The sequence below is a fragment of the Brachyhypopomus gauderio genome, chromosome 6, assembly GCF_052324685.1.
Source record: "Brachyhypopomus gauderio isolate BG-103 chromosome 6, BGAUD_0.2, whole genome shotgun sequence".
In the NCBI taxonomy this organism is placed as follows: domain Eukaryota; kingdom Metazoa; phylum Chordata; class Actinopteri; order Gymnotiformes; family Hypopomidae; genus Brachyhypopomus; species Brachyhypopomus gauderio.
Window position 1 is genome coordinate 17,075,351 of NC_135216.1, and position 144,179 is coordinate 17,219,529.

The 144,179-nt window shown below is 44.2% G+C and overlaps 1 protein-coding gene and 1 long non-coding RNA gene across 5 annotated transcripts; one reads left to right on the forward strand and one right to left on the reverse strand.

The window, feature by feature from the left end:
- The first annotated feature begins 16,436 nt into the window (after window positions 1-16,436).
- Window positions 16,437-18,835, forward strand: LOC143517089 (uncharacterized). The gene is made up of 2 exons (XR_013131841.1): window positions 16,437-16,874; window positions 17,719-18,835. It is a non-coding gene; the product is annotated as an uncharacterized LOC143517089 (long non-coding RNA).
- Window positions 18,836-27,604: 8,769 nt separating this feature from the next.
- Window positions 27,605-99,826, reverse strand: elfn1a (extracellular leucine-rich repeat and fibronectin type III domain containing 1a). Of its 4 annotated transcripts, none has more exons than XM_077009218.1 (3): window positions 99,419-99,826; window positions 59,293-59,376; window positions 27,605-32,160 (listed from the first exon to the last, which is right to left on the reverse strand). In XM_077009218.1, the coding sequence occupies exon 3, from the start codon at window positions 31,787-31,789 to the stop codon at window positions 29,387-29,389; it is 2,403 nt and encodes an 800-aa protein (XP_076865333.1). In that variant the 5' UTR covers window positions 31,790-32,160; window positions 59,293-59,376; window positions 99,419-99,826; the 3' UTR covers window positions 27,605-29,386. The 4 variants fall into 4 exon arrangements, with proteins under 4 accessions (XP_076865333.1, XP_076865335.1, XP_076865334.1 ...); XM_077009220.1 differs by lacking the exon at window positions 99,419-99,826 and adding an exon at window positions 98,706-98,953; XM_077009219.1 differs by lacking the exon at window positions 99,419-99,826 and adding an exon at window positions 60,145-60,326.
- Between the last annotated feature and the right edge of the window lie 44,353 nt (window positions 99,827-144,179).

Consider the following 144,179-nt stretch of genomic DNA (forward strand, 5'->3'; position numbering starts at 1 on the left):
TGCACAGTGCCTGTCTGACAGTTCGATATGCGCAATGCGCACTGACGGTTAATGTTCTCTAACGTTTCATAAAAAATTAATAAGTAAATAAATAAAAGCTGAATAAAGCCAAACAACCGTGTTTATTCATTTATCTGAGTGTTTTAGGTTTTTACTTTGAAGAGGAAAAAAGTCCTGAATGAGAACGGGATCCCGTTTAAGGTGTTCTAAATAAAAAAATAAAAACAAACCATTAATCGACTATTAGTCGACTAAAGGGAAAAGCTGACGAATCAGATTCGACTATGAAAATCCTTAGTTGAATACACCCCTAATTAACACATACCCTCGTGATCTTGAGACAAGGCACAAGTAAGACTACGAACACGCTCACAGACGACCCACACCCACGGAACTACAAACATGGACATAACTGCACGCATAACTGACGACATACAGTTGTGATCAAATTTATTCAACCCCCAATGCTGCGAAGGGTTTTATGGAATTCAGTGCACATTTGTAATTGTGTTCATAATGAAATCTTACAATGACTTGTTAAAGAACTAAATGCAACTAAGATAGCATCAATTTTTTTTGTCATAAAGTATTAAATGGCCTTTTTGTGATTTCTTCATTGACAATTATTCAACCCCTTTACGACTACCACTCCTAAGAACAGAGGTTCATTCCAGTGTTTTCCATCAGGTATTGAAAACATCTGTGGATGTCAACGAGCAGCAATCAAGCATGATAAGCACAAATTAGGCAGATTTAAAAGGACTGTGATACTCAGCTCCTTCTAGACATCTACTGGTGTGTTTCCAAGCATGGTGAAGGCAAGAGAATGGTCCCAGAAGACAAGAGAAGAGGTTATTGCTCTTCACAAGAATGGCAATGGATATAAAAAGATTGCGAAGTTGTTAAATATTCCAAGAGACACTATCGGAAGTATCATTCGCAAGTTCAAGTTAAAGGGCACAGTGGAAACGTTACCTGGTCATGGCAGAAAGAAGATCCTGACCGCGACTGCTGTGCGCTACCTGAAGCGTAATGTGGAGAAAAATCCCCGCGTGACTGCTAAGGAACTGAAAAAAGACCTGTCAGATGTGGGCACTGAAGTTTCAGCTCAGACAATAAGGTGCGCACTGCATAACGAAGACCTCCATGCCAGAACGCCCAGACGCACCCCCTTGCTGACTCCAAAGAACAAGAAAAGTCGACTGCAGTATGCCAAAAGTCATGTGGACAAGCCACAAAGGTTTTGGAACAGTGTACTGTGGTCAGATGAAACTAAATTAGAACTGTTTGGGACAATGGACCAGCGCTATGTTTGGAGAAGGAAGAACCAGGCTTATGAACAAAAGAACACCTTGCCTACTGTGAAGCATGGCGGGGGGTCAATTATGCTTTGGGGCTGTTTTGCTTCTAATGGTACAGGAAAGCTTCAACGTGTGCAGGGTACCACGAATTCCCTTCAGTACCAGGAGATCTTGGAGGAAAATGTGATGGAGTCAGTCACAAACCTGCGGCTTGGGAGACGTTGGACCTTCCAACAGGACAATGATCCGAAGCACACATCCAAGTCCACTAGAGCATGGTTGAACATGAAAGGCTGGAACATTCTAGAGTGGCCATCGCAATCACCAGACTTAAATCCAATTGAGAACCTCTGGTGGGACCTAAAGAAGGCAGTTGCAGTGCGCAAGCCTAAGAATGTGACTGAACTGGAGGCTTTTGCCCATGAAGAATGGGCTAAGATACCCATAGGTCGCTGCAAGACACTTGTGTCAAGCTATGCTTCACGCTTGAAAGCTGTCATAACTGGAAAAGGATGTTGTACTAAGTACTAAAAAATAATGTCACTAGGGGGTTGAATAAAACTGATAATGATGTGAGCACAGTAAAGACATTTGTGGTTATTCCATCATAAATATTGTTATGTTTGTCTAATTTATAAGTGCCTCTTTGATATAATTGTAAATAAGATGACTGAAATGATCAAAATCAATGTCAAACTGGCCAAAACACTTTATTTCAGTGGGGGTTGAATAAATTTGATCACAACTGTAACGACACGCCCACAGGGAGGGGTCTGGAGCTGTTACCGTGACAGAGCCCGCCACCAGGGGCTCGCTACTACCGGAGCGTCCCGTGAAGCTGGAAAGCCCCGAACCTACACCAACGGACAGGTCCGGAGCCGCCGGACTCATGAGCCCCCAAGAGCCGTCTCCCCTGATGGTGAGAACCGCCGCGAACAGCTTTAAAACATCCTCCCTGGGAAGACAGGGGAAAAAAACATTAAACACGGGCACAGTCACAAACACACACCGGCACATTTAACATAAAGGGCACAAGAGGGAAAAGGGGATTAGGGAAAAACATTGGGATGGACAAACCGACAGGTACAGGCAGCCACAAAATCATTCTGGCTGCCTGCCAGAGCGCTAACAGAGGCGCGACCCCTCCTGGGGTCGCAGGTGAAACGGGCAGTGAAGTCCCTCCAGTCGCGTTGCACTGCTCGGTGCACCCGCTGACTGGTCCTTTCTTTGGGGACTACTCTGGCACTTTTTTGGGCACTTGCCCTTCGCCGCTTGCTGGCGGCTTTGTGTGGCACTTCCAAGGGCACTCCAGACCCCCACCTTGAGCCGCGGACTATGCCACTGCCCGCTCGCGCTCCTGGGGACAGCTTCGCCTCACAGCCAGACGTCTCTATCTCCTCCTCTCCCTCGGAGTCGCTCCAACCCAGCGACATCGGCTCCTCAGAGGCCGGGTAGTGGGTAGTGGAAGTAATTCATGCTGCTCTTCTCCAAGGGGGCAAGAGGAAACTCCTCCCCTTGCGGACACCCCTTCTCCGAACGCACGGACACCTCCGAATACATCGAAGCGCAGTTCTCAGCCTTGCTCTCGCTGGTGTGCTCGGAGGGGGAGGAGCAAACGGATGGAGGTAGGCTAACGTTCTCCTCCTCCCCGTAATACTCCGTGTCTTCGGAGTAAACGGACGGAGGTAGGCTGACGTTCTCTTCCTCTTCCGTATCGGGGTGCTTGTTGGGATTGGAGTGGACTGGCAGAGTGGGGTTGGTTTCCTCCTCCCCCTCTCTGTAGTATACCATTGGCGCCGAGTATAACGATGACGGGCTGACCTTCTCCTCTTCCGACGCCCGGGGAGCTGTGGACACGGGGAGAAGGCAGCTGGCCTTGCCCTCGCTCTCTTCGTCTGTGTACATGGAGGGGGGTGGACTCACCTCCTCTCTGGACTCATCGCTCCCGAACTCGTACTCGGGGGGTGAAGGCATCCACTCCCACCACTATAGGCGCACTGGACTCCTCCTCGGGGTATGCCAGGGTCGGAGTTTGTTCGGAGACGAACAAACGACCCTCAGGTGAGACGGATCACGGGTCCCGCCCACCTGAGGGACGAACATCACGTGACCAAAAACAGGACATCTGCCGCTGTAAACGGGGGTGACCGGCAGGGGGCCCCCCCACAACATGACAGCTACCTGGTGTTCTGAAAATCTGTGCTACACCTCGAGCTGTCCTACCTAGGGCTACTGTGCATGCGCACGCTAATTTCATGTCAGTGTCAGCGCACACCTGTAGCGCAAAATTATAGACATATCTATCGATTCATACTACCGTGTCAAAATGTACTACCGCAGCAGTAGCTGTACGTACTATCATTTAATAGGCTATATTACCTTATCCGAATGTGCTTCAAGCATTAATACTGTAGGTCTGATCATTTAATAGGCTATATTACCTTATCTGAACGTGCTTCTACCATTAATACTTTAGGTACGATCATTTTATAGGCTATATTAGCTTATCGGTACGTGCTTCTAGCATTAATACTGTAGGTATGATCATTTTATAGGCTATGTTACCTTATCAGAACGTGCATGCAACATTAATACTGTAGGAAGGTATGATCATTTTATAGGCTATATTATTGGTACGTGCTTCTAGCGTACTGTAAGTACGATCATTTTATAGGCTATATTAGCTTATCAGAATGTGCTTTCAGCAATAAGAGTTAATTAAGTCATGTACTGATTACAGGAACGCTGTGCTTAAGGAATGTCTTAGAAACCCACTGTGATGAATGTGACATGTCATTCACGTTACATGGTTATTTGTATTTAAGAAAGTTGTTTTAGAAATGTAAAATATCTAAACAGAACAAACGTTAAGCGTTAAGAAGTGCTCATTTCAAGATCAATCAACTACAACTAGTTAGTGTAGGATGGAATAAACAGATGGATAAAATCGAGAACGATTATTTATTGGCAAGGGTAAAACAAACTGACCAGCAGACATTTAGAACCTCAATTACACATAATAGTAATATTTACGAGGTCTTTCCTGGGATATTTACAAGAACAATTGTATAAAACATAATAAAATGTAAAAAGATTTACGTTGCAATATGATTAAATACGATCAATGGGCAATATTCACTGTTAATCCAAGAGAAAAAACAGCTGGCAGCGCACAATTATGGGCTATGCTAAACACTGACATGAAAGTAGCATGCGTAGTAGCCCTAGGTAGGACAGCTCAATGGGTACTACAGATTTTCAGAACACCAGCTATGGAACTCAAAGTGTGGGATCACTTTAAGAAAATGAAAGAGAAACGCGTGCAATGCAATATCTGCAAGGCAGAACTTGCCTTCCGCGGTAGCACAACTGCGATGTACCTGAAGCATTTGTGGCTGATTGTGACAATGATGAATAGGGACCGTCATCTCGGTAATCTAAATAGCTAGTTAGCTGCTAAAATTAGCGTAAACGGAGCGTTAACTTAATACTTACTCATCGTGATAGCTGTAAAAGTTAACATTAGCAATGGCGATTTGTTTCATTAGCCTTAGCACGCATTCATGTGTTTTCTGTAATGTCAGTGAGACCAAAACTTTATTTTTGTGAATATTCCTTAGTTTCAGGTTCCTACCTAATTTCATTTAAATGCATGGCCGGAGTGGGCCACTTTTTCAGCCCGGGACTTTCATGCGCAAATCTGGCCCAAAATTATTTTTCCATCCCAATTGGCCCAAACTAGAGATTGACATGAGCCGGCCCATCGGGAATCCTCCCGAATCTCCCGATTAGCCACTCCGGCTCTGTTTAAATGTAGCTAAGTTTGATGCCAGAGACAAATGAAAGAAAGAAAATTTTAAAAAGTCTTTATTAATGTATTTATTTTTGTGTTGTTTAAGCCAGTGCCTTATCCTTATTTTAATAATTGTTTGTTGCAAGAAGCTGCATATTTCATCAAAGGTTTAATGAACTATGATATAAATTGTTTTACTTTTAGTTAGCATAGTGTCACGTTGAGGACCCCGGCCCCTCCCTTTTGGGTGTGTGTATACGTTGTCCACGTGCTTTGTCTGCGTCAGCGGAACTCCGTGGTGATGGCTATGTCGTGTGAATAATGTGTCTCACCTGTGAATCGTCTCGTAATCACGTGGGGCTAATGTGGTCTGTCTATTTAATGTGCGCTCACGCAGTGTCCTGTGCTCGTCGTTGTCTAAGTCTGCACGTTGTGTACCGTATTCATGTTTATCGTGCGCTGATTGCGCAATATCTGTTCTAAGTAAAGTGACGTCTGTCTCCAAAACCGAGGATTCTGTGTCTCGTCCTTGGCATAGCCCGAACGTCACAGAACGACGAGCCGTTTTCGAGACACCAAGAACAATGCCAGGCTACACAACCCGGCCAAAGAAGAGCCAGCGCCCCAGCAAGCGGCATCACCACGCTCCCTCCTCGCCACCGCGCTATGAAGCCACGCCAACCTTGGAACAGTTGGAACAGGACCCGGTCTGCGCGTTCCAGCTGGCTTCAGCACGGGAAACGACCGACCCCAAGATAGCGGAGATGATCCACGAGGGGGCGGTACAGACTTGGCGAGAGCGACAGAGAAAACCTCCTCCATCCCGCGCTCTCTCTCCTCTGCGGGTAGGATCCTACGTGTTCTGCGCCACAGACACTACCCCAGAGAGCGAGTTTGGGGAGGAGGACTCTGAGGAGGAGGGTGATGCGGAGGAGGAAGAGGGCTACCCTCCATCTCTATGCGACGCCTCCACCGTCGACTACGGTGGGGAGGGGGAGGAAGCCTACCCTCCGTCGCTAGACGACGTCTCCACCGTCGACTACGGTGAAGAGGAGGAGGAGGAGTCAGAGGAAGAGGACTACCTCCCTCCGCCCGTAGGTCCCTCTCCCCCCGTCGAGGAGGGCGAGGAGGAGGGCGAGGAGCAAGAGTGTGACGAGGAGGAGTACCCCTCCCCGTCGGAGTGCTCCGCATGCCCCGAGGAAGATGGTGGGGAGGAGGAGAATGGGGATTACCCTCCGTCCGAGGGCTCCTACACGGAGGAGGAGAGCCCTTCCCCCTCGGAACTGTCTGCCGGGACGGTGAAGAGGAGGAGGAGTCCAGAGGCGGGTTCATCCCCCGAGCTTTCCCCAGCCAGCGACATGGACTGTTCCCGGGGTGGCAGCTCGGGGCAGCCCATGAGCTGGAGCCGTGGCAGTGACGAGGAGATGGAAGCGGAGGAAGCCACTCCCACTGCCAGGTCCGGAGGGAGATCCACGGGCGAGGAGGGTTTCCCGTACGGCCCACTGAGGGGTGGGACCAACCGCGCTGCACCTGGCGCGTCCGCCAGCCGCGCTGCGCCCGGTGGAGGGTTTGCAGCTAGGGCAGGAGGAGCACCGCCCACCGCAGCGCCTGCAGCACCAGTGGCTCCCGATCTCTCTCCCCTCATCGCTCTCCTTCTGGCGCACAGCCTGGCGCCTGTTTCATGTGTGTGTGTGCCGGTGTTCGTAAGTCTACCCGAATGTGTACCTAACCCCCTCTTCCCGTTTGTGTCTATGTGTGTAAGCGTGCCTGTTTGTGTTTTTGTGACCGTGCCGTTGTCTAACGTCTTTTCCCCTGTGTTCCCAGGGAGGGTGTTCTAGGCGGTCTGTGGCAGACGCTTCCCCGAGGGCGGTCACTGAACGCGTCGGATCCGCCCATCGTCGTGGGTTCGGGGCACTCGGTCCTGTTGGCACCCCGGGACGGGTAGTGCCCTTGGAGGGGGCGTCTGTCATGTTGAGGACCCCGGCCCCTCCCTTTTGGGCGTGTGTATACGTTGTCCACGTGCTTTGTCTGCGTCAGCGGAACTCCGTGGTGATGGCTATGTCGTGTGAATAATGTGTCTCACCTGTGAATCGTCTCGTAATCACGTGGGGCTAATGTAGTCTGTCTATTTAATGTGCGCTCGCGCAGTGTCCTGTGCTCGTCGTTGTCTAAGTCTGCACGTTGTGTACCGTATTCATGTTTATTGTGCGCTGATTGCGCAATATCTGTTCTAAGTAAAGTGACGTCTGTCTCCAAAACCGAGGATTCTGTGTCTCGTCCTTGGCATAGCCCGAACGTCACACATAGGCCCTATAGCTGAAATCTAATGATGGTTATATAATAGCAGCTGCATTCTTGTGTGATAAGCTGTATGTTTTATATTCAATTACAGTAACATATGATCCGATTAGTTGACTAATCATAAAAATCAATTGGTGGTTAGTCGAATATAAAAACAAACATTTGTGGCAGCCCAAGTCCCCATCAACCCTGTCCTCATCAACTCTGTCCTCATCAACCCTGTCCTCCTCAACCATGTCATCATCAACACTCATCCCCAACTCTGTTATCAACACTCATCATCAAATCTGTCTTCCTCAATCCTGAACCATTCTAATCCTATAACAGGGCTGATGTTACTGAATTGTATGAATTCAGAAACAATAAGTCAAGAATTATAGGTTGGGGAGAAGAAGGATCATTCCAAACACCCAAAGACAAGAAATGTACATTTGTTTGAGAACAGCAATATACTGATATGGCTTGGTAAGTCTTTCTAATTATTTTTTAATAAGTTATTGCCTTTTTTTAATGTAATGGCAGGAATAGAAGAATATAAAGATTTCCCTTGACAAATGTTCCATGTCAAGAAATGTCCTCCAGAGCCTGATGACCAGAATTTTCCCTTTTACTGGAATAATAGAAAAGTATTTTTCCATTTGTAATATAGGATGTTTCAAATCAATATGAGTCCAAGAGATGATTTTCATTTAAAACATTGTATATTTGGCAGCCTGGATTAGAATCGTATTAGGGGCAGTTTCGAGCCCAAATAAAAGCAATAAAGTAAAGGCAACAGTTGTCTAATGTCAGAATCACTGTGCAAGCAAGCAGAGCATGGACTAGATTTCACTCTGTTTTGAATCAAACATCAGAATGTAGGCCTACTGTAAGCCAAGAAAAAACATTAAAGCACCAAACAGGAATGGTGACTTTTTTGATTAACAAATTTACACATGGACTGAAGCATTAAAACTGTTTGCTGAAAAATGAGATGCTCTGGTGGAAAGAAAAATTAGAAAAGAGGATTTTTACTAAACCAACAGGAAAAAGTGAAGTATTAATCTGTATTAAAAGTAAGAGGGAGGCACTTTATGAGATCAAAAAATGTTGTCTGATGTTTAAGGAGATATTGGGTGCAACACATTGAGTGTGACACATTCATTTGAGAAGGGGTGTGTGTCCACTTTTCTTGAAGTACAAGAATCTTTTATTTACACTGAAATAGGTTGGCCATGACATGCCATGATGACTGGCATACATACTGTACAGCATCTTCATGTGTTAATTCATTGGATAGGTAGGTTGGTTTTTGAGCCTTCCTAATAGTTTAGGGCATGTTAAATACTTGTTGACCCTAAGGTGCGACTAACTTCTGAAATTCTATAGCTGTGATCCACACAGACATTTTCACCTATCAAAGAATGATCCTCACCTCCTAGGTATGTTCAGCTTTCCTGCAGTTGTTGGGGATAAATTATTGCCCTCATATTAGTGTAGGAGTCATAGTGGTGTAGGAGTCATAGTGGTGTAGGAATTATAGTAGTGTAGGAGTCACAGTGGTGTAGGAGTCACAGTGGTGTAGGAATTATAGTGTTGTAGGAATTATAGTAGTGTAGGAGTCATAGTGTTGTGGGAATTATAGTGGTGTAGGAGTCATACTGTTGTAGGAATTATAGTATTCTAGGGGTCATAGTGGTGTAGGAATTATAGTAGTGTAGGAGTCATAGTGGTGTAGGAGTCACAGTGGTGTATGAATTACAATGGTGTAGGAGTCATAGTGGTGTAGGAATTATAGTGGTGTAGGAGTCATAGTGGTGTAGGAGTCATAGTGCTGTATGAATTATAGTGGTGTAGGAGTCATAGTGGTGTAGGGATTATAGTGGTGTAGGAGTCATAGTGGTGTAGGAATTATAGTAGTGTAGGAGTCATAGTGGTGTAGGAGTCATAGTGATGTATGAATTATAGTGGTGTAGGAGTCATAGTGGTGTAGGAATTATAGTGGTGTAGGAATCATAGTGATGTAGGAATTATAGTAGTGTAGGAGTCGTAGTGGTGTAGGAGTCATAGTGATGTATGAATTATAGTGGTATATAGTATAGTGTGTGTATGTGTGTATATATATTGCATGGTCTTTTCTATTGTATCAAAGGTGTCAATACTTGTGGATGTTACTGTGCTCAAGATTGCTATGACGATGTTAATGAGGAGTTGTCACAACTCTAAAGGGGCAAGATTTTCCCAACAAAAATCAAACCAAAACTCACAGGAAACCAAGCAATCAGTAAGCCTGCCCGATGTTCGGGGAGAGATGGAAATAGACCAGCTTGACTGACACCTGGGTTGGGTGTGACACGCATAGGCTGAGCGTGTCAAGTTAATTGTTATTCATAGCAACACAGCAATGCACAGATCTTGCAGATCTGATGCTTTTGAAGTTCGTAAACAGAGTCAACGTGTGCCTAGCTTCCAGATCACAGGTGGATTATAGAGAGGGCAGATAAGGTGCTCCACACCACAGATGGCAAAGCAAGTGTAAAATCAACCGTGAACCCTGTGTCACAGGGTGATTACAGAGAGCCAGTCATGTGTCTGTGTTATTTGTCTCTTTATCACACTCAGCTTTTATGGATTTTAAAGCCCTTGAGACTTTGATCAACTGCCTACAGAAGAGCACTGCAAATGTGTTGCACTTTACAATTTCCATAGAGATGGAGTAAAATTATGTGATATGTATTCAGTAGCTTTAATGCTCACTGCTCTCATGAGAACAGCCTATATAAGTGATGCTCAACCACAGCCCAGGAAAGCAGGCCACTGTATCCGGCCACTGCAGGAGTAGGAATACACCCGAACTAAACTATTAAGGTGAAAGTCATCATAGTTTGCTTACCTATTTTGACCCAGTTTCCAACTTTAAGAATAGATTAATGGCGATATTTTTTATATCGCCCGATAAGAGTATCACATTTTATATATATATATATATATATTGTCACGGTGACAGCTCCGGACCCTTCCCTGTGGGCGTGCCGTTACGTTGTCTGCGTGTCGCTATGTCCATGTTTGTACTTCCGTGGGTGTGGGTTGTTTGTGAGCGTGTTCGTGGTCGCACCTGTGCCTTGTCTCGAGATCACGAGGGTACGTGTAAAACCTATTTAATGTTTTATTTTGCGCAGTGTCTTGTGCTCGTCTTTGTCTAAAGCTACGTGTCAGCGTGAGTGTGTGTGTGTGTGCTGCTCGCGCTCCGCCCGGAGCTTCTACGTCCGTGTCTAAATAAAGGTTATATGTTCACCGTATCTGTCGTGGTGCCTGCCTCCTACACCCGACCATTAGCCTACATATACACCGTTATATATACACCGTTATATATATATTAGGGGTGGGACGCGATAAAAAAAATTATCAAATTAATTACAGGCTTTGTAATTAATTAATCGAAATTAATCGCATTTCAATATTTAACATGATAAATATTAATTTAAGTTTGAATGATGAATGAATCAATGAACATAAGCATAAACTTCAACATCTTGTTTATTTTTCCACCAGTCTACTACATAAACCAATAGATGAGTGCAGAAAACCGAGTAAACAGTTTTCAGAACACTGGAAATTCTGACCAAAAATTTTTAATTTTGAGAGCTTTGCTCAGGATATTGGAAGAATAAGAACTGAAGCAAATCAGAAGATGTTTTTTAATACCATTTTAGACTTTCTTTAATTTCCCAGGCCTCTGCCACATGCACCTCCATAGTGCCTAGAAGTGGTCTTCTGCATGCTCAAAGCAAATGACTGGATCTTCCATTCATCATCTATAATATGAGCTGTCACACCATAAAGATAATTCTTTCTGGACGGCAGTTCGTAACTTGCATCAGCTGACGCAAATTGCAGCACTTCTTGTAAAGCCTGGATTATACTTTCGCGAGTGACCGTAGCGTGCGACTTCGCCCACCTCGTGCGAACCTCCGCGAACAGCGGAGGCATTTAAACTCGCCGCGTCTTACTTAGACCTTCGACCACAGAGAGCGGTCTACAGTCCACAGCAATACATCTCGCCACTGAATTGGTCAATTTGTCCGACGTGGACTTTTGTTTCTTAATTTGAACCCCGACATTTGGTCGAGTGTTGACTGGCGACACTGTTTGCTCGTACTAAGAATACATTTAGCAGTTATATATATTTAGAAGTTATCATTACTGACCTGCACGTTAGCCCCAACATGTTTTGCGTTGAGGTGGTGCTCCTGTGATAAGCAAACTCCTTCCTGTATAAAGTGCATAAAATGCACTTAAAAAAGTGTATAAAATGCTTTCTGCCGGTGTTGTGCCAAATTCCGACTCCCCTTGTTTATCCGCATAAAGACGCTACAGATGATTTTGTCGATTTATGTTTCTATGCATAAATAAGAGCTAGACTTTATGTCACGGTGAGGCGGCACCCTACCAGTCGCCTCTGTCCACAGCGGCTGTTGTTGTTGTTGTTTTGTTACGTCGTGTGCGTCCCTCAGGTGGGCGGAGCCCGTGATCCATCTCACCTGAGGGTCGTTTGTTTGCCTATATATGTCTTGTCTTTGTACCAGTTGACCGCTGGTCATTATATCCTTAATTTGGATCTATTGCACGGGTTTTTGGTTTGCGCACTTTCAATTAAACCATCCTTTTTCCCTGAGACTTGGCGTGATCGCTTCCTTTTTAGTTGCTCACCCTGCCCGTCACACTTTAATTATCCATCACAGCAAATGGCACAGCATTCTCTATGTCCAAAGCCACACTGGCTCAAGGGTGTTAATTATTTTAAATAAAAACACACGGGCTATAACGAAGTTCACCTCTGACCACATGACTTACAGCAGTATTTTGTCTAAATATCTAGTTAGGACAAAACTAGAGTGCTCAATGAACTGTTATAATCAATGCAACTCCCAAATATAATCTGTAGAGTCTTTATGTGTGTGCAAACGAGGAGAGTCGGAATTTGGCACAACACATGTTTGTTTGAAAAAAATTTCTCCGTCGTGCCTGCTGCTTGCATGTGCTAAATGAAATTGAGCACTTTCTTCTTTGATTTACAACTTTGACCTACCACCTGATTAACTTTCTGCTTCGGCCCCTAACGGGTGAAGAAAAGTCTACAGAAAAGCCACACCTCATTATAAACTGCATGGTTCAAAGTGTGGGGAAAAAAGTAGCGGCTTATAGTCCAGAAAATAAGGTGTGTGTATGTGTGTATGTGTGTGTGTGTGTGTGTGTGTGTGTGTGTGTGTGTGTGTGTGTATAGGCAGATTGAGTTACTGTTTGGATTGCCAAAATCCCAGCACTTCACCTTCAGCTGACTAAATAAAATGGCATGTGTGCTTCAGGCTAGTTACACAAACCTGTCGTCTTACAGAAATATGTACACAACATTTTTCCGTTTTGGCTAAGATTTATAGATGGAGTAGGTCAATCTCCTTGAATTATGAGATTTTCACAGAAGTCTTGAAAAATGTACACCAGTGTTAGTCTTCATTGCAGTCGCCATTTGAAGTTAGCTGCAAGGCACCATGTACATAGACAGTGACATGTTATTAATAATATCATAGACCCTTCCTCAGAATGCTGAAAAGGCCCACACCTTTAGTGAAAATGATCCAATTTTCCATCATTTTGTTAAGAGACATCCATTAAAGATTCTTTTGAATATCCCCAGGACAGACAGGTAGACATGTACACAGCACCACCACTAATTTACATTTACATTTATGGCATTTAGCAGACGCTCTTATCCAGAGCGACTTACAAAAGTGCTATGTAGTTGCTTGGAATCTCCAAGGTAGAATAGATAGTCCTGAACACAAGGTACTCTAAGCTGGAAAAACCACTAGACGAAAGTCAAATGATACCTAACAATTATACCTGAATATACACATCCCCTGAGGAAAAAGACAGTAAACAATTCCTATAACCCAATTATGCACAATACCTGAGGAAAGAGACGATAAAGTACAATAGACAAAGCATAGTTATGCAAAGTGCACTTGAAAGAGGTGGGTCTTCAGTCGGCGTCTGAAGACAGCAAGTGACTCCGATGTTCGGACACACAAGGGAAGTTCATTCCACCACCTTGGAGCCAGGACAGAGAAAAGTCTGGATGCTTGTCTCCCATGTGTCCTGGATGATGGAGGGTCAAGACGAGACATACTTGAGGCGCGGAGGGCTCTAGGTATGCAATGAGCAGTTTGGATTAATACCACTCTCACACAGAAAAACATTGTATAATAAACATTGTACATCATATAGTAATCACCAGAGGTGGGGACTCGAGTCACATGACTTGGACTCGAGTCAGACTCGAGTCATTAATATTAAGACTTTTGACTTGACTTGAAAAAATATTTAGAGACTTAGACTTGACTTGGACTTTTACACCAATAACTTGTGACTTGAATTGGACTTGAACCTGTTTACTTGCAAAGACTTGATTTTTTTTTTACCCCAAATCTAAATTTTAAAACGCATATTAATATTTATAAAGTGCGCCCCATTAATTTCATTTCCGTCCTTCTGACGCAGACCGGGGGGTCAGCGAACGTGAATTGTTACCGGGCGGGGTGTAAAATGGACACAAATTAAGTATTATATCGCGATCGATCGATCGCCAGTGGTTGGTGTCAGAGCGAACTAGTAACTCATTGAATCATAGATAAGGATCAGAGGTAAATAAACTAGATTTTTTTTTTTGGCGTGAGAAATCGGATGTGTGGCGTGAGAGCGTGTGAAGACGGTCAAATGCGTGTGTCTCACGCTCAATGCGTGAGAGTTGGCAACCCTGGGTTCTGTATCCGAACTCAGGGAAGAGAGCCTCTCTCTGTCACCATCATATCCAGTTCTATCTCAGCATGGATTGTGTATTTGAAGATATCTACATCGAGAAAAAATATATTGACAAAAGTGGAGCGAGTTTTCAGCTATGGGGACATCATTCTACGGCCTCATCGTGCACAAATGACATACAGACTTTTGGCCAGTTTGGTCTTTTGCAAATGCAATGCAGAATAGTTTACTGAAATGTCTAAAGTTGCATTCCTGATTCCTGTTAATTGTTCAGTTCTTATATTTGTTTGTCTTGTGTCACTCACACATGGACACACATGTTCTCCAAGAAACCAGATAAGAGAAGAGAGGGAAAATGCTGTTATGGTTCTTTGTATTGTACTGTGAAAATATCAGCACTTTTTATTTGAACATGGAGTTCTACTTTTTCACAGAATATTTATTTCTGGAAAATTGTAGTTTAAAGTATGAATATTTTTGCAGCTAATTTTAACAAATTGGACTGTGTAATAAAGAGGTGTAATTTAAATTTTTTTTATACTTCGTGTTTTCAGTTGCACATGTTTTATCAAGATTTGAGGAGAATGCAGATTTAAAAAAGAACACATGTCTATTATTTACATTTAAAATATACCTGCAACATTGGTTAAAAAAAAAAAAGACTCGAAAGGACTTGACTTGACTGTTGCCTGTCTTGACTCGAGACTTGACTTGACTTGACTGTCTTTGCTTGAGACTTGACTCGGGACTTGAGGATAAAGACTTGGACTTACTTGAGACTTGCAAAACACTGATTTGGTCCCACCTCTGGTAATCACAAATATTGGGTGGATTGTTTGGAGCAGTTTCGAGCATGACTGAACAAGCCAATGGTAGAATGACAATCTCTTCCAGACTGCAAGCAGATGTAGTCATGTACATGTAGATGTAGTTGATGCTTGCATTCTAAACCCTTCACACACAGATGAGTTAACGGACCGTGGCGAGGCAGCACCTTACCGACTGGGGGCTGCCTAGCTTAAGGCGGGCGGTAGCCGCCCAATGAGGTACAATGACCTTTCTCACCGTTGGAAGCCCCTGGCGCCCCACTCTACACCAATCAAGACTTACAACTGGGAATCTTCTGCTTCCCGTGTTGTGTTGATGCTATGGTGAAGCTGGAGTATCCTCTCCAGAGTGTGAAACCTGGGTAGAGTAGCTATGGAGGACAGACTGTTACCCATGCTGCACCTCTCTACGTCACTGAAATATTCCAATGGTATTCATAAACTCATTATTTTTAGTCATTTCCTTAGTGCTTTGTGACAGATTGTATGGCAATGCTTAACTCAAACAGTGCGACTGAAGGTTTATTCTCATACCCTCCTGTAAAGAAGAGCTGTTCATGTCAACGTCTGGGTTAACGCTATTTCTTACATCAGTTGTTGAACATTAAAGGTGACCATGGAAGTCTACGAAGGTTCGTTTGTGTGTTGGTCTTTAATAAATGTCTTGAGGTGCCAGAGAGCATTTGGATGAGAGCAGAAAGAAGAGCAGAATTGTGTCTGAATGTAGAGCACGCTCACAGCACTGTAAGGGGATGTAATCTTCTCTCTGTTCCAGAATTCTCCTATAAATGGCTGCTTGATGCTCAAGGAATGTTGTGCATGAAAGTGAACTTTTAGCTATTACTTCCCTTTTGCATCATTGTTTACTTTCGGGGAGAGATTCAGAAGCATGGCTTGGTGCCTTCTTGTTATCAGCAGCGGTGATGATGGTGTGAGAGCTCTCATGCAGACAACATGAGGACATTTTTGTGACATTTTCTGAGATTTCACAATTGCTAGATCGAAGCAACCGGTCCAGAGGTATTGTTTTCGGTTAGAATCAACGTTCTACCAGTGTTGACAGGGACAGGACATCTCACAGGGCTGATTAATGCATTCGCCATTTCAACACACCCAGCACAGCGTGGAGGGAATTCTCCTAAGGATCTCTGTTTACATTGCTGGCTAATGAAAATGTGCAATTATGACAGCCCACACAGGAATCAGCTTTTATCAGATGTCAGCATCAATCTCGTTGACCTGATCTAAAGCCAGGCTCAGTTCATGCGTTCTCTCCATTCACATCAGTCAGGGGTGATTTGTCAGTTCTTTAGCCAGAGCTAGGGGTTTACATGAGTGCTTGTGTTAGCATGCGGGGAGGCAGCACTAAAGAGCTGTGAAAATCTTTTTCTTCTACACCTCTCTAACAGGCTCAGGCAGGCGCTCCTAACTACCCTCATGCAGGAGACAACATGCCCCACCCAGAGACAACAAGGCAGAAAGACGATCGGTATTACACAGTGTGCAGCAGAAATGCCCAGCGACATGTGCTAGAGTAAAAAAAAAAAAGTGATGAACAGCTTGTTAGGCTGACAGCGACTTAATTCACCCATTTTTATTCTCTGCTGATGTGGACAGACCTGAAGACTGAACACAACTCAGGAAATTGAGCAATGCAGCTGACACCCAGCGAAGCCCCTCAGAGGTACACAGACTTCATCTGTATTCCGCCACTGTGCACAATATTTGGAGATGGCCGTGCCATTAGGATTCATTGTTCCTGCCACTTCAGAGGAGTCGACTGCAATCAGCTCGAACCCTGAGCTCCTGGTGCACGGATGCACCCTGGCAGGGAGGCAGGAGGGCATTTACTATGTAAATATCTCCTCTGTCTATTTAGAGCTTTGACTTGGCTTTAGATGCAGATTCATTCATGCTTTTATTATATCTTGCACACTGCTCTGGAGATTGAGATCTAGTCATGATGAATTGCAGTTATTACGTTTTATTCACAACCTATGTGCCCATTCTTCAAGGACCAGACTTTGCAGACATGGCGTCTGTATGGATAGACACTGAAGATCTGGAAAGCGCGTCTTCCATTCTTTGACTTTTGTCTGAATGCTTCATTTGCATGTCAGTTTATGCAGCTGCGCTGTAGTTTGCTTGCTAAGATTCACTAAAGCACTGTGGAATTTACATGATAAAACAGCTTAACCGATGACGTTGGCAAGATATGGTAATTGCACCTTTATGAGCCTTTAGCACGGCAGTCAAACAGAAGACAGTGGTGCAACGTGTAAGTTGGAGTACAAAGACTAAACTTTATTAGAAGAATTATACCTTGTTCGCATCAGGGACAGATGCACAAGTGCTACTGTGTCTTTTGCTTGTGCTACTACTAGTTCTGTCCTGCTAGTTTCATTAATATGTCCTGGCACTTGAAAAGACTAAGAAAATTGTAAATAGGCATCCAAATAAGTATAGTTGTCAAGGGGTATTTCTTGTTTAAGTGAAATATGACATATAATAAAAAATACCTAGCACACTGAGAAAATATCCTATGTGGTGACGGTGTCTAAAGATGATTGGTAAATCGCTGTGTAGGTACCTTTATGATTGTGTTGTATTGAAAAATATGCCCCTTGTCTTAGAAAATCACTTTTGACAGTGTAAAGCATCTCTTACACAGAAGGCTTGAACGTTCCCCTAATCATAGGCAGAGGCAATCACAGACAGCCTGGCGCCTCACACCGTGTGATTGGGAGGCAGGTCATGAGAGCAGTCTCTGGACCACACATCAGAAAGTCACCCAACTGTGAGGGAATTAAATGCCAATCACCAAATGAGTCCCCTCGGGCCAAATCAAGAGAGTGATTGCAAGGTTTGATATATTATTACAAACACACTAGAGAAATAAGATGTCCATGACTGCTCATTAGAGTGAGCACTGTGTTTTCTGAGTGATTGGGTTTGGTCTGATAAGGTAGCTGAATCAATAACGTAAAGTCATTTGCATCTATTCTTTGTTTCTTGTGAAATCTTGATAATTATCACAGCCATGTTAATTCAATTAAAGGATTCTTGCCAACATGAGCTGGGAGGAACTGATACACCATTATGACTTTTCCATTAAAACCTTCTAGATCCTTTTCAGGATGCATTTACTGTTGAACATGTTTGGTGGCTCTACATATTGTTCCGTTGTTGTCAATGGAGGTTGGAGTGAGAGCCAATGAGGCATCTGCCCTCTGAGGCCCCTGGGATGCTGCATTTAAGGCAAGGCATACAGGTGTGAGTGAAATGGACATATTACCAAGAGTCCCACACACAAACACACAAATCCTTTACCGTTTCATGTATTTGCAAATTAGTGCAAATGTTAAGAGGTAAAACATTTTATCTAGCCCAAGTAGCCATTAGGAAGCTCTCACCTCTGTGCGTATAGTGGTAAGCAAACTGATAAAGCTACACGGAGAACATCATTGAGGACTTGTAGCTTTTGTATCTGTCTGAAGAATGGTGACATTGATTTTTTTCCTCCCTGTCTTTCTCAAATGTACTTCGCTGTGATCAGAAGATTCTTTGTTTGGCGGGAAGAAAATCAAAGGAAGAACTATGATGAGGAAGGGCGACAGCCAAACTCATTATCGCAGACGACAAAAGTTTGGGGAACAAAAAGTCATGTGACCTGCGTGGGCAAGGATCCCTGTTCCATCTGTGGTGGTGAAGACTCTTTGATATGCACACTCATTCATACCATAATGACAGCAGGCCTTCTTCATGCTCAGTGGCCTCTTCTCTCCTTCAATCCTTCCATCCATCCTCAAAATGCCCCCCCCCCCCCCCCCCCACACACACACACACAGTAGGACCTGCTTCAGTTACTTAACAAGCAGGCTTCAGTTCCATTGATGGACATCCGTCCATGCAATGGTGTGGGAGGAAGTCTCCACATGAATTAGACTCCGCCTCTTGTGCATCGGACTTCTTGATGAATCCCATAGTTATAATGGGATCATAGATCCACTTCTTTGTGTAGAGCTGGCAGTTCATCATTCATGACTGATACAAGATGTTTACCCATTTACCTCTAGCCTAGCTAGTATTTGCGCTTGTCTTTGCTGAACTGCATCCTCTTAATACATCACTGATTTATCATTCTGACACTTCAATTATCGAGTGGTCTTACGTGACCAACTATGCTGCACCAGGTGTCTATTTTTACACTGAGTACATTGAAAAGGTCAATGACACCTCTTTCAGACGAGGTTCATCAGAAACCACACATATTGCTGTAAATGACCTATTGTATACTACTGAATCATCAAAATGATTTTTTTTTAAACAAGCTCAGAAAGATATCACATTCTTATAAATAAAATCACTGCTGTGGTTAAACTATTTATTCATGCAAGACATGCCAGAACTGTATAAATAATCATGGAGTGTAGTAATGTGGATTCAATATAAAAAGAAACAAGTAATGAGCTTTTTAGTGTTTTTTTTCTCCAAAATGATCACAATTATGATAAATTTATATGCTAGTAACTAATAATCCTTTGGCGATTTGACCAAATTAGATGTTTCTGTGCAGTTCAATCAAAAGGCCTCTCTCACTTTTGAAAAATAATGCTATATTTGTAACTTTGCTAGCTGTAAAGAGTTAATGTCAGATTCTTGAATTTTATGTGACTTTTGAAGATTGTTTTTTCACATTATCAATAATCAACAATAATGTTATTATATGCAGTAAAGTTTGAAATTCCATTCTGCCATTTGTACTCATATTTTACTCCAGAAATTGTTTCTAAACAGGGTTTAGCTTTAAGGACTGATGAACATGTTGTTTTTAATGTTTTATTTATTTATTTTTACTGTAATGACTGTTAATGTCAGTCTGTTGACACAGGTGATAAAACAATCAGGCACTAGTCTAATCTACAACTGCTTTCCTTATCATGTAAGATAAACGATTCACCAGCCCTTGTCGGTCTGTCTGAGAGTACACATAGCCTGCTTTCAGAAGAATCTTGTTATCGCTTTAGAAAAATGACATCAGTTTCTTTTCATTTCTGACCAAGGCAGTTTGACTTAGCGCTGTGGTACAGACCAATCCAAGCCAATCACCCATATCCAATTAAACGATGTCTTGGAAAAGTCCAGCAAACTTTTTACTGCCCACTGTCACTCTCTCTCTCTCTCTCTCTCTCTCTCTCTCTCTCTCTCTTTCTTTCTCTCCCTCTCTCTCTCTCTGAGCTGTAGTCACGCTCCATAGACAGCTGATTAATGCTCTCCACACCGTGTGGAGAGCAAAACTCATTGGACTCCACCTCCAAACAGTTCGCCATGGAGACCAGAGAGGCTTAACATGGCAGGGAGAAGGGCAGACCAGGGTGTGGGCAGACTGAGGCCAGTCCATCAAACCGCACTATCCCCAAACACAGAGCAGAGACACTGTACTCCAACACAAGCTCTGTTCATTCATGCAGCACTCCTTATTTCCATCTGAAATTGGAATTTATTGATTTGCTGAATACCCAATCATGCTTGTGCATTCATTTTTATAGCAGTGGAAATGTCTTTTTAATGCATGTGTATTTTCCACCCACTCAGAGTGTGTGTGTGTGTGTGTGTGTGTGAGAGAGAGAGAGAGAGGTTTGCATGACTTCAGACACATCCAAGCAGTCCTATTGGGAAAGCAAAAAAAAACAATAATTTCATGGGGAATTTCAGGTATGAATGAACATCATGGGGGTGAAATCAGAATATTTATCCATATATTGTTCTCAGCGTGAAATCTGCAGATAGGATCAATCAAAAGCTTTCATTCTCTGATTTAAGGCTGTATAGCTTGGGGAAACTCACATAAGCATCACTGGGGATATTGATATTGAGATAATGATTCCATTAATGCAGACTAGTAAAATTCTTTAATTATTAATGAAATGTGTTTTTGAATATAAAAGCAAGAACATCCATCTTCATCCATCCATTTCAATCCACCCATTTTCCACTGAAATGAATTATGTCTGGTAGACCTGTGAAAAATAAAGTGCTGTTGCATAAGACATTGTAGGTGTATGTGGGCTGAACTCTTCCACGTTCTGCTGCGGTGTTCATAAAGACCACTAATTCACACAGACATCAGAATGACATGATTCATTCATCAAAATGGTATTTTTACTGCACACTGTCTATAACTTGTTATAACTCACTTTTAAATGTCAGCTGTCTTGACTCCCTGCCTCATTTGCAACACACACACAAACACACACACACAGACACACACCCACACACACACGCCATTCGTGCATATGAAGCACCCACGTCACTGTTCCTGCCTAATTGGCTGCAGTAGTGTTAGTTAATTGATGTGACTCATAATTCCTTGTGGACCTACTCCATATGATTTTAATGGCTATTGCGAGTTTTGCCAGAAACAAGTCATTAATTGTCACAGACAGAGTGACAGACAGTGAAAGTGTGCTTATGTAATGATACCCTATGATTAAGCATGCAGCATTGTGGAAGCCTGGAAATGTAATGGCTGCAGTGCCAGAACAAGGCCAGGTCACATCCTCTTCTGCAGTCTTCATGGACCTTACTCCACTTTACTCCCCCTTACTCCTCCTTACTCCCCCTGACTCCACCTTACTCCACTTTACTCCTCCTTACTCCACCTGACTCCTCCTTACTCCCCTTTCTCTACCTTACTCCACTTTACTCCTCCTTACTCCACCTGACTCCTCCTTACTCCCCTTTCTCTACCTTACTCCACTTTACTCCTCCTTACTCCACCTGACTCCACCTTACTCTACTTTACTCCTCCTTACTCCTCTTTCTCTACCTTACTCCACTTTACTGCTCCTTATTCCTCCTGACTTCTCCTTACTCTACCTGACTCCACCTTACTCTACCTTACTCCTCCATACTCCCCCTTACCTTGCTCTACCTTACTCCACCTGACTCCACCTTACTCCTCCTTACTGCACAGCACAGAGCCCTGCAGTAGTAGTTCCATTCACATTCACCATTACCTATTAGCTACAGCCGCTCTAGTGGTGTAATGATTGGATACCAATCCATTTTTTGTCACGTCTGTATAGGCAGAAGTTAAATGATGACAGCTTGTCTTGTTGTCTGCTTTCCGCTGTACTTCCAGTATGACCTCTTTCGTGGCTGATCTGTGCTGAACAAAGGGTGATGTTTTTGCATATTTATAAATATACATATTTTACTTTATGCTGCATCCTTAATAAGCAATATTTAGAAGAGCATTTAAAGTATAAAAGTATGTTAGAAACCCACCAACTGGTTCAAAGCAGATCACTCATGAAAAAAATTTGGTCATGAACTTTACAGGACATGGACAGGATACAGGACATAGTCAGAATACAGGACATGGACAGGACACAAGACATAGACAGAATACAGGACATGGACTGGATACAGGACATAGAATACAGGACATGGACAGGATACAATCCAATTGTTATAAAGTGTTTACTTAGCATGATGCATTTGTAATATTGATAATAGTGTAATATTGCTAACAATGCAATGTTGATAATAGTGTCAAATTGCTAATGTATGTGCAATATTATAAATGTGTAATATTGATAACAGTGTAATGTTGATAATAGTGTGTAATGTTGATAACGGTTTAATGTTGATAACAGTGTAATGTTGATAGTAGTGTAATGTTGGTAATAGTGTAATGTTGATAATGATGTAATGTTGATAACGGTGTAATGTTGATAATAGTGTAATGTTGTTGAGGGTGTAATGTTGATAATAGTGTCTTGTTGATAATAGTGTAATGTTGATAATAGTGCATTGTTGAACACTTCCACCTTTTTTGCGTGCAGTAGTACACAAACGCTCTGCTCCAGGCTGATCATGACACGGCTCACTATGGAATGTGAGGAGACAGGATCAAACTAGCAGATGCCTCGGGTTTTCTAAAAGCCCTGCAAAGCTTTTCCCTGATCCAGTGCAGACCTGTTGGCAGACATGGGAGGAGGTCTGCAGACAAGTCCTGTGTCTGAAAGTGGAAGAACTGGTGGATTAGATATATACTCACAGCTCCTTGATAACAGGCCTTGGGTGGGTGACACAGATGTAGCCATATTATTGATAACAGGTTTGGTATTATTAAAACATCTTATTCTCAAAGCATGCTTAATCTCACCACAACACTGACTAGCCTTTCTAAGATGGACATGAAGTCCGTAATTCTTCCAGGCATGTGGGATTGGAGCATGTCAAAAATCGGAGCGATTCTCAAATTGAAATAGCCTCAGAGATTTGAATAACAGGGAGACTGTGTCCTCTCTGTCAGCTTCCCCTTCCCTTGAGTGAACCGCAGGAGAGATGATTGTACCCCAACACGCATGATTGGGGAAAGTAATCGCCCATCAGTGTACATCTTGCACACGGCTGCTAACAAACGGTCTCCTTACAACTGCACCGCAGCCACTCCTGAAGTGTAATCACACCCTCCCCATTACCCTTGCGTCAGCCTTGCTCGCATCACCTGGGTGTCTCAACCACAGGAACGGGTGCTGGAGCACGGTCTGCGTCCCCCCCCGTGCAGAAACCCAGAGGCTCACCATGGGTTCACTCCCCCTCTGCTTCACCTCTCTCTCTCTCTCCTCTTCTCATATTCCGTCAGGAAGCCCGGAGTCCGCCTAGATTAAAGACAGCATGAAGCTGACGCTTGGCTGCTTTCAAAGGAGGGCTCCAGTTTATCTTATTTCCCATAAAGCCCTGGGGCAGACACCCTTATCAGTTCTTTCCTGAATAATCTGCACTGGCACTACACACTCTTTTATTTCTTTGGTCTCAAAAAGAATATACAGTATGTCACTGAATGTATTGAAGTCGAAATTTCCCAGGGATGTGGTGACTCAGGATGCATGATGACTGTCAGCCAGTAAGTGAAAGCCTCCTATTATCCTGAGCTACACAGTGGAGATCTTTCCTCCTCCACCCATATTAGATACATTTTCACCCACACCTCCCATCTTGTGCTTCTGGCTACAGTGTGTTTATCAGATCAACCTAATTAGTCTGTGATTGAACAATCATAACCCATCGTTACTCACATTTTCAATACAATTTGCTTTTAATTAGATAGGCTAATTGCAACTACTAGGTGCAGGTCAAAGTGTAAATAGAGAATATATTTGAATAGGTTTTTAACTCCCCATGGGTAATTAACTCCAGCATTTCTTATATTTTTTTGTGGATTTATTATTTTTTTGTGTGTGTACACAAGTATACACAAGTAAAATTTCACAAGTGAAAAGGATTGCAGCACTTTGTATAATGAAGATATGAAGATAGTTTTGTTCTTCTAGTTTGGTTCTGGTTCAGATATTCATTGAGAAGGACACCCCCGTCCTCAGAATGCCTGTTGCTTCATATGTTCTACCAAAGTGAAGCTTTGCTTGATCAAATGATTATTGCTCGTTTGCTCTCACTGCCAGCTGTTTAGAGGTTTCATTAGCACAGGAGTGAGTTTCTGAGCACACATAAAGAGCATTTAGTTTAAGGACCTACAAAAGCTGGAGCTGCCATGACGAGGTCTGTCTCCACACCACTGCAGCACACACCAATCACAGGACACCACTGCAGCACTGACCAATCACAGGACACCACCACAACACACACCAATCATAGGACACCAATGCAGCACTGACCAATCACAGGACACCACCAAAACACACACCAATTGCAGCTCTCTACCACTCCCTGCTCTTCAGTCTCCCATGTAGTAATCACTGCACACACCTGCATCTTATTTATGTTGCCTTATTTATACTCCACAGGTGCCCTGGTTCAGTGCTTTGCAGTAATGGACCCTGATGTCACACGTCCAAGAGTCCTGCAAGCTCCTTTTCCATTTACAAGCTTCTTGGCTTTCTCTTGTTTATCTGATTATTAAATATCTTTTGTCTCTTCACTCACAACCTGCTCCTGCTTCAAAAACATCACAGGGCTGAACAACTGGAAAATTGACTTACATTACAGAAATACAAATTAAATAAGGGTCATTAATATTTATTTGTGAACATAATTTCACAAGCTCAAAATATTAATGACCCTTATTCCGTTCCATATTACATCCCCTAGCACAACAGGCCATGTCTTAATGATGTGTAATGTATTGGTTGGCTTTGATATTTGATAGTAATTGTGTGGGGGGTTTTCTCACTGCTGAGATTACGTCTGAACAAAGCATTGCTGGAATTGCTTTAGATTTAGTCTCCGTATCTGCCAATAACCATGGACTATCTAATATGTGATCTAATTACTAAGAAATTAGAAAGATTGTTGTTTGTGTTCTTGTGTCATCCATGGTGTCACGCCTGGGCACCTTACTAAGATTCTGTGCCCACCGTGTACCATTGTGAAACCTCTTCTGAAGTACGTAAGGACAGAATTTTGGAAATCATCCTGACGTTCAGAGGAGATGTGTACATGTCCTTGTTTTCCACCACTGGTCATATATGACAGGAGGGGGACTCACTATACTGGGAATTGTCCACGATTAAAATCTATAAACGTGTGTGGAAGTATGATGTGTGGTGTTTCTCAGCTCTGGAGATTCCCTTATGTGGGAAGGTAAATGTGAAGTAGCTGGTGTTTACCTGTAGTTGTGCAGAAGTTTAATTTGCAGTAGGAGAGGTAAAGGTATTAGGTGCAAAAGGGGAGAGTAGTGGTGGACCACAGAACACCCACCTCATTTCAAAATCCTTTGATGTTGAAAAATGAAAATACATTCTATGGTCTTGTCTTTCCAGGTTTTCAACATGTCATGTTCACCTGATGTATGAATGTTTGCGAGTTCTAGGATGCAGTAAATCTGGATATGTGTTAGCCCACATCTGCATAATACTTATGAGATATATGAAATGTTATGTTTGATCAGTATGTGTTTAATGATATCACATCAAATCATGATTTTTCAATAGATCAAGCTGCTTTTCATCTCTGTGGAGACCCAAACCTCTGAAGACATTAGACGTCATTTGATTTGGTTGGAAGAGCAGAGGGAAAACAACTCATCCTAAGCCAAATATTCCTGGGGCTTGTGACAAGATGGATGGATGTTTGCTTATCTCTCTGGGTGGAAAAGGGGAAACCATGAATCTTAACACTCATAGCTTCATTTGCATCTAGCCCCCCTGCTCTCTGCTGCTGTCTTAGACTGGTCTCACCTCCCCAGCGCAACCCTTCTCAGATTTAGCAGATGAGAGTGAAATGCAGACCTGAAATATGAGCTGCATATGATATTGCATCCAATCGACAACTGGTGTTCCTGGTCTGGTGTCCTTAAACTGTTTTGCAACCATATAAACCATGTAATAAAATTAAATGTCTGTATGGAATTCTGTAAAAAATCATGACAGCAATAATAAAATGTGGCACGAGCGTTCGTGATGTCCCACAATTCTAAGGGGGTTTCTTTGCCATCATTTATGCTTTTGAGAATTTATTGAACAATTAGCTAACATTGAGTTTTGTCTGCCCTGTGCTGTGTTGGTCATGGTTTGAGTTGTGTCTGCTCTGTGCTGTGTTGTTTGTGCTCTGTGTCGTTGAGTCACCTCATGTACCACATCTATTTGTTATGTATTTTGTTATGTATTAAATGACGTTTGTGTGTCTCAGACTCATATCTTGTAATTTTAGCTGTAATTTCCTATAAACTATATTTCAGTGTCTGAATTTATATATTTTTTCTTCATTTCTAAATTAAGAAAATGCTCAACACTCGATTTGATTGGGTGAGGGGGGAGGGGGGGTTCTGAAAATTTGTCTGCATTGAACTAAGCCTGAGTGTTATCTTCAGTACAGTCTCGAACTGTATTTTGTGTGTTTTTAAAAGTATCCACAACTATCCTGTAAAAGGAAAATCTGGCTCATCACTGGGAGTCTGAGGTTTGTAGTAAGACATGCTTGCACCGTGTTCCCAATGCCTGGGGAAGTTAGAGAAGAAGGAAGACATGCTGTCAGTGCCGCGGTGCTTCAGTGAACCCAGTCAGTGCACGATAGTTGACGCTTATGCATTTGTGAGAGAGTTGCCTTTGCAAGGAAGTCGGTCTCCAGATCTTTTTTTAGGGACGACCACCTTTTAGCGAAAAAAATTGTTTTCTGGGTTTCACACTGTACTGGACTAGCTGAAGGTTCCTCGCTCATGCAAAATCATCTTTAGACAGTTCTGCCTCATGTCAAATCATGATTGATTGAAGTTTTCACGTTATTGCATGTCTGTCTTCTAAGCTCATGAACTGCAGAATAAAATGTGTATGAATGATCATCAGCTTCTCAGTTAACGTCTTAATGAGGATTGAATAGGTAAATGTACTTGAATGTGAATGGGCTGTAATATGTTTCTATTCCATTCTATATACTACATTGTGTTACAGATCATCACAAATTAAACTGATTTCAATTTAAATGAATGAGCGAGAATTGTCGAATACAGAGCTCTTTAGGCTGGCCTTGAACAAGTCCACAACAGTCACAGTTCATACTGTAAAGTAATGTCCAGCCCTGGTCAGTACCATGAAAATAATGTTTTCATGTTTTGAATGTATGGGTGCTCCCTTTCCTTTATTTCACAGTAGTTGTCTGAAAGCAGATAACATAGTAATAAGAAATAAAAATAACACCTTATTGTGCTCTTGTTTGTCTCTTGGTGTATGTCAGCAACATCTGCTTCCATTCACACTGTCCAAACGTTACTAACTTTTATGAGATATAGGAGTGCTACAATATGCAATATAAAAACATGTAGTTTACTCGCTAGATTGCCTATAAATTGGACAGCACTTGGAATCTATTGAAATGCTCTTAAAAAACAGACAACAAATGAAGACTTTGCAAAAACATCAACACTTAAAGAAAGAAAGAAAAAATACAGTTATACATATATTCCAGAAGTTTAAGGCGGTTGAAATAAGAAATCCGATGTCCCAGTGACGTCCGGTGTAACACTGTTCTAGTGATGTACAAATCCTGTAGCAGGAGGTTTGGGCAGGAGTGAATGAGTCTCTCTTCTCGCAGAGGCGATCCTCCTGCTCAGTAACCATAACTACTACTTCATCCATTTAGTGACTTTCAACAATTACAAAAGCATTTGTTTCTGCCAAACAGTAGAAAACAACAAAAATGTTTGTTTTAAAGTTGTTTTTCTTGGTACTATTGAAAGAGAATTGACAAGTAATTGGAGAGAAGCATGAACATCACAACATACAGCAGGGAAGAGCTGTGTTACACACTCATGTACCGTATGTAATACATTCATCCTCAGGGCGGGAGGACAGAGGAGAGCCGACGCCCCCCCCCCCCGATCCACACCTGCAGTTGACCGTCAGATCCAGAGCGCTGGAGTCTTTACTACAGCAGGCAGTGTAAGAGTGAAGCTAAGGAGGCATGTGGGGCCAAATTACCAACAGACAAATCACAGATGCAAAGTGTACAAACATGAGTTTCACTGAGAGGGTTTTTCATTGATGCCTTTTAGTTATAGATATCTCTGCCACCCTAAAGTTGTTCTGTAGATCTACCACACCGTGTTACTGTGACGGCAGTGCAGGCGTTGAGATATTCCATCCTGCTGATCGGTTTTGTTGTTCTGAATTACACAAAGCAACAGGCTTTTAATAATGTTGTCATATTGTGCAGTGTGTTTTGTGATGTGAATAAAAAATAAATAAAATGAGAAAACAGGCTATAGGAAGTAGCTGTTTGGAGGGAAATACACCATTCCAGGAACCAGTGCAATGTTTATCCATCAGGGCGCTTACACATTCATTAAGAACAAGTATCACAGGAGCTCATTCAAAAATCCATGGTCTAAACCCGAATTACACGTCATGTATTTTTCTTAACTGTTAACCAGCAAACCTTGCAAATATAGAAACACTATCTGTACATTAGTCCCTTTGTACTCATAACTCAAATATATAGAGAGAACAGTTCAGTAGTGTACAGCGAGAAGAAATACAAAGTTGTCAAAGATGGTTGTTGTAGGACTTTTTTTTGTTTTCTGTTTGTTTTTTTGTTAGATTTTTTTTTTATTCCTCACCGTACACAATATCAAATCCTTTGTCACAGGACTTGGCCATGCGAAACCAAATGCGTATAACCACTTGAACATATATATTTTTAAATTTGCTGTTTATCTTCTTGTTGATAAATGTTCTTTCATTTCAGTGAACTCACAAAACTAAGAATATACTCCCAATTTCCCCCCTTAAGTCAAAGTTGGCTGTGTTGTAGTATTTCTCCATTAAAATGTGATTTCACTAGTTTCACTCTAGTCCAATTCTTGCAATCCAACAGCAAAAAGACTTGAACAAACACTTTTCAAATTAAGATTTATGTTGAGCTGACACACCTTTCCAGTAGTCTAGAATGTCATGCAGGTCCTCATCCTTAGCAAACTGCACTTTTTTACGCAGGGCGTGGCCCGCTGCCATGTACTCCTCATCTTTATGATGCTTGCGATGGAGTCTGAAGCGCTCCCAGATGCTGTTTGTTGGCTTGCAGTAGTACTCAGGGCTAGAGGAGTAGCTGAGGTTGTGGTACTGGGGAGAGAGTTGGGAATAAGCCAGGTCTCTGGGCCGAGGCCGCGTCAGTGGCTCCAGGATGGATGTCTTGCGGTTCTCTGGGCCCTCCAACTCCTCGATCTGGGCATCCGGGTACGAGTGGCGATGCTCACTGTACTGACGGATTTTCTCTGCTTCCGCTCTTAGTATGGCAGCTGCTGGAGTAACAGTCATGATGGTCTCACCTGTTGGTGAGGTCTTCTCTATGTACTTCGACTCTGACTTGTATGCGCCCTCAGAGCGATAAGGCCTCGGACTCCGCATGGGACCACCAGTGGCTGTGCTGGGCCGCTTTGGGGAAGAATCTGAGGAGTGGTGTCTCTGTAAAGAGTGGTGATAGCTATCCTTGTAGACAGGGGATAGGAAGCCACCCTTGCTCTGGGGCTGCTCTGAGATCAACACTAACTGGGGATCTGCTGTGGAAACAACCCCAGATTTCACTCCTTGGAAAGAGGTTGACTCTGACTTCAGGGCATCTATGCAGTTGTTAATGATCTGATTAACTTTGTCCACCTCTTTTGCAATTGTGGATATCTCAGCAACAGACCCTTGGCTATTGCTTGGCATAGACATCTCACACTCTCTGCGGTCTGGGTGCTCTCCGGTTCTCACCTCCATGTAGTTTCCTTTTGCCATTTTCGGTGTGTCACCGATGTCCTGAAGTTTGTACTGATCCAGCTCACTCCCCGAGGGTAAATATGGCATGCGTGACATACTTTCACCTGCCATCATCTGCTTTTGAGTCATCCTGGATATGGTCCCTCCCTCTAGCTCGCCTCCGTATCTGAGCTCTATTATGTTCTTCTTTATACTGCCTGCCTTTTTGTGCTTCTCGTCTTCGTGTCTTTTCTTCCGTAAGCAGTAGTACACCACCCCTAACACGATTACCATGCTGAAAAGGCATCCAAGGATGGTCATGATGTAGTGGGTGGCCGTCGCATTGCTAGGCTCCCTCACCCTCCCGTTTCTGGGACTTGTGGAGAGTGTCAGGCAGGTGTGGTTGAAACGCAAAGAATTGCGTATGGACGACACGCAGTAGGTGTAATCAGTGTGGGGTCTCAGGTTTTTCAGTTCGATGTCTTGCTTTAGCCGGTTAAGGCTCTGAATATCCGAAAAGAAGCTGTTATTGTACAGAACGAGGATGTACAATTTCTTGTAGGGCTGGGGGATCTGAACGGTGATGATTGCATTTGTGTGGGAAATTTGCTTCAGCCTCATGGTCGGGTTCACGTCCGTGCCTGGGTCCAGGTCGGGGTAGGTGGGGCTGATGCTCATCTCATCTGGCTCAGTACCCGAGGGGCAGTCCTCCAGTCCACATGGGGTTGCGTCTGGAGGGAAGGTAGTGGTCTCCGGAGGCATGGGGCCGTATGGGGTCACATCGTAGTCCGTGCACACAGTGGACAGCATATACAGTGCATTGCGTTGAGTGGGATTGTTTGGATTCTGACTCAGGAGGCTGTAACCAGAGACACCGGCAGGAGAATCGCACACCATTCGTTCATTCGTCCTATTGGGGAAGACTGATAACCACTTAACAAAGCCCAGCAGCTCACAGGAGCAGTTGAAGGGGTTGGTGTAGAGCTCACAGGTGGTCAGCTTAGTCAGGCTGGTGAAGGTGGACCCGTCTAGTACCTGAATGCGATTCATGGAGAGGTCTATGTTTTCTAAGTTTGGGCACTCCCAGAAGGCATTGGGTGTCACAGTCTCGATCAGGTTGGCCTGGAGGTAGAGGTACTGAAGCTTGCCTAACCCCCTGAGGATCCCCTCTGTTAAGTTGCGCAGTTTATTGAAACCCAATTGAAGTACCTGTAAGTTGAACTGGGCCGAAAAAGCGCCATCCTCTATATAGCTAATTTCATTTTTTGTTAGGTTCAGGTATGTTAGGTTGGCAAAGCGGCTAAGGGCAGAGTAATGGATACTTTTGATCTTATTTTCATTCAAGCGAAGATCTACAATGGTGCTGTTGATGTGCTGGGGAATAGCCTCATAAGGTGGCTGGTTTTGGCTGCAGATAGCCAGCCACACAAAGCCCTTTTCCCCTTCAATGAGCCAGCAGTCCCCATTCACGCCCCCTATGTAAGTCAGGTAGGTTATGGCCGTAGTCCAGAAGAAGGCACTCATCACCACACCACCCCTACAAACCACAGATACCTTCCTGGAAGCCATTAACAAAGCCAGTAGTTAACAGCTGGGGAAGAATAGCTTCTAGGTTCTACCAGGCTGTGCTGAGCCTCACAGTATTTTGGCAGGATAGTCAGCTTTTTCTCGTTTTTAAAGGTGCAATAGATGTCCAATCCAGAAAAAGATTTTTTACATCAGCTAGATATATCACTTCAGCCTGTTATCATGCCATACTGGCTCAACATATACACTTATATATACACTCCTGTAGGGAAGCGTTAGGGTTATAGTCCTTTACCACCTCAGACTAGCTTGTGCTTATTTTCTCTGGAGACAACATTGTTGATGGCTCTTGTCCCCCCGTGTTTTCCTCTCTCCCATTGCTTTAGTGTCATTTATGGATCCAAAAGGATGCCCTGTGAAAAAGAAAGGAAAGCATATATCAACCACTTGTAGGAAGTCCTGCATATTTGGGGGTAGAAAAAGAAGAGATTTACACAAGCTAAGTCACCAACACTAAATGTTGAAGTACTGTGAAACACAGATATGCTCCATATTCAATACATTTCAGTATGATTACAAATTCAGCACATTCTTATTTTCTGTATAATATATATATATATATATATATATATATATATATATATATATATATATATATATATATATATATATACGCAAATATAGACACAATTTTAATAACCTAATATTTAATCTTTATAGAGTTCTATGAAACACGCAAATCCTTTTATTTTTGTTGTATGGGCATCCAATTATTTTGTACACGATTTTAAAAGTGCAGTCCCAGTGGCATATTACTATTATAGGAAACTATTGGCCAATTACCACTTGACAGGTTAGGGAAAACAGAGTGTCCCTGTTTTCACCCCATTAACTGTGAGACTGTCAGACTCTGACGAACCAGTGTTTAGGTACTGCATCAGATCAATTACACTGCGCCTTGTAAAATGGCTCCTGTGGAAACAGCCACTAGCTTCTGACGCTCGTTAATCAATTTCAAGTTCACATAGGAAATACCAGACACAAACAACATATTTGGAAAAAGGTTGTTAAATCTTCCAGGAAGAAATTTACTGTGAAATCAAAAGCCATCCTGCTTCAGACTCAAAACAAACACAATGTTAAAACTGCCCAAAAAGGTTCAGGTCATCTTACATCTTTACAAGAGCTTTTAATCTTTGATCGGCCATAGCATTTTAGTTGTTTGTTAGCGTAGGCCTCATTGCATGCCTGACTCTTATAAACCACAGATTTCACTGCATAGTAAATGAAGAGTCAAAAAATGTGGGATGAACCCAGTTCACCAAGCAAAGAAAAAAAAACCAAAAACATGGCCCTACAAAATGCAGGTAGGCTTGTCAGAGCATGTCCCAGGAAGCAGAGACCATGATTCAACACACAGGCTTCCCTAACAGGCTTTGCAACATCACTAAGGCAGCTGTGAGCCCCACTGGATGGGAATTCAGTTGGGACGAGCACTGGTATGAAAGTAAAGCAAAGGTTTTCATTCATCCTGCTGCACACAAACCCTGCTAACCCTGTCATACATATAATAATAATAATAATAATAATAATAATAATAATAATAATAATAATAATAATAATAATAATAATAATAATAAAATAATTATAAGTATGACCTTTGTCATGGCATATTTATTTTTGTATTATTGTATTTTTGAATAAATTGGACTGTTGGCTAAGGAGTTTAAGTCTTTCAGCTGAATGGACCTTATTTTTTACAGGTAACAAGCTCAGTAACAGAAAGCTGAGCATATCCTTTGCAATTAGAATTTTATGATACTCGATAGCATTTGCCTTGCTAAGTTATGTCTGTGTACGATATTGTGTGTGCCTTTGGTCCATTTCTATAATCAGCCATTCCGGGCTTTTGGCGCACATGAAGACATTGGCGCATGCATATTTGCACATTTAAATGAGAATATAAATAAATACATATAGAATGCTTCATGTCTGCTCATGCTCTCTTGGCCAGCCTGTATAATAACTCTTATTATAACTCTTATAATACATGCTGAGTGACGAGCTGAAATAATCTCTGCACCTTTCACTTGGTCACTATAGATTGAGCCTATAAACAGATAAAAAATACTTTAGCATTTGTTGGAATTTAATGATAACTGTACCTAGGTTGTAAAACACCTGAAAAGTATTGGACGTTGTATTCTAATCACTGCTTTCACCCATCTTGACATTGCTCTAAAATTCTAGATTTTTTCCACTGCAAAAAGTTGCCAAAACATTTACTCTCTTTAGAAAAGATTTCTGACCATATATATGTGAAGCACAGTAAATATGTTTTATGCTACTGGGCGTGTAGTAATGCAGTCTAAAGTGTCTCTTGTAGCAGAATTCCAAACTGCAGGGCTTTCAAATTGGGACATCAAAGTACCAGCAAAAGTACATCGGCATGGCCTGTGGTGATCTTTTTCTCTTTCCCTGATGTAATCTTGGATGAACTCCCCAATGAAAACTAAACAAAATTGTGAAATTACAACAAATAGATCTTAGAAAACCAAGGCGTTATAAGAAATGCCTTCATTACCACACAATGCCTTCTCCAAGTTGGTGAGAGGCTGTGAAAAGCATGAACATGGACATCTCAACAAAGATTTGTTGGCAGCAGTTGCCATGGGAGTTTGTCCCTGCACTGATTGCACTTTTTAAGTAGACCTCCATGAGCAATGCTCTAACTTTACTATTGCTGGTACATATCAGAGAGAGGAAGAAAGAGAGAGAGTGAGAGACAGAGAGAGGGAGATAGAGAGCGAAGAGAGAGTGGGAGAGGGAGAGTGAGAGAGAGAGGGAGCCATCATGGTGAGTTTGATTTACATTTCACACAAGCCGTCCAGAAGTGAATTATACAACAAGGCGTGTTTTCAGAGCTGGGCCGAAGAGCATTTCATAAATGTACTGATACCTGCAGTTCTTAAATCTCTAAGGCCAGCAGTGGATCAAGGCTGAGGTTCCAATTCCCATGCACTGGAAGATCCATACATTGGACAAGTGCTATATTTACTGTGCTGTAAGGATTAGATGACCTCTCGCTGGGTTAGGGCCTGGGAAATGGCAGGATTAAAGTGCACACTCGCAGGTTTAAACAACAAATGACATGCCTGGAGTCAAAGGATCCCACAGATCCCAAGCTATACTACCCACCTGTTGCTGAGCATTGAGAAACATATCAATTACACAGCAAGTCTGTCCTTTTTTAAAATATTTGTTTGTGACAGCTAGAATATGTGAAATGCAAGACTTTTGGAAAAGAAAGAAGAAATCACATAAAAGGTGTTGATGAAATTCATGCCGTCATGTTGAGAATCGGCTGGATGTCTACACATGTTCTTTCTGTGCCCTGACATCCAACCCCTTTAGATGCTGAATGACATGATTCATTCCTGGTCCATATTTCCAGGTTTTCCAACTGTACCAAAGTCTTTATCTGTGCATCTACATATACACCATCATGTCATTTTCTCCATTATGTGTGACTCCAGGGTACATCTCCCTAGTCCCATTCACCACCCACTCCTTTGTGTCCTGCTGTTCCAAATCTCTTAACTGTATTTCAAAATTAGATTGGACTGTACAATTTATTCATTTCCTCTTATTTAAAATTCAATATTCTGCCATATACACAAGAGACACAGACACAGAACGTGGACACTGACACACCATGAGCTGAAGAGAGAGTGTTCGGGATATTTCTCCCTGCAGGTCTATTAAGAGGATATTTCTGAATGTTCTCTTTATATTAGAGATTTGTTTATGCCTTTGCCTCCCTTGATATGAGATGCTTCAGCATTGTGCCAGAGAAACCTGACTTGGAAACAGTACATTTGGGTGAAGCAATGAAAAGTGTGGCTGTTTCATATGTCATACCTGGATAACAATGACAAAGGCCTCATTTTCAAAACAATGAGAACTTCCCCACCATACCGGAGGTTTTGCCTTTGTTGTTGTTGTTATTTGAGCTTTTCTACTCAAAGAATGTGAAGCATTTGAAGTCATGGGACAGGCTAATAATTTGCTGTGAACAGAAGAGAAGAGGAGAAGGCAGGTGGTCTGAAGACTGATAGGTAGGGTAATTAGGTTGGATGGCATTTTGAATGATTTAATCCAGAGCCATGGGCTACTGGCTCCCTACAAGCTGTGCGTGTTAGGATGGATTCCCTGCTCTTCTTGGAGAAAGCCTGGGTCTCCTAGTAGAGATGCATGTAGGTCTTCTGAAGAGACAATGGGGGGCAGGCCTGTGTAAGAGCCATATTTGGACCACAGTGAGGAAGATCCTCAGGTTTGTGCATGACCATGGGAACTGTATGCTGGAACAAGCCATAGTTACAGTACGACACGCTCTAACGATACCTTTAACAGAACCTTTAACAGAACCTTTAAAAGAACCTTTAACTACTCACTGTGGATTTTCTTACATTGCCTGCTGAGGTGTAAGTACAGCACCGTGAGTCTGAACTCAGATGTTTTCCTGCCTTTTCACAGAGGCAGATGTGAAGAGGTGAATGTGAGACAAGTCTAATGCAGTAATGAGATGAAGGCAGAAATGACTGGGATTTGTCTAAGCTGAGATGCCCTCTGTTTACCAGCTACTGCATAGAAATGGAACTGTCTCTTGGACTTTGACCACTGACATTTTGTACAGTACTGTATATTATAGTTAGCTGCTCCTTTAGAAAGCCATTCAAAATATGCAGTGGCATAGAGATTATGGAAGATTTTAACAATGAATGTCCAGGGATTTTAAGATATACCATTAAATATTAATTACACTAAGACTCATCAACTGGTCACAGAATATAGTAGAAATGAGATGCCATCAGTTTTTGCTCAAACCCTCCTTGACACATTAATCTTTAATAACTTTAATAACTACAGCCCATCAGCGGTCAGTATGCAGAGCAGTGAACTCTAACCACTCTCCACATGTGGAACACAAGAGCTGAATATCATTGTGTTCTGTGTGCAGCAGGAAAATGGACTGTGTGCAAATAGAACATGGCTGTGATTCAGTGATGTCTGCCTGTGCTTCGATTATACAAATCAGAGGAGGAGCATTACAGAGCGGCACTGTTTGGCATGGTCTACCAGGCCTGGGGGAGAGATAGCCAGAGCTGCCATCCTGCCAATGCCAACTTGCTCTTACATTATGCATCTGCAAGAAACAGTGGATGGTTCTTTAGCAACCTTAAAAAGCCCAGAGTCCAGATGGTGCTACCTCGATACCTCATGGTCCTGTTCTCACTGAAGTCTCCTTCGCCGATTGGACCAGTCCAAATTAATGTCTCTCTGAATGTCCTGTGTGTTGCAGCCATTGGGCAGGGTTACAGAAATGAACTTTGTTGCCACGGCCCCAAAGGACAGGCCCAGTCAGCCTCATGCTGGGAGCGTCCTGGCAAGGCTGATGTGGTGCTGGCCCACGGGCCTCTGTGGCTCTCACATCAGTAATCCTGCACACTGGGACACACTCGGGCCTTTCATGCCTCTCTGTGTGTTGGGCTCTTCAGCCCATAGCACCGAAGCTCCAGTTCGGTTTTCTGAATTGTCTCAGCCCATAATATATGGGCAGGTAAACCAATATATAGGCAAGTTTTGGACAGTCGATGTTGTGGTCTGTAATAAAAGTGAAATGGAGCAGATTATATGTGTTTTATGTTTAATAACTGAATCATTCCCTGCAGATTTTATAATTAGCTAAAAAATAAGTGCTCATTGAACATCAATGTAATGTGAACAGCCTTAAATTCTACCACAGCAAGACAACCACGAGCTTTAAAAAGACAATCACATTGTTATGGACGCCAACTGATGTGCATGTGACAGCATTTCTGAAACTGACATTTTCTTAACTGAACCTTAGAGGCATGAAACCAGTGGGACTAAATATCTCGAAACTGCTGCCCAAGATTTGAAAGACAGTATAATTTCCTTCACAGTGGTTATCTTTGTTTAGGACATCGGTAACAAATGCATCATCTCACAAATCTAAATGCAGAAGAAAGCTCTGTAGATGGCTCCCCCTGGACCGCTGCAGACCCCCAGTTAAAGTGGAGAGGTCTCTCATGTGACTTTACTACCAACTGAGCATGAAAATTAAAAAGGCGGATTCTGGCTATATTCTCCGCTATCCATTACAAAAAACTTCAGTTAACGGGCTCAAATGTCCATGAAATGAATACGAGACCATTAATATGAGAAATTCAGAAACTGGTGGAAAATGTGCACTGGAGCAGCGAATGACCTTGAGGAGGGAAATAAAAACACGGGTGGTGTTCACATGCCCCGGCCTGTGAAGTCGAGAGTAAACAGAAAGGCAGAGGCTAAAAGAGTGGCCATCACCCCACCCAACATGGTCGGCGTGGAGAACAGAGCCCTTTAAGAGTTAACTGCATGAATTTAGAAGTACGCTTAACCAGCTCATGTTCATTAATTTTTGATGTGCCCAGTGTTTGGGAAGTCTGTTGAGCTTTGCCCTGACTTTACCACAGAGCCAATACAAATGACGACACAGTATTTGCCTTGTTAGGGGAAGTGGAGATTGTGTGTTGTGATGGTTGGAAAGTGTGAATGGGATTATCTACATAAGCCATTGTTTATATTCAAGGTTTGTCCTTTACAATGCTGCTTAGCTTTGCTCCAAGCTCCTTCCGAATCTACCGCATCTAGTGTGGGTATTAAAATCCGCAATACCACGAACAAGTCAGACCATGCATATTCAGTGTATTAAAACAATACCCCCCCTCACCCGCCCACACCCCCGCCCACCCAGAAAAAAGGAATTTGTTGGCCCAGCAGGAGGCCTTTGTGTGGGCGCCATGGTTCCAGACTGTATATGGTCTTTCAAGTCTCCAGGCTCTTCTTCACTAATAGCCTCCTTCTCCATGGTCCAGCCGTGGTGGTTCCAGAGCCAGGCACGGTGGCTGCCCAGCCCGAGGGTCATTTTGGCCTGGACGCTGTGATGGGCTTCTCCTCTCTCCCCCTGGACAAGCTAATGAGACTGACGAGAGCACTTCTAATGTAGCATAGCAGCATCGCTCCATGAACATTTAGAGGCTTTATCAGGGAACATCCATTGATTCTTAATACTTGTAATACGCCGAATAAGGTGGGCAGCATATTGCAGGCTTCAGTAACATAACCAAGATCTCGCTAACATCTTAGCACTCTTAGGGCATGCTAAATATGGGTTAGAGTCCTTAACACTGTCACATTCTCCAGAGAGTTTTAGAACGTGCTTTTCAATGAAATACCAGTGGCAGAAGAATTGTTGTCATAACAACAAGTGCTCTACACAGCAGCACGACCTCTTCACTGCACTCTATGTAGATGTGACGTAGTTGTATCTGAGGTGTTCTCCGCCCACGTTCTGCCCAAGTGTTAACTGCTTCGCACCAGGACTGAGAACAGTCATAAATACAGCTGCCAATTCAGCTAGGGCTGAAGGTGTGAGCCGGAAAAGGCCCTGAAGACTCACACTTCTTTTAGGCATTGCGTTGATGCGAGTCCAACAGCGAGAGAGTGCAGAGGCAGGCGCTTAGCTGCACCACCACAAAACGCCAGTGCCATGCCTGGTTCTGCCTGCAGTGGAGGGAGGAGCCGGTGGGCTGCCGGGCCCTGCCGCTGTGAGCCCTGGCACTAGGAGCAGAGACCCAGACAGAACCGCCTCCAGAGCTCCAGGATGAAACAGATCTGCTGACTACTGTGACTATCTCCCTGTCCAGCCTCTTGCATGCGTGCATTGTCCTCCAGCCTGCCCCCCCCCCCCCCCCCCCCCCCTCTCGTCTGCTTCAGATCTCAGCAACCTCCCCCTCTCTGCCCAACCAATTACCTTAATACTCGGTTCAGAGTCGCCATCCTGAGTCATCTGTTTCTATTCATCCCTGTCGTTCTGTCTCTCTCTGCCATCTTTTCTTCTCACACTCCTTCTGCTGGAGGTCAAAGCTGCTCCATTTATGTCTGAAACCATGCCACCACAACGTTCGCCCCATTCATCGGAAACACACAGTGGCGCCGTGTGATGCAGTGCTGCAGCGATTGGGCCCACAGACACCGGGAAAAAGTTCTGTGGGCCCAACGGACTTTCTACTTTCTACTGGACTTCCAGTTCTAAAGAAGCTGGAACTCTAGTAGGAACGGGGGACCCATTCATTACGTTCAACCCTCAGCAAGTTCATCTGGAGTGAGAGAGAATCAGAAAACACCAAGAAGCACGATCTGCTCGTCCCGGTTGGTGCCGACAGTTGGCAGTACATTAATTATGGAGGAGGAGTAAGGCCAAAAGTAAGGGTCAGTGTTCCTGCCCCGATGAAACTGCCCACCTGCGAACAGGCTGTTTATACAGGCTGGCTGGGTTGTGCTGTGGCTCCTTAGTCAAGAGCATGGACAGCCACAGGGTACAACGCACTAATTATCTTTATCTAACTTTAGCTCTCCGATAAGTGAAAGGTATTGTGTTCAGCTCAGTGTGCTTTGAATTCATTTGTTTATCAGACAAAGCCTTTTATGTCATTGTGGAAAGGCTCTATAAACGAAAGTTCGAACAGACATCACATTCCCTGCAGCACTTTTCAGTGTGACCTTGCAGAAGACATGCCCACTTGGGGGAGTGGTCAGCAATGACATCATGCTTTGGCCAGCTAGGAGGATTAGTTTGGGAAAGAAATTGAGAGATGCCAGGTAGTTCATCTCTCTGATCTAGGGTTAGGATTAGCGCTATTTTCTGCAGAAATGTGAGAATATATTTACATGTTTATGTATGACTGAAGGACACATGTTGGTAAAGTCATAAAATCCTTGAAAATGTTTTTTGTTTGTTTGTTTGTTTGCCAATACATCTTACATTAGACTTTGTCTTTTAGGTTTCAGGCTGGATTCTTACCTGGATACCTGTTTTGATGTTCAGCTGTTCTGAAGGATTTTTTTATTTTAGCGTAGTCATGTAGTTTCTATAAATAAGGACAACTATTTTTTTTGCTGCTGTCTCATTAAGCCTCTCCTTTTTTTCCCGGCTAATTAGCCAGCATTGCCACTGGTTGAAAATAGTTTCCGAATAGGTTAGAAATGTCATATTCCAGTGGCAGAACATATTAATAGGTCAAAAAGTTAAATGTCATACAATTAATTGTTCTAAAGACAAATAGCTTGCTCATGAGTTTCAATTATGCTCAACAGATCACACAGCGTCAGACGCAAGGCATGTCCACAAACACTGGAGTCCCAGTCTGAGAATCCCAGTCTGAGAATCCCAGTCTGAGAATGCATTTCAAACGGCTCGGCTTGACACACGGAGTACCATGAAGTGTGTGTATGTGTGTGTGTGTGTGTGTGTGTGTGTGTGTGTGTGAAAACACATGCAGCATGTTTTTTTTATTATGTTACTGTCTCTTAAATTTGCACACTATGTACATCTTATACAAATAATTCGTTTGTATGCATTATTCAATCATTTGGTATCTAATGGTGAATTATGCATTTTGTATTAATGAGATTTCATAGATATGCCTGTGCAACAACAGAAAATGTGCAGCAAAGCTTAAAAGTACCTTAAGTGGAGTAATTTTACAGTGTGTAGTTTTTGTGACTTAATCTGCATAAGTGCTGTGTTCATGCAGTGGGCACCTGCTCCTGCCTCCTGGTGTGACAGGCCATCTTCATCCACTTTAGCAATGAGTTCAACTTGAACTGAAACTTGTATAAGTTTAACTTGATCGTTATTCTAAAAAGGATCACAACACTGTGTATTGAAAACAAAGACAACATAGTTTAAAAGAGCTTTGAATATAACTAACACAATCCTACAGCCATTTTATTTCAGTAGAGTGTGTCTTATAAGGTTGTGTGCATCTATCTTTTTGTTCTGTTACAGGTCCAGTTGGTCAAAGCCAGTGTGCTTATGAACCTCGGTCTTTGTGTTAACATTGGGTTTGTAAAGGACAGGTGAGCATGCTACAGGGTCAAGTGCCCTTTCACTCTCAACTTTATGTCTATTTAGAGCAAAGCTATTCATCCATGTTGCAGTATGTTGTTGATGAGGGCAGGAAAGGTCATCTGCATCTCGACCCAAGCCCAGCACGACCCATAAACAAACTTATCAGTCAGGCCATGGTCAGACAACCCTGACGTGGGGTCAGGTTCAGATTGAAAATATAGAAACAAAATATATATTCACCCTATACCGCTACATATTTATATTTACTGTTGCAACGGAATGCAAGCATCCATTTGCTTGCAAAAACATGCAACGCACTTTTAATTTTTCAAGTTTTAAGAATTTTGTGACCTTTAATAAAGATTCTTCTTTGTTTACGGAGCAGCTGATCTGCATCGTCATTTTTGTGGTTAAAAGGTGGAAACTTATTTACACCAGATGAAATCCCTGAGAGTTTTGTGAGTGTGCATTTTACCGAGTTGGACAGATTGAAGAAAGTTTGAGGCTGAACAGGGTCACAGAGCCTGTGGGTCGGTTTGGGGATTACATCAGGCTCTGGTTCTCCAGCATGGACATAACAACAGTGAGGTGTGGGTCCAGTATAGCAGACATCTCCTGTGTGCAGTGTTTTAGTTGTTATCTTTCAAATGTGTTGAAGACCCTCCCATAACATTAAAAGACTAAAGAGTGGTGTTCATGTGATAAAGGAAAGGCCTGTTGGCCTTGCCAAAAACAACTGAATATATTCATTTTAATAATACAGATTTGATCAGAGATTCATGCTAGATTTTCTAATTAGCAATCCAGGTAAAATTAGTGGAATCAACACAATCCAGGAAGCCTGAGCAAAATCCTGGTGAGGACTTTTAATCGCGGCACCTGGAATTGACAGCATTAATATATATATATATATATATATATATATATATATATATATATATATATATATATATATATATATATATATATATATGACACTGTAAAATAATGTTTTTGTTTTAACTTTGTTTTTATATGACTTGTTTATATAATCATTACCAGTAAAGATCAGGCTTTCTGTTAATCTGCGAGATCCATAGAAGATATCCATAGGATTTCAAAGGGTTTACCACAAAATAGTATCTGTGTATCTCTAATAGTGTAATAGTATCTCTCTATATGAGTTTTCAGTACATCACCAATAGTGTTCTACAAGAAAATCTAATCAGCTTCTATGGCAGTACTTTAAATGATTAATGTATTGTATTTAATGAAATAAGTAAATACATAATTACATAGATGTCATTTATACTGGGGAATCTAAAGCCATGTCCCCATCACTTTCTGAGATCTGAAATTGGCATCTGTGCTCTGACAATTTTTTATATAAATACATATGTGCTTGCTGCAGATACCTATCCACACACATGGTGGAAACATCACTAAGACTGTCTTTTTGGTCAGCCCACACATCTAACATCACACCTGAGCTCCATGACAAAGCCTCAGACTACTTATGGAATGTCAGACTTTTCAATTAAAATAACCATTCCAACACAACAAAATTATACATCTAAATGAATAGAAAACAACTATAATACAAATATAATTTAAACCCGATAGCCTTGACAAATGTGTCCATAAAGCCTTTTGTGAACAACGTCCTTTCAGTGCCAATGCAGATTTCTTTTTAGTGCAGGCACGAATGTGAGGGGTGGCTGGAGTGATCCAACACACAGCCTGCAGTCTCGTCTGCAGTACTTTTCAAAGCAAAGTTACACCCACGCCTCATTATCAAGCAATATAGCACGGCTGTGATTTCTCTTTGGTTCACAATAGACCCTACGTGCAAATACCTTTGGATTAAAGCTGTAATTTTGGTTGAAATCATTGTACACTGTATCATAGGCCAGTCACTTATGTACTTCCCAGTTCCTTATGAATAACCTTGGGTGTTGTCTCTTCAGTTTTAAATGTGGTTAGTAAATGGGTTAGCCTGAGCTTGAGTACTAGTACCCCACATGTAACGATTTATGGATATTATGAAGCGGTGGAGAGAAATAAGGAAAATACAAAACAACTCCAGACCACCTGTTACCATCCTCATCCCTGGCAGTGTGCAAAGGATGTCAGACCTATCTGTAATGTACCCATACTCATAGTTATCAGACCTGTCAGTACTGCACCTATAATGTCATTAGACCTGTGTGTACTACACCCATATTGTCATCAGACCTGAGTGTACTGCACCCATAATGTCATCAGACTTGTGTGTGCTTCACCCATACTCATTGTCATCAGACCTGTGTGAACTGCCCTCATATTGTCATCAGACCTGTGTGTACTGCACCCATAATGTCATCAGACCTGTGTGTACTGCACCCATAATGTCATCAGACCTGTGTGTACTGCACCCATAATGTCATCAGACCTGGATGTACTGCCTTCATCTTATCAGACCTGAGAGTACTGCACCCATATTGTCATCAGACCTGTGTGTACTGCACCCATATTGTCATCAGACCGGCGTCAGTCTGCAGCCCTGCAGCTGCTTTTAATGTGATTCAGCATGTGTGAGGAAGAACAGTGATGAGGAGTGCAACCTGCGCCTTTTAGTGCAATTTTCCAGTCCATCAACCCAGCGCTCGGTGCTGGGGCCCCTGTGTTATCAGCAGCTGTGGTGGGAGGAAGAGGATGGACGCCTCTTCCTCTGCTGACTCAGGAATCGGCTACCCGCCCCTCGAGCTCCAGCCCACATGTACAAATGGAGTGCTCCTCCTTCCAAACAAACCCATGCTAGATCCTTCAATGGACATACTGACCCAGTGCATTTATTATTGGAACACAGCCAGGTTGTGACTGGTCGTGAGCAAGTATGATGTGACATGTGAGCAAGTATGATGGTGATTGGACAGAACTACGGACTTCTCACCTCCAACATCCTCCGGTCGCTGTTTATTGATACAGCACTCCCTGCTCATAGCCAGTGGCATTTATTAAAAACGAGCTCTGCATTTAACGGTTGTGATTATTAAATGTTTGGTCAGCATCCTTTAATCTTTAACACATCTACACTCCCTCATCATCACCTCTGACCTGCAGTTTTGCAAAAACACAAGCACCTCACATAAATATGAAAAATAATCAGAATACATGAATACATTCATTAACCACTTCCCTACAAACATTTGTTATAAACACCTTGTAGGTGTACAGTAAGAGACTCCTATTAAACGTTTATCAGATAAATGAATAACATTGATTTCTTTCAATACAGCGGCAGGAAGTGGCATATAATAGTCAGTTCTTGAATTTGATGGGTTGTGAGCAAGTAAATGGACCCGTAAGGTTCTGTGTGATTTTAGCAACGGGCAAACTGCAATGGCTCGTTGTTCAGATCTTGTTAGGCTGTGGCTACCAAACATGGTTAAAGGAAGAACTAGTGAACCTGCGACAGAGTCAAGGACACCCGAGACTCACTGATGTGTGTAGGTATTGAACTGTCTGCTGTAGTCCCCCAGAAGAACGATTGTAGTGCCACTGTTTGCTGGAAAAGTTAATCCTGGCTATGATATGAAGGGGTCAGAACATACAGTGCCTCACAGCTGACTATGTGTGGAGCTGCACAGCTGCAGAGCAGAGTCTGAGAGCCCATGCAAACCCCTGGATGACGCCAAAAGCACCTACATATAATCATGAAAACTGGACCACGATGTAATGCAAAATGGTGGCTTTGTCTAGTTAATAACAGCTACTTTTACATCATGTGGATGGCCAGGTGTGTGTGGCACGGAGATGAGCTGGCAGAAGGATGCACTATGGGAAGAAAACAAGCCAGTGGAAGAAAAAGTGATGATGTTCTGGGCAATGTTCTCGTTTTAAAATTTACTTTGACTTGTACCACCTACCTATACATTGTTGCTGACCAAGTACAACCCTTCATGGCAGTGGTATTACCTATAATGATAGGATAATGCACTTTGCCACACTTCAAAAAAAATGTTCACAAATGGTTTGAGGAACATGACAAAGAGCTTAATTTTACACCTTACAGGATTGAAAGAAACTAAAGAGAAAAATACTAATGTTGTGCTGCCAGAGACCACTGGCATCTGTTCAAACTCAACCCAGCAGTTCAACTGGCATCTGTAAAAACTCAGCAATTCCACTGGCATCCATAAAAACTCAACCTGACAGTTCCACTGGAATCTGTAAAAACCCAACCCAATAGTTCCACTGGTATCAGTTAGAACCTCCAGCAGTGTTACGCTATATATTAACTTGTGCAGCCCCTACTGCCTTCATCATATCAGTGACACTGCTGTGCTGAGAATGTTCTTGTGTGCAAATAATATTCAGTAAGGAATGGTTCTCTGATCAAACAAGTACACACACACACACACACACACGCACGCACACACGCACGCACACACGCACGCACACACACACACACACACACACACACACACACACACACACACACACACACACACACACACACACTATATACTAGTACCAATACTATATAATTGTATATATATAATTATATATAAAACTAATAACATAGCATCACCCCAAAACATTCTGCATGACACAGCAAAAAATAAGGCAAGAGTATTGTGCAACCACCATAAAAACCTCATACAGAAGTCATTATATATGCATGTGTGATCCTTCAGTGTGCTCTTGGCACAATGTCTGCATATTAAGAGTCAAATGTGTTGTCTCACCTGACAACAGGCATAACCAAGCATAAAATAATTTAAAATAGCATGATTTTGAGACCAAATATTTTACTTATTTTTTTATTACCAACTTTTGGTTGTGTTTGCTGAACTCATGCAAGGGGAGTTTAAAGGCACAGACAGAAGTACATCATGTTTAGAAAAAAAGATATGATTAAGTCCTCTTCTGGTCCTGGTTATTTTCTTTCACTACAAATTAAATGTAATTAATTTGTTTATTTATTTCTCTGTAAATGAATTCATTCCCTAGTTTCATTCTATATGAAATTAGAATGTTTTGGCACAAGAAAAACAGGCAGAATGTTCCGGAGTCTGTTCTCATAACCTGTCAGTACGAGCCACCGCTTCATTACACGAGACACGTCTTCCCCTCTTTCCTTTTTTTTGGTGACACATACATGCCTGGCCCTCCATTTACAATTATGTGCCCCTGACATTCATTATGAAATCAAATAATGTGGTGAGAAATGTTCTTCACCAAAAATGATCAAGAGGGTCACACATATTAAACTGGAAAATGATTTTTGGAAATTTGGATATTAGCACTCAATAAAAGTGAAGCACATATCTGGAGTTTTCTGTTACATGACAGAGGGAGTTTTCCTCCAACCTTTGGGCTTCGATTTCTATCATTTCCAAGCAATCCCCTATAATCTCTATGAGGTAATCCGGTATGATGGCTGCACGCATGCAGACTTGTTGGAGAAGCTGACTGCTGTGCCCCACTGCCAAGGCAACCTTGTCCAGAATAACGAAAGATGATGAAAACAGGGCTTTTATGTTGAAAAGTTGAGCTCACATTACCATGATTCATGATTCATGACTGTTGTTCAAAATTCTGCAGCGTTCATCTCCTGTTCCATGTGTTTGCATTTGAACCACCCCTTAAATGATTCTCTGGGCCCACACACCCACAAACACCGCACCTCTCTTGGCAGCTGCTGTGCTTCCAAAAAAAATTCATTCATTCACTGTACACCAGCGACTTTAAGATGCCAGCCAAAAGACATAGCAAAAAGCCATCCTGTTCATTGGTCCATTCCATCCTGTTCATTGTTCCATTCAATCTCTCTCTTTTTTAGCCCTATTTCCATTTCCTGTGCGGCAGAAAGATGGCTCCAGCAGAGAAGTGGGAGGTGAACATGAGCTTTCAGACGCCAACACCTTCGCCGTAGCGTGTGATCTGTTTCACTTAAATTCAGCGAGTAGGGGGTGTGGCGGGGGTGTGGGGGGGGTGGAGGAGGGAATGGGGGATACTGTATGAATAGCAAATGATGGCTGAGAGGAAAGGAAGGAGATGAAGGCTCGGGGAGTGGATGTTGGAGAGAGAAATGGAATCAATCATGCAGAGAACGGCATGGCGGTGAGGACATTGGGCCTGTCAGAATGTTCCCACCCTCTCACCCCCCCCCCCCCCTCCCCCCCGCGCATGCCATCTATCTACGAAGACGGAGGCTGTGGCGTGTGCAGACGGGAGCGTCGAATTGGACGGTGCTGAATGGAAACATCGAGAGCTGTCCTGCCAGATGGCCGGTTTGGGAAATAAGATTGTTTTTCCTCCCTTTTTTCCGAGATGAAATCATTTGACATGGCATATTCCTGGGGGCGGCGAGCAGAGGGGAGAACGCGCAATGAATGAAGGGCATGAGGTATGAGGTATACAGAGAGATTGGAGAGGGCAGAGAATGAAGGGTATGAGGTACGAGGTAAACAGTATAACTTGGGGGAGGGGGGGAGGATGATGGGTATGAGGTATGAGGTAAACACCATGACGGGGGGGCACACCAGGCTGAAAAAGTTAGAAATCAGTCGCCTTGAAATAAAGAATAAGAGAGGAACTAACAGATATATCTTGGGTTGAACTCAAAACTACAGAATTTGCATTTTTATTGCCATTGGTCAGTAGCTTGTGAGTCTACTTTCTAAGACACACTGTCTGAGAGAAGAATGCTGTGAAAGGCAACACACAAAAGAATCTTTGACAACCTCTTGAAAACCAACAAAGTGCTCAATCTAAAATGTGACGTCTTCCATCTCTTCCCCGAGCACACAGCGCTCCGGTGACATTACCGCTGCCGTTAGGTTTCCGCGTTGGAACACCTGCCAACATTGCTCCAGTTAGTTTCTACCGACGGGACCCACTTCACCCTGCTCAGCCTTCCCCAGGTCCCATCCTCCTGCTGAGGCATGAGTCAGCCAAACACCCCCTCCATCTCCACCAGCCCCTCCATCTCAACCACCCCCTCCCAAGACTGCAGCTGTTCCACAGTCTCCATGTTTCCTCAGGAGACCTCAGCCCACATTCCTGCCCAGTGAAGCTCACACTATTAAGTCCACAGACGCTACATTTGCTCACACGAGCTAACGAACCACTCTGCTGTTTACCGTACCTCACGAGGGAGGGAACGGCTGAGCAACGAAGCTAGACTACGCTAGGTGCTTTGTCCCTGGATGATCTTTAGGAACGATGTCTGGTCAGAATGATGTCTGGTCACTGCATAGCTGAAAAACTGAATACAAATAGATTTGCTCAGAAAAAAAAATACACAGATAGAAAAATGTCTGGCTTACTTCGTCATCGTGGGGCTTGGTTTTAATATCCACAGAGAAGGTCTGGCTCTACATATTTGATGGATAACTTTTAGGGGTTTTAAATGTCAGATTTTTAACCTTTGGGTGGGATAGAGGCTTTTATGCTTGGAGTGCTTTTAAAGGGAAACCGAGTGTTAGGTCCCAAGGGTGCGGTTTATATCGATGTTGTATTGAGACTGCACTGTGAGGATTGTGTGACGAGGTGTAAAGTCTCTCAGTGATTCGTTTTTTGTCTCAGTGATTCTTCTGAGTCCCTGTGAAAAGAGGAAATGTCTCTCCTCTATGAAAAAAATGTCAAGGCCTCTTAAGGGACAGTACCAAACTCTTTTATATCACATGGCATCATTAAAAAAAACCTGCACCACTCTTATTCTATAGGCGCATGGAACATTAACCCTGCTGTGGGTCATCAGCTCTGAACTATGAAAGATTTGAAAGTTTAGTTTGGTTAAGTTCTTTAAATGTGTTTGGGTATTATGTGGATCTCATCAATAACCACATCAGCAAAGATTCTTGGCTAAGGTGGTTTTAGCTGGTGTACTGCAAACAGGTGTACCATCCTTCTTGAGTCAGAGATCTCCAGCTACAAAGTTCCCAGCAGTCTGAGTGGTTTGTGCACCCACAGCTGATTCTTTTTCATGTTGTAAATATCTTCATGCAAAGAACCAGAAAGTCCTCAGCCACCATTCTCATCATCACACTTCATTCATCATGGGCCTTTTAAATGATTGGGAGGTTGAGCAGGAGCAGTCGTTGATGACGCATTCCTCTGACGCTGTGTGTCCTCCAGAAGGCACTTTGAATGAAAGCTCAAGAGTTCTCTCAAGAGGGACGATCTGTGTGGGACAGCTGAACCTGCCTCGAGTGCCGTCCCGTAGTTCCACTAGATGGCGCTTTCCCCACTTCACAAAGACCTCTCTCACACCTATCACACATTATATCTCGGAGATCACCGACCGGACGCATCGTACAGCTATTACTGCCGCCGCTTCTGTCTGGGAGAGAGTGCTCCTGGGACACAAACGCTGTAATACATTCTGCACTTTGATCAATATCCATGCAACCAAACAGCAAATAGCACACAGACACTATTATAGAAGCAGTTAGCTTGCAGCGTCCAAGATTAACAGTATTTCTGAAAATCATGAAATCGTGTGCTACATGAATAAATGCCCATTTGACTGGCCTAGTCTGTAACATCATAATATAACCAGAGATGGAATGTAGACATACTATGCTGACAACAGCCTCTACTATTATCTCTGGTTTATACATTTATGCTGGAAGATCCTCAACTCTTCTAACCTCAGTGCTATGCTGTAGTTATACTACACTATTCATATTAGCTTACATTGCATTCAGACCATAGGGTCTTCATCTAGGCATGCCAAAGAAGCAACCGGACACTTTTCAAAAAGTGTTAAAAAAGAATTATAAAAGGTATTGGGTGAATTCTGTGTAATTTCTCTCATGGTCCTTCTACTCAACTCAGATGCTTATTCTAGTTTGATCTGACAGGAAGAATACTGTTCAATTAATACAATGTGGCAAACCCTGCTCAACGTTCATCTTGCCAGCAGAACACACACAAACATACGCACACACCTGAAAGAAATTTGTGGACTGACAATCCCGCATGTCATAGCGACTGCTGTGGAGCTCCTCAGGCCAAAACATTAGTGTGGAGAAGTCTTCATCAGCTCGTGGACCTAGTGATGAGGAGATCTGGCCAACAGAGAAGCAGACTTACTGTGTATGTGCACACTATCTTCTTGGCTCATTGTTTGATATTAAAGGCTTACAGAGACACTGAGGTACTTCCAACCATTATGAGCTAGCATTGCTTTTAATGACTTTTAATAAGTTACTGTTATGCAAATGAGATCATCCTGCAAGGTCTTGCTCCCCTCCAGTCATGTCAGCAGTTCTGATGGACACCGTCCTCCAAAACGCTGCCACAGACCTGTGCGCTGAACAGGCACAGGGGACGGGTGCAGCAGGAGCTGGATGAAGAGTGTATGACCTAGAATCCTTGAGCCCCAAACTCAAGAGTTCACAGTGTTACGGGTCCGAGCCCGTCAGTCGCTGATGGATCAAAGGGACACTTGCTGTGACAAATACATGGCGGCTGTCTGTCAGAGCCTCACGCCCCTGCCTTGATGTTCATTATTGCCCTCTCTCTCTCTCTCTCTCCCTCTCCCTCTCTCTCTCCCTCTCTGTGTGCTAATTCTGTGCTCCACTTTCTGCCTGAGCCTCTATTAACAAGTGAGCTGACCAGCACAATTCTAATCTCTCCCATTATTAATCATATTGTAGATTCCAAGCAGGTCCTTTTTTTGTACTTTTTTTATTTTTTGTAAGTGCCCGGGCCAACACTGGGCTATAGAGGGGCCTTTCATCCATCTCATCATACAGAAGTAACAGAACAACAAGATGTGACTCTGGGTAAATTATGTTGTTTGCATTTGTGTGTTTGGCACCATTAGCACAGCGATAGTTTGCCAGCATTATCATCAGCTTTGCTTGCGGAGTGAAGGAGCGTGAGCTCATGTCTGTAGCACACAGTACACACAGATCTGGGCGTGCAGTCCACCAACACGTCCTGCTGGGTAACAGTGAGCACACAAATACCGGGGCTTCTACAGCAGACGGCTCCACCCTTCAACACGCGCCATTCAGACTGCAGTGTGGATGCAAAAAAATGGCAGACTGGGGTAGCTGTGGTTTTTGGAAATTTACAGTCCATTTCACCAGTGCGTAGATCAGGGTTTTGAGGCCTAACCCACACTGCATGTTTAAGCAAATCTATTTAAATAACTCTTACATGCACTTAATTAAGAGTCAACCCAGGGGGAGCACTGGGTCCTGCACCACAGTCCTGGACTACGGAGGTACTGTCCTGTCTTCTCACAGCTCACCATTGCTGTGTTAATTAAATGCAAGCCAGTTTCATGGAGATTTAAGTGTCAGTTTCTAATAGCTTACAGTATATAAAGGAGCAGAATCAATCCTTTTAATTAAACACCAGATCTTGGCCAGTGGCGTTCATGGATGTTTTTGTATGAATATTAAAAAGGTGCTTTTCCTGGAATTGGGGTTGGATATAAAAAGTGCTTTTAAAATGAACTGAACCAACTGATTCTCCATGGTCCTGTTTGTTGATTAACCTCAGCCACTCCCTCCCTCTCTCATTCTCTCCCTCTCTGTCTCTCTCTTGCCCTCTTCTTTCCTCCCTCTCCATTTCTCTCCCTCATTGTCTCCATCTCACTCTCACTCTTTCCCCTCCCTCTGTCCCCCACCTTCTGCCTATATCCCTCCCTCTCTCTCTCTCTCTCTCTCTCTCTCCTCTACTTCCCCCTTTCTGTTTCCCTCCCTCTAACCAATTCCAGGTGAAAAGCACTGTACTAAGTAAAGGATACCAATGTTTACTGCAAGTGATAAAGGCACTTCAAATAAAATTGCAAGGTCATCAATGTGCTTGAGTGACCTGTGTAAATATACTGTATGCTCTCTTACCACTAATAGGACAGAACTGCTGCCTCAGAGGAACTGTTGACACCAGAACTACGAGAGAGCGTGCGTGTTCGCCAGCCAGGCAGGAGAAGGAAAAAGAAAACAGGAAAAAGAAAAAAGGAGCAATTTGATGTATGGATTAATAATCTTCTCAGCACTGTGCATGGGCCAGGGTTAATGGCTGGACCTGTGACTGATATGAACCTCCCCCAGCAGAGAGGGCAAATGATATGTAGGCAGGTTATCACAGTTTTCACCAGTTCTGAAGATGCTATGGGCCTGAATGTTCTCCACCTTCATCCTGATTGGAGGTCATTAGGGATGAACAATCACATGTCACGCACCTTTGACATGCCCCTCACAGATAAGATGACTGTACGTGCAACCTAAAGGCCAGAGCAGCAGGAAGACGCCATTCCACAGCTGGAACTGCAAATGATGCCATTTAGGTAATGCGACCAGCTGATTTGCAAAAGAGAGAAAACCATTGGCTTGACAATGGAAACATATTTACCTATTCAGGAGGAAATGCTAACAACCCTTGGAAAAATCAAGCCGTGTGGGCTCTAATGATTTCTTATGTTTTGTGGCTGTTCATACCAAAAACAGCCGTGCACCTAAAGACACAATAATGTGCAGCAAATCAGGAGTTTGCTCTCTCTCTCTCTCTCTCTCTCTCTCTGTCTCTCTCTCTCTCTCTCTCTCTGTCTCTCTCTCTCTCTCTCTCTCTCTCTCTCTCTCCTCTTTTAGCAGCTGCTGCAAGCTTTTGAGAGAGGGAGAGAAGACTGGGGGAGAGAGGGAGAATGTGAGAGAAATAGTGAGAGACAGAGGAAGAAGGAGAGAGAAAGGGCAGAGAGAAAGTGGGAGAGAGACAAAGAGAAAGAGAGACTAGGAAGGAAAGAGAGAGAGAGAGAGAGACATGGAGAAGGAGAGAGGGGCAGAGGGAATGTGGGAGAGACAGACAGAGAGGGTGAGTTTACAGATGACTGCTGAGGTTCTCTGAATCATTTGGGAGAAGAAAGGGCCATGAGAGGCTAGGAGGAAAGCTCCCAGCCTGGATCAGAGGAGACTTCAATTAAGTGTTATATTAAAGCGCTGGGTGCCTATGCCAGCCCCTCGGGGGGAGGAAAGCTGCCCAGAACCGAGCCCTGGGTGTTCCACTGTGGTACAAAGGGTCATCACCACAGGTTCAAGGATGCCAGCATGAAACCCAAAAAGGTGCTATAGAAGAGGCAAGAGTGAGAGAGGACGTTCGTCCTCTTTAACAGGAAACGTTTAGAATAATCTGTTCTAATAGTGTGTAGCTCACTGTGAATGACTGGCTGAAACATAATCAAGGCTCAGGTTTGAACTCTAGTTAAGAGTGTCTGGGCTCTTCTACTGTCTGGAAACTGGAGATGTCCCCTACCATACAAGTCATGCCAAGGGCATCTGTTGGATAGACAGATATGCTTCTCTTGGCATACGTGATTGAAATCCACTTTCAGTCCTCTTTATTCCAATACCTCAGTTTCCTTCCTTAGCACACAGTGACAACAGTACAAAAAACACTCGTACTGAAAATATTGAGGAAATCAAAGCATGTCTATATACACTTCCTGTTGGGACCTCAGCATCCTGCAGACCATCATGGGGTTTGACTATTCCCTTTGTGCTTTGTAATGTAGGCAGTCCTAGTGCCATGAAGTCAGTGGTCGCTAGCAAGTGACCAGTTCAAAAAACCAGTTCAAAGTGACTGAGGTGTATAATAGCTAAAAGGTGTCTACCCCCAGTCTCCTGTTCTAGTGTTTGACTGTTCTGTAGTCTGGAAGACCACAGATTCATAGTTTTCAGATTCATTACTTATTTGGTGTGGATTTGCTTCAACTGAACTATTCCTCAAAGCTCTGGTCCACACACTATTGAAATAGTGCTCTAAGCGGTGAGGATTAAGCATTATGATTCAGTCTCTCTCTTCATCTTCTCTGATCCTTCTTAAGTGTTTCTCTAGTCTTATATTAGCCTAGTAACCTAGTTACCTGATGCCAGGATCTGAGCATGCTCAGTGCATCTCTAATCCGGGCGCTGTTGTCACGGTGTTGTTCTGCTGTAAGGATGTTCCTTCCACATATCTGAACAGAGATATGCATCACGCGTGTGTTTTGACCCTGTTTCAGACATGGTTATCAGGGACTGTGCCTGTCCATCAAATTCTTGTTTTCTTAATTTCTTCATGTCTGAAGTTTCTCTTTGCATGGCTAGTCTGGGCTTTAGGGCATGGTTATAGTGCCAGTAGTGCCATATGCTCAGAGTGTGTTCATAGGCATATTGGCAGAAAGAGTTCTTTTCATCATTTCCCATTATTTTGTTCATTCCTGTTGCAATCTGTATCCCTCATTTGATTATTCTGGCCTTCGGGGTTTCAGCTCAGCCACTCTCTCATACAGTACTCTGTTCAAATCCATGTCAAAAACTCATAGAAACATCCATCTTTTCTAGCGGATATGTTTCTGTATTTATGAGGCATGTGTAATTCTTCTTCACTATATAGAAGCTTGAAAGTAACTTTTTTTTTACAAGAGCTATTTATCAATTAATTTGAATGCATTTTTATCAAATATGAAAGTGTCAAATTGGTGTCTCACAGTTTTACTTGTCTTTAGAAAAGTTGTTTTTCTTTTTAGTGACACATTGAAATGCAGGACTATACTCTCACACTAGCACGAGGAACGCTAAGCTTATTTTCCCAAATATTTTGAGTGATTCAAGGTTACATAATCACAAGCATATAGAATTCGTCATGTCCATTGTTTATAGATGAATATGATTATGAACAGCTACCAGCTTTTGCTGGTTAAAGGATTCATAATTTTTTTGTTTATTTTAAGGTCGGTACATCACACAAATCATGATGTCCTTCAGTATTTCTTTCACAGTCAAATTAAATAACATTTAGTCAAGACAGAAACAAACATTTGGGAGGTTTTTGTTTGTTTTTACTCTAATGAGTAAATGGAACATTAAACAAATGACTGGATTGTTCATTTTGAGAAGAACTTTAAAATGAAACTAAAGGTTACATACAGTCAGTTATTATTACTTATATTTATATAGTATGTTTTTTTAAACTAAGGGATGCTTTACAGAGAGAATTCAGCTTTTACAATCAAGTCACACACTCACACACGTCCACACGCGCGCACACACGTGCACACACAGCCAATTTGCACTAAGCATACCCTCTATCTGAAACCATGGTCCCCTGAGAGACTGGACCAGGTGCAGGAAAAGGGGAGGGGCTTAAGGCCAGGACAGAGCACTAACCATCACTGAACATTATATATAATACATGTGTGTGGTATGTATGTTTGTAAGTATATATATATTATATATATATATATATATATATATATATATATATATATATATATATATATATATATATATACATATACACACACACACACACACACACACACACACACACACACACACACACACACACAAACACACATACACGCATATATGAAAGTCAGATAGGACCATTTTCAGAGTGCAGGAGCCTGAGGCGAGACACACACACAAACAGAACATGGAACCACCACCAGAGAGGAACGTGAACCCAAGACCCGGGAGACAGACGTACTGTGCGATCCACACCGTCCTGAAACCCGGCCCGCTGCTGCACACAACCTCACATTTGAGGAAGTTGCCCATTTTGCATATTTCATTAACTTTGAGAGATGACCTCCTTGGAACTCCTCTCTGTAAAAACCAGTGGACTGAAGCTGCTAATCTCTGTGCAGTTGCTCCACAGACAGACCAGGTTGCATCAGCTAGGTGGGGAGAGAATGGAGATGCTGAGCTTAAAAGACAGATATAGGCTTGCAGTCAATACACACAAGGTCTCAGAGGCACCTACCATCCTGGATGAGCCAGTCGTCTTAGCTATAATATTGAAGCAAATCACACTGACCACCCCGTTCAGAGTCATCAAATACTGGAGGTCTCTCTTATATGCCACTTACACATTATTTATCCATGCACATCAAAGGACCGGTTGCCTATGACTGCAGACATAATCAGCCATAAGCCAGTATTCAAACAGACATAATCACTTCTGTGGATACTGGTATTGTCCGTTTCTGCATATCAGATCTGGATATCGTATCAAAAATGGTCTGATTTTCACTCATGCCTGGAGCGCTAATTAAACCATGACATATAGAGATGATTAAAACAGGAATGAAAATCTCGTTCGCCTTGTCCTCTGTGTTCATTCTGTCGCACATACCATCAATAAATCAACTCAACTCCACTAACTAAAACATCTGAGCTCTGAAGAGTCTGCCCTAGCAATATAAAACACGCCAGCTCATTATGCCACACGTCCTGGCCAGGATACATGTCAGATGAGTCCAGTATTCATGGACATGCCAGGACAGTCAGGTGCAGCATTACAGCTTCTTCTAGACCTTGAATTACACGTGTTGGCATTCTTGTGCCATCCAGTCTTCCACCTGCACAGGTGGAGGTTTGTCACGGTGAAATGGGGGGTTCCATTTAAATGAGACTCACTCTCATTTTGATCATAGGGGAGGTCCTTGCAGCAAAGCAAAGTGTAAACTCAGAGTGTCCAAGCACACAGCCACAGTTGAGCACTCGGTGGTTTCGACAACAGGTACAAATTAAATGTGTACTGGAAATGCTCATCGACTGCTATGGGTCACAGAGTAATGTGCTTGATAATTACAGACATGATATTGCATAGCAGTGGATGGATATAATTATTGAGAGTGATAGAAATGCTACACTGTATGATGCAGCTCAACAGCCTGGGCTATTTGATGAAAGGATACATGCCACAACCTTCACCTAACCTCTTAACCTACCACTTAACTACCTCCACTCTTACCTGACGTATGTAAGGAAGGAATATGAAAGTCCTTAAATCTCAAGCTCCATGTCATTTTCAGAGCTACACCAGTCACACTCATGATGGCTTTGTTACTATCATGTTGTGCTATTCTGCTCAGTTCAGCTGTTATGAGATGTGAATGTGGTTTGCAAAAAAGATACTAATCACTCCTTAAACTTTTACAGTTGTGTGCAGCTCCTCCCCGTCACCTGGACAACTGTGCACGTCCATGAACAAACACACAACCCACGCAGTCGTTGCGAAGGCCCTATATCTCTACGTGCCGGTGTGTAAAAAAACACGCAAACACGAACACACACATCGGGTAACTATTTAACAAATAGATAGACTATGTTCTCACAGTGGCAGGTGACATCTAAGCAGAACTGGTGTCATGTTCAGGGTCATTTCAGCTCCATCTTTTACAACACTCTTGTATTCATTTGGTTTGCTTTACTAAAGATATAAATTGCTCTAAAGCTCAACTGGTAAGGTTTCATATACTCAAACACAAAAGAAAAGATCAGATAGGTAGTGAATACATGAAAGAGAAAATCACACCACACTTCCTACCCACACACAGTGATGGCTAAGTTACCTTGAGAAAGTAATCCGATTACTGATTACTGATTACTCCTTTTAAAAGTAACTTAGTTACGTTACATATTACTTGATTTTAAAAGTAACTACGTTAGATTACAAGTTACTTTAATAGTTACATTCAGCAGCAAAATAAATTTTTCCAATACTCACTTTATTGGAAGTGCATTTTTAACAGTAACAATGTATTGAAGCAGGTTCGGTAACCGAGGCAGAAACTGCTTAATCCAAAAATCCCGAGGAGGGAAACTTTATTGATAACGCAACCCTGGCGCGCGCAGGCTCCGCCCCCCCAGTGTCACTTAAAGGGCAAGACTCGCCGTGAGGAGTAGGAGTCGCTACAGTATCTCCTGACATTACGTTTGTGTAGCTGCGCGGTATTATTTGTAAATTTATTTGTAAACGTAATACAAGCGAACTGGGGTGGGTTTCCCGAAACATTCGTAGCGCCAAGTACTTCGTAACCTCTTATGAAACGTACGAGGTTAAGAAGTACTTAGCACTACGAACGTTTCGGGAAACCCACCCCAGTTCAGTCAGACAGCTTGGGAAACGAAATACCATTACAATTTCAAGCATTTTAAAGTAGGCGACGTTAGTCAAAATTCCAGCACTTTTCAAACGTGGAACACAAAGCAACATTAAAATTGGTCAGATAAATGTTCCTTCCCCTGTTTTTGAGGGGTGTTTCTTTACACTACCACAGATCGTTACGGGAGGACACTGCACAGAATGACTTGTAAAACGTGCTCGCGCTCTCACAGGGTCGCGCGCCGTGCGGAGTCGAGCGCTACGGTCAGACGCAAAAGTAGAACTGAGCCAAGAAGAAAGCAAAAATATATATTTTACTAGGGAAAATATAAATAGTAACGCACAGTTATTTGGATAAGTAACTTTAATCTGATTACTGGACTAGAAATAGTAGCGCGTTATATTACTCGTTACCGAAAAAAGTGGTAAGATTAGAGTAACGCGTTACTAAGTAACGCGTTACTGACATCACTGCCCACACATGCCTGTGTGTTCCTTGTAGGCTATATTTGTCAGACTCTGGTCAGTAAAGACAGTGCTTCTCATCTGCACTTATGCCTCTAGTACCCTAGTGAGGCAGCCATTGCTCTGTGTGGTCTTATAAAGGTCTCATAGTGCACGGCCCGCACACACGGCACAGTCGATACAGTCAGGAAGAAGACAGGTGCTTTGCTGCTCAGGGTCAAGGAGGGTGTGATGCAGGACTTACCTTGGCTGGTCAGGTTAAAGTCTCCAGTGAGAACGCACATCTCTGAGCTCCTTCGTCAGCAGCTGGGGCCTCTCTCTTCCTCCCCTGAGAAACACAGAGACCCCGGGGGTTAGGTTTGTTTATCTCCCATGCGGTTTGGAAAAAAACAAGACAAATGGCTATTCATTAGCGCGATCTGCCTTTGACCTAGTTGATGCTCTTTAAGTTTCCATGTGGTAATGCAAGAAAACAAAAGAAGACGTTAATTAGCTGAGCAGAATGCTTTCACAGCGAAGCTACTCAATTCCTCATTATTTTATGGCTTATTTCCTGTTTGCATGGTGGAAAGACTTGAATGTCAATGTGATCTACAGATCTACAGATCTACTAGGATGCAATGAGTTTCATTCATGAATATGAATAGTGTCTATTTATATCTTGCAGTTCCTGTCATTAAAATTAATATTCATCACTCAAAAGATGATATTACAAGCTATACAAATAAGTGAACACTAAGAAGTTCATTCTTATCACCACTTTCAATCTGTGGAACATTTCTGAAATCTGCACACACTTTCTAGCATTTATAATTGAAAAAAAAAACAGCTTTTCTGAAAGTGCAAGAATAAACATGGCTTGCTGAGAAAAACACAAGGACCAGCTCTACAGCCCTTGAGCAAAGTGCTTCAACGCTGTAGCAGCTTGGAGTTCTGTCAGAGGCCACTCCTGTCAGCCACCGCCACACACACACACACACACACACACACACACACTCTTCCAACACAACACCCCCACACACACATACACACCCACCCTCCGGCACAGAGGCCCTGAAGAAGAGCCAGGCCTTCGCAGAGGGCCTACAGTACATACGGGATCAGCTGAAGCTGCTCCAGTCTTCCTCCTCTCCTGTTTGCTCCCGTTCCCATCCCACACACTGTATGGTAATTATGCCTGTCTGTACACTCATGCTCTATCTTTAACACAGCCTGTGGCAGAGGATCAATGCAGCCCAAGCAGAACTGGGTGGCCCAGCAAGCGTCTCCTGTCACAGCGCAGCCTCTCACACACGCCAGCCATTCTTACCTCTCGGCCATCGACCCGATGCTAATTCGGCCTGTGCTTTAATTAACAGGTCTGAGCTCCGCCTGCGTTTGGCAAGCTAGGCCCACTAATTAGGCCCCACTTAACTCTCTGCACCACCTGATTGGTATAAGTGGTGCATCTCACGCTGCACCTTTTCACTGTTCTCACCTAAAGTGTTATTCCTCCAACAGCATTGCATGGGCGAGGTAAAGAGGCTTGAACTGCTAGCTCTATAACCCAACTGAAACGAGCACCCAAACAACCGTTTGCAGGCTATAAACCAGCTATGACATTCTGGTGAATAATATCCTGACATGCAGGAATTATGCAGGAATTACATTAAATCTTGTCTGGAGTGACTGGCTCTTTCTATCTAAAGTTATACCCAGTAATCCATGAAAGTGTCCTATAGAACAGAACATCCATTTTGAAACTAAATGCAAAATGACACAAAAATATGTCCTTTCGGAAATATGAAGCTTTCAATATGCAGATGTATCTGAACGATGTTACACTGTGTGGCTTTCTCTCTCGCAGTGATGCTGTTCACATCTTGTTGATCCTGTGTGGAGTGCTGCTCTCAGTCTGTACTGGGATCAGTTTCAGCAGAGAAAAAAGGGACGTGGCTAAGAGATGCTCATTGAACCTTTGTGAAAAACTGAAAGAGTGTGTTGGTGTATTGGAGACATTTTTAGAAAGTCATTTATTTCTTCAATTTGAGAGGCAAATACACTCAACTCTCTTTGCAAAATTATGAAAGTGATGTAGTTCTCACCAGAAATGCCTCCATTCATTTGAGGTAGGCAATGAGAATGCATGGCTATTTGCCAAACTGGTGTTACTGATTGCACGTGCTTATCACCAACAACAGTCTTACACGACCAACAAGTTCCTTTAGATGTCGGATTCCCACAACAAATTTGTTTCCCAAGTAAAAAAAGAAAAAAAACAAGGCCCAGTCAGAATTTCAATAAGTGCAAACGCCTCGATTAATGCAGTTTAATTAGCTGGGAACCATGCGATTTGCATTCCGGTGAAAGGAGTGATAGTGAAAGTGCCTATGGCAGCTGGCGGCTAGTGCCACGTTCTGCAGCCCCTGGCGCAGCGGAACCCAGAGGCGGGCGGAGGAGCGCTTCGGAGGTTTGGGCGCTATTCTTTTAATTACTCGTTATAATGACTCCATTTAGCTGCTCAATGACCCATTTAACGGCAGCGCGTGGGCCTGGGAAGCGCCGCGTCCTTGGCAGGGTCGATCACGCAGCTGCCCTGGCCTGGTTTGCCTCTTCGCCCCCTCCGCTGCTCCAGACCTGACGGGAGCGAGGGGGCCCTGAGGCTATGTCCTGTAGACGCTAAACGAGGGGAGGGAGCACATGGCTAGCTCTCGACTCGCCTGCTTTCGCAGGGATTGGAGTTTAATTAATTAAGAAACTCCCCCTGTGGGCTATATATAAAAACAATTCCACTATGCATGTGCGGGCTGATCTAAAGGTGCCCAGCGGTAGCGTCGAGGAGCCAGAAGACCGCCACTGCGCACGTAAGTATGGGTTCCCTAATCTCAGGATCGCTGTCAAAGCTCCATCCTTTTATTCTCTCCCACCCTTTGCCACGCCTACTGTTCTCGCGCTCACAGATCTGACAAAGCCGTGTCAAGCCTCCGATCTACATGTGATGTAAGCATGTGAGGCGTCTGACGACGAGTTACAAGCTCCGTAAGGTCCTGAGGAGCACTTCGCCGATCTCCTGACCACGGGTGCCGCCACACTCCCTCGCCCTCCCGCGCGTGTCTGTGCTCTGCTCCGCTCCGATTGACTCTCTCTGCTCAGCAGGGGCACGCATGGAAGCGGCAGACAAAAATAGCCTCGCGCTATGGTCTCGCGCTATGGTCTGCTTCCCTTTCAACACTACTAAAGAAAAGAAAAAAAAACCTCACTTTCCAGCGCACGTGTTGAGAAACACGTCTTTTTTGAAACTGCATGAATGTCACCCAGTGCACGTTAATCTGAACCTTGCTCTTTCCTCTGAGGAGTGTGTCCTTCAAGAGGGGAAAATGTTTACTGGTCATGTGCCTTGTCCTACATACAAACAACAGTCTGTTAACAGTGACTCTTCCATGAGAGCTACCCTCATGTAAATGATGAATTGCTGGTAAGGTTGCTAATCTTATACTTAGATTAGGCAGGATTAAAGAGGCGAAGACCTGTGTCAGTGCTTATATGCAACTTTGATTAACTATTTGGAATGATGAAGATGTCGGTGTGAATGGGCTACTAAATTATGTTATGAACTTAATGACTTAAAAGTAATAATGATAACTAAACTTTACAGCATCATAATACAGAATATTTTTGTTTTTATTGTTTTTTTATGTGCTCCTTGACAATACCAACACACCTCTATCTAGTCTCTAGAACACTTCTCTCAATTATCCAGCAAATCTCTAATGTTCAACACCTCTATCTAGTGTCCAGCATGTCTATCTAGGGTTCTTTACACCTCTATCTAGTACCCAGTACATCTCTATCTAGTACCAGTACACCTCTATCTAGTACCAACACACCTCTATCTAGTACCAGTACACCTTTATTTAGTACCCAGTTCACATCTATCTATCAAACACACCTCCATCTTGTGTCTACCACACCTGTATGTCGTGTCGGGTACACATTTATCTGGTATCCAGTACATGCTCATCTACCAAACATCTCATAACTGTGTCTATTATCCCAAACATCTCTGTTTATCCAGTACACTTCTGTATAGTTTTCAGTACACTTTTATCTAGTACCTAACACACATGTGTTCTCTACCCTGAGAACCGAATAATGAAACACTATCTTCAACAATCAAAATCACTGATGAGAAGGTATGTTAATACCTCTTTTTAGTAACCAGTGGTTCCTCCTTTCTTGGCAGTGACCTCAGCCCAGTGCTGTGTGTAGTGTCTGTTGAGTCTTGAGCAGTTATTAAGAGAGATCTAGGTCTATTTTCTCTGTTTATATAGTACATGCATATTTTGGGATGTCTTACTTAAATGGCCTGCTTCAGATCACACTAGATAAGAGCAGCTAATCAAACGTGTGTGTGTGTGTGTGTGTGTGTGTGTGTGTGTGTGTGTGTGTGTGTGTGTGTGTGTGTGTGTGTATGTGTGTGTGTAAGAGAGAGAGAGAGAGAGAGAGAGAGAGAATTATACCCATTCATATAGCCACATACCAAACCAACACCTAGCAGGTAGCAGGTTTACTTACTATCCCTAAACCATTTGTTCGATAAAGATATAATTACTAAAATGTTTTGTGTATATGCTATATAAGACCATTTATATTCATCCAGAAATTCATATAATTCCAAAGGTTTTGCAAAGGTTTTCTCACAGCTGTAGACTGTAAAATAAGCACATTTCCAAGTCTGACACAATTCCCAGATTAGAATTCTAGATTATATAAAAGTGCTTCACTGCCTCAGCTATTGTGCCCATGGCCCATTCAGGAACGTGTTTCTATAACATACTGTCAGAAATCTCCACCAGTCTCCAGTTCTCTAAACCTTGATATTTTAGAGTTAGCCCTCATTATAACATATCATGTCATAAAAAAGTCAACTTCCAATTCATTAAACAAAGGAAAACGGTCAGAAATGAGGGTAGCTTGCGTTGACACCAGCTATACGAAACAACATCGATTACGCTTGTTCATTTAAGATCATTAGCAGGTTTCACACTAGCAGGAAAACAAGCAGAAAATAAAAATGTAATTTGTACTTTAGAAGATTTGCTGAAATCCAAGTGATCGCTGTTTTTAACTCAGATGTAATAGAATAGAGTAGAATCATAAAGCAATGAAATTCTTGTGTTCTGCAATTCTGTTCATTTCCTTGTTTCAGATTCTAAGGGCTTGAAAGAAACAGTTTGTTCAGAGTTTCCTGACAGGAGGCTACGAGTGTAGCTCCATCACTCTGTGTGTACACCAGAAGAACTTGACAAGTGCAAACAATGGAAACCCACAACAATGTCAGTGGGGCTTTAGCGCTGCTCATCTGCTGACTGGGAAATCCAGCGTGTAGCAATGGATAGTCTGGCTTTTATATGGGAAACTTCAAAGCCCTAGAAAACAAAGGAAGGATACTAATTATTGTACAGAGTTTCTGAGCAATTGCAAACAAGACAATACCACCAGAGACGTTTAGCAAATGGCAAATGAATGAAATTATTTGGCTGATAACACATTTGTCTGGCCTTTCAAATTTTGCAGAAATACTATGAAGTAATTTAAAATCCATTTTTTAAGAAACACACCCATTATGAATAATCAGACAAAAACTGTCTGATCATCCACCTGGCATCTTCAGTGCGCAACCCCTTAAATGGTTAAGCTCTTAAACCTTTACAAAATACATGCTTTTAAACAAACAATAAAAAATCCCATGTATCACTAAAAGCACCCTGAGCATGAGGTTTGTAGTAACAGTAATGAAATGCTAAGGTAGTTGAATTCAGAGAGCAAGCAGGCACAAAAGCTCAAGGCTGACGAGCCCCGTAGGCGGAGCAGCAGGCTGTGGTGCAGCCCCGCCCCTAAGGAGTGGCCCACAGGCCACGCCCACAGACCCTGCCCTTGGTGACCACCCCTGCCACTTCCACCCGGGGCATTTCTGAACATTCCCATGATGCTCCATGCAGGTGCACCCTGACATTTGAACCCACATCAGGATATGTTCTCTGTTGAAGAGCACCACATCACCAGGGGGCTGGACCAAAGAAGCACTTCCATACAGCTCAATAGCAAAGCAAAGTTGGACGCTACAGTCTGCATTGCTTAGACCAGGGAGGAAACAGAGGAAAATGGCAGTACCATGTTTTTGACAGTGGGCACGGTAACGTGGCCTTGGCACCGTGGGGGTCATCTCGCGGTAGACGGAAGGCGGTTTCATTGGGAGGCGCGGTCGGCTCCAGAACCGTCACTTGTTTATTTATTTGTGAGCGCTGCAGTCTGGCAGCACTTGGAGGCAGAGGGGTAAAACAGAGGAAATCTCTGTAAACTCGATTTCACAACTGAGTGAGTCAGTCTCTCCAGCCGACCTGGAGGTACAGAAGCAAGGAGCCACACTGCTTAGCTTCCCCCAGAGAGACACAGAGAGTCACAGACAGAGACATACACAGACACACACTTTCACACACACACTGAGAGAGAAAGAGAGAGCTAGAGAGAGAGAGAGAGAGAGCTCACACTGCTGGTCCTGCAAACAGCCTCAGAAAAACACAACAACCCCAACAACGCTTTCCCTAAAAATAGCGAAAGTATGAAATCTACCATCAACCTCGAACAGCTGTGTTGAATGTCCATGTTTGCAAGTGAGTGGTGGGTTGAATGGTTGGAACTCGCTCCACTCAAATCCAGTTTAATTAATGCATGTTCATTTCATTTGGCATACACAGTTTTTCTTTCTCCACTGTAAGAGCTAGTCACTCAAAGCCATTAAACACCATGTTCTATATGGCTTAGCAATCAGCATAACAAAAAAGATTTTTTTTAAAGAAAGGTCTGAGATTTGTTTTTTTTTACACGACATAAGAATAGACTGCAAGCAGGGAATTTGATCGATGTGACACGCTGTCTCATGGACAGTCCAGTTTATTATGCATCACGCTTTGTCTCACCGTTATTCTCATCCATCTGCCTGAGGTAAGTGATTATTATGGAGAATGAGAGTGGTCTACACCTCTGCATGATGGTCATGGCCTCTAATAGCAGCCCCAATAACTACCATGAGCAATTGGCCAGGTGGAGGGGGAGCATGTGTCACACACACCAGTATCGCCAAGCACCAGGCTCTGCACTGCTTAATTGGTCTTTGGGGCTTTGATGTCGAATCAGGATAATGGTGATGCATTACAGAGGACGCATGTCCATATGCTGCAATGGACAACTTGTCCGTCCTGTGATTTGCCACCTTCTAAAAAATGTTTCTTCCTCACCAGACTCTCCCCCTGTTAATTAACAACATGTTACCAAATCATACAACCACAAGCTTTGCTCACCAGTGCAAAGGTTACTCACCAGGTCGTTGGTGTTTTGCATGGAAATGTCATTAGCATTAAACAGTACAGACAGCTAATAAAAGTATGAAGAGAATGAGAGAATGAAGGAGTGTGTGTAAGAGAGAGAGAGAAGAAGGGAGGAATATTTGATTTTATGAAGTACATTGCTGTTATAGGAGATTCTTATCATGAGAAATGTAAAATCCCAGTGCCAGTCCCTATAATGCCTGCTTGCTTCTCATCTATATCAAACTTAGCAATAAAACCCTAGAAAATGTTTAACTGAATTTGAATATAGAATAATACACAATCCATGTGCAAATACAGCTGTAGTGAATGTAGCAGGCTTGTTTCTGGCTTGTTTCTTGTCAGATGGTTGGCCACATGATCTGAGGTGTCACACAGAAACAGCAAGTAACCTTCGGCCCAGACTTCCTATTACTTCTGTGAAATGACTCTTTTCTTCTTTACCTTGAGTTTAAAGGCTTGTTTAGGATTGCAGTTTCGTCTCGTGTATACCATATCCATGAGTGAAGGTAAAATTCTATTGATTCTTGTAGCTGTTGACCCACGTTTTTACAAATGCATACGTTAAACCCACAATAGCAGCTCTTTTAATGCTACTGATTAAACAAAAATATAGAAGTGCACCATTCGTTTAAGGTAAATATAATTATTGTATGTTGTATTGTATGTTATTATGTTCTGTTTCCAAATGTTTTCAAACCTCTTTCTTTAAGAAGAAAAGGTTCAGGAAAGGCCAGACAGGCTTAATTTACCATTTACTGTACATTTTAAATTGTGAAACCTGTGATTGTTGCTTCAGTGGGAAATCATCTTAGTGTTTATTAAGTGTTTTTGGGGCACAGCGGGGTTCTTGTGAGCTAGGATCCTTTCCAAACCTGAATCCTACTTGCACACAACAGCCGGTGTTATTTTTGCCACTGGAACGTATTTTCATGGGAACATGGCAGCAGCAGCACACGTCTGATCGCCCGGTAATATATACATCTACAGACTCAGATAATCCATTCCGTGTTACTGAGTTATTTCCCGTCTTCACCTGACCGTTACGAACATTGCCACATATGTTACAGCATGTAAATCCTGTGCGCTTAAGTTCTAACCTGTGAGAGCACACAGCATGCTTTTGTAAGAGGTCATCTTTCACCCTGAAAGGAATCATGCTGTTTTGCTACAGGCGCCCTAAAGGAGCAGGTGGGTGATGGAGAAGTCAGAGACATCTCCAGAAAGGACAGGGTGTTGCAAAATGCGACAAAGCTTCACTCTGAGAGTTGTTCTTTATCTCTATCCCATTGTGGAGTACTCTGCTTGGACTAAATCATTCATTCATCAGCTCTTTTTCTGCTGTCTGGTGGGCGAGTGCCATGTTTGGACGGCGATGCGTTCCAGAGAATGCCCTCGGATCCCACAACACGAGAGCGAAATGAATGCACTGTCCCGGCCTCCTCTCTGGGATCGCTGTCACAACACGTCGCTTATGCCGCTCTGAAAAGAGCCGTAATAACTTTGGTCCTCGATCTGCGCAGGACTTCTTGAGCGACACAGGCAGTTATTAGTGAATGTACTGAATATGTAGGGAGGGAAGAGGTGCAAACCTGGTCCCCACTGCTCAAGCCATGTCTCTAGCACACAGCGCCCCGCCAAAACGTGCTGGATTCACCACAAACTATCTGGGATAGTTTTGCTCTTTTTCCCCCTCCCTTGAGCACAGGAAGCTAGGAAGAGCCTCACCACAGCTAATGGAGGCTGTATGTACTTTCAGCAGCTCGTAGCTGAGCAGGCTGTCAGATACCGAGTGCGGGTGAGCAGCTGGTAATACAACAAGCACGACCTGCGTGCCTCGTACTGAAGCCTTGATTGTGTTGCTCTTTTAAGGAATGTGGTAGTGTGACAATCGGTGACACCACATACATAAAATGTGTTAGCTAGTACATTAACCACTGAACTCAGACATTGCCTACCAAGAGAAAAATAGCATGAAAATTTAATTAAATGTTTTGTATAGAATTGCATATCTATTTTTATTCTGTAACAAACCTTGAAGTTCAATTTGCTCTTGATTAAAAATGTATTTCTGTGCATTTAGAGGGCACTGAAAATAAATTCTCCCAAATCTATGTTCCAGGCCAAAAGGTGAGAAGTTCAGCCATCAGAAAAAAGAAAACAAAATTACAGTAACATAACTACCCTGCTTTCTCATGAGGCCTTAGTCTACTCAGAATTCTCATGTTTCTCTCAGTTTATCTTTCATACATTCTTGCTAGCTTGTAACTGTATATGTAACATATAAAAAACTCCTAGATATGTGTGTGCATGTGTGAGAATTCTCATATTTCCACTATTAGCATGACTTGACGGCTCTCAACACAGTTAACTCTGGCCCCGTGGCTATAAGGTGGTAAAAGATTCTCTCCACCTCCATCTTGAATCAAATCCTAAGGATTTTTCCAATCAGGCAGCTGTTGTGTTTCACACCAGAGATTTCCTCCTGTGCTTGCGTCCTGAAGGACAACCCTTGCCAGAATCAGAAACTGTGGCGTGAGTGTATGGGTCGCTCCTGTCTCACCTTTATTAGCTCACGCTGATAATCTCTGGTTTAGAATGACAGGTACAGGCCTGGAGAGAACACAGCATGCCGGTCAGGAGCAGACAGAGATAAGCGTTTTCATCATTACTGTTATTACTGCTGTCCTCTAATTTATCTGAGGTAATTCAGTAGATAGCCAGTCTGACTCTTCATTCTGTATGGATTTGGTCACTTGGACACCTTCATGTGGGAGGAGCTGTCACTGATGTTTTATGCTATCAGCTTCTGAGCGAACATTTCTGAGCACAATGAATTTCCCTAAAATTTACCACAAAAGCTGCATGAAGCATTAAACAACCTGTCGTTCACGTCATTGGAGCCTGTGTGTTCATCGTCACAGATCAAGCTCGCATTACCAGGGACTTTCCTTGGGGAAAGTGCTAAAATACAAACGATAGAATTTGTGTGGCAGCCTTCCAGCAAACTGTTCTGCTGCTAAAGAGATGATGTGGTGCAGCCATTAATGCTGGTTGCCCAGCAGAGGCCGGGGGCTCACGACGGCGAGTGCACGCTAATGCCCGCTAAATGTTTTCCATGACTGTCAGACAGGCAGAGTGAACGGCAGGACGCTCGCCAGATCTGTAAACCAAACAAATGTGCCGCACAAATTGAGCACGTTAATCAGGAAGCCCGCGGCGTGACGGCGAGTTTCACAGCTCGCCGCCACCGTTGTCATAGTAGTCGTCGCAGGCGACCAGCGTGAATAGCTCCTCGAGAACCACTCCAAAGTGAAATTGGGCTCAGTGCAGGGTCAGTTTTAGCGGAGGTGTAGTGTTGCAGCGTGATGGGAGCAGCTGGCAGGGAGAGGGCCAGGTTCACACTCCAACCACACAGAAGGCCAGGCAGGGGCCAAAGCACTGCAGAGCAAGGTGTTCCAGAATGTTCCAGAGTGTTCTAGAGTGTTCCAGAATGTTCCAGTGTTCTGGAGTGTTCCAGAATGTTCTAGAGAACTCGATGCTTTTTACCGAATCGTGGCCATCCGAACGAGCACTCACCTGCAAGCCCGCGGCTGGCTGAGAGCCGGGAGGGAAGAGGGAAGGCACCCCCCCCACTCCCCCACCCCGCCCCGCTTACACTCACAGCCATTTAAATATCCCCCCATTAATGAAGGTGGGAAATCAATTTCCCGGTGCCGATTCTCATCCGCTGTGCGCTCATTAAGCACCCCCTCCAAGCCTGTGAGCCCGTGAGCGCGTATCAGTCAGAGTGTGCAGAGCCCGTACGGCTAAACGGCTGACTGGAGCACCAGTAATCACACGCAACCACACTTCCGTGCTCTTGAGAAGTCATTCAGTTCTGCTTCCTTTAGCACTTCTCTCTCTCTCTCTCTCTCCCTCCCTCCCTCCCTCTCTCTCTTTCTTTTTTGTATACCTCCAGAGCATGTTATTCAGCAATATGTGCTACCACAACCATTCCCATTCGAGAAGAGCACTTCTTGGAGTCAGAGGGCACCGTAAAAGGTGCTTTTGAAATGATAATCATACGGTCGTGTCAGGGTCAGTGGAAAATGTTTCAGGATGCTGGCTTTGGGGTGTCCCTTCCCTGGGCCCTGCCCACAGCAGACGCAGGTACGGCCGACAGCACCGACTCCATCTGGAAAACAGCACTGGCCATTTTGGAAAATCCATAGCATGATTACCCCACAGCTACAAAGAGCTGAAGGGAAGATCATTTTTGCTCTTGTTTCCAAGGGGCAGGCAAGCAGTAATGTAAAGCATGTTACTGCTCTAAACCACGGCATTCCTCTTAAAAAGCCCAAAATGCCCAAGTGTGATAGAATTGCTAAATCAATAAGGGAGTAATTGCATGCGGCCCTCATGCTGTAGGTTTCACCTGTTTACTTGGAGAACGTTCAATAGTGGAAAGATTCACTAGCTGCTTGTTTGCAGCGGTCGCATTAGTCTACGTCTGGCTATTGACGGCTCATGCCACAGCTGATTCATTAGAAGGACTTAGAGGAACTAGTTATGCACTTGAGCATCAGATAGAGCAACGTTGACTGCAAATATTAAACTGATCTGATAATAACCAATTGCTGACAAAATTAACCAACAAAACTTACTATTAGGTGAACTTAAATAACCAGAAGTCATAGCGTGTTTGGATCCAGGTACTGTTTGACAAGGTGGGTCTTTAGTCTATGTTTGAAAACAGTAAGAGTCTTCAGTGAACAGACAGATAGTGGTGTTCCATCATCTGGGTGCTAGTCCAGAAAAGAGTCTGGAGGCATGTCTTCCCTGTCTCTTGAGAGGCAGCAGTTGGAGTCGATCTGTACTAGACGCTTGAAGCGTGTGAGATATGGTGTGGGCTGAAATGAGTGCTTTCAGATTTGGAGGAAGACAGGCAGTTTTGCTTCTGTGTTCAAGTACAGTGTCCTTAGGGATTTCTGACAGACATTCATATATACAGTTCCATCATCATCATTACTGTTATTATTGTAGGCAAGTGTCTACAATAATCAAATTTAAAATCAAATGCTGGTGAATACAGGAAGCCAAAGGACTGAGATTACAAGGGACTAGGGAATAGCTTCCTTTAAAATGAATTCTGTTACAGCTTACTGAGTACCTATTAAAATGTGTCTCTCAAATTATTATTAAAGTAACATAATCTGACTACTTTCTATAATTTTTGTATTATTTTAATGTTTTAACTACCAGTGTTTGCGAACAGTGGTCTGCCAGTCCTTGGTGAGGTTTTCACCCTGCAGTCTCAGCAGATGTGTGCAAATAGTCCACATGTTTTACTGCAGAGTGGCCAGACTTACACTTCTGTCAAACTGGGAGCCTCCGCCAGTGTAACCTCCCCAGACAGCTATGGAAGGTTTTGGCATTGGTGATAGCACAGTTGTTCGATATGACACATCATTTTTGAAAGAATGTCATGGATTCATTATTTTTCAATTTTTGCTGAAGATCTACTGTGTAGATAGTATTGTGTAGAGCTCAGCTGAACAGGGGGCGTATCTTGAACAGTGAATCACAGTCTGCATTCTTCACTCCAGCCACATTGTAACTAGTGTTAAATATTCTTTATCATCTGATAACGATCTGATAACCAGAAAAAGTCAGCATCAGTGACTGACTGCTTGAACTCCAGTAGCCTAATTTATTGCTAACTAGTTATGAAATAAAAGAATTTTATTAGGATTATTTTTACTTTTATTATCTAAAATGTCTAAAATGTAACAAATTTCCAAGTAAAACAACTCTCAGGTTAACATTGAACCAATACAGTGTTAAGGTTAAACACATCTCGTTAATATACTAAACAGATGCCCTGATTACAATCCCCAGAGCTGTTAATGCTGAGGACTGGGTAGGAGCAGAACACATGGTACATGTTTTAAACCTTTAAATACACTCAGGCTGCATTTGAGTGTGATGCTGATGCTGTTGCCGTGCGACAGCAGTGATTGTTACCATTGACTCCAGAAACGTTTAAAAAAGGGCTGGGTGGGTGGTTGGGGAGGGGAGGGGTTGGTTATAATATGTGAACCTAGTGATGTACTCCTGCTAATAATCATCACAAAATTATTATGTACCAGTAATGCAGTTACTGCCTTTTTTCTGTAACTGGATCGGAAGAATACCACTTTTGCATTCTAATTATGTAAAGCTGATATTTGTGTTCTTTAACAATCTAATTATGTAAAGCTGATATGTGTATACTTTAACATCCTAATGATGTAAAGCTGATATATGTATACTTTAACAACCCAACCCTGATTATAGGGTCTTTGTTGTCACGTTTATGAAGCGCAGCAGAATTGATATGATTCTTTGTTTCTTTCATTGCTGCGTTATGATACTGCGTTATGATATTTGTGTCATATATCATCCTGTTGCCCAAAACCATCCAGCAAGCAGTGGTCCCGTGGTCAGGAACTAACTGTGGAAAAGCCACTACAGGTGGAGACAGACTGGAGGTGGAGACAGACTGGAGGTGGAGACAGACTGGGCGTGGAGACAGACTGGGCGTGGAGACAGACTGGGCGTGGCTTAGACAGTGGGTGATAAAGATGGGCCAATGACACCTAGAGCTCCAATAAATGGCTGGACGTCCTTATGTCCCATTTTGGTACATGCTGAACAAAATCCGTGCATGATACCTTTCGCATTCCTGACACAGTTATATTTATCAGTGCTTTTTCTTGACTTAATAAACCATAATTGCTGGCAGCAGTCAGTTCATTATGCTACTTCGTCTCTTTCGAATCATTCACATCACTTAAAGTGGATTGTGCCACAATGAACATGATTTTTCAGCTACTCAAAAGGTGGATAAGCAATCAGCAACCATCAATTAAGCCTGCATAGCTGAGCTTTAGTGGAATGATATGGAAGTGCATCCTTTAGGGTAATATGATTCACTAATGACCTCACATCATTGAACCAGATCAATTCTGTTTCCCTAAGCGGAAATCCAGAGCGCATTTCATGTGCCTTAGCAACAAAGTGCATGCAACCTTTCAAAACGTATGTAGAGACGTCAAATCATTGTTCTGGTTTGTTTTGTTTTTATTTTTAACAAAGGAACGATGATGCTCGACACAGCAGCGGCGGCGTAGACAGGGATCCTCCACTCCTCTTTCATGGGTGCCACAGAACAGCAGGCCTCCTCCCTCTCCAAATCACAGAATTCTCTGTTTGGTTGTTGACAGCACAGTTCCCCGGCGCCCCTGCGCTGCTCCTCTCCTCCCGGCGGAGCGGTTTGCGTGCACATTCACCGGGCCCTCCTCGTTAGACGGGCGGCTGACGGAGGCATCACCCAGACGGGGGGGTGGGGGCTCCTGCCGCGCCGGTCCGAGACAGCGCTCCACTGCCGTCGCCCAATGAAACGCCAATCGATGCGCTGGGAGAGATTGATGAGGCGCTCTCGCCGCTGGCCACAGCCGTTACGGCCGCGGCCACAGGGCGCCTGAGCGAGCCTGGCTGGAAGGCACCCAGATCCATTCATTAAATGAATCCTGTATATTTCTCAGCCCTTCTGGCCGAGTGCCGTTCAGCTGAGTCGTTTTCACTGTGCTCTAATGCGCAACAGTGTTCCCGCCTGTGCGAATGGTCATGATCCACAGATCACCTGAAATCACTGCCGATCCATGACGTGATACCCCTCTGAATCCACGACATGAGAGATGTTATACCCCTCTGAATCCACGACATGAGAGATGTTATACCCCTCTGAATCCACGACGTGAGAGATGTTATACCCCTCTGAATCCATGACGTGAGAGATGTTATACCCCTCTGAATCCATGACGTGAGAGATGTTATACCCCTCTGAATCCACAACGTGAGAGATGTTATACCCCTCTGAATCCACGACATGAGAGATGTTATACCCCTCTGAATACATGACGTGAGAGATGTTATATCCCTCTGATTTCCACCTCTTTCTCATGTCATTTGACAGCATGCATAGCTACATCACTGTAAATGCACGAATGACACACATTTCTACGTGCTTCACTACTAAACTGGTCGGACAACTGTTATACACAGACATATGCAAAATCGTCTTTCCCCAGCCCACTCTTACCAAGAAGGCATTTTCCCATTTCCATCTGATTAAACATTCTTATCTGCATGCTTCCATTTGTCATGGCAGCATCAGGCGCTGAAGTGTTTCTCTCACACACTGCGGCTCCCTCTCTCTCTCCCCTTCTCACCTGCCTCTGCTCTTGTGGTCTCTTGTACATAAACATGTCTGCCTATGTCATTCCCAGATCACACATTTCCGCGGTGACACAGGATGTCGTGAAGCCATGTGACACAAGTGCTCACCGCTCTCCTGTTGACGCCGAATATGAAGCACACAGTATCACGAATATCTTATTCTCTCAGGTGGAGGATCCAAGTCTAGTTAGTTGTGAATTTTTCAACATCTGTTGTAAACAGGGGCCTTTTTGCAAGGGTGCACATTTCCTCATGGTAACACGCAACCGTTCAGTCTATCAGTTGTCAACACTGCTGCCAAAGCTTATCCCAGAATGAATCATTGAACAAAGTAAGTAAAATGAAACGGAACTTAAAATGTATTTGTCTTCGCACTTGGGAAGTACAAACGCTTCCTCTAACACCAATTGCATTATTCATGGAGGAGTTAGAAGTCAGTATAGACACTGTGTCACCTGCATGTTGTTAGCGGCACGCAGTTAGGGCTCGTGCTCCCACCTGGGCCCCACCAATCAGCAAGGCCATGGGAATGACATCACACCTCTACCCTGGGTTGAGGGATTTCCCATCACTTTGCCGCTCGATAACATTGCAGAGGCACTTGGACTCATTCCAGACCTTTGGCTGAGCCTGCCAGCAGCCAGAACAAGCCAGTAGCTTCGTACCGGTGACAGGGCCGTTTAGATAAGGCCCAAGAGAGATGGCAGGTTTGTCAGGACTGGGTCTTGCCAGGACGTGGTCTCATCCGGATGGGGCGTCGGCGGGTCTTAGGCTCAACAGGACGTAAGTTCATCAAGGCGAGGTTTTGTCATGGCACAAGGTCGTCAGGACGTGGCCTCAACAGGATGCAGGCTCATCGGGATGGGGTCTCATCAGGACACAAATGCTTGTCAAGATGTGGTCTTGTCAGCACAGAGGCTCATCAGGACAGGGTCCTGTCAGAATGCAGAAGCTTAGGACGGGTATCGTCATGATACGCAAGCTTGTCAGGACACAGGCTCATCAGGACAGGGTCTTGTTAGAATGCAGACATTCAGGACCCTTGTCAGGATGTGCAAGCTCATCAGGATACAGGCTTGTCAGGACACACAGGCTCATCAGGACAGGGTATCTTATGGAGGTTCTGTCTTTCTCCTTCCACCCTACTCCCTTCCATGGTCCAGCTTTGAGGTTTTAATCCTCCTGTTGATTTTTGTCCTGTTTGGAAATGAAGCTATCCTAATGGCATCAGTAAATAACGTCACAGACGTATGCCAGTACAATTGTGATCGTGGAAGCACGAAAGGAGAGCAGGTTCTCGTGAAATTATATTCAGTCAGAAAAAAACATCGCAGAGCCAACTTGCATAATGCGACAGCCTATGCATAAAGACGGAAATGGCATGAATAATGTAGACGAAGGATGAAGAAAGGGGGCTTTGATTTCAGTGCAGGGGACAGGTCCACCGCTCCAGCTCTGAGACACAGGACCCCGACGCAGTATGGGACAGGTCCACCACTCCTGCTTCGAGACACAGGACCCCGACGCAGTATGGGACAGGTCCACCACTCCTGCTCTGAGACACAGGACCCCGACGCAGTATGGGACAGGTCCACCACTCCTGCTTCGAGACACAGGACCCCGACGCAGCATGCAATCTCTGTCACAGGAAGTGATGTGCCTTAGAGGAGCTGAAAAGCTTTTGATTGTGAATGCATATGGCAGGCCATGGTTTCATATATCACGTCCACTCCACCTCCGGCTGTGGGTCTAAGGACTATTTCCTTATGTAATACCAATACTGCATGAATACCCCATTCCATCAAATCACAATAATACAGTCTCATTATTCTCTGCAGACATGACTGGGTTAGCACTAATATACGTTTTTAATGACAGTGGTATTTATAGGACCAATTATGCTTTTGGACGTTGACATCAATAGAGAGTGTCAAAGAACTCTTGTATGTTGTCCTTATGCAGACCAGAGTCTGGAACAGGTCTCAGAGAACTAAATTCCTGGCATGTTCTCTTCGAGCAGAAGTCTTAGCCATGTGCAGGAGGTCTGCTCAAGAAGGCATGCACTTTACTTTTTATTGCCTGCATTGAAAATGCTTTAGTTAGTGGGAGCTCGACAGTGATTTGTCACAACATTGACATCAAACGGCCTGTGCCAACTTCATTAGAACAATGAATCCGCAACAGAGCTATTCCGTGTAGGAGCCAGCAGAATGCGCACACGCACACGCACACACACACACACACACACACACACACACACATGTACCCATGTACGCACATACACACACGCGGCAGGCTTGTTTAATGAATCTTTCATTTAATTATTCTCCCATGCAATCAGTAAGTAAAGATGAAATTTACCCACTAAACTAATGAAGCTTGGATTATCAAATTGAAAATATCTCTCTGTTTAGCTGTTTGGAAGAAGATGTTCCATGAAAGCCTTTTTCTGCACCTCCAATGTGCAGAAGCAGATCTCCCCCTGCATCAGGGGCCAATCCAGGGCAAACTGACATCAGCATGCATGATGTACACAGTGTTGGTGGAGTTGGTGGAGTTGGTGGGGTTGGTGGAGTTGGTGGAGTTGGTGGGGTTGGTGGAGTTGGTGGGGTTGGTGGGGTTGGTGGAGTTGGTGGAGTTGGTGGGGTTGGCAGGGTTGGTGGAGTTGGTGGAGTTGACAGTGTTGGTGGAGTTGGTGGAGTTGGTGGAGTTGGTGGGGTTGGTGGAGTTGGTGGAGTTGGTGGGGTTGGCAGGGTTGGTGGAGTTGGTGGGGTTGGTGGAGTTGGTGGAGTTGGTGGAGTTGGTGGGGTTGGTGGAGTTGGTGGAGTTGGTGGAGTTGACAGTGTTGGTGGAGTTGGTGGAGTTGGTGGGGTTGGCAGGGTTGGTGGAGTTGGTGGAGTTGACAGTGTTGGTGGAGTTGACAGTGTTGGTGGAGTTGGTGGAGTTGGTGGGGTTGGCAGGGTTGGTGGAGTTGGTGGAGTTGGTGGAGTTGACAGTGTTGGTGGGGTTGGTGGAGTTGACAGCGTTGATGGAGTTGACAGCGTTAGTGGGGTTGATGGAGTTGACAGCGTTGGTGGGGTTGGTGGAGTTGACAGCGTTGGTGGGGTTGGTATGTCTGGGTTTTCCTGTGCCTAACATATAAGTACTTTGAAACGTGATGAGTTTCTTTTGTTTGTTTTTGTTATTTTAAAACATGGCCTTGTTTTTCAACGCTACAGAGTGACCTCAGAATCGGTATTTAAAAAATATAGAGACTTCTTTACAAAGAGAGCCTGTCCTTGGATGGTTTAATACTATTATCATAAACAAATCGTGTCCCCATGTTCTTGTAGAAACAGAAAAGGCCATCGGCCCCTTCACGCTGAGCGGCCACGCTGAGCGGCCTAACGCATGCACTCTGCCTTCACTCATTCCCATGGAGAAAGAACAACTTTCTTTTTGTGTCATCTTATTTGTGAGTGAGGTAACACAGTCTTTCAGAACAACAAAGGACATGTCTCCGTTCAGCTGATAAGTCGTAAAGGCAACGTCACTCTTTGAATGAGGCAAAGATTCGCTGCCTAAGCTGTTTCTTTATCCCCCAAAACAAAATCACATGTCCTTAGCAAAGTCAAGGCTTCTGCGTAACATGTTTATGGCCCTTTTGCAGTCAGCTTTGTGACTGCAGCAGTGACTGCAAACAGACTCTCTGCACGAGACTTCGCTAACCACATACTAGCGTTTACATGTGGAACAGGTTAAGGGAACTCTCCCCCGAGTTCTTCCTGTGCTGCTTTAGATGGCCAAGGACAACTTGGGAGACTGCCAAAGGCTCTAGTGAAGTCCCCCTGTCTCTCAACTCCATTATGAGATGTAAGATGGCAAATTAGCCTGATGTGTCCAAGCTCTATCTGACATGCATCTGTTAGGGCAGGAATCTCAAAGAGAAGGGCACAGATAGTGGGTGACAATGACTGACCCTTGCTCTGGGGCTGCACGACACACCGGGGCCCTGAAGGGGGCGCCCTTCTTTTCTTGCTCAATGGACGCTGCCCAGGCCAGAAGCACCTGAGCTATGGAGTCATATTTGCACTTGTCTTTAAACCCCTGGTTCCAGAGCATGGGGGGCAGGCCGTATCTCCCATGGTGACAGCTGCAACTTGCACACTCGGATCAGGACCCGTACACCCAGGTCTGGCTCACACACCGAGCTGCTGACAGGAACATGTGCCGGAGGGGACAGTAGTCAACACAGTCGAGGCCACGCAGGAACCTCTGACTCTCAGAGGCAGCACAGGCGAAATGGAGCCACAGCCTGTCCCAGACACCCTTCGCTAGGTGAATCTATCAAACCTCGGGTAATGCTAAAGCATACCCTCAGATAGTCATTTATAGCATACACAGGGCCCTTTCAGCTACACGTTTTAAATGCCTAAATCAATATCTAATTTAAAAGGACTGATGCGGGAACTTGACTAATTTCCTGGCCGCTCACCCCTCGAAGATACTTTGTGATTTGCACCAGCACCAACTCTGCCCCTGGAAAACTGAGCAGTGACATTTAGCAGTAAAACAAGAGAACAGCCATACCACCTCCTAATATCAGCACAGACCAAGACCAGACATGGACATCAGCCTTATCTGATCACATGTCAGGCATGGACAGGTTGGTGAATCAATAGAAGTTCCAGGGCAACAGTCTCAACTTGTGCGATCCAATAATGTGTGCAGTGGAGGGTCTGGGTGCTGATCTCAGACCTGCCCTGATCCTCTTTTCCTTCTAAACTTCAAATACTTACACTGCACTCTGAGCATGACAAATAATGGATTATGGGGATTAGAGGCAGGCAAACATGAAAAGAGCCATATGTTTCGAACCTCCTCCTGACCTAGATGTATGTGCATGTGAAGGGGAGATAAAGGGGGCATATGTGTGTGTGTGTGTGTGTGTGTGTGTGTGTGTGTGTGTGCTTCAGTCCCGAGAGACAGGGAGCACGTGTCACCTGCTGCTGTGAGACACACCACATACTCCCCTGTCACCAAACAAATCCACTCCAGGGGCACTTTCTCTGACTCTATGTGCATTCATCTGGGTTGGTCTGTCACCCAGGAGGGATGAACTGGGACCAGTTGACCGTACCTCCCAGAGAGAGCAGACGAGACATCTGGCAGTCGTCAGAGTGGGCCAAGTGCACAGGTGTCAGACTGAACAGGCCCCAGCAGTCTGGGATTGCCCACGAAGGCCTCAGTGTGGTGACTCAAGGGATTAAGTGATGAAGAGAGGCATCAAAGCTACTCAGCGAAGCTATTTTAATTTTCAGTGCTAAAGGTGCTGAGTGAGTCTAGGAGTGGACCAGTACTGAGTCTGAGTGAGTCTGGGAGTGGACCAGTACTGAGTCTGAGTGAGTCTGGGAGTGGACCAGTACTGAGTCTGAGTGAGTCTGGGAGTGGACCAGCACTGAGTCTGAGTGAGTCTGGGAGTGGACCAGCACTGAGTCTGGGAGTGGACCAGCATTGAGTCTGAGTGAGTCTGGGAGTGGACCAGCACTGAGACTGAGAGAGTCTCTGGGAGTGGACTGGCAGTGAGTATGAATAATTCTCCAGGAGATGACTAGAAGCATCTGCAGCCTGCTATCTTCACTTGGTCACCACATGCCAGTGATTAGCAGGGAGGGATCCTCACACCCTGCTGAGAACAAAAATGCTGTCTCTTCTCATCTCATCTCCTCTCATCTCATCTCATCCAGTGCCCAGTACCAACATTCACTCCATACTCAGTGGCCGTTTGAACATGGATTAGGCCGATTAAGGGCACTATGGAAAAATCCTCACATCAGGTCCACGAAGAGCTGGTGTACATTAACACTGCATGCTTGCTCTCGAGCCTCAAATCTAAGGGAGCTGTAAAACTGGATTACGTTTTTTACTTAGTGGCAAATTAGATTACGCACTTATATGCTAATTGACCATTTTCAATTCTGTCTGACCTTTTTTTTGTGTCTGGTGGCCAATTTCCTAAGTCACTGGAGGACTCTTCTGTCTTAACGCAGATCAGGGTTTGGGGTGCACTGCTCAGCCAGAGACTCTGAGGTGTAACATCTAAGAGGGGCACAGAGAACTGCTGGAGGCTGAAATTGGGTGAGCAGGCAGGGAGTGATTCACGACAGCCTCCACCCAACACCACCCAGCCTCTCCAAACACCATCCAGCATCCTTCAACACCACTCAGCCTCTCTCCAACACCACCCAGCCTTCCTCTCCAACACCACCCAGCCTCTACAAACACCATCCAGCATCCCCCAACACAATTCAGCCTCTCTCCAACACCACCCAGCCTCTCCAACACCATCCAGCCTTCCTCCCGCCAACACCACCCAGCCTCCACAACACCACCCAGCCTCCCCACCAACACCACCCAGCCTCCCCCAACACCACCCAGCCTCCACAACACCACCCAGCCTCCCCACCAACACCACCCAGCATCCCCCCTGAACACCACCCGTCTCTTTTGGCACGTGAGGAGAGAGAGCAGCAGGCACCACTCAAAGCCAGACGGGAGCTTCTCTTAATTATGAAGGCAACGAAGATTGGAGATTCCATCCACAGCATCTCCATCTAATCGATGTGGACAGGTAATTCAGAGAGAGCAGGGGAGAGCTTACCACCTACAGCCAGTACTGCAGCAAGCTGGCCATAAAACACACACACACACACACACACACACACACACACACACACACACACACACACACACACACACAGACACACACACTCAGACACATGCAAACACACACAAATGCATTCCGTTCAACTGCGCCTGCAGCAATTTAATCAAAGGCACTCGGAGCAGGCAGCAACAACCAGTATTATGTAACACATAACGACCCACAAGAGCCAATGCAGAGATTACTAATAATATGAAATGATGGCGCAGAATCCCGTTTCAGTGTCCCGCATTTACTTCCATATCCATCCAGCCAGGCAGCTCTCCACTGCAGAAGATCCCCCTGACCCCCAGCGCATTACCTCGCTGTGTCAGGGAGAAAAAAGAGGAAGCTAGGGGAAAGATCACATCAGAGTCTCCCCTGGGCTTCCTGTGCCGTACGCCCAGGCCCGCCAGCAGTGGGGTGAGTGGGAGGGTGAGACAGGGGTGAGTTGGGGGTGAGCGGCTGGGGGCGGACAGCCGGACAGTCGATCACAGCTCGCGACGCAACAGGAACTACAGGAGACGCTTGGGTTGGGCCTAGAGAGACCTCCACTCTGGTGAGGTCACCACTCCCACCTTGGGCTTGGCTGCTTGGAGACGCCTGCCTACATGACAGCTCTTGCCCTCGGTGTGCTGGCCAGCCACCGCATGGTGGAACGTCTCTGGCTGAAACACGTCATACTCTTCCCTTAGAGCGGCGATGAAGAGGAAGAGGAAGAGGAAGAGGAGGCAGGTGTGGAGGTTTCCCTGTGCTACTTTGCAAAACACTACTGAGTGAGCACACAACCACCCACTCAACTCAAGCCCAACAAAACACGCAGTTCAATATCATCAATTCTTAAACAGGCCTCCGAATCCTACAAAGCACTTCCTCAAGATCTCACTGGCAACAGGCAATAATAAAAATAAATAAATAAATCATATGTGTAAAGTTACAAGAACAATTGGTGATGACAAATTGAATGCTGATCGATGATTCATGCTGGGACTTGTGATGCTGTCTAAGCTTCTGAGGGCTACATGGTTTGGGGAGTGATAGCACACTGCTGTCTGCACAGGTCTAGTACAGCCCTGTTGGCCTGTGACCCTGTTAGCAAAATAAAGCTCAGTGCGACTTCCAGTCAAGGCTCACAATGTTGTTCCACGTCACTGCTGTAAGGGGCTTCATTTCAGGCTTTTCTTTTCTGCACAGAGGATGTGGAACTGCCAGGAGTGTATGTGGGGAAACGTGTCATCTGCCTCGACTTTCGAAGGCATTACGTTAGCTTCATAGCTCAGTTCTGTCAGAAGGCTGCCAGGCCTCCAGCCACCGTGTCCAAACAAATTGCTTCCATCCAGATCTCACGGAATGTTTCTCTTCATGGTCCATGTGGTCTAAATAAAAGGAAGTGGATTGTGGGTACAAAGCAAAGCACACACACCATTTCGACCCATACCGCGCAAGGTTAAGGTTACCTGTGGCCAATCAAAAAGAGAGAGAGAAAGCGATGTTTGGAGCGCCGCTCCTAACCTGAGGGAGTAGGGATGAGAGGAGATGAAATGGGGGCAGGTAAGGACCATCTCAAACGCCACACACAGCCCGAGGACCTGCAGCAATGCACTAACCACAGCCAAGATGGAAGCTTCATTCATACACACACACACACACACACACACACACATATATGCACACATGCACAGGGGCATGTACACACAAACACAGACATGCACACACATGTGCATACACACACACACACACACACACACACACACACACACACACACACACACACACACACACACACACACACAGTAACAGGGTGATGGATTCTGTCAGTACTTGGCATGGTGTTCCTGAAGCTGTGTTATCATCTTTTGCTTTCTGTATTAAAACCAAATTGTTCTTCTGCACTTTGTCGGCGCCATGATCTTAGTTGACCCTTGATGTAACACTTACTGTAAAGTGGGCAGGATTGCCAAAAGATCCACAGAGAAGATCCACTGGATCCAGGGTGGAGATGGAACAAGTGAATCATGCAGAAAGACAACATTGAGAACAGACCTGCTTTGATACGGGCACCTGCTCTATAGCTGCACTACCAGTACTCTCTCAGTCACTTCCATGTTGTTTCTTCCCATGTTTCCCATGTGGCCTCTGTTATGCATACCTGATTTCAGATATTCAGGTTAAAAAAAACAGGTGTGTGTGTGTGTGTGTGTGTGTGTGTGTGTGTGTGTGTGTGTGTGTGTGTGTGTGTGTGTGTGTGTGTGTGTGTGTGTGTGTGTGTGTCATGATAGAAGCCATGATAGAATTTGACACAAAGTACAAGTTAGTGGTGTTACCAGTGGAGAATTACCACTGGAAGATGTTTGGCAGCCTGTTAGGTACAGCTGGAGAGTGTGTGGATCTAATGTTCTCACCATGTAGTGAGTTTGCTGCTCAGCACCACAGAACCACTGCCTCTTCCTGCAGAACCACTGCCTCTTCCTCCAGAACCACTACCTCTTCCTATAGAACCACTACCTCTTCCTGTAGAACCACTGCCTCTTCCTATAGAACCACTGCCTCTTCCTGTAGAACCACTGCCTCTTCCTATAGAACCACTACCTCTTCCTGTAGAACCACTGCCTCTTCCTATAGAACCACTACCTCTTCCTGTAGAACCACTACCTCTTCCTATAGAACCACTGCCTCTTCCTGTAGAACCACTGCCTCTTCCTATAGAACCACTGCCTCTTCCTGTAGAACCACTGCCTCTTCCTGTATGGGAACCTCAGATCAACTGCCTGTCTGGACATGTGCACCACACTGGACCAGTACACCACACTGGACCAGTGCACTACACTAGACCAGTACACCACACTGGACCAGTACACCACACTAGACCAGTACACCACACTAGACCAGTACACCACATTAGACTAGTACACCACACTAGACCAGTACACCACACTGGACCAGTACACCACACTAGACCAGTACACCACACTAGACCAGTACACCACATTAGACTAGTACACCACACTAGACCAGTACACCACACTAGACCAGTACACCACGTTAGACTAGTACACCAAACTAGGCCAGTACACCACACTACACCAGTACACCATACTAGACTAGTACACCACACTAGACCAGTACACCACACTAGACTAGTACACCACACTAGACCAGTACACCACACTAGACTAGTACACCACACTAGACCAGTACACCACACTAGACTAGTACACCACACTAGACCAGTACACCAAACTAGACTAGTACACCACACTAGACCAGTACACCACACTAGACTAGTACACCACACTAGACTAGTACACCACACTAGACCAGTACACCATGATGGAGCAGTAGGAGTCCGTGGGCGAGACTCCTAACACAATATTTACCTTCACCTCTGTAACACCATTGGAAGTTGCTCTGGACAAGAGCATCTCTCAAAATGCATAAATGAATGTGAATGTTAATGTTCTTCCTGTAGGGCCACAGGCACTTGATTACCTCACATGCTTTAGTGAAAGGGCTGACAGTTTAATTCCACACCACCATAAAATGGCTGTATTAGGTGAAAACGGGTTTACTGCTTCCTGTTTCCAAATAACAATATTGCAGTAAATGACACTTCATAAAGATTTAAAATACTGATGTTTTAAGAAGCTCTACATCTTCTGTGCTTTGTAAAAGCATCATGAATCATGATAGACAGATTTCTAAACCTATATTCCATTAAGAAGTGTACATTTTCTTTGTGACTTTCCTTAGGAATAACAGCTTAAAATGAGAACAAGTGTCAGTATAATACCAGACAGAATAATCTTCTTCAGATGAATTTATTAACCTCTGAGATGGTGGCACTCTGAGATGGTGGCATACAAAGGGGGGGGGGGGGGGAGCACTTGAGGGCTTTGCACGGCAAGAGATGTGATCAAACTTTTATGTGCCGCATTACATAGCTTCTAATTGGTGTCCGTCAGTCTTCGGTAAACACAGGTGGCATGACCTGCGATGAGAGGCGGGCAGGAAGCTTGGTGCTCTGGGCTGTCTGCATCCCACAGGGAGGAGAAACAGGGGGCCAGTGCATGAGGAACCAGAGGTCTGTGTCCTCCTCTGGGAAACGTCTTGGTGCCGAGTCTCTTACATATTTAACCAGAAGTGTGCTCTACTGATGAAATGGTTGATGTTTTGACATCTCCAGTAAAGCATGCCTACTGTCTCGCTGGACCCAATAAGATGATGTTTAACTTAAACGTAAGTCCTGTAAGCTGAAGACAGTGGATGTTTTGGGATGACTGTCCAGCACTTTGCATAACAACTAAGAAGATGCTGGAGGTCCTTGGTGCAGAGGTGAAAGGTCAAACACCACTAATTAGAAGCACGTGGGAAAAGGCACAAACTACCAGAAATAAGCACTTAAGCGTGAAAATACGACAAGCCAGCCAAGGATACATCTATTTGGCTAGAGGCACTAAAATAAGATGACACTCACAAAGCACCTGTCTCGTGCTCTCTCTCTCTCTCCCTTAATCACTCTCTCACCCTCTTTTTCAATCTCTCTCTCTCTCTCTCTCTCTCTCTACCTCCCAAATGCAACTGTCACATTCCCCTGTTTAGAATCTGGGTAATATGGATTTATATGATGGTCAGAAGAGATTATAGTTTTTCATCAATTCTAGATCTTATTGGAATTTCAAAGAGAATTAATTGGATTTTCTGCCTTTCACAGTATGAATCATAAGTCCTGTCTATTTTTTTTGCCACTGCTTTAAGACTCGTGTTCACCACCGTGTATAATCCACCTGCACTTACAATCAAATTTAAACAGTACAAGTCATGCTATTAACAAATAAGCAAAATGACTTCATTGATTCATTCAGAGGATATGCAGTGTGTTGAAGATCAGATCAGATCAGATCCGATTAGACACCCTCATATTTCTTTCTTTAGTCTTTTGGGGGTTACTATTTCCACCTGAATTCCAGATATTCAAAAATACAGAGGAAGGAGAAGTATTATTAAGGCTCAACCAAATGAAGATTAACTGATGAATGATTAATCAGGAAACTCTTCACCTTAGGGTATCCTTAACTAATGTATTTTCGTGTAATTAGTTACCATTAACAAACTGTGAAGTCTAGCATTAATAAACCACAAAAAAATTTTAACAAAGTAATTAAGAACATAATTACAGAATAATTATCCTGCTTTATGATTAGTATATTTTTTTATTTTGCAGACCGAAGCTATACAACAAGACAAATATTAATTACATTGTTAATATTACTTATGGTTCGTTAAATATTTATTTCAAGGCTTGTAAATGTTAACTTGTGCCATGAGTGTTAGTTTAGTAAACCCTAAGGAAAAAATGTACGAATGACTATGACTCAACAAGTCAGGTCTGAGGGGTGGAGACTTACAGTGTCAGAAATCAGAGTGGGTGGGGCTTCACTCGGGCCAAGCGTGGGTCCTGGAGTGGGACAGGAGCATGAACCCATGACCCCGTGTGTCCTGCCCCATATGCTCTGTCTCCATAGATCCCCCTCGATGTGAGCCCACCTCACTCCAGGAGAAGCATGAAGTTATTATGGAACCCTTGTTTCCATGATACCAAGAGCTTCAGAAATCTATGAACTTTTCTGTGTCCTGGGATCATGTTTTCGTTGACACTCTCTGTGCTCGGAGGAGAGGTGTGGAGTTCATAACCCAGACACGGTGACTGGATCCTTAATGTTACACCAGAAAGGCTCTTGATTAAGAACCGGTCGAGCATGCTCACTGTGGTGATCCAGAACAAACATGACCTGACTCTTAGCAGGTTCTGACCCAAAGCACATCATGTAGGTAATATTCGAGCAGGTGCTGATATTCGAGTATCTATGAGAAGCAAGCACAGAAGGGTGCCCAGATACAGCGGGAGCGACATTTTCCCAAAGCTCCCTGATGTATGTCAGATGACAAGCATAAAGCACTACTCACAAAAGACTGGCATGTTCACGACAAATTAAGGGCACCGGGTCTCCTGGGACCATGGCTGTCGCTTTCACTTTGGTGTACAACCTCATAAAGCCCCACATCATTACAATGACCCCGTCCCCTCACGTTTTAAGTCGTCCAGATGATGGGATAAACCCTACAGGAGCTCTGGTGGAGTACAGCGAATCCACTGAGCTGAACAGTCCCAACCGGGACTGATCAAACGCAGACACTCTCTCTGCACACCAGAGACGTCTGGAAGTGCTGGCGAGTCTTTAAGAGACAGCACCCTCAGGCTCAGCCATCCAGAGTTAAAGTGAGATGCCATAATTGACACATGGGCTTTACATGGATATCCATATTTGTGGGCAGGATAACAACTTGCAGTGCTCAAAAACTGCCGACCCTGAGCAAGGAAGCACCCCTCTCTGCCTCAGTGTCTGTGTCTCTCATCCCCCCCTCCCTCTCTTCCCCCCTCTCTACCCCCCCACCCCACTCTCACATGCTGCCTCCTGCAATGTGGAATCGCAGTGGCTGATCACTGGGCTAGTCTGATTGGCCCTGAAAGCCGACCAGCATAACGAACAGCGAAGGGCACACGGTGAAGGAGGCGAACAGGCAGAGCAAGAGGCCCAAGTGCCTCAGCGGGGGGGAGGGCGGGGCTCTCTCCCTCCCCCGGGCCCCTCCCACTTCACCCCAGCTGTCAGGGTCTGCCCGGTGATCATTAAAACACCCCAGGTCCGCCAGTCACGCACCGCTCCAGATGAGCAGAGCTGCTAGGAGACGCTCTCACATTTTGTTTTTCCGGAACACTAAACTGCGTCAAAGAAGACGTCTTTGAGTCTTAGTACAATTACACTCAGCACAGATAAAGATCCAAAAAGTAGGTGTATTTTTCCGAGCAAATGAAGAGGACAGAAGGGGCTGAGGGTGGAACTCCACTGGAATGTAATCTGGGTGGTGGGACGAGCCATCTCCACACTCAGGACAGAGCAGGGTGGGGTTTATTGCCAAGGGCTCACAAATATAGTGAGTTAAATTGATTTAATTCAGTTTGTGGTGCTGGGTGAAGCCGCCACTCTGCAAGCCCTGATGGTATGTCCTGCTTCATTACGCTGCAATCGATCATGATCGGGGAGGCCGGGGAGCTGGAAATGGCCAGACATCGCTTTACACGATCGTTTGGGACAACGGGGAGACGAAACAATGGACAGACGGACAGGTAGATCGACGTAGGGTTCAAGATAAAGAAAAGGAATGTGCTGCTGTGTGTAGATTCGCTTTCTCTCAATCTGACAGGACAGTGCCTCAGTCAAGCAAAAGACACAGAATGGAGCGTCTGCAATGGCCACTGACGAAAGCACCAACTTCTGTCCTATGTTTATCCAATTACAAAAATCTCAAAGCCCCATTCATGTCAGGTCTAGTTCTTGATACATGAAGAACAAAAGAAGAAAATGAAGGAACCAGCAAACAGTATCCATAGAAAAGTATCTCTCTCCTGGCTCCTGTCCCCTGAGTCCAGCATGAAGGCCATGACACATTCATAGAGCAGGAAGCCCCCGTGCTGGATAAAACCCACAGAAGTCATGAGCACAGGAAGGTTAGCCAGGAAGCGAACTCGAACGAACACTTTAAATCAGCACCTGTGATTTCACTCTTATATGTGCTTCCTTGTTAACTCTATGTAACATGCGATGCACAAACTTACTTTAATCTGAAATGAGTTGAGTCTATGCTGATATGTTGTTTTGGCCCCAGAACCCAACCCAGCGTGCTTGGATACCTTCTAATTAGACTGCTAGTAGGACTGTGTTGAAAAAATCGATTTTCCGATTCAGAATCGATTCGCATATGATGATCTGATAATCGATTCGTACGTCCAAAGATCGATTTTTTAAAATTAAAATAACTTTTTACATTTCCCCCAGTGAACTTTTACCCCCGCCTCGGCACTGAATTCACGCAGGCGCGCTCGGACTAACTAACTGTAAAGGTGTTATGACGATAGTCAAATCGGAAATCTAAAAAGAGAAGGACAGTTTATCCAGTGTCAGTGACTATTTACAGTTAGTCCATGTCCCTGACAGTTTACCCAGTGTTTTTACAGTTTAAAAAAGTTTAAAATGTTCTTGTAACGTTGGGCGCAAGGCGATGGACGAGACAGAATCCTTTGCACTTTCCAAATCGTTACGTTTATTACATTTACCGAAGCGCAGACAGCGCACATAAAACACGTTAACAACGAACATGTATTACTCCAACAACAACGAGCACAGGACACTGCGCGAACGCACATTAAGTAGACAAACCACACAAACCCCACGTGATGACGAGACGAGCCACAGGTGAGACGGATGATCACAAGACGCACCCGCACCGACGACGTAAACACACGCCCAAAAAAGAGGGATCGGGGACCGTAACGTGACAGTTCTGTTCTTATATTCTCACTTTAAAGAAAAATACACGTTTACATTTTATACTTTCAGTTTATTAAGTGTGAGCACTTTTAAAATAAAAATGCATTTGGTAGCAACAGCTTTTAGGTGAATTCTTAATTATTTCAATCATAATAATAATGCACTGGTTAGTGTCCCAGTAGGAGTCCACTGTTGCAGATATAGACACCTCAAAGATGTCCTCTGTTTATTGTCCTGGATTACCTTTCTTGAAGGTAGATTTATGATTACACTTTTCACCAGTCTTCCAGCCATCAGTAACTACCAACTACCAGTAACTATTTGCTGATTAATATCGATATAATACTAGTTTTAACATGTTGCACACAGTTAGAACACAGCTCAAATACATTTTTAATAACACTAAACCCCAAATTGGATCGAATCGGATCGAATCGATTAAATCGGATTAAATCGAAATAAATCGATTCTTGGAATTTGAATCAATACCCAGCCCTAACTGCTAGCATACACAGAAGCCAACAAACTGTGTGAATATTGGCACATTTTTGATAAATAGATGCTAGTATATTTTCTCCAAGTTTGGAGGCAGTTTCTATGGTAACAATGCTTTTTCTTCACTCTGCAACTAAGTATCAGTTGATTTCCCCAGGACCGCTAATACATGTAATGCTCTCTAATCGTAGAACCTCTTAAACAGACACTGGATGAATTATTTAAAACAATACCCAGACTTTAATTATGGCCTGATGCGTTCGCTTAGGTAAGTACAACGCGTTTGGCCTGCCAAAACCAAAATTTATGCCCCATCATGACAGAAATGCTTAGAGACCTTTAAAATCTTAAGATGCATTAAAGCCATCTTGGCAGCTGGCGCAATCTGCAGTCAATAGAATTTAAAAGACATTTTGCTTAATTATCTGCTGAACTTTAAGAGACGCTTTGGGTCCTTAATGGTAGCCAGGAAAACAGGACCAATGTTACACATGAGCAGCAGACAGACTTCTTGCTTGAAAAAAAAATCATGATCCCTAAAGTTTTGTTTTACGTTATTAACTTATTTAACTTAAGTACTTAATGCATACATAAATACAGGGTTATTACTCTTACTCATAATTACAGTTGATTTTACCCAGGTGTTTTAAGGATTTGTTATTAGTTGCACAATGTTATCATAATCTGTTAAGCTGTTTGTAAGATGTTTCTAAACTGGGTTCATGAATGCAATCTGTGTCCTCCACAGCTACAGCGTAAGAGTGAGAGAGAAATGCTCATCTGAGTGTTCTGTATGTTTAAGAAGCCCAAACAGAGCTGGAGACCTGCAGTCTCAGCAGATGCTGTTGTTAACCAGGTATCAGCGAGGTAACGGATGAAGCACTCCTGTTCTCTATTGGATCCGTTCAACAGCCCCACTGTGGCCCAGTAACAGAGAGAAATTCTCCATCATGGGAACTAACCCACAGTGCACAAGTCTATCCACCTGTAGAGCAGAACGTGCCATTGTGGATCTTTATTCTGCTATTAATGTCTGCAAGTACATTGTATTTAACGGCTCCTTTGGTATAGGAGAAAGAGTTGGTGTGATATGGATTTTTGTTACGATCTCCATGGCTTTGGTAAAATGGAGTATATTGAATGTATTGGGTTGTACGTGCTGTCTACAAGGGACAGACAAGATGTGATATCCTCTCTTAAATGTCCCTCTTTCAAAAGATCTCTCACTCTTGCTGGTGGAGCTGAACAAAATGACCAGTGAACTGACCTGCTCTTTCCACCTGGCTCCTGACTGAACAAAACATTCCCTTTCATATCTGGAGCTGTGGACAAGATAAATCTGTCAAGAAATCAAAGCGAGGGAGGTCTTTTCCTTCACTGTACCCCTATCGTGTATCAGTTTACCTGGCTAAGATGGCCGCAGAATCTCTGGGGAGGCAGCGAAACAAACCATCTGGTTGGCATGTGCTGAGTTCTTGCACACTGAACACTGCGATCAAGTGGCTGTGGAATACTGGGCTTGTAAATGACACTTTTCCCAATGGCTTGACATCCACAGCTGACAAGATGACAGACAATATTTGTGCTACGTTTTGAGGGTGCTTAGCCTTTTCATTGCCATTTTCACCGTAAAAACGGGAAAAAAAATCAAACATTTATTTTCACGTTTAATATTAACGTACATTTGCGTAGAATCGCACGATTTGCAACTGCACCACAGAATCGTCCCCCAACCCACATGTGTCAGAATTTGGTGAGCAGACAAAGTCATTAATCAGATCTGCAAGTATGAGGCAGTTCCTTTCCAGGGGCTAGAAGCTCTGGGGAGCAGATGGTTGTTTGGCTGCTTCCATCAAACTGCACCTGTCCTCACACGCAGTCTTCTCCTCACACCACGCCGGCACTAACCGCCGGCCAGCTCCCAACTTCCACTGTGAGCCGTGCTTTAAAAACCAGACTCTCGCTCCTTCTAGAAGACAGTGAGAGCTTAAGAATGGCAAGAAAGCAAGTCGTGTGGCAAACGGTTTTTTAAAAGAAAAATGTCTTGATCTTTAAATCTTGAATAGAAATGCATACTTTTAAATAACTTATATAGAGTAGAGTTTTCTTGACTTTTCACTTTTGTTTTTGACTGATTTTATAACATTATGGTGTTATAAATGTCATCGAATTCTTTTAGTGCATTGTTCACAGAGAGGACAGTTCAGAGCAGACCCTGGGAGCACAGCGCTGCAATCTTGGTAGAGCAAGTGCAGTCACTTGACATGCAGAATGAGATAACGTATTGATCATGGTTAAGGAGGATTAGCATCTGAATGCTCTCCCTCCCTGACTGAGTCCTACTTGGGGCCAGAAGTCTTCCTCTTCATTCTTAATAGATTACAAACCATGTGAATAGCCTTGATACATACATAAACGCATACATTTAACTTTTTGTTTATTTGTTTGCTTGTGTTTCCCTGATGTAAGTCATTGGTAGTTCCAGCCCTGTGTCTAATCTAAACCTCTGCTGTCATACCGAATCAGCCAATCAGGATGGCCGATGGTGAGCGTGTGCTTGGTCCAGGACACGTGAAGTGAGCGACCATATCTCTTCAAACTGCTGCTCACGCAGCATTGTGGGGCAGCTGAATGCGGAGAGTGCTGACTGTGCGCTTCTGGAGACGTGAGCTGGCGGACAGCCAGGAACGGCCAGCGCGGTTGTAGATCAACAGCAGAGGAGCTACGCCCTCCTTCGCCACATACGCCCTCCTCCACCACCCACACAGCAGGTCCCGTCGTGCTCTCCCGCACACCGACAGCTACTCAGGTGGCGTCATTCAGGTTTCGAGCTATCAGGCTCCTGTTTGAGTACCAAATATTTTCATTATTTGAGTCCAGTTTTGTTACAGAAAAGATGGAGCTTAACAACGCATCTGATGTTTTAATAATCCAACTAATAACAAAACAACATCTGAATGCGTGAGAGATGCATTCTAGAATGTATTGTCATTCATGGAAATATTAACATGAATAAATTCATGAAATTAACACGGCCTGCAGGAGGAGCAGGATTCATTTGGAGTTCCACCATCTCTCCTGGGGTTTGCATTTCCCACCGGGACTAATTACAGTGACTGCTACATGCATGATTCTTTGGGCAGAGTGCATTTAGTGCGCGTGTGTGTATGTGAGCTATGCAGGGGTATTGATGCTATCATATATAAAGACCTCATGTGATGTGATGTTAACACGAATGGAAATATTTGCTATCAAGCAAGATTTCTCGGACTGCAGTTTTCAAATCCAGTCCATTTTGCATAGGATGGACATATGCAAAAAATATAAGGCTTTTGTGTTGTCGATGTGTTAAAATGGAGATGAATGAGGAATTAATAATTAGTAAAATCCAAGTCTTAATCAGTGTCTGGGAAATCTTTTAAAAGTTAGCTGTTAGGTTATGTAAGCAACACATGACAAGGAAGGTTGAGCTATGGTCTGTCATCAAGGGTTTCAGGTTCTGTGGACTTAAGTCTAAATACATATTTGGGAATAAAACTATACATTTTCCTACTTTGTACTATATGTGCATATACACAAATGTATGTATGGTGGAAACCAGAAACACTCCTGGCTTCAGCCAATCAATAGTTTCTGCTCATTTTTTATCAGTATCTTATTTTATAGCAAACCAATATTTGATGCTACCTTTGCTGTGTACTTTAGTTTCAGGAAGTTATGAACGCAACAACTAAAAAGACGTCTTTATTATGAGTATACAGCAGTGAGTGCAAATCACATTGAGCTGCAAACATTACTGCCCTTATAGAAAGTCTCTGCAGCAGAAAGAACCGTATTTCTTTGCAGCTAATATTACGAACACTCAAAGCACCTGCCTCTCAGTTAGATTTGAGAAAGCCATTTTGAGTACTGTGTGCTCCAGTCATGTCACCTCCCTTACAAGCACTTAAGATTTTCCTAAGTAGACATTGGCCTCAACTTCTAACAGTGACTCTTCAACCCATTGTAAGAGTTTTATAGTGCAACTGTTATAGTGGTTCAGCTGTAAAATACAAAATGTTATAATTAATTATAAATCAGAAATAGTACTGGTGTAGTACAGAGACATGGTTACAGACACTCTCCATATTTGATATTCATGTTTTCTACATCTCTTTCCAGGCAGTAATGTATTATGTAATTACTGTATTATAGTACAGTAATGTATTATACTCTAAGTAAATTTCTATCTATCTATCTATCTATCTATCTATCTATCTATCTATCTATCTATCTATCTATCTATCTATCCTTTTGTGTATAAAGTGTGCCATTTGGGGGGGGGGGGGGGGGGGGGGGGCTGTTCCATGTGCCCACACACTCACTCAGGAACCCAGTCAATGAAGGAGATGGTGAAGTCGACAAACCCGTCATGTGTCAGCAGCTTTAATGGGTTCTCATGCACAGCGTATTCATCAAGACAGGCCTGAGGCCTGCACACATAAAGACATGCTGCTCTATAATCCAGACTCCAAGCCACTAATTACTTTACACAGAGGTCGGTGTGTTGGGGGAAGGGGTCAGGGGTGGAGGGGGGTGGGGGGGGGGGGGAGTAGGTGCTATATAGTTGTCTGTTTGAACTAATTTTTGTCCAGAGGAGTAATCATGAACCAGTGACTGGTTGACATCCTTCCAACAAAACTAAATATGATTGTATTTGTATTTAACTCCAGTTTCTGCTATTTTAAATGTTTTTAGAGCTGATTTTTAAGTGCTAAACATTTCTCCTCTGGGATTAATAGAAAGCGAGAATTTTGACAGTTCTTGAAACGCCCCTCAGATTGACAGAGTCATCAGTGGCATTGGAGTAAAATCTCCAGGGCAAACGTCACCACACAGCTGTCCCGGCCGAAACAGGCCAAAGCTCAGTAATCTCAACTCACACACTTACATGGGCTGCTTATTCAAGGGGAACGCCACTAATGCCGTGCGCGCGCTCTCAAGGAGATACCATCTCAGCAATTGTGCCATCTTTGCTTTGCTAGATTGAAACGAGGCGGCAGTGAAGGGCAGAGGACACAGTCTTTGTCGTTTCAGCCTTATCGGCGAGTGCCAGTGCGTTTTTGAAATGCAGAGCGAGTGGTCCTCAGAATGCACTCCAGCCTTATTTCCTCCTTTCTCTCCGAGCGCTTTTCTGCCACTGTCAATGGCTTGTCTGTCCATTTGCGCCATGTCCTGAGGCTCGAGGTTCACCGTCGGATGACTGATGATGGCACCCTGCATCTGTATGTGTGTGGGGGGGGGGGGCTGTTCTCAGGACAGTGCACTTCCTCCGGAAAGCACTGCACTCTTGAAACTTCAAAAGCTGGTCTTGAAAGTCCATGCTCAAACCCTTTTAAGCTCAGTGTTGGTAAAGGCCCTATTAAATCGGATGTTGGACTAGTGATTACAGCAATGTGTTGCAGAAATTTGGGATTTTAACCACAATGCAAATTAGTGGCATGCTATGTTTTCCATCAATTCTGGCTTTAAAGACTTCTTTCTGAGTGTGTAGAAACATCTATAAAAGGCATGTTTCCTATCCCCAAGGAGGGAGAGAAATCAAAGCCCATATGCCACTTCAACACAATAGCTGCTGCAAGGCTTTTCAGCACCACGGACAGCCCTCCATCTTAACTCTATTCACCATTCCCTGTCTGCACTGAAACTGCTGCCATAGGAAAGGATATTAGCCATACTTATATGCTGCTAGTCATGCCATAATATTGCACATTTTCTACAAATCCATGCCTGTTCGTCTCAACCGGAGCCCCATTTTTACTCTGTGTAATTCAGTTCAGTCATGCACATGTTGAGTAGCACAGTGCTGCTCTTTTAACATTAGCACGCACAGGACCTCACAGTATGATGCTGATATGAAATGAAACAGTGCAAAGCAGAAACACTTCAATAAAACCTAGAAAGTGTACAGACAAATTGCTGAGTGTTCCTACCACATGCTAATAAAGATCATATAATTGATCTATGGACTATTTCTTAATTAAATATCCTGTAGACAAAACACAAACCATCAGGTACATGGTTATTATATAATAGTGGCTTTGCACTTCATTTACTTCTGAAAATGAGAACCTAAATGATTAACTGGATAATAACACTAGAATATGTATACAATGTTGTGGTGTTCTTACTGAAATTGACTCATTTTACTTTTAAATTTCACTTGTAAACCTATGTCAAAGAATAATTATGTTTTGTATTCATACAGTAACGAATGAGCCGTTTCAGTGTAAGGAAGTTGCATTAAGTAATCCGCGATAAGCATACTGTGAGAAACGATACCCGGTGGTCTAGCTCTCCTATATTGACGGTGCTATATGAATGGAATTTTTGCCTTCGTATGTCCTTTGGCAGCATTTTGCATAAATTTAATCATTGAAATTTTTCGCTTTTGTAATAGGAAATTGTTATTTTTCCTTAAGGCTGCGTTTTCCTCCATTATACCCTGAAAAATTACGAAATCATAATTCGTCATTTTGGGGCTACTAACTGTCAATGTACCGCTTTATCAGTTCAACCATCATTTGCGTCATTTGCGACTTCTTACCCCGTTCGGTACCGCGCCCGGTGCTCTGTATGCATTTAAATGTCGCACTTTCGACAGCGTGGTCATCTCATCATCCAACAAGCAGACTGCTGCTGTTTCAGCACTAACCTCCGACTGACAAACGAGTGGATTTGCACTTAGTAGGTTTACTAAGTAAAAAAGTAACTAGAACAGTTCCATATCTGCTCCTCTCGCCCATTTTGTGATACTGGAAGTCTGAGTCGCTTTCAGTATACGCGGCACGATTGCTCTCCCCTCCACCATGACTGTGGTTCAGGCAACTTGCATACAAAACAGCTGACTCGATCTTCAAGCTGCATAATCAAGATAAGAGGGGAAGACGTGCACACGAAAAGGCGGGTGTTCGCGCAAGCAGCTAACAAATGATGCGAGCGTTTCAAAACCAACATAGACCTCCGCATAGACTGTTTAACAACCGCTCTCTGAATCCCAAATGCGAGAGTGTAAAGAGCAGCACATCAGCTCGAGCGTTTAGATCTGTTGCTGTGGGAGAAATAGCAGCTTTGTTCTGAACGATTAAATAAGGCGCGGGAGCCGGCGATATAGTTAAAGTTAAAGGAATTCACTAACTGCTCATTACGTAAGGTCAAACTCATTGGCAACTTAGGTGCCCATAAATGTACCAAAATGAAAAACAACCAAAAAGCCATAGTCAACTAGTTAGATTCCATAAAATACGTAGGAAGAACAGAAGCTGCACTACAGCACGTGGAGCATATTATACTTGTAATTCAGTCTCTGTGGAATGCACCGCTCACATAAATGTCTACCCAGGCACAGCGAGAGGCAGTGAGCACACAACATGCCATTTCCAAACGCAAAGCTTCATACTGGCCTACAAAGAAAATATATTGGATAAAACATGGACGTTTTCACGAGCAGCTGGTCACACTCTATCGTCTAGGATCACTGTTTCTTGTGTCCGGTAGCTCATGTGAGATTATATTTTTAAGGCGCACATAACATGTCATCACAGCGCAATGTTCGCTCATCTCCCCTCGTGTCTTTTAATACCCAAGAATGCTGATCCTTTAGACACGTAGAAGTACAAAGCTCACGTGCACTGTCAGACTTGCCAGGCAACAAGAAATTAGATGCGCTTTTAAAAGAGCATTCCCTGGTTCACCTATCAACTTCCGAAAGCCATTTTTGTAAACCTTGAACATAGTCAGAAAAAGCATGAGGATGAGAAAGTTTGGTCTTTTTCATTCTATTGGGATAGATTCTACAGAGATTTCTGCGGTTAACGCGTTTTCTTGAAGCTAACTTAATCGTGAGATCTACTTTGTGGGCAGAGAAATATGCAGTGTGGGATTACCTCGTACAGTTAAAGTAAACGCAACGCTGCAACACAACACGTAACTGCACCAAGCTGGAGGAGAAACTTCTCACCACGTTTCGTTTAGCCTTTTTTGTTGTTTATTTCTGTTTGTTTATTTCTTCCTGTCAGGAAAATGATTTCTGAAATCTCATTAGTTTTCGACTGTTAGGGTCAGCATTTCATGAGGTTTGCTTTTACATCAAATTCCCGGGTAGTTTAAAAGCTTTATCAGTTTTTCAAAGGACAACCAAATTCTAGCCACAATCTTTTCTCTCTAGTACGGCAAAGCTGAACTCGTGCAACGAAATGTTTCTATCTTTTTTATCCTAACCGCAATCAACATCCCCACTTTCTGTGATAATATTATAGCTCACACATCCACCAATTATTTCTGATAAGCAAAATCTGAGAATCCAAAGGACAGTGACTAATAAACTTGAAAAGCTGAACAACATAGCCTGCATCGCATTCCACTCTAAATCACAATATATATAAATATATGTATTTGCCATGCAAAAAATGAAACGTTCAGTACTCACGCTGCTGACCAAAATCCCAAAAACAGGGAAAAGAAGAACTATCGGGTGTTACTGTTTTATGGTTGAAGGCGAACTCTAGCGGTTAGCGGAACAGTCTGCTGTCCAAGGTACTGAAACATTTGGCGACATTCTCTACATGTTTGAATTCTCGCTCCGTTTGCGTTGAGCTTATCTTACAGAAAACAAGCATGAACTAAAAGACCGTAAAACACGTAACTGTGGGATCAACGCAACGACCCCTATCTACAGCAAAGCCCTTACCTACAAGTGGCGATCTGCTGAATGCATACAAGTGCATGTAAATAATGTCACTCTTCTTACGTGAAACGCGCACACAACGCCATCCTTCACCAGTAGTGTTACTTGTCAGTTTACACACAAACATGCAAAATCTAGAAAATTGTCATATTTATGTATAAGTTTTTCTGTGTTACAACACTTCTTAGCACAAGAATATTAGCTCGTAAGATAGTCAAGTCCTGACGAAGCGAGAGCTATTTGTTGCCATTGTGTGGATATACCAAACGCGCAAGGCTAACAACCTGAAATTCTAATTCACGGAGTGCTCTTGTGCCTCGCCATCTACCTGTAATATTACTGAAATAACAAAAAACATTTGTTTTTTGCAATCGTTTCGATGCTTTGCTGTAGACGCGACACTGTAACATACCGAGAGTCACATTCCACGCTGCATTCCAAAACATTTTACTTACCTACTTCACACAGCGGAGCAGGGACCCGGCAGGTCTCACCGGAACCAAAACTGGGGTCCCTATGTTACCATGAACCCCAAGACTTTTTCAAAGAGGCAGCAGACACGGGGCGCAAAATCCAGAGATTTCTCTTGGCCTCGAAATACAAAGAGCTGCAGTTCCTCACTGCGTCAAGCACGAACCTCAAAGATCCATTAAACAGTGAGTGATTAATTCAAGGCAGAGCCCTTATTGAAAGCGTTTTCATTCCTCGCATTTATGTATTCCGAACAGAGCGCGAGGCAGGATTTTCCATTACGCTGCTACAGTACAATTTTGTCTCAGTCATAACGGCAGTGACACAACGTTTTAACAATTTTCAGTGTTTTATTACTTTAGTGCCAGCGCGGATTGGAAGTCTGCTCGGCTAAAGCACACTGATTCAGAAGTCCACTTCGGGCGAAGTTAAATCTCATTATAAGATTGTTTGTCTCCGCACGGCTATAAATGGTGTGGGTTCAACGCGCCAGGCTGGAGGGTAATTGTATATCCCTCTGTAACTGTGTATAGCACGTGTGCACCCATTACCATAAAAAGCGACTAATGTACACCTTAGTTTATGAGTTTGTGATGGTAATTTGATTTTATGGCAATTATGAATAAAAAGTTGTTCTAATCAATTGAGGCAAATCATTGATTTATATTAAACCTGACATGTACATTTTCCAATGTCCACAAAAAAATGTTTTGTTGTGCATTGTATGAAAAACATTTGGCCATATTAAACTGACCAGAATTGTCTGGCAAAAGCAACCACCAAAATAAACCATTCATTTATATTAAAATACCATGAGGTGATGCTATTATGGAAGCATGCTGTATAAATAAATAAATAAAAACATTATTATTATTATTATCATCATTTCATAAGGGCTGTATGCAACATACAGTAGCAGCACAGCTGATGTGTGCCATATCCACACAGCTCAAAATCAGCAAAATAACCCCATATTCCACCTGCACTCCATCACAGTTACAGATTGGTAAACTTTAAGGGAGGGGGGGTGGGGTGGATTGCACTGGCAACACACCCACTGCTCTCCTCAGACCCAGCACTCCCTCCATTCCCCAAGGGTTGATTTATGACCCCTCCAGCTCCCCCACGACGCTGGCGGGTGGTGGTGAGAGCCAGCAGACGGCTGCAGCAGCACCACCTCTAGCAGGGTGTAGCTGTGCTGTGGAGCCCGTGCAAACCTGCTTCACCGCAGCACAGCGGAATAGGACGGGTGGAGCCGGCGCCGGTCCAGAGCCAGGCACCGGGGCTCTGGCGCATTAGCCAAGAGCTGCGTTCCCCTCCAGATGACGCACGGCAGGGGGGATGGGTGGGGGAGTGGCAACCCACAGAGAGCCACTGCCAGGGTTGTGTTCCTGGTCAGAGAGGGGAGCGTGACGTAGCACACCAGGGTTAAAAACTCACAGAGCGCATAATAAATGTCAGTCATTTGCACTGATTTAAGTGGGGGGCGGGGTTTTTTTAACGAGCAATTGATTCTTCAGTTACTTCATATATCTGTCACCGGAGACTCAGAGGATCTATCAGGCTCTGTTAAGCTGTGCGTCGTTATCCATACTTGAGTTGCGTAATACTCTTGTGTTGTTTTAGAAAGAGAGGTTCCGCTTGCCATTATTAATGAGTAAACCTGAGAAAAGCCGAGCTTGTAGTGCAGCTAATGGGAAACATTAGTCCAAGCATCCTCTAGCTTGCCTATTTGTTCCTATTCAGTGTCTCCAAGCCACGAGGGCACAAGGTATTTTGAAATATTTGCAGTGTGACATCTAAGCCTGGGTTAAATATTTTAAGCAGCTGTCAATAGCAGGATGAAATGAACTGTAATGTCCATAAAGAGGGATCGAGGAGAACATCAAAAGCAGCTCACAGCATAATTTGCTGATTGTGATTCATTTAAATCCTCCATTTATTTGCCTAAGCCTATTAGCTGAGAAGGTTGTGGTAGACAGGGGAGCTGGTTATAATTCAGAAGAGGATGCATTGTGACGGTGGACACGACGGAGCATCTGCACGTGTGAGAGCAGCAGATTCATCTAGATCCACCTTAACATCTGGGTACTGTGTTCATTGCCTACAGCCTTTTCCAGATTATGGGCCCGTGTCATGGTGTGGGGGTGGCTGAGCGTGTCAGGAACATGGGCCTCAGTAGCTCTGCATTTATCCTGCCACACAGGTGCCATGTTGCTCCTCAGTGTTTGCTGAGGTTTATGGTCGTGGGTTTTTACATCCTGTTGCTTCTCCACTGGGACAATGACCATTATGCTTCAAAGCCACCTGCAAGAAAAACAATTACCTCTGGCCTTTAATGCAAAACATAAAGAGCAGTGTAATTATTATTTTTATTATTTATTACTGTTGCCATGGCATTAGGCAAAATTGGATTACGCAAATCCTCGTTTAGAGTATTGGCACTTAAGCTATGGGACAGGAATTTACATTCCAAGAAGGGAATGTTTGCTGAATTGGTTTCATGCCTAAAAATTCTGTAATGAGCATGTTTGTGTGTTTTTGGATGTGTGGGTGTGTCTGTGGATTGTATATTACTGAAAAAAGGAATGCAGTAATTTCCTTCTGGAAAAATGTCAAAATAAAGATTGTCATGGATATATTTTAACAACCGCTTTGACTTTATGCTATGAAATGATGATTAGGCCAACTTACATTATTTACAGGATGAATGCAGGTTACAGGACATTTCAGGTTAGTAATGTGAACATACAGCACCTCAAGTCCCATCTACACTCATCTACAGTTACCACAAATTCTTGCATATTTTCCTCTGCAATTTTGGTTGGGTCTTTGTGTGTGTGTGTGTGTGTGTGTGTGTGTGTGTGTGTGTGTGTGTGTGTGTGTGTGTGTGTTGTTACCATTCCAGTTATTATTCTCATTGTTTTCTGTCTTAGTCAGATTTTCCTTTGGCTTTGTCTGCTTGTTTTGCTTCTGTTGACCGTTGCGTGTTTTTCTAGATTCCCATATAGAATATGGACTTCTGCCTGTTATTCGATGGTGTTAAATCACACACTTGCAAATGACTCCTCTTTTATTACTAACTGATAGAAGACTTTGCTACAAATGGAGTCAACAGGATCCAACAGCCTACTAGAGGCTTTCAGGGTACAGGGGTAATGTCTACAACAAAACAAACAATTGCTTGCATCCTTTGGTACCATGGTGGAGCAACTGGTGGAGCAACTGGTGGAGCAACTGGTGGAGCTCACCCAACAACTTGTGTTTCTCTCACATGACAAGGTACATCCTTTAATTCTGCCAAGGGGCAGAAATCTCTGTTGACACTTTTCCTTCCTGTGAACTAGCCCTTGACAAAGATGAAAGGAAGCTGGTTGTATGGGTTTGTATGGGTTTTCTGCTTCAGTGTCCCTTTAATTTTGTTCACCAGCCGTGGTGTTCTGATGCCTCTTGAATCACCTTGGTGATTTCATTGCTTGCTGGCCCTGGATTGAGTGAATGCCACTTTCTCTGTGCCTGTCCTGTACAAGCCAGACATGAAAATGCCCAAAGTACCAGCACGTTCATTAAGATTTCTTCATGTGGTGATGGTGATGATAATGGTGGTGTGTGCATTAACAGTTACATACCTCATCCTGTCTTGCTCAGAACATCAAGCATCAAAACAGAAGTTCTTCTCTTCGTCTTGTTTCAATAGTTATCAACAGTGGGAAAGTTCATGAATCACTATTGGACCAATTACAATTATCCATTGAAACATTACAGCCCAGCCTCAATGCGCAAGCTCTGAACAGAAGACCTATCTGAACCAACCCTGGGACACACACTGAACAGAAGACCTATATGAACCAACCCCTGGACACACACTGAAAAGAAGACCTATCTGAACCAACCCCGGGACACTGCTGGACCTTTGATGCTCCTGTACGGTACCATCCACAGTGAGAAACTGTCTCTGCTTGTGGTTTCCTCCTCAGTGTCCCATTTTTTTAGACTTACTCTGGTTAGCACAGCCTGTGCATTTTCATGAGGGATCGGAGGTCTTTATCAGTCTATCTACCACAACTGTTGTCCATAGAGGTTCCTAGTCAACACCTTGACTTGTTAGAGGTTTTTAGTAAACAGCACCTTGTCTCACTTCTCCTACTGCCCTGGCCACAGTAGGATCCTTATTTGTTGAGAATAAGGATTGTGGGCTCCAGTCATACATAGACTATCATGATTTGAATACAATTAGTGTGAAGTACCATTTACTCTCATTCCCCTCAGCCCTGGGCTAGCCTCAAGGAGTAAGAACTTCACCTAGCTTTTAATGTGGTTTGCATTAAAATAGAGAGATGTTCTTCAGCATCGCCTAGAGAATAACCTCTATGATAAATTTGAAAAATGCAAGTGTACCCATCCACCTCAAGACCTTCCTCAAAGGACAATCCAAGAACTTAGTATTAAACCCTCGTCACAAGAGCGTTTCATGCCCTAAAGTCAGTTTTCAACACAGTTTTCACCACAGATCCCAAGGTTAAGAACCCTCAGACCCTCAGATAAACATTTGTGATTTAGCTAAATCCACCTGAAGTAGGTAGAGTCTGTTTTGGTGCAACATTCAGGTGAGTCGCTAAATTTGTTCTTAGCCAAAGAGCAACTATAATAAAAGTAACTGCAAGCTTTTGATGAATGAGCTTGAGGTACAGCCACGAAGGCTTAAGGCACCCTTATTTGGTCCTCTATATGAACGTTGATTATCTCAGGAGCATCAAACACCTGGACCCAAGACAAGTACAATGGTCAATGCTTTTTAGCTGATTCAACTTCCAAATCTTGTGTGTACTGGCTCGCAGACGTCTATGTTTGATGTCCATCCTGCACATATTCTCCCTCCCACATGCTTTGTGGGAAGTGCTCATGGAAAGCTGACATTAGAAATGCCCTGTCAAGCCAAACTGCCCTCAAACTGCCCCTCTGACAAACGTTCCTCATCCTTTCAGAGATAGGCTTATCACATGGATGCACTCTGCCCAGACCTCTGGATATTCTGGGTATATCAAAACTTTACAGCTAATCTCCAGTCTATACTAGTGAGAGTGTATGTACAGATATCCATTGCATGGGCAGTCCTATGCCTTTGCTACCACTCAACTTTTACTCCTACATGTCATATAAATGGCAATATTATTTATGATGATATATTATTTCTGACCATGGTTTATATCCCAACTGCACCCTTCTAACTAAACTAAGAATTAATGTTAGCCTCACCTCAGATGACTGTCTACAATCTAATGGTCAAGTAGAGAGTCAAAAAGAATTCAGCAAAATTCTTTGAATTTATTGTCAATGCCAACAAGGTGAGGAAATTCTGCTCAAATGCTCAAACTTCTATAGTCCACTGCACCGGATGGTTGGATAAAGTTAAGTGAGTGGCTTTGGGAGAACAGCCATCAATTTATGGTGGGTGTTGTATTCAAGCAAAAGTGCGATGCACACTGACACCACTTGTTTTGGAGATGAGGCCTGTTTGTCTTCATGGGATGAGTCCACTCTTTCTCTATTGGAAAACCTTTGCATGTGCTGTTCATAGACATCTCGACTCTCAACACAGAGAATGGGAAGGTTCCGGTCGTGAGGCGAGGTGCACGTGTGCCAGTGAAGGATATTCTTGACCCAGCCGTCATTTTGGACCTTCCAATCCACCTCAATAGTCCTGCCCCACGACCCTATTGGCTGTCCTTGAACCAATCATCACACCAATCATCACACAGACCCCTGGTTTCTGCTGTTAGCTCAGGCTCTTTGGGGGACTGATGTCACACTGTACCAACTTCCATCATCCAGTGACCCAGACCACCCACCGCTATCGTTTTGCAAGCTAGCTCACCTGATAACCACTCAAACCTGCTCTCACCACAATGTCTTGTGTCTTTTGTTATATCTCCACTTACTACACTCTTATGTGTTTACAGTTTGCCCTTCTGACCTTTCAGATTTGTCTGCCTGTTTTTTTGCTCTTGACTGTCCTATATTCACATGTGGATTATGGGCTTTGTAGTTCTGCCTGTTTTTATTAAACTGTGTCAAATCATAGTGGCTCTTCTTTTATACCTAACTCCGCCATAAAGCTTTCCCTAACAGCCGTGTGCAGATCATTGTGAGCGAAAGCCACTGCACTAAGTTATCACAAATGCAAATGTGATGCAAGAACTCGGCCTCCAGCAAATGACAGAACAGATCGAGAGTTTGCTATCTAAATGAGCACATTTTTTCAGACAGCATGCAAGCAAACTTTCTAAAGTGGTCTTTTGAGGAATGAGAGATTCAATCATTTACATAAACACATGTTTGGTTGTGAGCTATGTTGGTCCAGGTTCACCATCTGAGAGGCAGCAGTTCATTACGTAGGAGTTCCATTTGCATAGATCTGAATATGTGGGGACACTGTCTGGAGTAGGCGGCCTTGCGTTTCCACTTAGAAACACACAAAGTACATCTATTTAATGGAGCTAGGGAGTTGAACACTAGCATGTATATTGTTTTGGGTACTTAAGGTATTTGAGTACACTTGCCATGGTAATTGTGCCTGACATTTTTATAATTTTCAATAATCTGTGTATTCTTACTGTATCTAAAAGTGTCTCTTGATAATTGCACTGGATGTTTCTTTTTCACTTGATTGATATTTAGAGGGTTAATCTACTCACAAAATACATGTTTCTGTGGAAAATAATGTTGTGCAATGTTGTGGTGCTTTAATAAAAAAAATTTAAGTCTGATTGCACTGAGAAATTGTAAACATTTTTTAAAAACAACTACAAACCCTTTTGAGAACTGGCTGGGGGCTGGTGATGGTTTCTTCATTATTCTGGGAGCCAGATTCCTGCTCCTTCATGCTGGAGAATGAGGGTGAGGAAGGATGACTGTCCAGGGAATAATGGAGGCCTCAAGGGGCACAGGTGTACCGGCTTACACCCAGACCCACTCAACAGCCCCGCACCAGATCTCCTTACACCCAGACCCACTGAACAGCCCCGCACCTGATCCCCTTACACCCAGACCCACTCAACAGCCCCGCACCAGATCTCCTTACACCCAGACCCACTCAAAAGCCCCGCACCAGATCCCCTTACACCCAGACCCACTCAACAGCCCCGCACCAGATCCCCTTACACCCAGACCCACTCAACAGCCCCGCACCAGATCTCCTTACACCCAGACCCACTCAACAACCCCGCACCTGATCCCCTTACACCCAGACCCACTCAACAGCCCCGCACCTGATCCCCTTACACCCAGACCCACTCAACAGCCCCGCACCAGATCTCCTTACACCCAGACCCACTCAACAGCCCCGCACCTGATCCCCTTACACCCAGACCCACTCAACAGCCCCGCACCAGATCCCCTTACACCCAGACCCACTCAACAGCCCCGCACCAGATCCCCTTACACCCAGACCCACTCAACAGCCCCGCACCTGATCCCCTTACACCCAGACCCACTCAACAGCCCCGCACCAGATCCCCTTACACCCAGACCCACTCAACAGCCCCGCACCAGATCTCCTTACACCCAGACCCACTCAACAGCCCCGCACCTGATCCCCTTACACCCAGACCCAGTCAACAGCCCCGCAACAAATCCGCTCCACCTGCCCCCTGGCACAAACGCCCCCACCTTCAGTCCGGCAGTGGTCTGGTCCTCCCTCCTCACGGCTGAATGAGGTTCTTAATGCCACACTAAGGCCACCTGAAGGCCCAATGTTAAGGCTGTGTTTGGGCTTTTTTTGGACTTCTGTAAGGCGAGCCCCAGGCGGCCTCTCCTAGGGCCAGTGCTGGTTGAAAGCTGGGAATAGCATTTACCCTGGATTCAGGTTACTTTGACAGTAGTGGCTGGACATACATTATTAAAATCGGCCAAGTGCCTGAATGCCAGACCAGCTTTACTGGAGGTTATTTGTTGTTTTGTTTTTTGTTTGTGGGTTTTTCCCAACCACGTCTTCCCTCCTCCGTCATCCCAAGAGTCACGAGCATAAAAATCAGGTTTGGACCTCATGCAATCCCTTATGCTACCAGAACGTATCCTGTTATCACTACACTGTTGTGCTCCATGCAGATCTCTGCATTTTCAAATTGCACGTCTTCAAGGAAAGGCATGGGGGTGACCAGGGCATGGAGGTGACCAGGGCATGTGGGTGACCAGGGCATGGGGGAGACCAGGGCATGGGGGTGACCAGAGCATGGGGGTGACCAGGGCATGGAGGTGACCAGGGCATGGGGGAGAACAGGGCATGGGTGTGACCAGGGCATGGGGGTGACCAGGGCATGGAGGTGACCAGGGCATGGAGGTGACCAGGGCAGGCATTGCCAGCTTCAGTGGTAATATCTGGATGGATGGAGTGTGGCTGGATGCTTCTGAGCCTTGAGCCGCATGAACCGCCTGCACACAGGCCTCCTTTGGTCCCGCGGCTTATGTGGAGTCCAATAGCGAGCGTGTGACACCCCCCACCACCACCACCACCACCACCCTCCCCTCATGTGTGATCAGCATTGACGGCCATTGTGTCAAGCACAAAGGTGAATCAGAGCATCCGAGAGGGGAGGGGTGCGAGTGCAATTGAGGGAGGTTCAGAAGCCAATCGCGTGCACCCGCTGGTCGAATGCATCCGAATGCTGTGGGGGAAATAAGGCATTCATGTGCCAGACTGGCAGAAGGCCTACTAAACCATGGGAGCATTTGACTTCCTGCCAGAGCCCCTGTTTATACAGTCAACAATCCCACTCACCTATCTGCTGGCCCGATGGTGTCTGCACACTACCTGCAGGACACAGAGGAGAGTCCCTCAGCAAGACGCAGCTAAACAGCTCACTCATTACTGTTGCACTGCTGGCATGGGACGTCGGTGCTACTGGTAAACGTCTATGTGATGCACTCCATGTCATCTGCAGTGAATGGCAGAATATTTCATTGTTCTTGAGATATTTGCCATGTTTTGTTAAGGTAAAGGCATGGGAGGTGCACCAAGCTGAAGGTAGTGTGTGTGTGTGTGTGTGTGTGTGTGTGTGTGTGTGTGTGTGTGTGTGTGTGTGTGTGTGTGTGTGTGTTGGATGGATGATGGATGACCCATAGCACACGAGGGCCAGAATGCAGGGGAGTGATATGTGCCTCTCTAAACTAGCATTGACATGAAACATTTATGTGCACTTTTGAATTGCATGTTATTCTTTAATGACCTCAAGAGCAGCAGTCTATTATGAGACATCTGCAATGACTAGCAACGAGTGCATGAGAAAGAGAGAGAGAGAGAGAGAGAGAAAGGGAGAGAGAGAGAGAGAGAGAGAGAGAGAGAGAGAGGGAGAGAGAGAAAGGGAGAGAGAGAGAAAGGGAGAGAGAGAGAGAGAGAGGGAGAGAGAGAGAGAGAGAGAGAGAGAGAAGAGAGAGAGAGAAAGGGAGAGAGAGAGAGAGAGAGAGAGAGAAAGGGTGGAGAAAAGAGCTTCAGATCTGTTCCACTCCATCTCCAGTGGTATCTGCCATTCACTGGCATCGTTGTAGGGCTCTTCCCATCAGGTCTCCCACTAGTCTGCAGCTGTCTGTGTGTAGGCTGCCAGGAACCCCCCCTCCCCTTTAAAACACACCCACTCCTTCCACTCCCTACCCCTACTTCCCTTCTGCCCTCCCCAGCGACGAGGCAGGTTCCGGAACCCTCCGTGACACCGCCCAGGCTTGGTGAGAGCAAACAGACACAATCCGCCCACAGACCGTAGCCAAAGTGATTCCCACCTCACTATACAGAGGCGAAAAACAGATGGAAAAGTGTATATGTGTGTGTGTGTGTGTGTGTGTGTGTGTGTGTGTGTGTGTGAAGTGTATGTGTTTGTGTGTGGAGAAAAACAGATACCTGAGTCATTCTCTCCTCTCCTCCCTTTCTCCTCAACACAATTAGACATGCCTTACAGAGAGCAATAGGTCCAAATGTACATGCACAATCCCTAACTCTTCTGTGTTTGCAGATTACCTCACATTACTTATTTTGAATGCTGCTACAAAAACGTATATTTCTGAGATTTAGCTAACATTTTGCATGAGAAACTAATTCCTAGGATTTCTGCCTCATGATTGTTTTGGTTGGAAGACCTTCTGCTGAGACCTTGCGAGGAATGATTCATGCTGCTTTGATGACACCTAATTGCGTTCCACAGACCTTGAACACTCCCCTATTTGAAATAACACGATTGGGAAGCTGCAGTGAACAGCTCAGCTCACCTCCAAGCGACTCCGGCTATTCTGTGGAGACTGAAATGACAGGTCGAAGTTCGGGAGGCCAGATCGCCACGAGTGGGACAGCTAACGCTCTCAATTTGGCATGACTGGTGAGTTCCACTCAAGTGTACGTGCGGAGGTGACTGCATGACCACGAGTGGCCTAATTACGTCTCTCCTACCAGGCTACCTACAACACCGTTTAAGATCAGCTGTTAGACAAGCCACTTGCACTCCCACGTCGGCCACGTAAGTGTCCGTGGTGCTCACAGGTGAACGCTAATGCTTTCGGGAAAACTGAGAGGCCCAAATGAAGCTTTTGTTTATCAACATAAATACATTTTTTAAAGGATGCGGCTATGGCGTGAGCATTGCCTCAGAGCAAGGGGAAGCCTTAATCAAGGTCAGACGTCTCTATTAACCTCGATCTGTGACTTCCTGCTAAGCAGATTAGCCTGACACGCTAACCGTGCTTCATTAAAGAACAAATTGATTCATGGGGGCCCATTTGCTGCTGGGTTTTAAAAAATTATTGTTTGCACTCATTTGGAAATTGTGAGAATGCTAATAAGTTGGTGCCCCTACTCATGCACAGAAATGAAAAATCTCTTTTGGGAGTTCCCAGTATTTCACTTCAAAAGGCTGCCAACAGCTGTATGAAGGAATCTCTTTATGTAACAAGGTTGCAAAATAACATCATTTTACAAATAATATGCATTCATAACATGCTTGTATTATAAATAACTTTGCCTTAATACAGAATGTTCAGCTGGTTCAGTTAAGCAGAGATGTCAGGCATGCTTTAGGGCTGAAATATGTGCATGCATGCTCATGCATTCATGCAAGTGAAAAGAACCATTTTTGGTCAGTGAGACATATTAGCAGTCTTTGCAAAGAGAAGAAGTGTCTTACAAATGCAGTGATTTTTGATAGCCGCCCAGGCAATGAGAGGTCGTGGTGGGAGACGGCTCACACTGGCAGGCAGGAACAGACAGGCCCTTACACATCACATCTCTCCTGTCAGACTGCTGAGCAGATCAGGTGCTTCATGGTCATCTACACCAGCCTTTTCTCCTCTCACCGTCTTCCTACTCTCCCTCTCTCTCTCCCTCTCCCTCTCCGTCTTCCTACTCTCCCTCTGCCTCTCCCTCTCCATTTTCCTACTCTCCATCTCCTCCTCTCTTTCTCTATACTCTCACTCTCTCCCTCTCTTTCTCTCCCTCTCTGTCTCCCTCTCTTGACCTCTCCCAAACTTGGCGAGTAGCCTCATTTCTGTCAAGGCAGCTTGCCTGCAGATGAGCCGCCAAAATTTCATTCACAGCAGCAGTGCATTCATACATATCACTCCTGTCTTCAATGCGGGAATTCTGGAGTCCTGTTGCCAAGGACTGGCTCCACGGTGGATATCTAAGAGATACTGAAGTGACACTAGCACTTTAGTAGTCACAGCCAAGTCTTCTCAGACACGCACAAGCTATTCCCCAACCGAGCCGTTTCCTGTTTTAAGACATATAAAAACAAACCCTACAGATCCTATATGGCTTGTGGGAAGTGTTTATCTGGGAACATTCATAGCTTCGTCCACAGTAGGCTTGTCAGATTCGTTGTGCTGGTTTCCAGAAGGGTTTGAACCCCACGGTCCCCTCTGACATTCCTCTGACAGCAGGCTTCAGTCAGGACCAAAGAAGCTTGCTGTATACAGATGAGCTTATCTCACGTTCTTTTGCACTGGCTGCATAGGTTGACATTTGGGGGTTTACCTACCTGGAATTGAAACCATCTAGGGTGGAAAATTATGGTTGTCTACCCCAGAAATTACTTATATCCAAGTGGAACTTTTTTTTGGAGTAACTTTGTTGTACTCTAACTTAAATTAGAATACCTGGCAAACTATGGAATATTTAGCGGGAAAGATGCACTGGTGTGACACAAAATGAGATGTTGTTGAAGATTTACCTAGTGTGAAATCAAACGATACACTTAAATGATATAGTTAGCATAACTGCTGCTCATGCCACTGCCTAAGGAGACTGTGTGCCTTTTTTCAATGTGCTGAAACACCAAACTCATCACCCAATCATGTGGCCAATCACATCACCCAATCACATGGCCAATCTTCATACAGCTTTCTCATGATGGCAGGAAAATTAGCATGTTCCAGAAAAAAAAGGTTTAAAAAAGCATTTGTAAAAGCATTACAAAGAAAGAAAAAAACAGAAAGAAGATAACAGGTGCGCTGGGATGATCTTAATGCAAGGGGTAAATAATAATTGCTGAAATATTCCATCCAGTTGGAAACACTGAACAATATTCATTGATTTCATATTCCAGAAACCACGTTGATATGGCCTAAACATATATAGGTATACAAAAATAATTCATGCCCCAGCACAGAAGCAGAACCTTCTGAAATCAGGCAAAAAGGCCATGTCTGAAAACTGACAATTATGAATATCGCACAAATGTATGAGCTTGGCACATTGTTACATATCATTGATCAATATTATATCAAATAAAAGTTTCTATATAAATACAGTCACTTACTAAATGTGCCATATTTTGTCAACTGTGATTTTTTTCACCGCAACAAAATTTGTCCTCCGCTTTTTACCCATCTGTGCAGTTAGAACACACACACTAGTAATTACTAGGGGGCTGTGGATCACACGTGCCCAGAGCGGTGGGCAGCCCTAGCCCGGCGCCCGGGGAGCAGTTGGGGTTAGGTGCCTTGCTCAAGGGCACCTCAGTCATGGCCTCAGGTCTGGGAATCGAACCCATGACCCTCCGGTCACAAGACCAGTTCCCTAGCACCAGACCATGACTGCCTCATACTAATTATGTGCATGAGTATTGGGGGTCATGTAATGAAACTATCCTAAAACTCCCTGTTACTGCTGAACACTCATAGGAGGTCGTTCTCACACTAATCCCCATCTTGTTCAAATGTTTAACTGCATCGTGACTAGGGCTGCCATGACTAGTCACGATTATGTCAACTATTAAAATAGTCGACGACTAATTTAATAGTCGATGCATCGTTTTTTTTCTCTCCAAACTGCTGCGGCAGTTTCCACTGCTGCATCTGCCTTTCTGTCCTTGACGCACATGCACAGTAGTGGAAACTGGGGTAAATACTGGACAACATCCCAGGACGTTATACAGACTGGTATAATGGCTACCCGGCTACGGGACTCAAAAGTGTGGGATCATTTTCTTAAAGTGATCCCACACTTTTGAGTTCCATAGCCGGGTTCCAAAACGCGTGCAATATCTGCAGGGCAGAACTTTCCTTCCACGGCAGCACAACCGCGATGTACGAGCACCTGAAGCATGTTGTGGCTGATTGTGACAATGATGAAGAGCGACCATCATCTCTGTAATCTAAATTGCTAGTTAGCTGCTAAAGTTAGTGTAAACAGAGCGTTAACTTAGTACTTACTTATCGTGGTAGCTGTAAAAGTTAACATTAGTGATGGCGATTTGTTTCATTAGCCTTAGCATGCATGTTGTGTGTTTTCTGTAACGTCAGATTTTTGTGAATAATTCTTTAGTTTCAGGTACCTACCTAATTCGATTTAAATGTAGCTAAGTTTGATGCCAGAAACAAATGAAAGAAAGAAAAACCTAAAAAAAAAAAAAATTATTAATGTATTTATTTTTGTGTTGTTTAAGCCATTGCCTTATCCTTGTTTTAATAATTGTTTGTTAAAGGTTTTATGAACTATGATCTTAATAGTTTTTATTTTTAGTTAGCATATAGCTGAAATCTAATGTTGGTTATATAATAGCAGTTGCATTCTAGTTTGATTGTGACGGGCAGGGTGAGCAACTAAAAGTCTCAGGGAAAGAGGATGGTTTAATAGAAAGTGCACAAACCAAAAACCCATGACATTGTTCCAGATGAAGGAAATAATAACCAGCAGTCAACTGGTACAAAGACAAGACATATATAGACGAACAACGACCCTCAGGTGAGACGGATCACGGGTCCCGCCCACCTGAGGGACGAACATCACGTGACCAAAACAGGACAGCTGCCGCTGTAAACGGGGGCGACCGGCAGGGGGGCCCCCACAACGTGACAGACCCCCCCACCAAAGCCGCACTCCCCTCCGCATGTGCGGCTTACAGCGGCAGCACACAAAACACAACAAAGGGGCGGGAGGGCGGGGACAAGACAGGGACCCATTCCCTGCCGTCCTAGAGCTAAAACACAAAACACACATAAGCTCCTCGTCACAGGACGCAGACAAGGCAGGGACCCGTTCCCTGCAGTCCTGGAGCTGAAACATAAAAACAGACACAGGTTACAGGTTACCTCTACCTCCTGGAGACCCCACTAGGTCCGGGAGTGCCGCAGTCCACCACCAGGAGCAACCTGCAACACATCACACACACACGCACACAGACAACACACAACACATAACATAAAGCGCATTTACCCTGCCTGTTAAAACCCCCTTTACCCAGAGGGGAGGAGACCCCTTCTTAGCCTGAGGAGACACCCTGCCGCTAACACCCCAGGCATCCTCTGCCTACTTAAAGGGGTACAGGGGCTCCTACCTGCTCAGGGGTCCCTCCCAACAGAACAGGTCTCCCAACGGAGCAGCGCCTTCTGAGCCACATTTCGTGGCTCAGGAACCCCATAGCTCCCCCCCAAAAAACATATTTGGGGGGGGGGGGGGCCTCCGGGGAATAACAAAACAAAAACACAGACACAACATATACGCGCCTTAAGATGCCCACCGTGCCACACCCAGGTGCACGGGACCTCAAATGGACCCCTCCCCACACACTGTGAAGAGGGGTGCAAGCGAGGAATTACATAAAACAAATCACGCTACACGCTAGGACAAAACAAACACGCAAAGACAGAGAACACAAACAAACGGACAGGACCCACGGATGCGCGCGCTCTGTAGAGCGTGACGCGCCTACTCCAGCTCTCTCTCTCTCACCATGTTCGCCATGGGATCCGCAGATCTTTGGAGAGAGAGAGCTATCCACGAGCGGCTTGCGCATCACGCCCACAGCGACGCGTCTCTCTGGCTCGCAGTCGCTCACCCCCATCACCACGGGATATTGGGTGAGCGAGGCGAAAAGAGCAGAGAGACTCTCGCGTCACACACAGTTGAGCGTGCAGCACGCATCGGTGGACCCGTCTACATACACACACGAACACCACCAGCGAAACACACACACCACAGCACACTCACACACTCGCTCACGTCCGCGTCATTATTAATACAAAACACTACACACACACACATACAGACGATAACGGACAACGGACGAGCGCAATGTGTGGTACCGGTAGTTACGCTGGGCGAGAGCGGAGTCTACTGGTCCCCAGCTCTAGTCACCGCCGTGTTACTTTACGGGTCTCAACACAAACAACATTTAAACACGGCGGGACGAGTGGGGACAGACTCAACACACTCTCAGACAAACACGACAAACACACAGCTCGTAGACAAACACTCACCACGAGACATGACCACGAACGAAGGAGAAAGTAAAGGAGACTGGCGGCTTCCGAAGGGTGGCTGGTTATTCTGTGACGGGCAGGGTGAGCAACTAAAAAGGAAGCGATCACGCCAAGTCTCAGGGAAAGAGGATGGTTTAATAGAAAGTGCGCAAACCAAAAACCCGTGACATTGTTCCAGATGAAGGAAATAATAACCAGCAGTCAACTGGTACAAAGACAAGACATATATAGACGAACAAACGACCCTCAGGTGAGACGGATCACGGGTCCCGCCCACCTGAGGGACGAACATCACGTGACTAAAACAGGACCGCTGCTGCTGTAAACGGGGGCGACCGGCAGGGGGCCCCCCCACAACGTGACAGCGATAAGCTGTATGTTTTATATTAAATTAACGTACGATCCGATTAGTCGACTAATCATACAAATTAATTGGTGATTAGTCGACTATAAAAATAATCATTTGTGGCAGGCCTAATCGTGACCCAGAAAAAAATCATTTTGCTTCTCATCTGGACTTCAAATATTACTTGGATATAAATGTAGTTTTTATACTCAAGGGTGAGAGATTCCAGAGTAAGCTTTTTGTGGCATCTACTGTGGTAGAGATTACATATCTGTTTCTTGTGGACCTCCTCATTTGCTTTACTTTTTTTTACTGTAATATTTTGTTCTTCCTTAAATATGGAGGTAAAGAAGGCTTAATTTCATCATTACCGACAGTTCATTATTAGCCAGATGACTCAGAGTCCCACCAGGCCCTAATGGCACATTCATTAAGGAGGGCTCAACTTTTTAGGTGCAATTTATACATGGTTGTGAGGTTTGATACAGATGTTAGGTCTTCTGCTGTCTGTCTTCTTGTTCTGGAAAAGCTGCGTTTTGGAGACACACAGTCATGTTTCATCTCCCACTCTTTAGTTTCCCTCAAAGCCAGAAATTATTACACGCTTGCATCACAGACGACGTTTATATATTTCTTTCCTTCTAAGCACTGGCTTTTCAAGATTTCCTGCCTTTTTTATTCCACACAGGAATTGCAGCAGTTGCTGAGTGAAATCACCTTGTCAATCACTTGCTAACATGAGTTGATTTTCTCCTTTGCTGTTTATAAATCTCAACTCTCTACAGTAAAATCCAATTACATAGGTTTGTATCCAGTAGTCTAAGCACTAAAATGTTTCACTTATCTATGGACCACACGAACTGCTGCCTTACGTGGAAACTTTTCCATTACAACCGCCTCAACGGTTGCAATAATTATACTTTATGTTGTAACAACACTGGTATATTAATATAGTCTGTATTAACGGCAAGCTTCATGCATTTGGTTGAAATATTACTTTATGTGGCTTAAATACTGCAACATTTTATATATTATGAAGGAGTGCATATCACTATTTTCTCTTGCAATTTAAGTATATTCAGTAATGTTTTGATGGCCTGAGCTAAAGGGACTCTGATTGTTTATATTCTAATTTATATTCTATAACAGAACATGCAGTTTATGCTATGTGATAAGTTCAAGGATGACTGGACTTTGACTGACTGTTAATATGTTCTGAATGACTTTGGGAGCTAGTTTAAGTAAAATGGCCTTGTGTCTGGAAAATTTCACCAGTCCTTCAGTTCTGTTCCCCTAATGGACTCAAACTGAGAGTGTCACGTGTGACCATGCCCCCCTCCGTTAGCTGTCACTCCAAACTCCCTCGTGTCTGTGTTTCGTACCTGTTTACCCCGCCCCGCTCGTTCGTCTCTGTGATTACCTTGTTTGTCACCACGCCCCTTGTTATTACCGTCACCTGCCCCTCGTTAGATTCCTTGTATTTAAGCCCCTGAGTCTCCCTTGTCCTTTGTCTGGTATTTTGTTTGATTAGTTTGACTTGTTCTCGTTCAGCGTTGTACCCGACCGTTTTTGTGTCCCTGTCTTTTGATTCCTCGCCTGTTACTCGTGTTCCCCTGTGTTGTGATGCCCGTGTTTGCATGTTTTTCGGACTGCCCTCCTGTGATCGACCCTGCCTGGCTTTCTGACGATGAGTATGGTATTCCCTTTAATAAATCTCGCTCTTCTCAGCACTTGTGTCCGTCCTCTCGCTCCGTGGCGCGAGCCCCGTTACATAATACCAGACCAATCAAGGACACAGCGAGAGAGCGAGACTCTGGTGAGTTCAAACACTGTGAATGGATGTCGGCTGGTTTAATCCGGTTCGACTCTCCGGTATTTCAGTGCGAACAAACCAGAGACAGGAATACCCCTGGCGCTGCGGGTACAAGGAAGACTCCATCTGAGCGCTATGTGTCTGCCCGGTTTTGCGAACACGATGGGGAAAAAACCCCTGTAGTGCAAGCGGCGGGCAGACGGTCTGAGCGCACAGACAAGTTTTCGCTTAACCCTCGGTTGACTCTCTCTGACCACCGCGAGCTCCCGGCGCCTCAAGGGAGGCGGAGCCGCAGCAGAGAGAGCAGCCGAGGAGCTTGTGTGTCTGTGTGTTCTGCCAGGCTCACCCAGGACCCAGAGGATGAGGACTTCCCTCCGCCGACCCCGGAAACCACGCCCCATAGGCTCCCCAAGAATTTTTTGGGGGGTCGTACAAGCCACTCAGCTAAGGAGTGGCAGGCTGAAACCCCCGAGGACGTCAGAGCGGCGGCTCCGCCCCCCGAGGACGTCAGAGCGGCGACTCCGCCCCCCGAGGACGTCAGAGCGGCGACTCCGCCCCCCGAGGACGTCAGAGCGGCGGCTCCGCCCCCCGAGGACGTCAGAGCGGCGGCTCCGCCCCCCGAGGACGTCAGAGCGGCGGCTCCGCCCCCCGAGGACGTCAGAGCGGCGACTCCGCCCCCCGAGGACGTCAGTGCGGCGACTCCGCCCCCCGAGGACGTCATGTCACCTCTGCGGCCTGTTCCCGCTGCCCGTCGGCAGTCCACGCCAGTTCCCGTTCCCGCTGCCCGTCGGCAGTCCACGCCTGTTCCCGTTCCCGCTGCCCGTCGGCAGTCCACGCCTGTTCCCGTTCCCGCTGCCCGTCGGCAGTCCACACCGGCTGCTGTCCCCACGACCCTGGAGAGGTCGCCCGCGCCGGCTGCTGTCCCCGCGACCCTGGAGAGGTCGCCCGCGCCGGCTGCTGTCCCCGCGACCCTGGAGAGGTCGCCCGCGCCGGCTGCTGTCCCCGCGACCCTGGAGAGGTCGCCCGCGCCGGCTGCTGTTCCCGCTGCCCGCCAGCGGACCCTGCCTGTCCCCGCTGCCCGCCAGCGGACCCTGCCTGTCCCCGCTGCCCGCCAGCGGACCCTGCCTGTCCCCGCTGCCCGCCAGCGGACCCTGCCTGTCCCCGCTGCCTGTCTGCCGGCTCCTGTTCCCGCTGCCTGCCGCCCGGCCGCACCTGTCGCCCAAGAGACTGTGCTGCCCCCTGTTGGGCATGGACTTGGTGTTCCCCCTGCTCCGCCCTGTGCCTCCTATGTTCCGTTGCCCGTGTTCCCCTTGCTCCCTGGTCCTGTCCCTGGTTTTGTTTTGGTCCCTGTCCCCGTGGTTGTGTCTGTCAAGGTCTGTGTTCCTGTTCCCGTGTCTGTTTCCTGTGGTGTCATCCCTGTCCCTGTCCCCATGTCAGTGCCCCGAGTTTTGACCCACTTTGTTCCTGTGCCGGTCTCAGTCGTCCACGCCGTGTTTGCCTCTGTCTTTGTCTCTGCCCTGTCCCCTGGCCCCACTCCTGTGTCTGTTCCCAGTCCTGTCCCGTCCAGCCCTGCTCCTGTGCCTCGCCCGGTCCCTGCCTGTGTTGCCATGCCCCGGCCCGGCTCCTGGCCAGTCTCTGTTTCCCCTGTCCCTGTCGTGCCCCGGTCTCTGTGCCCTGCTTTCCCCTGGTCTGTTCCTCCTGTCTGTCCTGTGTCCCGTGATTCCCTGCCATGTCTGCCCTTGCGTGCCCCGGAGTGGCACGCCTTGAGGGGGAGTAATGTCACGTGTGACCATGCCCCCCTCCGTTAGCTGTCACTCCAAACTCCCTCGTGTCTGTGTTTCGTACCTGTTTACCCCGCCCCGCTCGTTCGTCTCTGTGATTACCTTGTTTGTCACCACGCCCCTTGTTATTACCGTCACCTGCCCCTCGTTAGATTCCTTGTATTTAAGCCCCTGAGTCTCCCTTGTCCTTTGTCTGGTATTTTGTTTGATTAGTTTGACTTGTTCTCGTTCAGCGTTGTACCCGACCGTTTTTGTGTCCCTGTCTTTTGATTCCTCGCCTGTTACTCGTGTTCCCCTGTGTTGTGATGCCCGTGTTTGCATGTTTTTCGGACTGCCCTCCTGTGATCGACCCTGCCTGGCTTTCTGACGATGAGTATGGTATTCCCTTTAATAAATCTCGCTCTTCTCAGCACTTGTGTCCGTCCTCTCGCTCCGTGGCGCGAGCCACGTTACAGAGAGTTAGAAAAAACAAGAAAGCTTGGTTTGAAAGATGAATCACAAACATAAAGTTTCTTCATAGAAACACATATATATATAATGAATAAAACACAGAATACAGCTGCAACACAAGTCAGTACACAAGAACATACATGTAGGAAGAGAGAGCACACAGTAGAACACTAAATCTAAGACCCTGTGGTCCAGACACACAAGACACCCAAATCCAAACACACAAGCATGTAATAGTGAAACGACCAGACATCCTGATAGTGAAGAAGATACAGATACACCGCAGGGGTTATGGATCTGCCAGTGCTGAATGATGTAAACACCCAGCGGACGGTATTTGTTAGGTTGGAAAAACACCATGCAATAAAATAAGACTAGAGAGAATGTTGACGGCCAACACCAGTGTTAAAGGTTAACACCAATGAGGAAAGTCAACAACCATGCTGGAGGGATCACAGCCCCAAGTGCCCTTGGGACAACACTGGGAAGAGTTGAGAAATCAATATTTGGTGGAACAGTCTCAATTTTCTATCACAGCTTCCAGACATCTTGTCACGTCCAGCAGGCTTCCCACTGCTCGTTAAATAAGATGAGGGTCAGGTGACCACTTAGTCAGTCCCTCATTAAACTGAATGAGGGGTGCAGCCCTAGAATAGGTTCATGTGGGCTTACTGTTTTCCAGACCTATAGGAGAAATATAATAATGTAATGTAAAACTTTATATGAGAAAATAAACAGAAAAGCTATTGCCCATAAGTAGCTTACAGCACTTGATGCATTCGAGCTGGAGGTTTGGCTGGATTCGCACCTCCAGTACAATCTGAGAAAAGAATCTAGCTGGGTGCTGTTTCCCCTCCTTCTTTTATCCAATCAGACACAGAACCCAGTTCTTCTTCACAAAGTGTGACATCGCAAAGCCGAAGGGGTTTCTTGTAGACAGCAAATGTTTCTCATCATTAGCGTGGTGAAGTTCTCCTGCTTTTAGAGCTTCTTCTTCACCAGTACACTGCAACCTGGGTCCTGAAGCCTTCAGATGACGCAAGTGCTGCAGTGGTTTGGCCTGGAGAGGTTTAAAACAAAGTTAGAAGAGGAAGCAGTCAATTAACTGCTGCACTCTAATCACACAAAAAGGCAAAAATATATTGAAGAGCTCGAGAGCATTTTTTTATGCTCCAGGCTCATCAAATAATTTGTTCACCACATGGTGCCCATGTCTTTAGTGTTTATTTCATAAGCATTCAAAGCTGTGTCCGTGATCGAGCATGATGTCCGTGTCATTTGAAGAGGCCCGCGGGTCGTGTTGAAAGGGGCAGACTTTCAGTGAGCACCACCACTGCCATGCGTTAATTAGCTGTGTATCACTACAGCTACTGTCATACTGCAACCTGATTTGGCCTCTATGAGACTGGCTTGAGAACGCACTCTGGGCTCGGATTAACGCATAATTCTTCACGACAGACTCCACCGACATGGCTGTCTAATGTCGGGCGGTGTCGAGACGGTGTTTCCCTCTTGCCTGTGAGCACAATTGTATCTTTGATTTCTCTGCATTTCATTTACACGGTAGCCTAATGTGGCTCCGTGCTTTGAGACCAATCACCTTCAGTGATCTGCTAGAGATGCTCTGGCCTCCCACAAAATATTACATCCCAAGACAATGCCAGTGATTAACATTAGGGGACGTGAGGGTATTTTACTAGGGAAAATGTACGGAGACCATAGCTTAATTTACAACACAAGTGGCAGATATAGTTATAGACACGCTGGCATTGTGGGCTTGATTTTAATGGGTTGTATTATAAACCTGCCACATATTATAGTTGCATTTTTCTCATAAGATCATTGGATGTAATCTGCCAACGCTTCAGGAGATCCACACCAGCAGGGTGAGGAAACGCGCTCGCAAAATGACACCTGACCCATCACATCCTGGACATCACCTCTTCCAGACTCTCCCCTCTGGTAGAAGACTAAGGACCATCAAAAACAGTACAACACGACATGCTAACAGCTTCTTTCCCAGAGCTGTAGCTCTCCTCAACCACAGTGGACTCCTCTGAGTCTTCAAACCACTGAACTAAACCAACTGGACTTAATTGCACTGAACAGGACATGTCGCTCACTTGCACTATGCTATTTTGCACAGCTGTACAATGTTAACATCATCCGCAACATCTACAACATTATTTTATATAAACCTACCACAGGAACAAGATTTTATATTGTCTTATTTATGTCTTTTTGTCTATGCTCTTTTTTTCTAGTACTTAACTATATTCTAGAGTCAATTTATTATTTATTGTACCTTCTTTTAGAGTTATGTTTGTCATCAGTCTGTGCACATGTTAGGCTACACGTCATAAATGTGTTGCTCTAACCAAGACAAATTCCTAGTATGTTTAACATACCTGGCGAACTAAAGAGATTCTGATTCTGATTCTGATATTGTTTAAAATGCTTTTGCCATGAATGAGAATTCGTGTTGACAAGGAGGACCGCATGTGACTTTTTGGGGCAGATACTGCATAAATGATCTCTAATGATAGCGGAGTGCAAAATGAAACGGACTGGGTCCGTAATAGCATTCATCAAGTGGAATCTGTCAGTCTGCAGTTTCCACGTGGTGGGAACGATGCTTCCGATATTCGTGTACCATCCAAAAGGACTCTATAATGGCCAATGGGCGATGCAGAAAAAGACACTGAAGAAAAATGGATGGTGAATATATATGGTTTTAGATGCTGTGGTGTTCCCTGTTATCTGGTGTTCTTTCAGATCTGATATCTGGAGGATTTATTTCATAAACCACTTGTCGCGCGAAAGAATGACCCTGCAGCACGTTCTCTTACCTAATGATTAGACCTGGCTCCTGCCCCCCCCCCCCCCCCCCCATCCACAGCACTCACCACCCTGTCACCCCCACCAGCCCCCTACTCCTGCTCCTCCTCCCCTGCAGCAGTTACCACCCTGTCACCACGCCCAGCACGCCCAGCGGATCGGCCCTCACCCTCACCTCCACCATCTCCGTCACCATCACCACCACCCTCACCTCCACCATCTCCACCAACATCACCACCATCAACACCACCACTAACACCACCATCAGCTGGTGGACAAATCAGCTCCCGCAATCCCCCAACATTCACTACAGACCAAGTCAGGAGACAGCTGAGGAGACTACACCCCAGAAAGGCAGCTGGCCCAGACAGACTGTGCCCCAGAATGCTCAAGGCATGTGCTGTCCAACTGGGGGAGCTGCTTCAACATGTCTTCAACCTGAGTCTACGCCTAGGGAAGGTTCCTGACACGTGGAAGTCAACTTGCCTCATTCCAGTTCCCAAGAGGGCACACCCGAAGGAGCTGAATGACTACAGGCCAGTTGCCCTGACATCCCACGTGATGAAGACCATGGAGAGACTGCTACTGTGTCATCTCAGACCTCAGGTCCACCATGCCGAGGACCCACTGCAGTTTGCCTACCAGGAGAAGGTGGGGGTGGAAGACGCCATCCTCCATCTCCTGCACAGAGCTCACTCTCACCTGGACAAGGGGAGTGGTGTTGTGAGGGTCATGTTCTTTGACTTCTCCAGTGCCTTCAACACCATCCAGCCCCTACTGCTGAGAGACCAGCTGGTGAAGATGGAGGTGGACATGCACCTGATCACCTGGATCACGGACTACCTGACTGGGAGACCACAACATGTCAGGATCAGGGACTGCTCCTCTGATACAGTGACCAGCAACACAGGAGCACCACAGGGGACCGTACTCTACCCAGTCCTGTTCACCCTGTACACATCACACTTCAAATACAACTCAGAGTTGTGCCACATGCAGAAGTTCTCTGATGACACTGCAATTGTGGGGAGTACAGAAGCCTGATTGAGGACTTTGTGGTGTGGTGCAAAACAAACCATCTGCAGCTGAACATCACCAAAACCAAGGAGGTGTGTATAGACTTTAGAAGGTCCAGGCCCTCTCAGCAGCCAATCTCCATCGATGGGGGCGATGTGGAGATGGTGAAGTCCTACAAATACCTTGGTGTGCACCTGGATGAAAGCCTGGACTGGTCAGTGAACACCGACACCCCATACAGGAAAGCCCAGAGCAGACCGTACTCCCTCAGGAGGCTTGCATCCTTCAGGATCTGCCAGAAACTCCTGCTGATGTTCTACCAGTCTGTGGTAGCCAGCGTCCTCTTCTATGCTGTAGTGTGTTGGGGAGGCAGCATCGGCAAGAGGGATGCTGGACATCTCGACAAGCTGGTGAGGAAAGCTGGTTCTGTGCTAGGTTTAGAGCTGGAGCCCCTAACACCACTGGCAGAGAGGACAGCCCTCAACAAGCTGCTGAACATCGTGGACAATGTTCACCACTCTCTGCACGGCACGATCACCAGACAGAGGAGCTCATTCAGCGGCAGACTGCTGTCCCAGTCCTGCTCCACCGACAGGCTCGGGACGTCTTTTGTCCCCCAGGCCATAAGACTGTTTAATTCCTCTCAGCACAGCAGACTAAGAACTATGAACTCTGAGACACAGTCTTTCTCTGCAATTGCACTATTCAGGCAATATTAGTTTATTCAGTGTACATTGTTTACATATTGCAAAATTGCACTGCTAATTAATTAATTTATTTATTTATTTTACAGACTTGCACTGTCTGTATGGCTGGCATCTGTCATCTCAATTTGCACAGCAAGTTGTACACTGTTGCTCTACTCAGTAGTCAACTGCACTACCTCCACTACATAGTCACATTGAAAGACTATACCTTTATAACTTAGTTTTATTTTGTATACTTTTTATCATTTATTTTGTATATTTCTACTGTAGTCTATGTAGTCCTTCCTTTATATCTCTGTGTACTATGTCTGTCTACTACTGGATGTCAAGAATTTCCCTCTGGGATCAACAAAGTATTTTTCTTTCTTTCTTTCTTTCTTTCTTTCTTTCTTTCTATCTATCTATCTATCTATCTATCTATCTATCTATCTATCTATCTATCTATCTATCTATCTATCTATCTATCTATCTATCTATCTATCTATCTATCTATCTATCTATCTATCTATCTATCTATCTATCTATCTATTAACTCACTGCTTCTCTCGTTCCGAAATCTGCCTGATGCTTCACGGAAGCCTCTCCGGCCTACTGTAAGATACAACTTTCGAGATCCACTGCATCCACAACTTCACACCTCCATTTCACGCACTGCATTCTGAGGTGTGCATTCGTACACCACTGTGGAGGCGAACTGCTCGGTGTTTCTAGCCAGAGAGGAGGAGCGCACCCACCACACCCCCATCACCATTTTTGGCAGCCGAGACCTGGGGAGACCATTGAAGGGCGAGGCATTGAAGGGCATGAGCCCCTAGGAGAGCATCTCCTGAGCCGTCTGCAGGTCTGTGGTTCTCGTGTGATCAATGCTGAGTGGATCAAAGCATGGCCAGAACACACGGAGAACAGTACAGACTGGGCTCCCCCTCACCCTCCCAGCCCACTGCTTGATCACATACCATCACTCACCCACCACTTTCACTGCCCAGTCCTCTTTAGTTGGCGTCGTTCCACACTGTGCCTGTAGACGTTTATAGAAAAAGAAACAGACATTATGATGTTGTTTTGATCTTTTTGTCAGGGACCAAAGACATTCACACCTACATCTGTAACTTTCATTAAAAAGGCACGTTTGTCAGGTTATACCTTCATGTTATCTATGTATTGGCCGGAATGCTTTGGACATCTCGCCCTCTTCTTCACTGAGGAAGCAGTTGTGAGCATTGAAATTGGTCTGAGCAATTATAAGCTCAGACCACTTCAGCTCAAAAGAGCAGTGTTGGGTATCGTGTTGAGACTGCTATCTGAGGTCTGTTCTATTCATGCGGCACCTATCGCACTGAGTGATAGTGAAGAGGAATAGAAGCAGTCAGCCAGGAGAGATCTGGAAACTGCAGTCTACAGGTAGTCCATTCACCGGGAGCTAATCCCTCAAGCTGCATGACACTATGAGAGGATGGTTTCATGCAAGTTGAAATTGAAGCCATGGGGAATGGAACCCAACCCTATCAGCTGAGATTGCATTCAGATTCCTTATCAAAGTGTCTTTCTTATCACCACACATGCAAGAGGTTAATGTTCATTAGACTCTATCAAGAGAGAGTGAGGCATTATTGTCTTGATTTATTGATCAGCGTTTCCTTGTGAGTCTGGACATTTTTTTTTTAAGTGGATGATTTTTTATGAGTTTGTTTAGATGTGACTGGCACAAGTTCAGTATGAATGAAGTAAATGAGGGTCTTCTCTAATGATAAGTCAACCGGTGGCTTCTGGCTCAGAGACAAAATGGGCCTACTGAATAGAATGAGTCATTATGAAGAAGAGTCATCACACGGGACAGACATGTCTTCCTCTGGAGGCTTTCTGCTGCCTTTCCAGTGGAAGACAAAGGTCAGTGAGTCACTGAGTTCTGTTTAGTTCTGCCCACAACTCATGAGGACAATGGAGCAAAACAGCACTGACCCTTGGCCTTGTGTTAAAAGATGAGCGTGAGTAATGTCCAAGAGTCCGATCTTGCGGTGCAACCTGATGCTCTCCGTAATAAAGCCTGGAAGCTAGACATGTGTTCCCTCTCCCACTGAATTGTGCATGAGCTTCAGGGCAGGAGGGCACTGGTCCGTGTAGTGAAGTTTTCCAAGCAGTCTGCAGCCTGCTTCACACCTCAGAAGGTGTTGCTGAGTGTCCTGTAGTGAAACTTTTACAAACTCTCGATAGGACGTCATTTGATTTGGCCATCGTGTCTGTTGACGGCAATCAATGCAGGGATCCAGCTCTTCACCCAGTGAGTCTAGAAATAACCTCATTTATTTTAGCCTCAATATTATAGTGATGTTGCCATGCTGGGGTAAGTATGGAACACCTACTCTAGCTGTTAATTTGTGCAAACCGGCACATATTAGGTAGGAAACAGTATAATTGCACGTATAGGTCATAACAAGCTAGTTTTCTATGCTCTAACATTGCCCTCAAAAGAGACAATGTGACAATGGTATGTGATAATAAATTAAACTCCAGCTTTCACATTTTTTACACCCTGGCCACTGCAAAGTCATTTTCTGTGATAAAAAGCCATATGGCTGAGCTGCAAAGCACATACCCCATCCATTTTAAAGATGTATTATGCCTAAGATACTGTGCAAAACATCATAAAACATAAGCATTCATTAGCATGAACCTGAAATTCATTAGCATGGCGAATTCTGCATATGTGCCACTGCTCCATGGCTAGATCTGTTCGCCACTGGTGCTCCAGCTGATGTGTTCGGAGCGATGAAGATCTCCCCGGATTCACATAAAACGTCAGACTCATCACTTTCTCCACACACCTAAAATAATGAAAATTCCTCTGCACTACATACTAAATCTGGCAGGCTTTAACATAAAGAAAATGTTCATCTTACTGTTTGGCAATTCAAGAACTAATTCAGGATTTGAGAGGCCACAGGGGGCTACTTTTGTGGATGTCTGTCATCCTGAAGGTTAGGCCTTTGTGAATGTCCTTTGTGAATGTTAAGTAATACACATAAAGGAGGAAGTCTAAGTTCGAATTCAATCACACACTCACCATATTACTCTGGAAATATAAGAGCAGAATTTAAAGGGATATTTTAAGATAGATTATTGAAGTCCTCATATACCATTTAATGATTAGTTTTCAGTGGTAATATTATGATTATGTATTAAACGTAATTATTAGACTGGAAACCCATACTTTGATTACCAGCAAAAATTACATTCAACATCACCAATTTTAAAGTGTGCTAATTTATTCTTACAAAAGAAAAGAACAAAGTTGGTAAAGTTGAAACAACCGAGCAGGGATCCCAGCATGGCGTCCTCTAAGACATCTAAGGGTTCTGTTAGGTGTGGTATCGCTCTGTGCGTTAGGTAAGAACTCCTCTCCCCCGCACATCATTAATAAGTGGAACCTGAGTGGCAGAGCAGAAAGCCTGCCATTATATTTGCACATAATGACTTCATCAGGTCCCCTCATCTGCATACAATCAAACTGTGCAGCCAGCCATTCAGATGGGGGGGGGGGGGGGGGGGGGGGGGGGGTGTTCCTGCACCATTTGAACAACCAGGCGAGAAATTAATCAGTCAGTCAGCAGAGCAGAGTGGACCACATTGCTGTACACTTCTCACAGATCACTGTGGAGACACCACATCATCTCCCTCTACCCCCCTTGCAATGTTACTGAGAGCTGTTTACAAAACCCCTAATATATATGGTGCAAACACATGCTGGTGGAGCTGAGTAAATATCATGCTGTCCTTGAAACATCCTCTTTCGAAAAGCCAGCACAGTCACATTCATTATTTTAGATGGAAACAGATGGTGCGCCGCCAATTAAGAAGGGAATTTACGTTATTAGTAATTGAAATTTGCTGCTGGCTGTTGTACAGGGTCTAACTGTGCATGGTCTTTTTGCCACTCAGCAAGAGATGTTCTCGTTACACATGGGGGCCCATTCATCTCCCCCCCTTCTTGCTGGAGTCAGCCATATGTCCTAATCAAGGGGTGTAGGGTTACTCACATACCCTGACATGCCCTTACCAGCATCCCTATAGCTACAGTACCTAAACACAGAATTACACATTGAATTACTCCTGCAAAAAGTCCTGGACTAAAAGTACTGGAAAAGCAGGACCATCGTATTTACCCGAAACAGAAGGAAAGATGTGGCCTTAGAACTGGTCCGATAGAAAATGAAAAAGCCACATATCCTTTAACCTGACATCAAGCAGTTTATAGACAAAAATGGACATTCCTCCCATGGACTAACCAAGACACCATAAATCAGTGCCAAGCTCTAACCTCCCACTGAGCCTGCACCACAAGGCCTGTGGAACCTTGGTGCCTCGGTTTAGACGTGCCGTCATTTTAGAGACATTTCCAGCCATTCCATATGGAGGAGAAGCCACGTGCCTTCCCCCTCGTTAGCCCTGACGAGTGGGCAAAGAGCAGCAGTGTTCACTGGGCTCCAGCTTAATGAGAGACGACACAGGCTGTGTTACACAACATGTCCTTCCTCTCCCGCCAAACAGTCTCTCCACGTGCTGTTCTTCCCAGGACACTTAAACAACCAGGCACATTCACTTGGAGCCCTGGTACACCCCACGGTGCAGGTAAAAATGGCAATTTATACATCATGTCCATTACCACATGATGGATGAATCTGTAGAATAAAGCAGTTTATGTGGTATGGATAAGATGAGAGCAAATTTAACTGCATAACTGTAACGTTTGTATGAGACACTTTCATACATTGTCTATCATGTCTTAAAAAATATTTTATACTGGTTACATGAAAGGTATAAACAAGGTAAAAAAAAAAGGTACCACTTCACAGTAGGTGTTGTGTGACATTACGTTAAAAATGACATTAAACTTTCATTTCATTCTAAAATGAAAACAGTGCCACATGTTATGGATAAGTAAACATTTCCTTACAAATGCACTTGCTAACCTGTTATACAACCAGTAAAACACATCACACAACGGATGTCCAACACACAATATTCCACCTCGGATCAAATGCGATGACTTTATTAGGTCCGTCTTGGAAGTGCGTTTCATAGGAAAATGAACAGTGGGGAAAACGTGTTTTCAAAAGATCTTTGAGATTGAGTTGTGTAGTGTGATATGTAAGGGGACGGGTGTGAAAAGATTTCCAAGGCTGTAAATATGGCATGGAGCACACTCAAGATCATCATTAAAACACAGAAGGCATATGGCACCATGAAGCTCTTGTCGAGATCAAGCTCTCCTTCCAAAGTGCATGTCTGAGCAGCACAGCAGCTGATTCCTAGAGGATACCAATGTGCCAATTGTGACTTTGAGAGAGATCTGCAGGGCTTCATAGAGAAGGCCTGTGCACGAATGTGTATCATAACTTCTCTACAAAGTCATCGCCTCTGCCTTATAAAGAATCCCTAAAGGAAGTTGGCTTTTAACCAAAACCCCATATCCTGTTTCTTGTGTCCTGTTTCCATTCTAGTGATAGTTGTGTATAGGACAGGCTTGTTATCTTTAGTTTCTTCAAGAAGACTAATATCCCCTAGCTTAGAGAGCCACACCCCAGAGCGTGTTCTCCTGACTGCGAGAGCTTTAGTCAGGTGAGCCACAACTCTCTCCATTACTGGGGTGCAGCCCTGGGATAAGCGTTTGTTGGTCTGGATGAGGTTCTGTTTCTCAGACGTTTCAGACGTCAGACGTTTCAGTTTCATGCAGTGCTCTCGGCCAAGGCCTCTGTTTTAGAAGGCTGTTGTTTTGTAAGCATGCATTTTCAGCAAATGTTTGTGGATTAAGGTGTGCAAACAATTGTTTTAATGATGTACCTCACTATGCAATATCCTTGATATTAAACATTTAACCAAATTCTGTCAGCAAGTCTGATCCTATGACTCTTTTATAGTCTCTTATAGTCTGGATGAATAAAAGTGGATCTCTGCCTATGGGATCATAGTTAGCATCAGCTGCTAAATAGTGAAACCCACTGAATGGATTTCCCTCTGACACAGAGCCGGGAGTTATTAGAGACATTGTTTGGGGTCAAGTAATGTACATATGAGTGATACAACCAGCAGGTTTCTGTAACTGAAGATGGTCATTCAAATATCACGTTCTGTTAAGTTTGGTTGTTTTGTTTTTCACCAGATGCCATTGAATTTTTTTTCAGGGCACAGCATTTTCAGGCCCTACTTTTGTATGTTGAGGATGTTTTCTCTTCTACAGAAGGGTTTTTCTGCAGTAGTGGTTTTTTCTAAGACAGCTACACCCACTGCATACCTTAGTGGTTGACCTGAAATAAAGGGAGATGATCTCTATGAACCACTGGGAGACTTCTGGACCCAGGAAGATTTTCAACAGTGCAAAGACAAGCAGTCTTAAAGTGACCACTGGTGTGGGAGCCAGCATCCTGCTGTCTGGTTGTCTCTATCTGTCTCTATCAGAACCTGAATCACTTTATTTCAGTATGTTACACATAGAAGGTATTTGTCTTGGTAATTTCTACTAGAAATATGACATTTTAATAAAGAATAATTAAACTGGAATAAAAAATAAATTGATAACAGTGGAACAGTTATCCAGAGCAAAATATTGAAACCATGTATTTACATATTTATAAGATATTATGAGATATTACTGGTTGATAGGGACATATTTAAATTTTTACAGTGCAGACATGCATAATTGTGCATGGGGGTGTAGCCAGACCTTGGACTAGATCAGGGAGGTCCACTTCCCAGTCCTAAGTGTCTCAGCATAAGAATCTGTTTGCATGTCTGGTTGTGCTGGTCTTGAAGTGGTTGGTAGAGCTAATGTTCATGGTGAGCGGTCTAGGAGAAGACTGCATCTCTCTTCTGTCTTGAGTTTGGCTTACTTGTGTGAGCTTGAATGAATGACAATTTGAGGTTGGACTCAAGGATTCCTATGTAGAACTGGATCATAAGGGCCTCCAGCAGGTTAAATGTTTTCCAGCTGTTTCTGAAACATTATTTGATGTGCTACTTTTGTAATGGTTACAGTGCTCCCCTCACATTTTAAATTTCCTGCATGTATATGGTGTTGCCCAGGAACCTGAATGACAGGTTCCATTGATGGGGAGGAAGAAGTGTCATCTGAAGCCCCTCACCATCTCTACAGTCTTCTGGGTGCTCATCTGAAGCCCCTCATCATCTCTACAGTCTTCTGGGTGCTCATCTGAAACCCCTCACCATCTCTACAGTCTTCTGGGTGCTCAACTGAAACCCCTCACCATCTCTACGGTCTTCTGGGTGCTCATCTGAAGCCCCTCACCATCTCTACGGTCTTCTGGGTGCTCATCTGAAGCCCCTCACCATCTCTACAGTCTTCTGGGTGCTCATCTGAAGCCCCTCACCATCTCTACGGTCTTCTGGGTGCTCATCTGAAGCCCCTCACCATCTCTACAGTCTTCTGGGTGCTCATCTGAAGCCCCTCACCATCTCTACAGTCTTCTGGGTGCTCAACTGAAACCCCTCACCATCTCTATGGTCTTCTGGGTGCTCATCTGAAGCCCCTCACCATCTCTACGGTCTTCTGGGTGCTCATCTGAAGCCCCTCACCATCTCTACGGTCTTCTGGGTGCTCATCTGAAGCCCCTCACCATCTCTACGGTCTTCTGGGTGCTCATCTGAAGCCCCTCACCATCTCTACAGTCTTCTGGGTGCTCAACTGAAACCCCTCACCATCTCTATGGTCTTCTGGGTGCTCATCTGAAGCCCCTCACCATCTCTACGGTCTTCTGGGTGCTCATCTGAAACCCCTCACCATCTCCACAGTCTTCTGGGTGCTCAACTGAAGCCCCTCACCATCTCTACGGTCTTCTGGGTGCTCAACTGCAGGTGGCTGTGGTTGCTCTAGGACAGTAGTTGGATGATTTACTCCCCTGGAGACATTCGTGGAAATGCAGTGATTTGGTGTATAGACTGAAGGGAAGAGGAGAAAGTTCACCAATTGGTGGTACTCCATTACTGAGAGTTCAGCTGTCTGACAAGTTGTTTTTTTTTCTAGACATACCTGCTGACTCCTGTTTGTCAGAAAGTCCATGATCCACTGACAGGTGGGATTTGGGACCGACAGCTGAGACAGTTTGACCTTAAGGAGGTCTGGCACTATGGTGTTAAAAGTCAAGCCAAAGTCACAAGCAGAACTCAAGCATTCGCCCCTGAACTATCCACATAACGTATCAATGTTTGTGGGGCTTGATTGACTGTATCTTCAATATATCTGTTTGTTCTGTATTCAATCTGCAGGGGATCCAGTAAAGGAACTGTGCTATGATTTGTTTGGCATAGGACCAGATGTTCAAAGTCATTCATAACTACAGTGGTCTGGACTGTAGTCATTTAGTCCTGTTATTACTGTGTTTGGGGGAATTGGATGGATGGTTAAAGGATGTGGGAAGAGAGGGCAAAGTTTAAATGATTTGTTGAACATATCTGTGACAACTAGTGCTAACGTGTCACAGCAGTGCTTTAGAGTGGATGTGAGATTTTATATGGACCTTGAGGGGTTTTTTTCACCTTTGGTCTCCTGAAGAGTCCGTTATTGTCCTGCTTGTTGATGGTCCATTGTCCTGGGACTGGGGAGGCCATACACCAATTGTTTCCACAAGAGTTATAAAAAATGGAAGTGCTCCAACAGCTGCAGGAAGATCATGGTCACTGAGGGGTCAAGTGGACTACTGATCTTATAAAGCAGATGTGTTACTGGTTCTTTATGTATCACAACATTAAGGAGAGCACAGCACACTGACCAATATTATTCCTCCTGTTCCTCAACCCTGGAGGGCTTATTGGCTTCTAAGTCCAATCAGATATTGGCCATTGATTTTATACTCTCAGAACTTACACAAAATGATATGGAAAATGTTCTAATCATTACTGATCTCTTCACCAAGCTGCACCAAGTCTTATTATAGATACAATTAAAACTGGAGGTACACTAGATCGATGAATGGTCCGTCGTTTCCACTAGTTCCTGATGCTACTGTTGATATTGTTCCTGCTCTGTCAGTGGTCCCTGTCATATTATCATTTTCTGGTTTATTTTCTGGCTCTTACCAAAATCTTCATTGTTTCTAATAGCTTGTTTTCTTACTATTTAGTTCAGTATTAGTATGTACTATGTGTTTTGGATTTTCTTTAGCGTTGTCATTTTGTTTACCTTTTTGGTTGCTTCTTCACTGATCATAAATATTAATCATGTTATTGTTTACTGAATGGCAGCTTTATATTTGTTTGCTTGTTTATTCTACCTGGGAAACAGTTTTGTATTTTATAGAAAATCTATCCTAATATAATGCATATTTATGATGTTTCTATGGCAAGCCAGCTGTGAAACATAACCATGTTAGTTCAGTAGCGATTTTATCTATACACTGACAGGCCGTACTGGCAGTACGTACACAAGTGGCCGTACTGCCAGGCTGGTGGCATATATGAGTTCCTCTGTCCTCTTAGTGGATCTTAGTTCTTTCTGTTACATGTTGTAATAGGACCCTAATTAAATGATTAATGATAATTTAATGATACCAGCCTCGGTTATCATGACAGGTATGATGATTGGAGCAAATACAAGCAAAAAAAAAACTCAGAAAAGTTAAAAATATAATGAACATTCACCTTTCAATGTGAAAACATCAGAAGGCACAACACAGAGTCAGAGGAGAATAAATATCCTTGAGTGAACTAATCATGGCTCCAACCGGCATCCCATTGGAAGTCCCAAATGGCAGTCTATCAGTAGCAAAGCTCACTTAAACCACACAGATTAACTAAAGTCCAAGTAAGTCTGTAAGAGCAATGTCAGATAGACCCTGGTCTCCCAGGGTGTAAGGTGTAATCTGTAAACAAAACTGGCTAACACTGTGTGAACAATGTGAACATTTTCTAATGGGATGCTGACTCTCTAAACACACCATATATTCGAGGCTAAAGCAAACCACAGTCCCAAAGTTAATTATAAATCATCCATTTTTGTAAAGGCTGATTGCACTATCCGTTTAAATGGAGTGAAAGAAAGCTGTTCATTCACATAGAAAGACAGGTTGTAATAAATAAGAAACATCTTTTTTTGCCATAGTCCATTGTTCTCAGGCAGAGAAACCCATGTGCATGAAGCAGAAAAGATGGACAAACTCATTTGAAACGAATTTGTGAATTTTTTTTTGTTATCATTTCTCTGTCAGAAGACCAATTCGCCTTTGATTCTATCAGCATTGTATATTAACAGTGTTATCAAATGACATTTTTCATTTATTCCTGAAAAGTCAAAACACATAAAGATGGATAATGGTGTATTTATATTACATTGCTTCCATGTCCCATACTAGCTCGTGATACAATGTGCAAACACTGGCCCGACTGTAAGTGTGACACAGATGATCAAATTGACTTCGTCTTTAATGATCAATAACCATTTGACTGGTGGCAGTTCTGGTAGCCAAATGACTGGGACCTTCTAACCTCTTGACAAAAGGATGTAATTATTGCTGCTTTTAAATTTTATGGATGTTTATATTCAAGGAAAGGTCATAAAGGTTAGTCTACCCATGAATAAGAAAGTATTTTAAATTATGACTATATATGAGAAAATACTGATTTTAAGAAAACAGGTTTTACGTTAAAGGGGATTTTCTGATGAAATAAATTTTTTAAATTTTTTGCACAAAGGAAGTTTGTGTCGCCCCATCATCAGCCCTCCAATGAATGACAGCCATGTGTCATTGGGGGCGGGGTCTTCATCTTAAAACTTGCGGCAGAGGCTCAATCTGAAATGGCGTACTTAAGCAGTCCACACTAGATTTCAATGCAGTATGTTCTGCTCAACCATTACAGCAGTATTTTCTTTCAGTAGGCGACTGGGCAGTATCCATAGCACGTGACCGGCTGGCAGTAAGAATGCTGCACACTCACCTAGCTGCCTAGACACGAGTCTAACAGACTCCGTCATCTAACAACAAGCATGTGAACTGCAGAAAGAATAAAAACTCAAACAGCCCCAGTGGTTTAAATGTAACCCCACAGAGCCAGGTTTATGACAGGACTCAGGCTTTATGCACGTGTTTTGTGCATGTGAGTTGCTATGTAAGATGCATATGTTGGCATAAGGACTAAATGATGGTGACTTTACTGACATTCCTAAATTATCTGACTGTCTTAATGATCATGGCATTTAACAGGATATTTCCCTGTGTGTTTAGATGTTCTGGTTAAGGACACAACAGTGTATGTACCATTTAATAAGATGGACAACCTCAGTAGGACTTTCTCTCCCCCCCTCACACAAATGAAAACATGTCAATAGACATGTAGGGGGCTTTGGTTCAGACGTCTACTTCAGTTAATTTCATTTCCATGTGTGAGCATTAAATCCCCACTTTGAAGCACATGCTGCTTTGAGATTAGCCACCTCTCTCCACTGCTTGAGCAGCTGACCGTAATAAAAATGTGTTGTGTACTTTTGCACCTGATTGTGTCCCGTGTCCACCAAGTGAGGAGCTAAGCAGGTTTATTTACTACCGTAAGCATCCTTAAAAATTTATTTGGTTTCAGTTGCAGGAATTTTGGTGAACGCTTTCCAATGGATGTGATTCATGCTCAATGTCATGTACAGAACACGAAGGACACAGTACAGCTGGGCACATCCCCTTAAACAGCATGCACAAAACCCAATTTAAATACAGTCCGAAACACTATCGTATGAAAGGATGCAAGATCACATCCAAATCTATCAAAGAAATTGAACTGTTTTCTCAGTGATAGCAGATATAAAACAAAATAATCCTTTCTCCTTTTTCGGGGTCAGTTTAACATGCTGTATATTAACACCTTATTGCTATTTTACCAAACCAATCATCCACTGAAAAGAAATCTGGATGTGAGGAAACGCTAGATTGCTCCTCAGTAAATCTTGTCATCTCTAGTTTATAGGCGGATCTATAACGCCATCCCTGGTTTGGTCCCGCATCACTCCCGGTTAACAAATAACGGAGCAGCGTGACATGGTGTGAGTGGTCTCTCTCCAGCTCACACTCCAGGACCGTGATGAAATGCTGGCATCCCCTGCGGCTGTATCAGCTACTTCATCAGCCATGACGGTGGACCCTCGGTTCTTCTGAATCTGGACACCGATGTCTCTCTCATTGCGGACAGAACCCCAGGTTATGGCACCATGTCCTGTTGGTCAATAATATTGAGTTGTATGGAAGAGGGTTTATTGGGGAAGTGTCATTAAATGTATGTTTTTGTTTCGCAGAAAACAAATTATTGGCATCACAAGAGCACGGGAACATCCCCGAAAAAGCAAATGTACTCAGTGGATGGTTTAGGACTGTGGGCGTGAACTAACAGAAATAAAGGACTATATAAATGAATGGCATGTTTCAGGTGAAAGGTCAGAGGTCAAGAATAATCAATACCTAAAATTTATTTCTGAAAAACAAAGTTAATTGAACCCCGGAAATCTGGAAATGGAAAAACGTTGATAACAGCATAAAATTGTCAATAAAAAAGAGTCAATGAGCAATATGTGTGACAGAAATGTGGTCTTCATTTGTTTTTGTAGCACTCATGAAAAATGTGATTCATAAGTGTTTAAGTATTTGCGCACTCATTTGCCTAAACTAATGCAATGAAAACTGTGTAGCTGAATTACTTTTGAAGTACAGTTTCCATTACTGTATTATTACTCCACTTGAGTCATTGAGTCTTAAGCAGCAAATATTTCAGCCGCCTCACCAGCTGATGAGCAGGTGTGTGGAGAGTCTCCTGTTCCCGCAGGACTGAAACAACCCGAGCAATATTGTGGCTTTACTATGAGCTCTGCATCAGTTCTTTCATTTCTGTAACAAAACTCCACCAATTCATCCATTCGATCTGGTCTATACTCCTATATTATATATGGTCAAAATTCAAATGGGGTGAATCGTAACATTCTCAGTACACTGCAGTTTTCAGGGTTGTAGCCCTAGTGCTAAAATGAAATACCTTAATTAAAAATCTTCTTATAGCTGATATATATTATCACCAAAAGTGTTTAAAGCTTCTGTTATGCTAAAGTTAAAGATCATGATCTGAAAATCCTCAGATTAAAGAATGATAGATTGTCTTATCTTAGATTAGCATTCTTATTATCTAACCTGCGCCTTTCAGTCACAATCATGTATGGAAGAGGAGACAACAATGATTGGCTCTCCATGAGTGTGGTCCTTGACTCAAGCAACAGTGACATGTCTGCCTCCACCACTGGGGCAGTTTCATGTTTTTTAAGTAGCCATTCTGCCTAGCTCTCGCCCCTGCCCTCCCACCCCATCATCAGGGGGCGGCTCATGCTGTGTAATTCTCTCAGGTAAACCAAAGCGCCGCGCTCACTGACACTTTCTGTTTAGATCACTTTGTCCTGCAAGGACAATTTTCGAGCAGTGTCCCCTCTCTGCCGGCGGGTGCGTCACCGGGGGGGGGAGGCTCTGCTCCTGTACGCCGACTTCAAAGGGATCCTTCTCACTGCCACAGGTTTGTTAAGGAAAATGCATAGAGGATTTGCATACATGGTGTTTATAGCAGGTGTGTGGGAGCAAAAAAAATCCATTAAAGAAAACTCCCACTACAATGCTCCTTTAAACCGTCTAAGTTTTCAACTTTTCAGCCAGTGTTATGATGTAGGAAACTTTGAATACAGAACAGTTTTTCAGTGCCAGGCACATCTAAACTGACAGTAAACAAATAATCATAAACTATTGCCAGATGCCTAAGAAGAACTTTTCACCTCAAGCAATCATTCATATGATGGATAATGGTTTAAAAGGTTAAAGAAGGGATTTTAAGTCATTCTGTTATTTATGGGGAAACCCAGTTAACCACAAGGCCAAATTGCTACCGAGTTGCTTCCAACGACCATGTGACGGCTGTTGTCAGATCAGCAGAAATTATGCAAGAGGGAAGTTATTCACACTTCATATTCTGGGTAAGCTACCCTTCCAGGCTGACAAAGAAACACGACTTTCCCTGAACATGTTTAGCTCCGTGTTACCTATTCAAAGCATGGATGTGGTGTTTGAAACCTCTGCTGTTGATGTTTGCAGCACACTAACATCATTGGGATTTGTGTGGTTCATTAGCGAAGGTACAAAATAATGGGGCCATTTCAATCATGGGTTGTCAGTAACAGAAGGCACAGGGAGAGTCTGAGCTGAAGAAGCTTTATGTCTGCTGTTCTGTGGCATTTGAATCTAACGCATTAAAATTTCATATGGCATAAAATCACATAAAATCATGCATTACTCTGATCTGGACCAATGGTAATTTTTTTTTTACCTTTGCAGTATCAATATGTGCAGTGCAGCTGGTTAAATCAATCAGGAATAAGCACACTTCATTGATTACGTTCCAGCATGTGTTCTCTATATTATTAACTTACACATTGATCCCATTTACAAATCTTTCTAGTTGAACAGCAGAGCAAAGGAAACCTCTTCAAGCTTAGTTAACTAATAGACATTAGATTGACATCACAATGAGACATTGACAAGGCTATTTAAAGTGAAAAGAGCCAGGCAGAATTGCACTTAGGCTGTTTCCGTTATCTGGGGGTGTCTAGCCCTCACCCAACGTGCTGATCTTCCACTCACTTTAATAACACATTACTCCAGCCCCTCCGCCAAGAAACGGAGATGTTGACAACTTAATGTGCTTCCAATAATTCTCTTAAAATGTTCTGTTGGATTACTCTCCTCTAAAACTGACTAATGCACAAGTCACGTTTGTGCTATATTGTAATTCCTCGCATTCTATCTAGATCATGGAAAGATGGTAGGAGAAGCTACTCTACTGGTCTTTTAACTATTGTCAAATTCACCAATGTTCACACATGTGATTATCTCAGTATAGTTTGCAATAATCACTGAGGAATCTGAGTGGCATGTGGTTAGTGGGGATCAGTGGCCTTACCTTAAATAAAATCTTATACTGTATGTAGCAATGAAAAATATGCCTAGACACGAATGCCATGGTGTATCTACAGTGTGAAGACTCCGAATAAATCCAGAGTATCTCCCTCAGCATCTTTCTTTGTCTTGCAAACTCAGCGTGCAGGTAATTTGAGAGTGCACTACATTGTCTGCAAATAAATGCGTGGCTGTTATTTACAAACTAAGGGACAGCATAAATCGTGAAAGAGCACCTTTATAGGCCTCTGGACATGGTTCTTTTCCGAGGCAACGTATCCTGTTCTGTAAAGAAACCTTGTATGTGTATTTGAGTGACATAAACCCTGCCCATGAGGTTGGTATTGTCATAGCCTCATGCTTTACTCTTCTGCTTGAAGCATATCCCTAAAAAACGTCATTTCTCACACCTTGAAAAACAGACATTCACTTTGGATACAACTGGAAGTGCTTTTGGCTTCTTTTAACTTATTAAAGTATGCAAATATATTTTTGTGTATAGTACACCAAAGTTTTTGATAATATACTGATCCAAGGGGCTTATTTTATCAGATCAAGACTTCTCAGAGAAGTTTCCCTTTTGATGTACCTCATGGGTCCTTGATTAGACCTAGAATGCAACATAGTGGTTTTCTGGTATTCAGTCAGTTTGGACCTTCTTGGTAAAGCAGGCAAGAACTTGAAGACTGCAGAACAGAGAGAAACAGAGGAGAGATATATAGGAGTATAAAAGTCAGCCTGGAGCTGCCTCCGGCAGAGAAACTAATGCATGTATTTTCAAAGACTGCAGCAGGTACTTCCTAAGGCTTCAGCTTAGTGATTCCCTCCAGGAGGCTAAATGGTGCCAGTCCAATGAGTGCTGGCAGAGAGACTCTGTGTAACTGTAACTCTGTGAAGAGCTGTCTCCATAGGAAGTGGACTCCCAGGACTCCAGATTGCACCAGGTTGTCCTCAGGGGGGCCTCACTCTAGGGCATCCCGGGGTCCAGAGCGAAGGTCTGGGAACTGGAGGAATTCCACCTCACTGGCCAACAAGGGCTGAAGGGCTAGAGGCTGGAGATCCCTGAGAGTCTGAGAATGAAGCTGCAGACGTCACGTCTGTCAGGGTGATGGGCCACGGACGAGCCAGCTGAAGCTACCAGGGAGTCCCCCACAGCTGCAGGCTGGTCTTGGGTAGGCGGCACCACACCATCATGCCCACCCCACCGTAGACTATGAGCAGAAAGCGGAGGACTGTCAATGCTCCTACAGTCTTATATGACAACCAAGCTAACTGAAACATTGCAGAACAGAAATCTAAAACAGAAAATATTTCCAATGTTACATCACACCACCACACAGGAGAAGCAGTTTTTCCTTTCAACTTTTCAGTGTATGCATTAAAATCACAGCTGTATGCACAATCATATAGTTTACAGTAACATTTCTATGGTTAACTACTTCAAGAAAACTGACCAGCTGTGTATTTAATTCTCTATTGACCTAGAATGCCTCGTTTACCACGACATCATGCTGTGCAAGCTTACATTGTGGTTGTGTGATCTAGTGTCCTTGATTAAACATTTTTTTGAGCCAAAGTATACTCGATCCTTGCCAGGAATGCGCAGTCTTAAACAGCATGCGGGAGCTGTGTGCATGCAGGAGGCGTGGCTTTATTTACACGAACAGCAAACAGGAACAGGTAGACAAAGGTAAATAACGGCAGCTCACTGGATACGGGAAAATGATGGATGATGTGGAAAACACAGCACTGCACCTACACTCACCAAGGCCCTGAGCAGACCAATCAAGAGCAGAGCAGAGACTTCATGACACCTGCCTGAGTCAGTCAATGGTTCAACACTACTTAACATTGTTATACAACATGAGAAGGCACACAACAGTGAAAACACAAACGCATTTCAACAAGTTTTTAATTGATTAACATGTTTAGAGATTTTCCATGACAGTTTTCTTTCTGACAGATTAATTATGCACATAATTAATATGGTATCAAAAAACTCAAACATATGCAAATACAACAGGTGAATATTGAAAGGTTTGATGAATATTTCATATAGGCTTTGTGTCATCAGTGGAAAAGGAACTGTCTGGGTGAAGCTATTTTGGCTACATGAACCACCTAACGGCAGAGATGATGGCTGAATCATAACCACAGGTATCTATTAGAGCGAGCGCTTTCAAAAACAGCAAATATAAAAAGAGACATACAGGCCATCTCATATTGGTGGCTTCCTGGAGACATACGGCAAATTTCTTTAAGGAAGCTTCATTTGATCAGCCAATTTCCATAATAAAAAGGATTATTCTGCTTTGACCCATTTATATCATTTCAATGATTGCTATTTAAATGCTTAAGCATTTAGCTATGCATCTGCCTAATGGATAATATTTCAGTGCTGACAATGTATATTACTAGACCATAACTAACTGTTTAGCTAGTAGAGTATTAAATACAAGCAATTCATTACAAGCAATTAATTAGCTTTATTATGGCCTTATTATGGTTTTTAACACAGCGGTGGCACTTTGCAGAAACACGTTACGCATTGATTTACAGAGTCAGCAGGCTAACCTGAGAGGTCTATTAAACATTTATTCCTATAGGCCAACATCTGAGGCGTTGTTCTTGAGACAGTCCAAGCACGCCACAGGCTCCATGAGTCTGTATTGAGGATAAGCAGGATTCATCACAAAAACAACAGCAAGAAACAAATCCCCTCAGTGCACACGTCTGCTTGATTTGTAATGACAAGTCACTTCATGTTAACGTATTAGTCTCCTGGGAGATCCAGGGACACAGTCATTCATTACCAATAGACATGTTCCATTAGACTGGGGGGATTAGTAGGCCATACACAGGGGCTGCTAAATATACTAAACCCTGCTGATGCCCTGCAGTCACGTGCGCTTTTTCTCAGAGCAGAGAGGACTGATGTAAAGGAAATTATTAATGCCAATCACTGTGTTTCTGGCATTGACAGTTAAGGGGCAAAATCGAAGCTTTTCACAGAGACTGCTGTGGAGTGACATCAAACTGCAAGCATAACTACGGGGACACGGGAATGCAGATGTGGAGTTTTAATGCTCTGGTCTAGTAGGCTGTTAGACTCTCAGGGCTTGAGTGGAAAATTCGTGACCATGCTACTGTGTGCTTTTCAAGCATTAAAACATGCTCTGCAGAAATGTCAGGTGCGGGAAAACCACCCAACCATCCAGCTGTAGGTACTATTCCAGGAAAACCATCCAGCAGAAGGTAATAGTCCAGGAGAACCACCCAGCTAAAGGTACTAGTCCAGGAAAACCATCCAGCAGAAGGTACTAGTCCAAGAGAACCACCCAGCTAAAGGTACAAGTCCAGGAAAACCATCCAGCTGATGGTACTAGTCCAGGAATACCATCCAGCAGAAGGTACTAGTCCAGGAGAACCACCCAGCTAAAGGTACTAGTCCAGGAAAACCATCCAGCTGAAGGTGCTAGTCCAGAAAAACCATCCAGCTGAAGGTACTAGTCCAGGAAAAACATCCAGCAGAAGGTACTAGTCTAGGAGAACCACCCAGCTAAAGGTACTAGTCCAGAAAAACCACCCAGCTAAAAGTACTAGTCCAGGAAAACCACTCAATTGAAGGGACTAGTCCAGCAAAACCATCCAACACCCAGCTGAAGGTACTAGTCCAGGAAAACCACCCAGCTAAAGGTACTAGTCCAGGAAAACCATCCAGCTGAAGGTACTAGTCCAGAAAAACCATCCAGCTGAAGGTACTAGTCCAGGAAAACCATCCAGCTGAAGGTACTAGTCCAGAAAAACCATCCAGCTGAAGGTACTAGTCCAGGAAAACCATCCAGCCGAAGGTATTTGTCCAGGAAAACCATCCAGCCGAAGGTATTTGTCCAGGAGAACCACCCAGCTAAAGGTACAAGTCCAGGAAAACCATCCAGCTGATGGTACTAGTCCAGGAATACCATCCAGCAGAAGGTACTAGTCCAGGAGAACCACCCAGCTAAAGGTACTAGTCCAGGAAAACCATCCAGCTGAAGGTGCTAGTCCAGAAAAACCATCCAGCTGAAGGTACTAGTCCAGGAAAAACATCCAGCAGAAGGTACTAGTCTAGGAGAACCACCCAGCTAAAGGTACTAGTCCAGAAAAACCACCCAGCTAAAAGTACTAGTCCAGGAAAACCACTCAATTGAAGGGACTAGTCCAGCAAAACCATCCAACACCCAGCTGAAGGTACTAGTCCAGGAAAACCACCCAGCTAAAGGTACTAGTCCAGGAAAACCATCCAGCTGAAGGTACTAGTCCAGAAAAACCATCCAGCTGAAGGTACTAGTCCAGGAAAACCATCCAGCTGAAGGTACTAGTCCAGAAAAACCATCCAGCTGAAGGTACTAGTCCAGGAAAACCATCCAGCCGAAGGTATTTGTCCAGGAAAACCATCCAGCCGAAGGTATTTGTCCAGGAGAACCACCCAGCTAAAGGTACTAGTCCAGGAAAACCACCCAGCTGAAGGTACTAGTCCAGGAAAACCACTCAATTGAAGGGACTAGTCCAGCAAAACCATCCAACACCCAGCTGAAGGTACTAGTCCGAGTTACATCCCTTGTAAAAGAGATCTTGTATCTCAGTGGACTAACCTGGTTAAATAAAAGCAAACACATTTGTCTTAGCCCATTACACAGCCAAGTGATATGTGAGTCTAAATAAGATACATGCATGCTGCATGTTTTACAGTTACATCTGCTGAACAGTATTTTCAGAAGGGGGGGAGGGTAATATTGCTGAATAAATCCTATTGCAGTAGTGATGACGAATTAGGTGCAGGTCCCAGGCTTGCTGGCTCATAAGCGCTGTGATAAACAGCACATGAAAGATGCAAGTCTGCACTGTGCCACATCCTAATTTATCATCAGCCATATGAGATCAGGGCTTTACAAACTTGTGCTCATCTAAGGGCGTTTTAGCCTGGACCACACATCCTGAAACACTGTCAGTACACTGACAAACACAGCCTTAGTGGAACTGTATGCAGTGGTGGAGCCAAAGGGGGGGCAGGGGTGGCAATTGCCACCCCCAACAGAGCCCTTGC

Coding starts and splice junctions, on each gene's coding strand:
- elfn1a (XM_077009218.1), bottom strand. CDS start 31,789: ATGGCTTCCAGGAAGGTATCTGTGGTTTGTAGGGGTGGTGTGGTGATG.